Source organism: Bos indicus x Bos taurus, chromosome 3, assembly GCF_003369695.1.
Source record: "Bos indicus x Bos taurus breed Angus x Brahman F1 hybrid chromosome 3, Bos_hybrid_MaternalHap_v2.0, whole genome shotgun sequence".
NCBI classification, from domain to species: Eukaryota; Metazoa; Chordata; class Mammalia; order Artiodactyla; family Bovidae; genus Bos; species Bos indicus x Bos taurus.
This window is the reverse complement of record NC_040078.1, coordinates 46,840,432-46,984,610: the sequence shown is the minus strand read 5'-3', so window position 1 is coordinate 46,984,610 and position 144,179 is coordinate 46,840,432. Positions and strand designations below refer to the sequence as shown.

General features: G+C 36.3%; 1 protein-coding gene and 2 non-coding genes across 7 annotated transcripts; 2 read left to right on the top strand and 1 right to left on the bottom strand.

Moving 5' to 3' along the window:
• Window positions 1-38,609: 38,609 nt before the first annotated feature.
• PTBP2 (polypyrimidine tract binding protein 2) lies at window positions 38,610-124,337 on the top strand. 5 transcript variants are annotated; one of them, XM_027536433.1, is made up of 14 exons: window positions 38,610-38,719; window positions 40,384-40,414; window positions 65,543-65,618; window positions 81,865-82,037; window positions 82,983-83,126; window positions 88,914-89,078; window positions 89,170-89,280; window positions 97,859-98,054; window positions 115,145-115,299; window positions 116,757-116,790; window positions 117,209-117,301; window positions 122,017-122,233; window positions 122,340-122,417; window positions 122,583-124,337. In XM_027536433.1, exons 1-14 carry the CDS (start codon window positions 38,712-38,714, stop codon window positions 122,710-122,712), a joined length of 1,611 nt encoding a protein of 536 aa, XP_027392234.1. In that variant the 5' UTR covers window positions 38,610-38,711; the 3' UTR covers window positions 122,713-124,337. The 5 variants fall into 5 exon arrangements, with proteins under 5 accessions (XP_027392234.1, XP_027392233.1, XP_027392236.1 ...); XM_027536432.1 differs by having other exon boundaries at window positions 122,580-124,337; XM_027536435.1 differs by having other exon boundaries at window positions 38,611-38,719; window positions 115,160-115,299.
• Window positions 87,727-87,829, bottom strand: LOC113890587. The gene has a single exon (XR_003510548.1). It is a non-coding gene; the product is annotated as a U6 spliceosomal RNA (small nuclear RNA).
• LOC113890656 lies at window positions 93,316-93,530 on the top strand. Its single transcript, XR_003510603.1, has one exon. It is a non-coding gene; the product is annotated as a small nucleolar RNA U3 (small nucleolar RNA).
• Window positions 124,338-144,179: the final 19,842 nt, after the last annotated feature.

Below are 144,179 nucleotides of genomic sequence, written 5' to 3'. Positions count from 1 at the left end.
GAGAATCATGTAGGCTTTTATAGAATTTTTACTCTATCCAGTACAGATAGTGAATTAGTATTAATCATTAAAATATGAATAGATTCCAACAGTTTGAAACTTTGATTTACAGTAGAAATGGCAGAAGGGCAAGGCAAACCCAAAATAGCTTTCAGCTAAGTCTGCATGGGTATATTACACCCCTGGGTTGGAAATGGACATAGGAGATGAAACAGAGAATCATGGCCTACTTCTCACTAGTCCAGAGTGTCTCTGCTTAGAGTTTCACTGGCTAATTCATTCAAAATGCTTCCAAAGTGAAGTCAGGTAGCTAAAAACAATGGTTGTTGAACACAATCAAATCCAAGAGCTATTGCTGCTTTGTTTCTGACCCCAAGAATTAGTATTTTTTAGCACAGTTTGAAAGTGAAAAATTATGAGCTCAAAAATTAGTATTTTTAGCACAGTTAAAATGTTATTAAAAAATTTTTTTTGATGGGTAGCCAAGCTTCATTTGTGAAATTCAAAGCAAAGTTTATCTTAAAAGATCTGATCAAACTATTCTGTTTTAGTACAGGTAAAAAAAAATCAGGATTTTTTTTTTTTTTGGCCAAAAAAGTCTGTCTAAGGAGCCCTCAAATACATACTTACATGTAATCTAATTTTTAAAACAGCAGTTTATTCCAATTTAACTTCCCTAGGTTGGCAGCAATGCTTTGGATGTACTTTACCTATTCAATGTAGCAATTCTTTTTTTTTTTTTCCCATTAATTTTACTTCGTTTGTTTTATTGGATTTTAATATTATTTTCTTATTATAAATATGAAGATAATTTTGAAACAATGCCTGGAAGAAGTGATAAATTGCATAAGCTGTAGAAATATTAAAATATAACATTAAAACTATAATATATAAATACTTGCATTGGTTGACAAAACAGAGGAAACATTACCTGAAGTCATTACAACTGTATACCTACACAACTATCAAAGAAAAATTATCTTAGTATGAACTATTTAACAGACACTACTGGGACACCTTAAGGACATCTAGAAAAAGAATAAAATGGTGTTGAAAATATTGAATGTAAATGAGAATAAATGGAGAGGCTAGATAGTGTTGCTTAAAATGGGTGTGGGACTCACTGGCCTATAGAGGAAATCATTACAAAGACCCACTAAGGTAACAAGTTCCTTGGTCCCAAACATATTACAGTTTCAACTTCATAGGTACAAAGTTAGTTTTCCTTGCCCCAACAAATATGCCTTTGGGGGCTTCCCTGGTGGCTCAAAGGTAAAAAATCCACCTGCCAAAGCAGGAGACATGGGTTCAATCCCTGATCTTGGAAGATCCCACATGCTGCGGAGCACCTAAGTCTGAGTGCTACAACTATTGAGTCTGTACTCTGGAGCCTGGTGGCCACAACTGAGCCCATGCAGTCTGGAGACTGTGCTCTGCAACGAGAGAAGCCATCTCAATGAGAAGCCTGCAAGTAGAACAGCCCCCTCTTGCTGAAACTAGAGAAAAGCCCACACAGCAAGAAAGACCCAGCACAGCCAAAAATAAATAAATAATTTTTAAAGTGTCCTTTGGAGGATATGTAATCATAATTATATCATTATTTGCCCACTCAGTGTCTCTGCTTGACCATGTATGAGTGGAGATGAGTTATAATACAACCACTTCAAGTGAGGGGAAATTATGACACAGGCCAGCCATACCTGCCTCCAAAAACCGCTGACAAAGACAAATCTTGGGTTTAAATCAGAAGATTCATCATTTACTCAAATATTTCCCTGATTGTAAATCGGCTGTCTTCCCCAAAACCACTCCTAAGAGAATATAAACTCCTTCGGGGCAGGTGTCTTTGTAGATGTGTTCTACTGTTGCATCCCAAGCACCAAGAGTAGTGGCTAGCATAGAGTACATACTCAAACAATAACTGTGTACTGAATGAATAGGTCTCCCTCCCCTAGGAGACTGTAAGACACTTGGGAACAAGAACCATATTGAATTGGGTTTTGTACATGCAGCATCCAGTTCACTGTCTGAGACCTCTTTGCATCATTGAATATTTGTTGAATTAATTATTTGGAAGTAGAACCAGTAGAAAAAAAAAAATTTCTTTCCAATCCAGAGATAGTGCATTGGAATCTACCTTTGGGCCAAACATATATGTCTTTTGTTTATCAGGTGTCCTGCAAGCTTTTCTAGTCAGCTGTAGGGTTCAAAGACAAGTAAGACAATTCATTTTTCTATGAAATTCACATAGAAGCTGATTCAATTCTCAGGAGAGAGCATGAACTAAGGTGGCATTTACTGGACCTCAAGCATTTAAATATCACTTTTAAAGTTGCTTCTTCCCCTACATCACAACTGCAGATATATTTTTCAATTATTTATTATAAAACAATTTTTGATTTAAAGAAGAGTTGTAAAGATAGTACATAGAGTTCCCATATACCCTTCACCCAGTTTCCCCTAATGCTAACATCTTATACAACCATGAAACACTTGTCAACACATGGAAATTAACATTGATACGGCACTACTAATTGTATTGTACTTGTATTTTACCAGTTTTTCTACTAGCATCATTTTTTGTTCCAGAATGTAACCCAGAATACCATGTTGCATTTATAATGATTCCTTAGTTCCCTTCTAAACTGTTATAATTTCTTGGTCTTTCCTTGTTTCTTCATGATCTTGACTAACAGACACTTATGAAGATTTGTTGTCAATAATTCTATAGACTGTCTCTTGATTTGAGTATGTCTACTGTGTCATGATTAGACTAAGTTTATAGATTTGGAGGAAGAATCTCACAGAGGTGAAGTATACTAGTCCATTAATTTTTGTATTCCAAATGATGTTGCTATTTTACAAAACAAAGTGAACATTTTGTATCACATGCAACACCTGTCAAAACTGGTGCCAGTATTGGGTTGTGCTAAGCCTAGAAATCCTGGTACGTAGTTCTTTTGTTTACTAAAGCAGTGGAATACATGCACTAGAGATACAAAGATAAGCTGCATGCCTAGTCTGGAGTGGACGTCAAGGCCTAAATTAATTGTGAGGATGAAAACACCTGCCCCTGTTTTGGTCCTTCTAGTGACTAATCTCAGAAGCTTCTAGAGAAAAGAAAATGAGAGAGACTATTTGGTGGGCAAATATCCAAGTTTCTTATATTGCTATCATGAGTAATGACAGTATAATAAGTGGTATACTGTAAATGCAATAAGTATTTGTTGATGAATAACCAAATAAATGGCCAGACAACAAAACCATGTCATCTGTATGACTAACAAAATACTGAGCTCTCTGGGCAATGGATCTGACCCAAGATGTCTGGCAGGTTTCCTCTTCAGATGTCATAGTAACCTGCAAAATTAGCTTTACAATAGGTAGTTAAAGAGAAACTGATGGTAAGATCACATCAAAGGTTACATTAAGTATAAAAGTTAGAAATTAAGTCTAACCACACATAATAAGCTTCTTGCTCCCTTTTTGAGCCAAAAGGAAGATCCTAGGGAAAATCTTTTTGTTTCCCTTATTTTAATTAAATCAATATATCTAACAATCTCAAGGCACTTACATTTTTAATAACATTAAAATGAAGTATATTACATACATTGCTGACAAGAACTTACTTTCTCTTGCCAAACTTAATGCAGAATATATTATTGGTCATATTTTATTTTCATTATTTTTAAGGGCTTCACCTGGAGGAATCTAAAAATGCACATATCACTGAAAAGGCAGTTTTGCTATTTCAGAAATAATTCCTCCTTAAAGAATGTCCCTGGCTTAAAGAAAATTTGGAAAAGGTTTTCTCTTTGAAAAAACTCATATGATTGAAGAGATTTCACCTTCAAAGAGTTTTACTCCAGAGGGAGCCCCCTTTGAGAATTTTAAGCATTGCATGGGAAATGTATTAGAAGATTTTCATGTTAAAAAACAGTTGCATGACTTGGGTATCCTCTTTGAAGTTTTTTTAAAACAATATTTAAAGGAGTTACCCCTTTGAATGTTTTCATGTTATTGAGTACTGCTTTTCTGAAAAATGTTATTCTGTGTTCAAGTGGTTTGCTTTTCTTTTCATTTTTCCCTATTATTAACATACCTTTAATTATTTTGTTCTAATAAGAGAGATTGAAGATATTAATATACCAGCACTCCTCCTAACTGCTATAAAACTAGGATTGGATTTCTCAGCCTCACCCCGCATCAGATCAGATTCAGAAGTACTGTAAAAATTACTACCCCATTTAAGGAACCAACATAGAAATATGACCTAGCATAGGAAGCTCTGTAAGAATTGGCAGTGTCTGGATGAATTACTCAAGAGCAGCATTAAGTGATTACAGATAATAGAGAATACCTTAATGAATTTTATCATCATGTCCCTAAAGCAGATACAGCTCAAGAAAAAACAAATCTTTTAGAGTAGATTAGATGAGGCATATAAAGACTAATATCTGATTTCTTTCTTTTGACTAACTTCCTATGAGACTCTACAATATTGTATCAAATAGGACACAAATAAGATATCAGCCTTACTCTTGAGAAGTTTACAATCTTACAAGAAGTCATAAAATGGACACAAATAGCTATAATGTCAGATTTTGTGTTAATTAAGTGCATCAGTAGTAAAAGCCCTTATCAGCGTAGAGAGAGAAGAAAGGCTGTTTCTGATTAGAGGGATAAACATCTTCATATAGGAGGGGACATTTTAGATAAGCATTAAGGCAGTGTTTCCAACTGGAGAATATAACAGTATCCCATAATTGGGTCAAGAAATCAATCTAGTGGGATGAGATTAGCATTTTCTTTTAGTGATATGGAATGGTAGAGAACAAAACACAATACAATCAAAAAGAAGTTTTCTATGACTCAAAGTAAGGGAAAATATACTTTAAGGAGAATTTTGCTTCTATTTTTTAATGTACATATATATGTGCATTAGGTTGCAAGTAAAATACATTTCTTTCAGTAGGTCTCAGTAAAACAAAGCAAACAAAGCAAAAACCATTTGAAATTCACGATGTTAAAAACAGAAAGGATTCAAGGAAGAAAATGAGCTAGGAAAATAGACATAGCTTTGGCAAAGGTCAAATATAGAAACACACTGGAGAATAAAATAACTCCGTGTCTTAAAGATAGAGTTCACTAGAGGAGTGAGAAAAGAATGGAAAAGTAAAACGAGGTGAGGAAAGGAATGAATTTTGGAGAAATTTGAAATCCAAGCCAAAGACTTCACGTATTATCCTAATATAGAGAGGAACCACTGAAAATCGGGGGGAGGAAGTAACAATAACAGAGTTTGTAACAGGAAGATTAATCCATCAGGGATCGGTTGCAGGAAGTAGAAATTATACATGGGAGAGAGGTTAGTGGTATATTGCAATACTGGCTGAACACCAGTGGAGTCTGTCATTTTTTAGCTAAATATATATATAACATCATAAATACAGACTTTAAAATTCTAAAATAGGGTTAAGAAGCATAACTTATTGTGTGTTTCTTATAAAGAAATAAGCTTAAAAAAACCTTTTCCTTTTAATTGTATTCTTTAAATAAGAACGAAAAAAATTACACAAGATTGTGACAATGCTACAAGTAAACACTGCAAAAACTGGGAATGAATTCATAGGTCTTTTCTTGCTTTTTTATTATTATTAGCTTTCTTTTTCCTAATCACTTAAAAATTAAAACTTGAAGAATTTTTGAAGATATGTCACTGTTGTATTAATAACATTTATATAAAGGTATAATTCATATGCTAATATGGCTAAGCATCACCATAACTTAAGAAAACTACTCAAACGCCAGAATTCTATCTCATACCCCACATATTTCAGCTTCTAGCATAATATCTGATAAATAGTAAGTTCATGGATATCACCCGATGGTCAATATCAAAATCAGATTGATTATATTCAATATCAAAATCAGATTGATTATATTCTTTGTATCCAAAGCTGGAGAAGCTCTTTACAGTCAACAAAAACAAGACCAGGAGCTGACTGTGGCTCATATTATGAACTGCTTATTGCAAAATTCAGACTTAAATTGAAGAAAGTAGGAAAAATGACTAGACCATTCAGGTATGACCTAAATCAAATTCCTTATGATTATACAGTAGAAGTGACAAATAGTGTCAAGGGATTAGGTCTGATAGACAGAGTGCCTGAAGAACTATAGACAGAGGTTCATAGCATTGTACAGAAGGCAGTGATCAAAACCATACCCAAAAGGAAGACATGCAAGAAGGCAAAATGGTTGAATGAGGAGGACTTACAAATAGCTGAGAAAAGAAGAAAATCAAAAGGCAAGGAAGAAAAGGAAAAATATATCCATCTGAATGCAGAGTTCCAAAGAATAGCAAGGAGAGATAAGAAAGTCTTCCTAAGTGATCAATGCAAAGAAATAGAGGAAAACATCTGGAGTGTGAAGTCAAGTGGACCTTAGGAAGCATCACTAGAAACAAAGCTAGTGAAAGTGATGGAATTCCAGCTGAGCTATTTAAAATCCCAAAAGATAATGCTGTGAAAGTGCTTCACTCAATATGCCAGCAAATTTGGAAAACCCAGGAGTGGTCACAGGACTGGAAAATGTCAGTCTTCATTCCAATCCCAAAGAAAGACATAGCCCAAGAATGTTCAAACTACTGCACAATTGTATTCATCTCACACACTAGAAAAGTAATGCTCAGAATTCTCCAAGATAGGCTTCAGCAGTACAGCAACTGAGAACTTTCAGATATTCAAGCTAGATTTAGAAAAGGCAGAGGAACCAAAGATCAAATTGCCAACATCCGTTGGATCATAGAAAAAGCAAAAGAATTCCAGAAGAACATCTACTTCTGCTTCATTGACTATGCTAAAGCCTTTGACTGTGTGAAAGTCACTCAGTTGTGTCCAACTCTTTGCTACTCCATAGACTATACAGTCCATGGAACTTCCCAGGCCAGAATACTAGAGTGGGTAGCCTTTCCCTTCTCCTAGGGATCTTACCAACCCAGGGATCAAACCCAGGTCTCCCACATTGCAGGTGGATTCTTTACCAGCTGAGCTGCCAGGGACTGTATAGATCACAACAAACCATGGAAAAGTCTTAAAGAGATGGAAATATCAGACTACCTTACTTGACTCCTGGGAAATCCGTATGCAAGTCAAGAAGAAGCAGTTAGAATTGGACATGGAAGAACAGACTGGTTCCATATTGAGAAAGGAATATGTCAAGGCTGTATATTGTCACCTTGCTTATTTAACTTATATGCAGAATACATCATGAGAAATGCCAGGCTGGATGAAGCACAAGCTGGAATCAAAGTTTCAAGGAGAAATATCAATAACCTTAGATATGCAGATGACACCACCCTTATGGCAGAAAGTGAAGAGGACCTAAAGAGCCTCTTGATGAAAGTGAGAGAGGAGAGTGAAAAAGCTGGTTTAACACTAAACATTCAAAAAATGAAGATCATGGCATCTGGTCCCATTACTTCATGGCAAATAGAAGGGGAAACATTGGAAACAGTGATAGACTTGATTTTCTTGGGCTCCAAAATCACTGCAGACAGTGACTGAAGCCATGAAATTAAAAGATGCTTGCTCTTTGGAAGAAAAGCTATGACCAACTTAAACAGCATATTAAAAAGCAGAGACATTATTTTACCCACAAAGGTCCATATAGTCAAAGCCATGGTGTTTCCAGTAGTCATGTATAGATGTGACAGTTGGGCCATAAGGAAAGCTGAGCATTAAATAATTGATGCTTTTGAACTGTAGTGTTGGAGAAGACTCTTGCAAGTCTTGGACTGCAAGGAGATCCAACCAGTCCATCCTAAAGGAAATCAGTCCTGAATATTCATTGGAAGGACTGATGTTGAACCTGAAGTTCCAATACCTGATGTGAAGAACTGACTCATTTGAAAAGACCCTGATGCTGGGAAAGATTGAAGGCAGGAGGAGAAGGGGATGACAGAGTGTGAATTGATATCAGAGGATGAGTTCACAGTATGGATGACATCACCAACTTCATGGACATGAGTTTAAGGAAGCTCTGGGAGTTGGTGATGGACAGGGAAGCCTGGTGCTCTGCAGTCCATGGGGTCACAAAGAGTTGGACATGACTGTTTGACTGAACTGAACTGAATTTTCCTATGCTTAGCATGTAGAACTACAGGATTCCCAATGAAATTTGAATTTCATATAAAGAATGATATTTTTGGTATAAATATGCTCCATTTCAGAAAACAAATACTTTTTTTACTATAAGTAAGTCCCAAATATTCAAGTTACACATTTACACTAAAAAAAAATTTGTTTTTCTGACATTCAAATTTCAGTCTCATATTTTTATTGGCTGACTCTAATATTCATTAATATTAAATTAAAAAATGAATGCTTATATGTTTTTTTTTTTTTACCGTGGCAAAATAGACATAATATAAAACGTATCATTTTAACCACTTTAAGCGCACAATTCAGGGGCATTTAGTACATTCATGTTGTTGTGCTACCATCACCATGATCAGCCTCCAGATTTTTCACCATCCCAGACTGAAACTCTGTACCCATGCACACACTATTCTACCTTTTGTCTCTATGAATTTGTCTATTTAAAGTCTCTCATATAACAGGAGTGGGCTTCCCGGGTGGCTCAGTGTATAGAATCCGCCTACAATATAGGAGACACGGATTCAATCCCTGGGTCAGGAAGATCCCCTAGAGAACTAAATGGCAACCCACAGCATTATTCTTGCCTGGGAAATTCCCTGGACAGAGGAGCCTAGAGGGCTACAGTCCATGGGGTCGCAAAGGAGTTCAACATTACTTAGTGACTTAACAACAGCAACAGCATAACTGGAACCCTGAACCCCTGACACATTGTCTGACCATGGATCCCTAACAAAGCCTTCTTCCCAACTGCTACTCTGTACTGGCACAATAACCTGTAACAATATGTTCAGTTAGCAACCATAACAAATATTTGTTAGTGTAAGTTGTATTCTTTGTTATTATTTTGAAAAATTTGCAATCACTAATACATCACTGGCCATTTTGAAATGATGTGTGGTGACTATAAATTTAATTTTTAAACATCTTTGAGATATGTTTATATACTAATATTTTGATATAGCTGAGATTTGTTTAATTTTCAGCTCTATTAAAGCAGTTTTGTACCGTTCTCCATATATATGAGATGGTTGCTAAGGAGCTATTCAATGTAAATATCAAATAATTCATGTTTGAGCTTTAAAGGGCAAAGGGCTAAATTTTAGAGATCATTGGAAGATAATAGTGGTTTTCTTTTTTTTTTTTTTTTGCCCCCACCTTGAAAATGCAGAGAGATATTCTGAAGTCTCCTTTTGTTTCTGTGCTAGGTGGATCAACCACGACGCCGGTGCTTGTCTATCATGACCCTCATCCCATCTTAAGGTGATTAACACCCTCCTTTGAACTAAGAATTATGCTGTGTGAAAACTGTCTTGGGTACCCTCCTCAGTTCCCTGGGTCTAATAAATTGCATTTATTTTTGCTTTAAGAAATCAATTATGTAAAATGAAAAAAAAAAAACTTCAAATATACCACATATTCACCTTTTCCAGCATTTTCATTCCTTCATTAGGATTCAATTCCCTCTCTAGTATAATTTTCCTTTTATCTGAGGAAACTATAGTACCAATATGCTGATAATTTTCTCAACTTTGTCTGTGTAGAATAGGATTTCATTTTCCTTAACTTCAGAAAGATATTTCCTCTGAATATAGAATTCTAGTTTGAAAGGAAAATTTTTCAACACTTTAAAGATGTCATTGCACATCATCTGTATTGCAATTTTTTCTGGAAAGAGATCTGCAATCATATTTTATTTCTTCTGTCTGGTTTTAAGACTTTCTCTTCGTCACTGATTTTCAACAATTTGATTATGATGTGGCATATTTAGGAGTTTTTTGTGTGCTTATCATGCTTGGTTTTTCTTGAATTCTTGAATCTGTGAGTTAATAGTTTTATCAAATTTGGAAATTTTTCATTCATTAATTTTTCAAGTATTTCCAGTCTTCCCTTCCCTATTCAGAACTTCAATTATCCATGTTTTAGGCTATTTACTATTGTACCATGGGACACTGAAATTCTGTTCATTTTTTTCAGTCTTTTCTTCCTTCTTATATATCAGTTTGGATATATATAGATATTGATTTTTATGTCTTCAAGTTCATTGATCTTTTCTTCAGCAGTGTTTAAGAGCTCCATTAAACTTATCCACAAAATATTTTATTTCAACTGTTAACTTTTTCAGCTATAGAAGTTCCATGTGATTTTTAAATTTCTTAGTTATATATGTTATATAAAAATGATTTTATATAAAATAATCTTTTTATATCTTTTATTTCTGTCATATTTATATTTGTCATTATATTTATAAGCATATGTATAATCACTTTTAAAACTTCTGCTAAAACCCATCATCCCTATAATTTCAAGGTATATTTCTATTAATTGACATTTTTCTTGCATGAGTCTCTTTTTCTGCTGGCACCCCACTCCAGTACTCCTGCCTGGAAAATCCCATGGACAGAGGAGCCTGGAAGGCTGCAGTCCATGGAGTCGCTAAGAGTTGGACACGACTGAGCAACTTCACTTTCACTTATATGTCTTTTAAACTTGTATTGAGTTCTGGACATAGCAAAGTTTACTTTGTTCTGTGTCGTGTTTCGCTGTCTTTTAAAGAGAGTTGAATTATTTTGGTAGACATTTAAGTTAGTTTTGGGCTTCCCTGACAACTCGGATGGTGATAGAGAATCTGACCGCAATGCAGGAGACCCTGGTTCGAGCCCTGGATCAGGAAAATCCCCTGGACAAAGAAATGACAACCCACTTCAGTTCTTGCCTGGAGAATTCCATGGACAGAGGAGCCCAGTGGGGTACAATCCATGGGGTTGCAAAGAGTTGGACAAGACTGAGTGACTAATACTGACTTTCAGATCAATTTAGCTACTTTCAGATCAATTTAACTCAATTTTTTTTGAGGGGGAGGTGCTTGGTCAGGGAAGGTGGAGAGTAATCTTAACACTGCTAAGGGTTGTTTAGCTCCACTATTAAAGGATGACATTTCTGGGGTCTCCATTGAATACACGGACATTCAGTGAAGACTCTCTACCATGGTTTGTGTGTGTGTTTAGTCGCTCAGTTGTGTCTGATTCTGTGTGACTCCATGGATGGTAGCTCTCCAGGCTACTCTGTCCATGGGATTCTCCAGGCAGAAATACCGGAATGGGGTGCCATTTCCTTCGCTGGGGAATTTTCCCAACCCAGGGATCGAACCTGGTTCTCTTGCATTGCAGGCAGATTCTTTACCATCTGAGCCACCAAGGCTATACCCAGACAAAGATACTGGAGCTCAAGTATCTCCCGGCCCTGTGAGAACAATGATCATTACTCAGCTTACAGATCATCAGTCATTCTTTGACCAGCTTTACAGAGGGTTTATTCTATGCATGTGTAGCTCAGTATTCGCCAATAGACTCTAGGGTAACTCTTACAGATTTCTGGAGCAATTCCTCTGCTTTCCTTCTGTTTCAGTTTCTCATCAGTTCAGATTTCAAGTGATTTAGCCTCTTCTAAATCTGATATCTGTCACCTCAACTTAGTGAGACTGTCATATTGTGCTTTGTTTAATTCTCTCCTCACCGTATTTCAGAAAGTGCCTTCAGGGACAAGTTGGAGAGATCATAGGGCTCACTTCATTTTTTTCCTTTTCTCAGTTTTGCACTGTTTGTTGTCCAGTGTATGAAAACATTTGTTTACATTTTTCAAGTTTTATAGTGTTTCTTATCATTTTAATGGTAGGAGGGCATGTCAGGTCCCAATTACTTTTTATGGCCAAGGATACTAATGAGCCTAGCCCAGATTCTTATCTGTGATTGACTTGTCTTGGCTATTTACAAGCGAAGTTTCCATTTTTCCCTGCTGTAATAGCCAAGAACTCTGATCTCACTATATAGAAATATGTTCAGGTTGATTACTCCTGAGAGCTAGAGATAGAACATAGCAATCTTAAAAGAAAAAGTATATAGAGTGGCCTACTCCCTGTGGACATAATTTCTGCTTTAGGGCAAGGACCTTTTCCACATAGCAGCTGGGCCAGATGCCCAGATTGGTGAACTTTATTACTACCAGGGATTCACTCAAGTCTTGGCCACTATTTCTTAACCCAGGTGGTATTAATTCCATTAGTATTCTTTGTTTATGAGCACTTGTGTCTGGTATGGATGAAATATTTCACAGTAAAAATTCAGAGTTTCACATTGCAATACAATAAAGGATTTGGTAGATCAAGGTTGAAAAATAATCTAGTTTCTACCCTCAAGAACCAAAAGGTATGTGTGGCTCAGACTTAAAGAGGGAATTAGAAAATAACAGATAAAAATAGGTGATGGAGAGCCACGGGATATTATCAGAGCAAAAAAAGAAAAAGTTTTAGTGTGACATATTAAATGACTTCAGTAAAGTAAGCAGAAATTAATTAGGCAAAGGAAATGTGTTATTCAGTGTAGCGTACTGTGCGAAAGTTGGCAAGGTCATAAACAGGTGTAAACAAGGGCATTGAGACAAGAATGACATGCTAGGTGCAGGAACTATTGGTGTCCTATCTGTCTGGGGCATAAAGTGGGAGACTGGGAGTGTCCAAAAGTGAGATTCAACACCATGAAGAGTTTGCATACCATGTAAATAAGCTTGGACTTTATCTACAGTGAAAGGGAGTCATTAAACATTTTTGAGAAGGATGATTCCATATTCAGATCTGGTTTTACAGAGATCCTGTGGAGTGTAGAGTTAATATGAATAAGAATAGTGGTTAGAAGAGTCAGAAGTTATTATAGTAATTGAGTTAAGAGAAGATGCTTGTCCCGAACAAAATTAAGTGACGGTGGGAGTCATTGAAAGATTAAAGACCTGGATGGTATAATATCCAGGAACTACAAGAGGTACCCTTCATCCTCAAAATTAGAGAAAAAGAGCAAGTGTGAATGGTTTATCTAAATTACCTCATAGATGAGAGATGGACGTCCAGTTAAGAGAAATTATATATCATGGCCTCAGTTTTCTCAGTGGAAGTGGCCTGAAACTGAATGGAGAGTTTGATAAGATTTGTGCCGATTTGGATTCGTAGTTGAGGGAGAGGAGGCTGAGTACAACTCAAGGGATTAATAGGAGAAGCTGAGGATCCAATTGAGTTTTGAAAATGTGATTTTATGGAGGCAACATCTGTAAGATTGGGAGATGTTTCACAAGTGGCACTTAACTGTTCAGGTGAAGGAAAGAGAAGGTGATAAATTAGAGGCTTGATTGGAATGCTATTAGGAGGAGTTGGGAGTATAGCACTTGGGAGTTTTGTTTTTGTTTTTTGAGCAGTAGTTAAAAGCTTTCTCTAAATAATCAAATCTAAATTTTAAATCCTTTTAAAATTTCTAAATTTTAAATCCTTTTAAGATTTCTCTCTCATACTCCTATAATGGAGGGGAGAGAAATGTAGTCATCAGAATTCCTCTAGGGAAGAACAGTATTACAAGGAAGAATTATTTCCTGATGTTTTGAATGAGACTCTCAAAGACAAGTTGAAGCAATAGATGATGGTCACTAAAACTGTACCCATGAGAGAGGAAGGACATTTTGTTTTGCTTCAACGGAGAGGAGAGTACAAAATCAGGAAGAGAGAAGAAAAAGAAAGTTGTTGTAGAAGTCTAACCTCAGCACAATATAACTTTCATTTTCACCTCCAAATATTCAGGATGAATCTCATGGACACTTGGTGGAAGCTGATTTATTATGTAAACTAAACAAGGGATTGAATTTCACATATATGTTAGTGCAAGGTGTAAGGATGTAGGAAATATAGACACAGGAGCTGGAGGCAAAGTAGATCATGAGAATCAAAGCTCCCAGGAGTGGACAATGGTGATTCACACCAACTTTATCTTTAGTGGCAGGAAAGCCTCCACAATAGCTTCTCAGGGGGCTGAATTCAAACCAGTCCCTCCATATCTCCTGACTGCCTGGCATATGCCTTACATATGGGGAGCATTCAATTGATAAACTCCATTCTGAGTCATCTGTCTCAAGGATGCATGCTACCTTTAATAAGAGGAACAGGAAAGGAAAGAGTGACTGGATCTGTAACCTTTCACTGCCTTCAAATAAACAACTCAAAGCACAGTTCAGCACTGTCATTTTCATATAACAAGGGCACAACATGTTCAAACACTGAAGTACTAGGAAAGCACAGGTAAGTTTTCTAAGAGAGACTGGATTAACAGAAACATTCAGTATCTACTGTAAATTTATGTGGCTGGGCTGTAGGTAAAGCCACCCTTATAGCAATCTATACCCAAAGCCATAGGTATCTGTTTCTAAAGTTTAAATGCTGGCTCTCTCTTCTCCTCTGGCTGGTTCAGGACATTATCTGCCAAAAACTTATCATGTTGGCCGCTAAAGTGCCTAATACCAGTTTAACCGATAATCAAGCTAAATTCATGCTTAGGATTCTAGCAAGATAGGAGCACCACGTGTTTTGTTTTGTTTTGTTTTCAGTGAAAAGCTTCCAAATAGTCACTAGAGGAAAATGTATTGGGCAAGGTTTAGGGATTTTTCTCTGCCCTAAATTTTGGATTAAATTGTGAGCTGGAGAGATTTGGGGGAAGGGGGAGTGTTCTTAGGCCTCTTTAGAGTCCCTGGATGGGTCTGATAGTCATATTGACAAAGATTAACAAGAGAAAAGCATACAAATTTTATTGAATTTTTACATGTACGGGGAGCCTTCACAAGAGAACAAAAACCTGAAGAAGTGACTAGAACAGGAAGCTGTTATTTTACTCCTCTTAGAAAAAGAAGTAGTAAGTTTGTGAAGAATTGACCAAAGCAGTTTGAGGTATGGGTGGTGAAGAAATAACTAGGAAGGTAAGGGTGTGTTTAACAAGGTTTGTTTGTGCAGATTTCCCCAGCTCTGGTAATAAGAATGTTGTCTTTCGTTCTGGTACAGGGAGTGAATCTTTCACATATTTTTCTTCTTCTTCAGAGAACAAGGGTGTGGGGGGTGATGGGAGGTCAGAGTGACCTTCCTGCTTCTGCCCTTTTCGAAAAATAAGATATTAACTGTACTAAGGTTACCTATTTTAGTGAGTCCAGACCCTATATGATGGAAACTTTAATTTTGTACCTAATTATGTCTTCAAAAAACCACTCTGGCTGATAAAATATCTGGTGGGTATTTTCAGCAGACATATCCAACTTGGTGGCTCAGATGGTAAAGAATCCACCTGGAATACAGGAGACCCGGTTTTGATTCCTAAGTCAGGAAGATCCCCTGTAGAAGGGAGTGGATACCCACTCCAGTATTCTTGCCTGGAGAATTCTGTGAACAGAGGAGCCTGGAGGGCTACAGTCCTTGGGGTTGCAAGAGTCAGTCACGACTGAGTGACAAACACTTTCACATTTCAACAGACATAATGGCATTGGGTCCTAAGCAAAAAAGTACCAAACAAGATGAGATAGTCACTGAGAAAAGGGGAAATAAATGTCCAAGTTCACTTGACAAAGATGAAAGGCAGCAACTATTTCACCATTTCATCTTATTCATTTGCTGTCAAGTCTGAAGTAACAAAAACTCTTCCAGCTAACAATGTGCTGACTAATAAAAATCCTAGGGGACTGATTGAACAAATAGATAAGAATTATTCATAAATTAACCAAAGTTATCATATCAATTGTATGTAAATTAATTAGTTCTGAAGTACTTGAGGGTGTTGAAGGTGCTTAGAAATAGTTTATAGTTAATGTTATTTTAACATTCATTCTGCTTACACTCAGACAATTAAGTCGTGTTGTTTGTAAGTAAGGAATTCTTTTGGGGAAGATGAACTTTATATAAATCTGATTCAATCTTTGAAGTTATAAAAGCCACAAAAATCTGAATATTGTGGAGTTTTCTTTTAAAGTTTTTATTGTAGTGTCTAAATCTTCTCTTTTTTCTTTTTTTTAAAGAGATTTTGGGAAGGAGATCCAGAAGATATGCCTACACTTGACAAGTATTAAAAAAGGTCCAAAGATATATTTCATAAATTATTAAAACCTTGGCTTAAAATATACCCTAATTGGTCACTTTGCATTCCAAAGCACATATAACATCAGAGTAGCCAGGCTGCCATCTTCTATTCTACTATATTCATGTGTCCGATGGAATGTAGGGAGGGAATAATCTCTTCCTCTGCTTATTTTAGGTTCTCCAACTTGGGCCTGTAAATTAGACTGACAAAAGACAGATTGACAAGAGAAAAGCAAACAGAAGTTTATTAACATGTATATCCAATGTATGAAAGGAGAGACTCAGGGATTAGTAACTCAAAGGGATGGCTAGACCTTCTGTTCATACAGTATTTAAACAAAGGAATAAAAAATTTTTAAAGAAGTAGCAAGACAAAGGAAGAGGAGCCTCTAGGTCTCAAATTGTTAGAAGATAAATATCTGCATATCCAATGGTTAGTAAAGGCTAGTTAGTAAACTTTATTATGCTGATTCCTCTGGTGCTGTCTCCAAGCTGATAAGGATCTAAATTTCTAAATTTGTCTCCACTGGGGGACATCTTTGTAAATGTTTGTCCTCCTTTTAAACAAATTAGGAGGAGAACAGAGGACTTTTCTTTCATCTGCTTCTTCTCAATTGCCTTCAGCTCGAAATCATTCTTATGCCACAGCGGCATATTTGGGGTGGCAAATTCTACTCTCAGGGACAAGATTTGTTTGCTGCTGTTAAAACTCAGAAAATCCCTATATTGGTAGACAATATGAAAAAGGGATAGCTTTTGATGAGATATAAACAAGCTACACTGCATGTTAATAACAAAAGAAAATATTTGTCCACTGCATTCAGTTCAGTTTAGTTCAGTCGCTCAGTCATGTCCCACTCTTTGCGACCCCATGAATTGAGCACGCAAGGACTCCATGTCCATCACCAACTCCCAGAGGTCACTCAAACTCATGTCCATCGAGTCGGTGATGCCATCCAGCCATCTCATCTTCTGTCGTCCCCTTCTCCTTCTGCCCCCAATCCCTCCCAGCAACAGGATCTTTTCTAAGGAGTCAATTCTTCGCATGAGGTGGCCAAAGTATTTGAGTTTCAGCTTTAGCATCAGGCCTTCCAATGAACACCCAGGACTGATCTCCTTTAGGATGGACTGGTTAGATCTCCTTGCAGTCCAAAGGACTCTCAAGAGTCATCTCCAACACATCAAAAGCATCAATTCTTCAGCGCTCAGCTTTTTTAACAGTCCAACTCTCACATCCATTCACAACCACCGGAAAAACAACAGCCTTGACTAGACGGACCTTTATTGGCAAAGTAATGTCTCTGCTTTTGAATATGCTATCTAGGTTGGTCATAACTTTCCTTCCAAGGAGTAAGTGTTTTTTAATTTCATGGCTGCAGTCACCATCTGCAGTGATTTTGGAGTCCCCCAAAAATATGTCTGACACTCTTTCCACTGTTTCCCCATCTATTTCCCATAAAGTGATGGGACCAGATGCCATGATCTTCATTTTCTTAATGTTGAGCTTTAAGCCAACTTTTTTCACTCTCCTCTTTCACTTTCATCAAGAGGCTTTTTAGTTCCTCTTCATTTTCTGCCATAAGGGTGGTGTCCTCTGCATATCTGAGGTGATTGATATTTCTCCCGCCAATCTTGATTCCAGCTTGTGCTTCCTCCAGCCCAGCATTTTTCATGATGTACTCTGCATATAAATTAAATAAGCAGGGTGACAATATACAGCCTTGAAGTACTCCTTTTCCTATTTGGAACCAGTCTGTTGTTCCATGTCCAGTTCTAACTGTTGCTTCCTGACCTGCATACAGATTTCTCAAGAGGCAGGTCAGATGGTCTGGTATTCCCATCTCTTTCAGAATTTTCCACAGTTTATTGTGATCCACACAGTCATATGCTTTGGCATAGTCAATTAAGCAGAAATAGATGTTTTTCTGGAACTCTCTTGCTTTTTCGATGATCCAGCAGATGTTGGCAATTTGGCCTCTGGTTCCTCTGCCTTTTCTAAAACCAGCTTGAACATCTGGAAGTTCATGGTTCACGTATTGCTGAAGCCTGGCTTGGAGAATTTTGAGCATTACTTTACTAGCATGTGAGATGAGTGCAATTGTGCTGTAGTTTGAGCATTCTTTGGCATTGCCTTTCTTTGGGACTGAAATGAAAACTGATCTTTTCCAGTCCTGTGGCCACTGCTGAGCTTTCCAAATTTGCTGGCATATTCAGTGCAGCACTTTCACAGCATCATCTTCCAGGATTTGAAATAGCTCAACTGGAATTCCATCACCTCCACTAGCTTTGTTCGTAGTGATGCTTTCTAAGGCCCACTTGACTTCGCATTCCAGGATGTCTGGCTCTAGGTGAATGATCACACCATTGTGATTATCTGGATCATGAAGCTCTTTTTTGTACAGTTCGTCTGTGTATTCTTGCCACCTCTTCTTAATATCTTCTGCTTCTAATAGGTCAATCCCATTTTTGTCCTTTATTGTGCCCATCTTTGCATGAAATGATCCCTTGGTATACCTAATTTTCTTGAAGAGATCTCTAGTCTTTCCCATTCTGTTATTTTCCTCTATTTCTTTGCATTGATCACTGAAGAAGGCTTTCTTATCTCTCCTTGCTATTCTTTGGAACTCTGCATTCAAATGAGTGTATCTTTCCTTTTCTCCTTTGCTTTTCACTTCTCTTCTTTTCACAGCTATTTGTAAGGCCTCCTCAGACAGCCATTTTGCTTTTTGCATTTCTTTTCCATGGGGATGGTCTTGATCCCTGTCTCTTGTACAATGTCACGAACCTCCATCCATAGTTCATCAGACACTCTATCTATCAGATCTAGTCCCTTAAATCTATTTGTCACTTCCACTGGATAATCATAAGGGATTTGATTTAGGTCATACCTGAATGGTCTAGTGGTTTTCCCTACTTTCTTCAATTTATGTCTGAATTTGGCAATAAGGAGTTCATGATCTAAGCCACAGTCAGCTCCCGGTCTTGTTTTTGCTGACTGTGTAGAGCTTCTCCATCTTTGGCTGCAAAGAATATAATCAGTTTTCAGTGTTGACCATCTGGTGATGTCCATGAGTAGAGTCTTCTCTTGTATTGTTGGAAGAGGGTGTTTGGTATGACCAGTGCGTTCTCTTGGCAAAACTCTATTAGCCTTTGCCCTGCTTCATTCCATACTCCAAGGCCAAATTTGCCTGTTACTCCAGGTGTTTCTTGACTTCCTACTTTTGCATTCCAGTCCCCTATAATGAAAAGGACATCTTTTTTGGGTGTTAGTTCTAAAAGGTCTTGTAGGTCTTCATAGAACCGTTCGACTTCAGCTTCTTCAGCATTATTGGCTGGGGCATAGGCTTGGCTTACCATGATATTGAATGGTTTGCCTTGGAAATGAACAGAGATCTTTCTGTCGTTTTTGAGATTGCATCCAAGTACTGCATTTTGGACTCTTTTTTTTGACTATGATGGCTACTCCATTTCTTCTAAGGGATTCCTGCCCACAGTAGTAGATATAATGGTCATCTGAGTTAAATTCACCCATTCCAGTCCATTTTAGTTCGCTGATTCCTAGAATGTCGACATTCAGTCTTGTCATCTCCTGTTTGACCACTTCCAATTTTCCTTGATTCATGGACCTAACATTCCAGGTTCCTATGCAATATTGCTCTTTACAGCATTGGACCTTGCTTCTATCACCAGTCACATCCACAACTGGGTATTGTTTTTGCTTTGGTTCCATCCCTTCATTCTTTCTGGAGTTATTTCTCCACTGATCTCCAGGAGCATTTTGGGCACCTACTAACCTGGGGAGTTCCTCTTTCAGTATCCTATCATTTTGCCTTTTCATACTGTTCATGGGGTTCTTAAGGCAAGAATATTAAAGTGGTTTGCCATTCCCTTCTCCAGTGGACCACATTCTGTCAGACCTCTCCATCACGACCCATTCTTCTTAGGTGGCCCCAGAGGGCATGGCTTAGTTTCATTGAGTTAGACAAGGCTGTGGTCCATGTGATCAGATTGGCTAGTTTTCTGTGATTATGGTTTCAGTGTGCCTGCCCTCTGATGCCCTCTCGCAACACCTACCGTCTTACTTGGGTTTCTCTTACCTTGGACATGAGGTATCTCTTCATGGCTGCTCCAGCAAAGTGCAGCCGCTGTTCCTTACCTTGGACGAGGGGTATCTCCTCATGGCCGCCCCTCCTGACCTTAATCAAGGTAAAATCTAAATAATATCATCAGATTACTAGCATTAACATTGTTACTGATCTCAAGTTCAGCTTTCAGTACTCAAAAGCCAATAATTTGAGACACAAGTGTCAGTAGAAAGGAAAGGTGCTTTATTCAGAAAGGCAGGCAATCTGGGGAGATGGTGGATGTGTGCCCAGAGACCAACTCCAAAGATTCTGCTGAGTCATGACAGTTTTTAAAGTTTTAAAAGGGAGAAGAATATCAGTAAGTCATCAGGTCAGGAGGATGGGTTCTAGTCACTCTCCATTGAGTGCTGACTGGCTGACTCTCTCTTCAGATGTTATTTCCAGAGTGATCTGCCTGGGGGAATCCTCTGGGAACTGTTAGGAGTAGAGAGCAAATTATTCTTTACTTAATTCTTCATTCTTCTTTATAGATAGGAAAAAAATCAACAAGTTAGACAAGGCTGGTGTGCATTCAGGAGGGCATAAGTCAGGTGTTAGTTTTGACAGCTTAGTGATCTCTTTCCTATAATTAGATTCTGTTAAGGTTAGAGGAGAATAGAAATTGGCAAACAGGAAAGGGGCAAAAAAGCTGCTTTCAATATCAGTGGGAAAATATCCAATTCTCCTTTTATAGAAGCTTCAAATCAAAGACAATCTCCAGGCTATACTAAGTGTCATGAAAAAGTTAGTGACATAAATATCTTGGTGCTTTATGTATTTCAGTATTATAGAGAAACTATGAACTCTTTATCTGGCCTTTCCCCCTCTTCTGAGATATCAAGAGTCTCCAATGGGTAACAGTTTTACGAAACAGTCTTGTAACTTCCAAAAATTTTAAAGTGGAAATATCTACCCTGAGTTCCTACCAAAACATCTTATAGGAACCTCACATATTCTGCTGCTTAAAATCTTCCAACAGCTTCTTGTTGCATTGCCTTTAGGATAATGTTCAAACCCTTACTTTTTGTTGTTCAGTTGCTAAGTTATGTCTGACTCTTTGTGACTCCATGAACTGCAGCATGCCAGGATTCCCTGTTCTTCACTATTTCCCAGAGTTAGCTCAAACTTATGTCCATTGAGTCGGTGATGCCATCCAACCATATCATCCTCTGTCGCTCCACTTCTCCTCCAGCCCTCAATCGTTCCCAGCATCAGGGTCTTTTCCAAAGAGTCGGCTATTTGCATCAGGTGACCAAAGTATTGAAGGTTCAGCTTCAGCATCAGTCCTTCCAGTGAAAATTCAGGGTAGATTTCCCTTAGGATTGACTGGTTTGATCTCCTTGCTGCACAAGGGACTCAAGAGTCAAACTCCATAGGTAGGCATATACAGACATTTCATTACCAGGTTCTCTCTTCTCACTCCATTCCTTGCAACAAAATCTTCAACACCATTATTACCTCTCTGTACATCTTCCATGGAAAAGGAAATGGCAACCCACTCCAGTATTCTTGCCAGGAGAATCCCATGGACAGAGGAGCCTGGCAGGCTACAGTCCATGTGATCTCAAGAGTCAGACATGACTTAGTGACTAAACCACCACCAACACAGGTTCTAAGCACTTCATTCTTTCTCCTGATGCCCTTTTTTGCACGTGCTGTTTCCTCTTACCTGAAATGCTCTTGCCTGTCTCATTTATTGGCAACCTGAGACCTGAAGCTTCAACCATCCAGAAAACTCTCTCCAATTCACATATTCCCCAATACAGCGGGCCCTTCTTTATGCTTCTGGTTTTACTAGAGCTGTATTGAATTTTTTTTTTTTAACTGAATTTTAATAATTGATTTTCCTAGCTCCTTCTTAACAGTGCAGTTCAGGTCAGTCACTCAGTCATGTCCGACTCTTTGTGATCCCATGGACTACAGCATGCCAAGCCTCCCTTTCCATCACCAACTCCAGGAGTTTACTCAAACTCATGTCCATTGAGTTGGTGATGCCATCCACCATCTCATCCTCTGTTGTCCCCTTCTCCTCCCACCTTCAATTGTTCCCAGCATCAGGGTCTTTTCCAAAGAAGCAGCTCTTTGCATCAGGGGCCCAAAGTACTGGAGTTTCAGCTTCAGCATTAGTCCTTCCAATGAATACTCAGGACTGATTTCTTTTAGGATGGACTGGTTGGATCTCCTTACATCTCTCAAGAGTCTTCTCCAACACCACAGTTTAAAGCATTAATTCTTCGGCACTCACCTTTCTTTATAGTCCAACTCTCACATCCATACATGACTACTGGAAAACCATAGCTTTGACTAGAAGGACCTTTGTTGGCAAAGTAATGTCTCTCTGCTTTTCAATATGCTGTCTAGGTTGGTCATAACATTTCTTCAAAGGAGCAAGCATCTTTTGATTTCATGGTTGTAGTAACCATCTGCAGTGATTTTGGAGCCCCCCAAAAATAAAGTCTGACACTGTTTCCATTGTTTCCCCATCTGTTTACCATGAAGTGATGGGACCAGATGCCATGATCTTAGTTCTCTAAATGTTGAATTTTACACCAACTTTTTCACTCTCCTCTTTCATTTTCATCAAGAGGCTTTTTAGTTGTTCTTCACTTTCTGCCATAAGGGTGATTTCATCTGTGCATCTGAGATTATTGATATTTCTCCTGGCAAACTTAATTCCACCTTGTGCTTCATCCAGCCCAATGAAATACATTTCGCCTAATGTACTCTGCATATAAGTTAAATAAGCAGGGTGACAATACACAGCTTTGATGTACTCCTTTCCCATTTGGAACCAGTCTGTTGTTCCATGTCCTGTTCTAATTGTTGCTTCCTGACCTGCATACAGATTTCTCAGGAGGCAGATCAGGTAGTCTGGTATTACCATCTCTTCAAGAATTTTCCAGTTTGTTGTGATCCACTCACTCAAAGGCTTTGGCATAGTCAATAAAGCAGATGTAGATGTTTTTCTGGAACTCTCTTGCTTTTTTGATGATCCAATGGATATTGGCAGTTGAATCTCTGGTTCCTCTGCCTTTTCTAAATCTGGCTTGAACATTTGGAAATTCTTGGTTTACATACTGTTGAAGCCTGGCTTGGAGAATTTTGAGCATTACTTTGCTAGCATGTGAGATGAGTGCAATTGTGCGGTAGTTTGAGCATTCTTTGGCATTGCCTTTCTTTGGGATTGGAATGAAAACTGACCTTTTCCAGTCCTGTGGCCACTGCTGAGTTTTCCAAGTTTGCTGACATATTGAGTGCAACAGCACTTTCATAGCATCATCTTTTAGGATTTAAAATAGCTCTACTGGAATTCCATCACCTCCACTAGCTTTGTTCATAGTGATGCTTCCTAAGGCCCACTTGACTTCACATTCCAGGATGTCTGGCTCTAGGTGAGTGATCACACCATCATGATTATCTGGGTCATGAAGATCTTTTTTGTATAGTTCTGTGTATTCTTGCCACCTCTTCTTACTATCTTCTGCTTCTGTTAGGTCCATCCCATTTCTGTCCTTTACTGTGCCCATCTTTGTGTTAAATGATCCATTGGTATCTTTAATTTTCTTGAAGAGATTCCTAGTCTTTCCCATTCTATTGTTTCCTCCATTTCTTTGCACTGATCACTGAGGAAGTCTTTCTTATCTCTCCTTGTTATTCTTTGGAACTCTGCATTCAAATGAGTATATCTTTCCTTTTCTCCTTTATGTTTCATTTGTCTTCTTTTCACAGCTATTTGTAAGGCTTCCTCAGACAAACATTTTGCCTTTTTGCATTTCTTTTTCTTGGGGATGGTCTTGATCCCTGCCTCCTGTACAATGTCACAAACTCTGTCCATAGTTCTTCAGGCTCTCTGTCTATCAGATCTAATCACTCGAATCTATTTGTCACTTCCACTGTATAATCATAAGGGATTTCATTTTCCCTACTTTCTTAAATTTAAGTCTGAATTTGGTAATAAAGTGTTCATGATCTGAGCCACAGTCAGCTCCCGGTCTTGTTTTTGCTGACTGTATAGAGCTTCTCCGTCTTTGGCTACAAAGAATATAATCAATCTGATTTCAGTGTTGACTATCTCATGATGTCCATGTGTAGAGTCTTCTCTTGTGTTGTTGGAAGAGGGTGTTTGCTATGACCAGTGAGTTCTCTTAGCAAAACTCTATTAGCCTTTTTCCTACTTCATTCTGTACTCCAAGGCCAAATTTGCCTGATACTCCAGGTATCTGTTGACTTCCTACTTTTGCCTTATAGTCCCCTATAATGTAAAGGACATCTTTTTTTTTGGTGTTAGTTCTAGAAGCTCTTGTAGGTCTTCATAGAACCATTTAACTTCAGCTTCTTCAGCATTTTTGATTGGGGCATAGACTTGGATTACCATGATATTGAATGCTTTGCCTTGGAAACAAACAGAGATCATTCTGTCATTTTTGAGAATGCATCAGAGTACTGCATTTTGGACTCTTTTGTTGATTATGATGGCTACTCCATTTCTTCTAAGGGATTCCTGCCCACAGTAGTAGATATAATGGTCATCTGAGTTAATTCACCCATCACCATCCATTTTAGTCCACTGATTCCTAAAATTTTGATGTTCACTCTTGCCATCTCCTGTTTGACCACTTCCAATTTGCCTTAATTCATAAACATACCATTCCAAGTTCCTATGCAATATTGCTTTTTATAGCATTGCACTTTACTTCTATTACCCATCACATCCACAGCTGGTTGTTGTTTTTTCTTTTGGCTCCATCTCTTCATTCTTTCTGGAGTAATTTCTCTACTGATCTCCAGGAGCATATTGCGCATCTACTGAGCTGGGGAGTTCATCTTTCAGTGTCCTATCTTTTTTCCTTTTCATACTGTTCATAGTGTTCTCCAGGCAAGATTACTGAAGTGGTTTGCCATTCCCTTCTCCAGTGGACCATGTTTGTGCCTCTTGGAGGGCACAGACAGAACCTTTTGTGCACCAGGACCCAGGAGAAAGGGGCAGTGTCCCCACAAGAGACTGATCCAGAATTGCCCGTGAATGTCCAGGAGTCTCCAGCAGAGGCGTGTGTTGACGATGGCCTGCTGCAGGGTTGGAGGCACTGTGTGTAGCAGTGCATGGGACCTTTTGAAGGAGGTCACCATTATCTTTATAACCTCCACCATAGTTTGGCCCCAGGTAAATAACAGGGAGGGTACACAGCCCCACCCTTCAACAGAAAATTGGATTAAAGTTTTACTGAGCAAAGTCCTGCCCATCAGAACAAAACCCAGTTTCCCCCTCAGTCAGTCTCTCCTGTCAAGAAGCTTCCATAAGCCTTTTATCTGTTTCCATCAGAGGGCAGATGGACTGAAAACCACAATCACAAAAAAACTAATCCTGTCACATGGACCACAGCCTTGTCTAACTCAATGAACCTATGAGCCATGCTGTGTAGGGCCACCCAAGATGGATGGGTCATGGTGGAGAGTTTTGACAAAATGTGGTCCACTGGAGAAGGGAATGGCTCCTCCTTCTAGCAGAAGTCAAATTACATGAGGCTGAGGACTGTTGGACTGTTTTGTTTCTTTGCTTGTTTTCATCCTTATGGCTTCAGTACCTTACACAGAGATTTAAAATATGGTACATTTCCAATAAATTATGTCTTAAATAACTTAATTTTCAAAAATTTTGAACAGCCACAATCAATATATTTCCATACTTACACAGAGAGTGTTAAAGTGCAGTCTCATACTGTTTTACCTTCTTTTAGGTTTCTGCTTAAATATTACTTTATCAGAATTGGTTTCCCTAATCTCCCTATTAAAACACATCACTCAGTTCTCATTTATTGCCTTTTTCTACCCTGCCTTGCTATTTTTCTATCTAGCAGTTATCATTTCCTGACATATATATGGACATATATGTGTGTATGCATACATGAATATATATATATATATACACACACATATAGTGTGATCATATTCCTAGTCCCTAAAATAGAGTCTGAAACATAGAAAGTGTAAATTCTTTCATTTAACAAATATTTATTGTTAATAAGATTAGTATTTTATAGATCCAGGCACTGTTCTAAAGGCTTGGGGTACATTGATGAGCAAAGAGCTTTCCCTTGTGAGTGTCCATGGTGAAAGATTGTTGAAGGAAAGAAAGGAAACAAAAATTAAATTTAATACAAAAGGAAATTGTTTACTATATTGAAAGATGTTATGAAGAAGTGAAAGTAGGGTGAAGAGGATCAGATTTGCTACAGGGACAATTTATACTATTAAATAGGACAGTCAAATAAATATTTATGAATAAATAAACATTTATTGATTATACAAATATATGTATTGTGTGAATATATACTTGTCCAATGAATGAATGAATATCTCTTATTGCATGTGGTCAACTATTTTATACATATTTAAACTTGCATTAGTTAAATAACTTTGGCTCACCAACAACAACATGAATGGTAACTTCTAGAACGGAAACTTATTTTTGTTTGAACTGGATATTTCGGCTCACATAAAAAGGAATTGAAAAATGTATATTCTCAAGTAAAATAACCTGATCATAGACTCTTTGAGTTGGAAGGAAACCTCTAATCATGCCATTTCACAATATTTCTTTTACCAAAAAATCATTTAGTTCCACCCAGTTTAGGCAACTGACACAAGAGCCAGCTCTCCTGAACTACTTATCCTTTGCTCTTTCCATTTCTAATTCAGACAGTCTTTTCTGAATCAAATTACTAGCCTTATATAAATGCAATACACTTTACATCAACAGGTAAAGTCATTTGTTTTTCTGTGTTTCAATCTTCCAAACTATGAAACAGGATAAGGAGGAAAAGATATGCCATCTATTGTCCAGGCAGATCACTAGAAATAATTTCTAAGTAAACTTTCTTCTAACTTTCCACTTTAGCTCATTTGTCTTATATATCTAATCACTTATTCATATATTCAAACATTTTTATTGAGTGTCAATTCTGGTCCAGGCATTGTGCTAAGCACGTACAATAGAGAGATGATTACCACTTGATTTAGCGAAGTCTATTCATTAATTCATTTCATAATGATTTATTGACTATTTGCTTTGTGCCAGGCATTGTTCTAAGTGTTTGAAGAGCAACAAAGGACAAAAAATGCAAATTTATTACTCTCCTGTAGTTTGCATTTTGGGCGATGAGACAAATAATAATCAATTAAACATTTAGACATACAGTATACTCTTAGGCTGTTAATTCTTAAGGAGAAAAAAGAAGTAAGGCAGAGAATAATGGAAGAGTTGTTATTTTAAGCAGAACTGTTTGGGAAGGCCTCTCTGAGGTGGGGTCACTTCTGAACAAGACTAGAAGGAAGGCAGAAAAACATGCAAAGGGAGAAAGGCATTCAAGACAGAAGAGCCCAGCCTGAGGCTGACGTCCTTGGAAGTAGATTCTGGATTCAGTAAGGTGGCCTGTTTCAGTGGTATGCTGGAACTGGCTTGTACACAGGCTTGAGAACCAACTAGGCTCACATCTTCCCAAATTCATGTTTGTGGCTTGAAATCAACCATGGAGGAAGTATTTGAAAGTGAAAGTGAAAGAAAGTGAAGTTGCTCAGTTGTGTCCGACTCTTTGCGACCCCATGGACTGTAGCCCACCAGGCTCCTCCGTCCATGGAATTTTCCAGGCATGAAGACTGGAGTGGGTTGGCATTTCCCTCTCCAGGAGATCTTCTTGACCCAGGGATTGAACCCGGGTCTCCCGCATTGTAGGCAGATGCTTTACCATCTGAACCGCATGCAAATCAGCAAACATGATCAAACAGAGCTTTTCTCCCAGTTGTGAAACATTTTCCAGTGTTCTGCCTCTGTTCCCGTGCACTGAGGGAGAGGATAGTAGCGGTGGTGAGATTATCTCAGGGGGCAGATCTGACTTCCATGAGATAGGTTCACATGGTGGAGATCTGGCCAAGAGCTTATGCTTGTTTTCTTATGTATCCCTACAATTTCCCCACACTACATTTACTTTTTTCAATTGGCAGAGCAATGGCACCCCACTCTAGTACTCTTGCCTGGAAAATCCCATGGACGGAGGAGCCTGTTAGGCTGCGGTCCATGGGGTCACTGAGGGTTGGACACTACTTGAGCGACTTCACTTTCACTTTTCACTTTCATGCATTGGAGAAGGAAATGGCAACCCGCTCCAGTGTTCTTGCCTGGAGAATCCCAGGGATGGGGGAGCCTGGTGGGCTGCCGTCTATGGGGTCACACAGAGTCGGACACGACTGAAGTGACTTAGCAGCAGCATCCCAATTAATGTGTAGAGAGAATATTATCTTTACCCTTTATATATAAATGATAGATTTCATTTATTAATCCAGAACCTAAAAATGCAGATAACCAGGGGTTAAAAGTGAAATAAAATATTTATTAAATGCAAGTAATACAAAGAAATTGACTAGCTTACTAGCTTAAGGGGACAAATAGAGCAAGAACGAAAATGAGAAACAGAGACTCAAGAACAGGAAAACCATTGGGCCGTAGGAAGGACTGAAATAGGAACTGGAAAGCCTGACAGTCAAACAGCATAAACATTCATTCAGTTTTATTTCTTTGCATCAGCTACATTCTTTTAATCCTTCTACAGACCACTTATCTTCACTCATTAGCTCATATGGTAGAATTCATGTGCTAGAATACGATTGTTTATTACTTCTGGATTCAGATGTTACCTTTCTAATCATATAAGAAGACGAACTGAAAGATTTTTCTCCTATCTCTAAATTTCTAAGTGGAAGAATCTGACTGATTCAGTTTCCTAAGATGCCCATCCCTAGTCTAATTACCTATGTCCAAAGGAGCTGGGCTCTCACAATACAAATCTGACTGCTGGAAGCCCATCCAAGTAAAAAGAGTCAAGGAATGAAGAAGGGGGTAGATGTTTTTATGCGTAAAGCAAATATCTTATAAGTGCTCACATCAAAATACTTCAGATCTGATTCTAGAGTAGCAAATGACTCTAAAAATCAGAGTTCAATCTACTGCCAAATGCAGTGACCTCTGCTATCCTCTCTCTGACCCATGGATGTATTCAGTATCTGCTTGGATAGCAGAAAGCTGGCTAAAGCCTGAGGCAGCTCATTCCAGAGTGAGGCAGTTTCATTGTTAGAAGGTCCATTTGTACACAGAGCTGAGATCTCTATAACTTCAATCCATTCTGCTTTGTGGGACAATATATGCCTAAATTCTTCCTGGCAGCCCTTTATTTATTAGAAGATAACTAACACGTTCTTCACTGATGTTCCCCAGGGTAAAAACATCTCCAAGTCCTTCATGTTTTTCTCTGGTATGAATCTCCTATCCTTCAGTACTTTAATAATTAGTTTGCTTTCAGTTGCCTAAAAAAGATATTTTTGTTTCAAGTGTATAAAGCCCTGAAGGACTCACCTTGGCTCACATCATTGGCAAGTCCAGAGTCAGTTTTCTGCAAGTGGGTGATCCAGTAGCTAGGTTGCTCATTCATCCTTTAACAAAGGATTGAGGAGCACCTACTGTGTGCCAGTCATTTGTACTAGGCGCTCGAGGTATGTCAGGCCCCAAATAAACCACTATTCTAGAGCTTATATTCTAGTGGAGAAAGACTGATGGTAAACAATAAATGTAAGAATATAAACAAGTTGAATAGTAAGTTAGAATGTGGCAGGTGCTTTTAGTAAAATGAAAAGTAGAACAAGGAAAGGGGGCTGAGATTGTTGAGAGTGGGGTACAAAGGCTATATCAGGGTAATTTTCTTTGAGATTTGAATGAAGACTTAAAGATGAAGACTTTATTGGGGGTGTACATAGGAGGTGGGCAGGGGATATTTGAAGGAAGAGCAGAGAAACAGATTTAGAGAAGATATTAAGGTGAGACAGTGCCTGGAATATTCTAACAGCAAAGGCCAGTACATCTGTAAGGAATGAGTATAAAAAAGGAGAGTCACTACAGATGAGGACAGAGAGAGGACGGGGGACCAGATCATGTCAGATTTATAAACCTTTGTAAGGACCTTGCCTTTTACTCAAAGTGAAATCAAGCTCCATTTCCAGCTTCTGGGCAGAGTAGTGACAAGATTTTGCTTACAAAAGAAACTCCCTGGCTCCTATTGAAAATAGATTATTGGAAGGCAAGAGTTTCTTTCTGTCTTTCTGTAAGGTTTATGTTTAGGCAGTCTCCCGTTGTGATTCTAGTGTGGTTACCAGCACTGATCAGAACTACATGCTTCCATGTTGGTGTCTATGAGATTTCATGTTGACTGACCCATCCTTGACCCAACCTCTGTTTTCAATAGAATGCCATGCTCTGATTAGCCTTAGGTCTGGATGACCTGAAATTATCACTATGGAAGGAGGGGGATGATTACTTTGATTGGTTTCAGTTCAGTTCAGTTCAGTCCCTCTGTCGTGTTCGACTCTTTGAGACCCCATGAATTGCAGCACGCCAGGCCTCCCTGTCCATCACCAACTCCCAGAGTTCACTCAGACTCACGTCCATTAAGTTGGTGATGCCATCCAGCCATCTCATCCTCTGTCGTCCCCTTCTCCTCCTGCCACCAATCCCTCCCAGCATCAGAGTCTTTTCCAATGAGTCAACTCTTCACATGAGGTGGCCAAAGTACTGGAGTTTAAGTTTAGCATCATTCCTTCCAAAGAAATCCCAGGGCTGATCTCCTTTAGGATGGACTGGTTGGATCTCCTTGCAGTCCAAGGGACTCTCAAGAGTCTTCTCCAACACCACAGTTCAAAAGCATCAATTCTTCGACACTCAGCCTTCTTCACAGTCCAACTCTCACATCCATACATGACCACTGGAAAAACCATAGCCTTGACTAGACGGACCTTTGTTGGCAAAGTAATGTCTCTGCTTTTCAATTGGCTTACCCCTCACCAAATTGCACGGCTATCCATAAAGAGAATAGGGCTGCCAACAATATTGTTCTCTACAATTATCCTGGTACAACTATTATTTTTTTTTAAACACATTCCAACTAAACAAAGTTCATGGGAAAAATTTGAGTCGAATATAATGGAACTATTACCTTCTTAATTGAATACTTTTATTTTATTAAGAATCCTAATTGTTTTGGGTCAATGCTTCATATTTTCTGTATAGAATGTATCATCAAACCACATACCCCTTAATATGCAGAACCTTTTACAGTTGATTTTTTAAAACCTAAATAGGAGAATTTACATTTATATTCCTATTGAATTCCTTCCAATATCATTTTGAATACTGATTCTATCTTCCTAATATAAAGTACCTGTCACTTGCAAATTTGGAAAAAATACTTCACCATAAATATTAAATATATTAAATAAGGACAAAATCATATTCGTTTCTTCTTCCCTTAAAACATACCTTATTTTCTCTAATAGAAAATGGGTGTAGAGGGTAAGAGATCAGACTTGAAGTAACAATGCTCCAACAGAAATATCTGTTGCAAGATAATTAAGAGATTTAACCAAATCTGAACAATTTTAAGCTCTCATTTCTCAGCTTTTCATCGCCGGTGTTAAGGAGCAAATGTATTTAAATTACTTTGAACACTCTAGACTATTAAAATAGATTTTGAAAAGGCCGAAGGTTTCCATTTGTTATTTGGTTCCTTTCTGTGTGAAGTTAACAAAGAAAGTTAGTTTGGAAGAGTTACTCATTCCAGGAATGAGCTTCAAAGCTGTAGTTTTATTTGCAGACCACTTGTCACTCATCATTTGTGTGGTTATTGCATAAAAGAAAGTAAATTATAATGTGGATTTTATAATAAATTTATACTATTTCATAGTTATAATATTATAAAGCAAAAATGATGTTGTTTCTTTTGTATTTAGCATATTTTTCATCTTTTACTTTTCTGCGCATTTTTCTTTATTTTTCACATTCGCTCCCCTAGTTTAGTTCTTTATGCATGAACATTCTAAAAACTGCTGATCCGCTTAAACTATTGTGTTCTCTTCCAAGAATAATCTTTATTATATGCACAATATAGGAAGGACAGCCAGCTATGCTGAGCTTTTTTCAGTGAACATGTAGATAAGCAGTCACTTTTGCAGAATACAAAAGAGGTAATGGTTGTGCTAAGACAGTCCTTTGCTCGCTGCCATCTAATCCTTTCTTTTTTTAATGTAAAATTTATTTTTACCAAAGTAACACATGCACAAAACATAAAAAGTAAATAGTTTTGGAAGAGTTATCATGAAATAAACAAAATCCAAACTATACTCTTTTGTCTCACCCTTTTCTTATCCCCAAGTATTATACCCCAGAAACAACTGCATTCAACTCTTCTTCCTGATTTTCCTGGTATTTACCTCTATGCTTCTGAACAGTATGTTCATCTGCCATTTTCTCACCTATCAAGGCTAGACATTATCTATTGGCTTCCTACTTTGGAATATGAGAATTTGCATTCCCATCACATATACATATGCATACATCTATGCTTCTCTTCCATCCTTCCATGAAATTGCTTCACACTCTTAATTTTATTAATATTCAATGCTTACATTTTTATGGAGATGTAACTATTTTTATAACTGATTCACAGTGTATGTGATCATATCTCCTTACAACTTTTTGTTTATCCTGAAGCTAACTTTTAAAAAATTTCCAGGTATCTTTTATTAATTTTACCCCTAAGCTTGCCAACAGTGCTAGAAAACTCTGCTCAATATATTCAGACATTTTCAGTCTGTAAGTTCCATGTTTTTCCTTGGAGACATGTTTTCTGGAGCTCTCTGGTCTCATACTGTATTGGAATCTTACGACTGCTATATGACTGTATAGCTATTGGCCTAGGCCTTCTTTCACTGATACCTAATTTTCTTCTCTTACTTGTTGGCTCTCTGGTTTCCTGGGTACCAAGTCTTCTTTACTGATACATTGCTTTATTGGGAAATATATCTTCCAGAAAACTGCCAAATAAAAAATGTGTAGGGAATAGACATTTTGACATTTAGTATATCCAGAGGTGGGTTTCCCTGGTGGCTCAGCTGGTAAAGAATCCACCTGCAATTTTGGAGACCTGGGTTTGACCCCTGGGTTGGGAAGATCCCCTGGAGAAGGGAAAGGCTGCAGGTCAAGAAGAAAGAGTTAGAATCGGACATGGAACACCAGACTGGTTCCAAATTGGGAAAGGAGTACGTCAAGGCTGTATATTGTCACGCTGCCTTTTAACCTACATGCAGAGTACATCATGAGAAATGCCAGGCTGGATGAAGCATAAGCTGGAATAAAGATTGCCAGAAAAAATATCAATAACCTCAGATACAAAGATGACACCACCCTTATGGCAGAAAATGAAGAACTAAAAAGGCTCTTGATGAAAGTGAAAGAGGAGAGTGAAAAGCTGGCTTAAAACTCAACATTCAAAAAATGAAGATCATGGTATCCAGTCTCATCATTTCATGGCAAACAGAAGGGGAAACAATGGAAACAGTGTCAGACTTTATTTTCTTGAGCTCCAAAATCACTGCAGATGGTGACTGTAGCCATGAAATTAAAAGATGCTTGCTCCTTGAAAAAGAAGCTATGACCAACCTAGAAAGCATATTAAAAAGCAAAGACATTACTTTGCCAACAGAGGTGCATCTAGTCAAAGCTATGGTTTTTCCAGTAGTCATGTATGGATGTGAGAGTTGGACTATAAAGAAAGCTGAGCCCTTAAGAATTGATGCTTTTGAACTGTGGTGTTGGAGAAGACTCTTGAGAGTCCCTTGGACTGAAAGGAGATCCAACCAATCAATCCTAAAGGAAATCAGTCCTGAGCATTTATTGGAAGGACTGATGCTGAAGCTGAAACTCCAATACTTTGGCCACCTGATGCAAAGAAATGACTCATTGGAAAGACCCTGATGCTGGGAAAGATTGAAGGCAGGAAGAAAAGGGGACAACAGAGGATGAGATGGTTGGATGGCATCAGTGACTTGACGGACATGAGTTTGAGCAAGCTCTGGGAGTTGGTGATGAACAGGGAAGCCTGACATGCTGTAGTCCATGGGTTTCAGAGTTGGACTGAGCGACTGAACTGAACTGATATCTAGAGGTATCTTTATTCTACTTTCACAATTGATACTTTGGAAAGGAATCCTTTCAGTACTGAGCTTTGTGTGATATTTGCCTGAGGTGGAGGAGGGAGGTGGGCATTGACAGGTGAAATTAGTACATTAATACAGTTTTACTTTGGATGTTTCTTATTATAAGTGAGGGTAAGGATTTATAATTTTTGCTTTTACTTTCCTAAGATGTTTGTTAATATTTCATTCATATGCTTTCCCATTTTTAAAATTTGGTTGTTGGACTTTGATTTTTTTATTTTTAGGAACTCCTTATATATTAGAGATATCAGCCCTTTTTAATGATGAGAATTGGTAATATTTTCCTGCAAGGACTCAAGCACCTGAAAGGTAATTTGATAGCATCTTTTAAAATAAAAAGTGAATTCTATGCAGAAATTTGTAATATCTATCCAGAAGATATATTCATACATGTGAAAAATGACCTAGAAATAGGAATATTCATCACAAAATTGTTTGTAAATAGCAAGATTGGAGGCAATATAAATATTATCTATGAGTTCTAGTTAAATAAATCATGATTCTTATTTGATGGAATATTATGCAGCTATATATAAAGAATGGGGGCTTTCCTGGTGGCTCAGTGGTAAAGAAAAACTGCCTGCCAAGGCAGGAGACATGTGTTTGATCCCTGGGTTGGGAAGGTTCCCTGGAGAAGGAAATGGCAACCTACCCCAGTATTCTTGCCTGGGAAATCCCATGGCCAGAGGAACCTGGTGGGCTATAGTCCATAGGGTTGCAAAGAATCAGACACCACTGAGTGACTGAGCCTGCACATTGACATATATAAAGAAAAAGATAGTTCTTAATGTGGTTACTGACAGGGACAGATCTCTAAGATATATTTTTAAATTAAAAAATAAGTTACAGGACAATGTGTACTGTGGTTACTACTTTGTAATAAAACCTATGTAACTCTGTATGTAATCAATTTATACATTATATATGTGGAGAATATACCAGTAAACTGGTAGGATGGGTTTCCTCAGTAGCTAAAGATATGTGCTTTTTCTGGTTGACAGATTTATTGATATACAATTTACATATTATGAAAATCATCAGTATTAAGTGTATAATTCAATGAATTTTTTTATATTTAGTATATTGTATCGGAGAAGGCAATGGCACCCCACTCCAGTACTCTTGCCTGGAAAATCCCATGGATGGAGAAGCCTGGTAGGCTGTAGTTCATGGGGTCGCTAAGAGTCGGACACGACTGAGTGACTTCACTTTCACTTTTCACTTTCATGCATTGGAGAAGGAAATGGCAACCCACTCCAGTGTTCTTGCCTGGAGAATCCTAGGGGCTGGGGAGCCTCGTGGGCTGCCACCTATGGGGTCTCACAGAGTCGGACACGACTGAAGTGACTTAGCAGTAGCAGTAGCAGTATATTGTATAGCTATCACCACAATTTACTTTTAGAATATTTCCATTAGTATAAAAATACATACTCCCCTGGAATTATCTAATTGATCCTATGATTATTTCCTCTTTTCATAAGAAGAAAAGCAGCATAAAAAGTTAAAGGAAGTCTTTAGTAATATAGGCAGGAAAGATGTAAAGCTAGGAATAAAATCAGAATATTATGAAAAGATCCTATCTCCTATTTTTATTGCATCAATATTAGACGTCATTTTGACTTAACATACACTGAAATTTAGATTTAATCATTGTTCACATAAGTGTAAATCTCTGTAAAAGGTCAAAACATTTACCACTCAGAGGAGAAAGAACAAATCATTATACTGAAAAAAGATATTGAAATGAAAATAATACTGTACAGGCACTTTAATTTTTATTGCCTTATTTTGTTAGGAAGTCATAAATACTAATATAGTCTTGTCATATATTACAAAGGTTGATCATCTGCTAATGTTGAGATTAATAATCTCCACCATGGTTAACTCATAAAATCACACAAATCTTGATTTGGATGAGGTTTTAGAAATTTATCTATGACATTTCCCCAGATTTATTCCACTAGATATCAGCCAATCTAATTATGTTAGTGATGTGTTTAACCTTTGTGAAAGTCTCTATATAGGTTTATTTATATGAATATTATTGGTGCTAAAAAATCCAAGGGCCAAAAAATTGCAACCTGTTCCTTCTCAAGTGACTAATAATACTTAGGAACAACAACAACAAAAAAATAGGATGATGATAGCACCCTTTATTCCTTTATTGAGCATTTACTGTATCCCATCAGTGACTTAGAGTTCTGCTTTACATACGTTAGGACTTTTAAGGTCAGTCATCTGGGATGAAGGTCTTATTTTTAATCCCATTTTTACTTACAGTAGAGGAAATCCCATTAACATCAGTTAATGAAACTTTTTCCTGGAGAGGTTAATGAACATGTCTAGTGTCACACATCTACTAAATGAAAAGAGCTCTGATTTGAATCCAATCTTTAATCACCATGCTTTTGTGATATAGTTGTTGCATTAGTCTCACTTCTGGTTCTATGTTGTATCACCCTTTTATTTCTTTATTTCACTTTATATATTTTACCTACTACTTTTTGTGTCTTGACTTATAAAGAAACTTAAATGTTTTCTAGAAAGTGATGGGTCTAAATAAGCAAGCACACTGACTATTGTCTGTCCGTAGTCTTGTATTTTATTAGGAGAAAAAAAAAGAAAAACACGTTTTTGTGAATATTATAGTTTGGTCTTGGTTAACAGGATAAATTTTGTTTGTTTGTTTTGACACCTAAGGACAGGTTTCCTTTGGTGGAGCAGTTTGTCTTTGCCAAGATAAAACAAGAGCTAATGAATCAACATTGATTGAGTCACTGTGGGGGAATACAGAGAATTATGATAGAGTTCCTGGCCTTTGGAGCTTACATATTTAACTGTTGAGTGAAAATACCTGTTCAAAACCACAAACGTTTGAAGAGTGATTATTAATGGCACTGATAATGGGTCCTCTATGTATCACAAGTTAATGTTAACGGCAAAGGGAAGACAATGTAGGAAGTAATGTGTGTTTTTTTGTTTTTGTTTGTTTTTTAAGAAATTCTAATCCCTGAAGCAAATCAAGAATTCTTAACACTTGAGTGCTCTGAAGAGTTCTATTTGGACCAGATGTTCTGTAAGTTTTGTTCAAGTTAAAAACAATGTAATTTTATGAATCATAAAGTATATTTAGTACAGTGAAATTCCAAATAGTAAATGGATAAGAGATTTGTATGAAGGAGATATCAGAAAACCCAGAGTGGTCATTGAGAGTAATTGGAGAGACAAAGAGAATATTTTTCATTTCCAGGATTAGAGGTGTGCGTATGTGTGTGTTGTGGCTGCGGGGGAAGGACGGAGGATAGAGAAAAGTCGCCCACTGAGCAAATTTTTCAAAAACGGATGCCTTTTCAAACGTTGAGCCTTTGATAAAAACACTTTAAAGGAATTGTCCAATATGCTTTTAAAATTGAAAAGGAAACCAGTGAGAGATACAGAAAAGGGAGTCGATTTGAGTAGCCCATCGTAGTGTTTCCTCCATCTTTAACCAACGGTAAAGATGGAGCTAGTACTTCCATCCCCACTTGCTCTTTCAAGCCTCCAAATGGTAGATCTTACTGTTGGTAGCAGATTTCTTACCAACTTTTTAATACATCTCTCAACCTGTGTTCTTTTCCATCCAGGTATTGTGAGTATTTCCTACAGGTGCAGACTAATCAGCTGAGTGAGGTGAGAATCGTTATCTTCTTCCACTTGGAACTTCAAGCGTCGGGAAGCAAAAGCCGTATGTTTCAATCTGATGTCTACTTGCTTCAGAAGCACAGTTTTCACTAAGCAGTGGTCTTGGTTAATGGGATAAAGTTTCTTTTGGTTTTTGGTTTTGAGAGGACGGAGGGGTCTGTTAATAAAAGATGGCATAGTAAAAAAAGAAAAAAGCTATGAAATAGTTTTTTTCTTGGCCCATCTAAGTCGACGGTAGCCAAGTTGGGACCTGCTTTGGAGGGAAAAGTGGAGGAGGTCTTTGGGCAGTCCTGCGGTCCAGGGGACACCCTCCCGAGGTCCAGGGCAGTGGGTGTGGAGGGCTGGGTGCTAGTCCACCCACACCGCCCTGAGAGGGCAACAGGGACTTCGAGGAGGAACGTACAATAGAAACCAAGCAAGCCACTCTGCTCAGCAACAGGCCGAGGCCCAGAGCGCAAAGGGCGGAGGGCCCCAGGCGCGCGGCGCCGCGTAGGAGGCCACTGCGGCGGCGCCCCCTCCCCGCCGTCCCCGCGCCCCGCCGCTCGCCGCCCGCAGCCGGGCGCCGGCGCGCTCGGCTCTTTCCGCCGCCGCCGCTGCCACGCGCTGCCCCGTGCGCTCCGGCACCTTCGGCAATTTCCGTCGGGCTCTAGCCGCCATTTTCTCTCCGCTTGTGTGTCTCGCCGGCTGCGTGGCTCGGTTCTTGTGAGCGAAGCTTTGTTCGGTTCGGCAATGGACGGGTAGGTAACGGGTTTGGCGAGGTGGTGTGTGAGAGGGGAGTGGGGCCCGCCTGTGGCCCCGTCCGGGGTCGGGCAGAAACCCTCTGGCGGCCCCTCCCAGGGCTGGGCTGCCGTTACCCAACCCCCGCCCCATCGCACACACCCCTCCCTGGGCTTCCCCCGGCGGGCTCTGGTCGAGAAAACGGGAAGAAAGCGGACTCGTAGGCTTGGCCGGCATTGGGGCGACGACCCCGGAGAAGCAGCGGGTCTTGGAGGGGCGGCGAGGGATGCGGTGGGGGCCCCAGAATGTCTCGCCCGGCCCTTCCCCCCTCTAGGAGCCATTTCGATCCGTAACCGGGGACCCGGACCCCGGACGAGCGGTTCCGGTGGGAGCGAGTGTAGCGGCCGGAGAGCGAGGCCTACGTTGGGGGGAGGGGGGCGGCTCCCCGCTGAGAGAACAGAGGCCCCCCTCCCCGGACCCCCTCCCTAGAAGTCCCAGGCCTTCTTGGCCCCGCCTGGCCCGCCCTGGCTGGGGGAGATGCCGGTGGCGGGAGCTCCGGGGAAAGCTAAGTGGGAGCCGCGGGGGAAGGGGGGCGGGGAGGCGTGCGGCGGCGGGAGGAAGGGGGAGGGCAGATGTCACACTCCTTTGTTTTCACTGGAGTCTGCTAGTGGGGGCGGGAGGCTGAAAAATGCCTTTCTGTGCGGCCTAAGAACGTTGAAGGCTTGGCAGAAGGGCCCAGAAATTAAATCATCTCAAAAAACGAAGTGTTTGTGGTGGACATCAGTCACATGGGCAAAGGCTAAGAGCTGTGGCAGAAAGAAGAGCAGATAGTCAACACAGGGCCATCTTTTCAGCTACTTTGACCAGTTTCGGGAAAAACAAAAACAACTCTTAAAAAGCCAGAACCATCTGCACCTTTGAGGCTGGCGATAGAATGCTAAGTGAGGTGAGGCAAAGGCTTCGGGAAATGATACGGGACCAGGGTTTCCCTGCACTTAACGCTCCACACCTGAAAAGACTCTAATAATTTAACTCATTGTTAAAGGAGGCACCCTTTAGGGCGAAATGTAGCCGTATTCAGCCCGTTTGGGAGCATAGGAAAACAGTATCTTTTATTGGAATCAGTGACTGTATTTGAAGGGTCAGAAGTAAAATACGAGGTTTTTTTAAGCATCTGGATTTCGATGTTTTTTAAGGATATCAAGTGCAGATCTAGTAAAAGTTAACAGACTAACGAAATTTGACTCATCCTAGGTGTTCTCTAAAGATTATTTTCTAGATGAAACAAATCCAGATTTCACTGTTTTCCCCAGATCAGCATGGAAATAGATGGCAAAATTTGTATTGAATTTCATGTTTCCTCATCCTATTAAGATTACTAAAGAGTTGAATTAAGTCTTAAATTATTAACCTAAGTGTAGCGGGACATTATGTAGGCTTTGGGGTTTTGTTCTTTTTGCTATTTGAAATTAAAAAAAAAACACCGAAACTGTGAGTTTCCTCACATGTTTGAAAGTCATTTCTAGAAAGCCAAGTTGATAATGTTCCACCGACCATCTTTGTGTGTGTTTTCCATCTGCATTTTGAGTTGAAGATTTATGATTGATGAACTACCCTAAAAAGTTTCTAACAGTGACCATTTGAATAACTAGAGGTTGAAGCTTTTTGTTTGTTTGTTTTACAGAATTGTCACTGATGTTGCAGTTGGCGTAAAGGTAGGAAAACAGTGTTTAAAACTAAGGAAAGCTGGGTTCCTCGATCTACTGAGTGTATTATCATTAAAGGAAACTTTCTGTTGACTTCTGAAAACTATAATATAGCTTACAAAAATTCCAGTGGAAAGTACTTGTTGAATTTTTAACATTGGTTTATATAAATAGTTTTAACCTAAATAGACAACCATAAATTTTTCTAGAAAAGCAGTCTCTGAGAATAATATTTTAAAGTATGAATGGTGTTCAAGGAATTGAAAAAGCTTATATTCTTGTAAATATAAAACGATAACCCAATTTTCTGAGGGGAACTTATGGTTCTAAATGGACAGATAAAGTGATTTGACCTAAATGATATAATTATAGTAATATAAGATTTTTTTCACTCTGCTTTTCTGTTATGAAGTCTGAGATATTTTCACTAGTAATAAGCTTCAGTAGAAATCAGTTTACCCTGGTTTTTAAAGAGAATAAAGAAACTTGTTCAGGCAGTTAGCTTCAAATTTGAGTCAGAAGTTATAGAGTTGGTTTGTGCGTCTACTAAAGAAAGTTAGTCCTTACATAGAGATTGTTTAGAATCTTTCGTCACTCACTCTGGCCAGAAAAACTATTCATACTTTAAACCTTAGATCTAGTGTAGAGATTGTTTAGAATCTTTCCTCACTCTCTTTGGCCAGAAAAACTATTCATACTTTAAACCTTAGATCTAGTGCTTAGGCCTTTCATTTCCTTGAATCCTTGTACATTTTAACATTGGGATGTATTACAAATTTCTGTTTGTAAACCTTTCTGCCCTGTTAGGGCACGATTCTTAAATCTTTAGTTTTCCAAGCCTGGCAAAATGTCTTTCAAGCCTAGATCTCAAATACTTGTTGGAGGCAAGACATTTACCTCCTTCAAGTATGAGTGGTCACGAGAGGCAGTTTGCTCTTGAGAGTCCAGTTATTCCTGACCATTCTAAATAATTTTTGGAATTCTTAAAATTTCATCAATAACAATGTGATATTCTTTAGAACACTTGGAGATATTTTGTGTTTTCTTGCTTATTTTCTGTCCTCTCTTTCTAGTAAATTAAGCACTTGTCCACACTGTACTATTTTGCCTTACCTGTTAAGTTCATATTATGTAGATTGAGGGAGAAGTAATGAGCTTTTTGTGGGAAGGTGTATTTATTTTTATTCAGCAATGGTATTTTCTAAGAGGGTCAGATGTAGTTAACCATCCAAGCATATCTTCTGGAAGTGAATTTTTAAAAATATAAATGATGCAAGTCTGAGTTGTCAATTACTGGATAAGGAGAAAAGGAATTCACAAAACCTAGAACAAGCAGAAAGAAATGAAGATGCTTGGAAGAGGGTGTTCAGATGTGGTTTATTGGCAGTTTTCTACATTAGTAGTTTGAAGAGGGAATGTTGTTAGAAAATTATGTTAAAGTGGTTGCTAGCCTTTTTTTTTGTCTGTTGTTTAATATAAAAGTTTTGATAACTGAAGTTGTATTTTTATAATCTGCTGCTGCTGCTAAGTCGCTTCAGTCGTGTCCGACTCTGTGCAACCCTGTAAACGTCAGTCCACCAGGCTCCCCCGTCCCTGGGATTCTCCAGGCAAGAACACTGGAGTGGGCTGCCATTTCCTTCTCCAGTGCATAAAAGTAAAAAGTGAAAGTGAAGTCACTCAGTCGTGTCCAACTCTTCTTGACCCCCATGGACTACAGCCTACCAGGCTCCTCTGTCCATGGGATTTTCCAGGCAAGAGTACTGGAGTGGGGTGCCTATAATTTGCTAGGATAATGGTTAAGAATTTTTCCTTTGGCGTTGGATTTATGTGCCAAGTAATTAAGCTTTCATGAAATTTAAAAAAGTAATACATGTGTGTAGTTAAAAAAAATTCAAGTGAAAAATATTTCTCCCTGATTTCCAGTCCTTTTTCTTAGGTGTAGGTGATTATGTTAAAATTTTTTTGTGCATTTTTTTTCCTGAAATTACTAGTTTACATATTACCACACATATAAACATCCTTGTTTAGTTACACAAATGTATTCATGCCATGTGTACTGGCCCATATTGTGCCTTAAAAAGAAGCTTTATTGAGATATAATTTGAGATCAACCACCTATATTTAAGGTATACAGTGTTTTTACATATATACACCTATGAACCACTACTATCAGGGTAATGAACCCCAGGAGTATCATTTTGCTCCTTTGTAATTACTCCCTTCTGCCTTTCTTTCCCCAGCCAACCACTGATCTGTTTTGTGTCACTGTAGATTAGTTTGCAGTTTTTAGAATTTTAAGCAAAGAGTCATACAGTATGTATCCTCTTTTTCCCTGGATCATTCCACTCAGCATTATTGGAATTTCAGCCATGTTGTATATCAGTAGTTCATTCCTTTTTATTGCTTAGTAGTACTACATTGTACAGACATACAGCAGTTTGTTTATCCACACAACTCTTGATGGACATTTGGATTGTTTCCAATTTGGGTCTATTATAAATAAAGTTTCTGTGCAGGTCTTTTTGTAAACAAATGCTTTCATTTCCAGTTTACTGCCCGTGGCATCCCCCATCTACATCCTCTCTAGTGCTTGTTACTGTTTTTTCTTAATTATAGACAGTCTGATGGATGTGAACTGGTAATCTCTTTGTGGTTTTATTTTTCATTTTTCTAGTGTCTTTGGTGTTGAACATCTTTTCATGGACTTTTTTGCAAGCTATATGTCATTGGTTAAGTCTATTTGAATGTCTGCTTTTCAAATTGATTTATTTCTTTAAGTTTTGAGAAGTCTACATTCTGGTTACAGGTTCTTTATCAGATATATGGTTTGCAGTATTTTCTGCCTTTTTTGTTTTGATTCTCTCAATGGTGTTTTGAAAAATAGCATTTTTTAATTCTGATGAATTTAAGTTTACCAGGTGTTTGCTAGTGTGGCTCATGCTTTTGGTCATATCTAAGTCATCTTTAGGATCTTCCCTGGTGGCTCAGACGGTAAAGCATCTGCCTACAGTACCTACCATGTGGGAGACCCGGGTTCAATCCCTCGGTCGGGAAGATCTCCTGGAGAAGGAAATGGCAACCCACTCCAGTATTCTTGCCTGGAAAATCCCATGGATGGTGGCACCTGGTAGGCTACAGTCCATGAGGTCGCAAAGAGTCGGACACGACTGAGCGACTTCACTCACTCACTCATTGTCTTTACGGCTTCCCTGGTGGCTCAGTGAGGGCTTCTCAGTGGATCAGGGGTAAAGAAACCACCTGCAATGCAGAAGATACAGGTTTGATCCCTGGGTTAGGAAGATTCCCTGGAGAAGGAAATGGCAACCCACTCTAGTATTTTTCCTTGGTAAATACCATGGACAGAGGAGCCTGGTGGGTTGCAGTCCATGGAGTCACAAAAGAGTCTGAAGTGACTTAGTGACTAAGTAATAAAAACAGGTCATTGTGAAACCCAGGGTCACAAAGATTTCTCCTTTGTTTTCTGATAGATTTTATAGTTTTTAGTTTTACATTTAAGTTCTTTTTAACTTTTTTTAATATGATGCAATGTATGAATCAAGATTTTTTGGATTTGAATATGGAAATTCACTTTTTTTAGCATGATTTGTTGAAAAGACTTTTTTTTTCTAATTGAATTGGCTGTGCATCTTGGTCAGAAACAATTATTATCTACATATGATTCTTTGTACTGTATTCTTTTTCATTGACCCGTTTTTGTCTATTTAGTAGCCAAAAATGTACTATCCTACTTAGTTTTATATCAAATCTTGAAATAAAGTGGAACTGTGTTTGTTTTCAAAGTTGTTTTGGCTCTTCTGGGTCCTTTACATTTTCCTATGAGTCAGTTTCTACAGAAAGGCCTGCTGGAATTTAATTGAAATTAACTTGAATCAATAGAGCAATTTGGGGAAAATTAACATCTTAATGTTGAGTTTTTCCACCCATGAACACAAATTATCTTAACATTTAATTCAGTCTTTTACTTTTTGGAGCAGTTATATTTTCACTATACAGATTTTTTGTCTTTTTACTCAGATTTATCCTTATTTTGGGTTTTTTTTTTGGTGCTATTCTAAGTAATATTTAAAACAAATGTCCATTTGTTATTAATATATAGAAATAAAGATTATTTTTGCCCATTGCTTTTGTATTTAGCACATTTGCCAGACATTTTTATTACAGTATACAGCTTTTTGGTAGATGCCATCAGATTTTCTGTGTACACTGTTTATTATATTTTCTATCTGAATGTCTTTTCTTTTTCTTACCTATGGCATTTAGTTGTTCAGTCACTAAGTATGAAAAAGCATCTAGTGCAGTGTTTAAATAGGGAGAGCAAGCATTCTTTGTTCCTGAATTAAATACCTTAAATGACGTTATTTTTTTCCTAAATGTTTGGTACAGTTCACCAGTGAAGCTGTATGGGTTTGCTGTTTTTGTGGGAAGGTTTTAAACTACACATTCAATTTATTGAATAGATACAGGATTATTCAGATTATCCTTTTGAGTGAGCTTTGGCAATTTTGTTTTCATAGAATTAGTCTGTTTCATCAAAGTTGCTAAACTCTTCATCAAAGTTGCTAAGCTTTTTCATCACAGTTGCTAAACTTATTTGTAGGGTTGTTTGTTGTATTGGATTTTTATATTTTTAATAACTAGAATCTATAGTGATGTCATCTCTCTCATTTCTGATATTGATAATTAGTGTCTTTTCCTTTATCAGTCTGTCTAGAAATACATTGATTTTATTAATTTAAATAATCAGCTTTTGGCTTCATTGAATTTTCTATGTTTTCCATTTCCCATCTTATTGATTTCTGCTGTTTGAATGTTCTGCTTTGTATTTAGTTTGCTTTTTTCCTATTTAATATTAAAGTTGATGTAGTTGACACGGTATCTTTTCTAATACAGAGGATTAATGTTATGTATTTTCATACAAATATTGCTTTCATGGCATCCCTCAAGTTTTGACATGTAAGCTTCTTTTCATTCAGTTCAGAGTACATCTACCATGTTTATTTCTTTGACCCATGGATTATTGAGAGGTATGTTATTTAATTTCCAGGTATTTGGAATTTTCCATATACTTTTTGTTTGTTTCTAATTTAATTCATTGTGCCTGGAGAACATATTTTGGAAGACTTGAATCTTTGTAATTTTTTCTTATTTTATGGTTTAGATATTATATATCCTGTTAGTTTTAAGTGCTTTATAGAGAGGTGTATTCTGTTGTTGGGCGATGTGTTCTGTATATGTTAATTAGGTCGTGCTTATTGGTAATGTTGTTCAAGTGATGTCTTTCTATTGCTGTCACTTACTGAAAAAATGACATTGAAATCTATATTGTGCGTTCGTTTGTTTTGCCTTGTGTTTCTATCATTTTCACTTTATATTTTTGAAATTACAATTAGTACATAAATGTTTAAGATTACTATGTCCTCTTGATATATTCACCTCTTTATTATTATACAGTGACCATTTTTATTCATGGTAATCTTCTTTGCTTTAAGGTATACTTTTTCTAATTATACTCATCTTGGCTTTGTTTTGAGTAGAGTTCACATGGTATATCTTCTTCCATTGTGTTACTTTCAGACTATTTGTATCCTTCAGTTTAAAGTGTAGTTCTTGTAGACTACAGGTGGTCAGAGTATTGGAGCTTCAGCTTCAGCATCAGTCCTTCCAATGAATATTCAGGGTTCATTTTCTTTAGGATTGACTGGTTTGATCTCCTTGCTGTTCAGGGAACTCTGAACAGTTTTCTCCAGCACCACAGTTCAAAAATACCATTTTTTGAGTGCTCAGCCTTCTTCACAGTCCAACTCTCACATCTGTCCATGATTACTGGAAAAACCATAGCTTTGACTATATGAACCTTTGTTGACCAAGTGATGTCTCTGCTTTTTAATGTGCTGTCTAGTTTTGTCATAGCTTTTCTTCCAAGGAGCTAGTGTCTTTTAATTTCATGGCTGCAGTCTTTGTCTGCAGTTATTTTGGAGCCCAGGAAAATAAAATCTGTCACTTGTTTGCACTTTTTCGCCTCTATTTGCCATTAAGTGATGGGACTGGATGATATGATCTTAGTTTTTTTGATTTTGAGTTTCAAGCCAACTTTTTCACTCTCCATTTTTTACCCTCATCAGGAGAAGGCAATGGCACTCCACTCCACTACTCTTGCCTGGAAAATCCCATGGACGGAGGAGCCTGGTAGGCTGCAGCCCATGGGGTCTCTAGAGTCGGACACAACTGAGCGACTTCACTTTCACTTTTCACTTTCATGCATTGGAGAAGGAAATGGCAACCCACTCCAGTGTTTTTGCCTGGAGAATCCCAGGGTCGGCGGAGTCTGGTGGGCTGCCGTCTGTGGGGTCGCACAGAGTCCGACAGGACTGAAGTGACTTAGCAGTAGCAGTAGCAGTGGCTCTTTGCCATTAAAGTATTAGAATACTTCTCCCCTTTTGGCCTGTGTACTATTGTTATTATAACGTTGTACTTCTACATGTTATAAATTCTATAGCGCATTCTTTAAGTAGCCATTTATCTTTTTAAAAGACTTAAACAACAAGAGAAATAACCTTCTACTTTACATAGTTATGCACGTGCATTGAATACTCAGGGAGGATTCTCTGCTGACCTTCCAGAGTTCTCTTTGTGCAGCTCTCTGTTGAACTCTGCCAAACAAACTTGAGCTGCTTTGATCTTGGATTTTTGACTTTTAACTGTCAGGGAATTTCTGAAGTTCAACCCAGTTTCCTTATTGGAGCTGGGCCTTGACCTGGACTTTCTCAAGCTAGTAAGCTGGGACAGTCATGGCTTATCCCATGGTGCATCGTTGTCAAGTGTCCAGTGGTCTTGAAAAACAGTGTTGTATAAATTATGTATGACTTTTTTGTTTTCCTAAGTAGGGCAGATTGGTCCATTGTTACACCTTCTTGGCCAGAAGTAGAAGTTCACTTAAAAATTTTACTTAATATGGTCTCTGCAATTATAGTTTTGTCTTGTTACATTGGTGCCTCACACTGTAGTTGCTTTACACATCACAGTTGAGTTCCACATCGACTAATATTTTGATTTAATTATTTTTGCAGTTAACAAGTGAGAATATTAAAAATAAAAGTAAAAATACTGTGTCAAATTAAATTACAGCTAAAGAGTTTATTAAAGCCACAATGCCAAGAGGATTCTTACTCATTTGTTTTCTACAATTGTGTATGGGAGTGCTTGTTTTTCTGTACCCTTACCAATTCTGAGTTTTAATGAAAATTTAGAATATTAGCTAATTTTAGGGTAAAAAAAGCTTTGTAATTTATATTTTGAAATAGGTGAGATTTTAAAACTTTGGCTTTCTGTTTCTGTGAACTGCCTCTTTGAATATGGGATCTATTTTAATGATTATCATGTTTGTCCAACTCTATATATAAAGATAATTGATTCATATGCATTATAGGTACTTTTTCCTACAGTTTTATTACTTTTTTGATACAGTTTTGGGCATTTAGATGTTGTTGCCCACCAGGCTCGCTGGTCCATGGGGTTCTCCAGGCAAGAATACTGGAGTGGGTAGTCATTCTCTTCTCTGGGGGATTCTCCCAACCCAGGAATCGAACCTGTGTCTCCTGCATTGCAGGAAGATTCTTTACCATCTGAGCCACCAGGGAATTCCCATTTGAATTATTAAGTAGTATAATTCAGCTTTTTTTCCTGTTTGATACTTAAACATTTTAAAACATTTTAAACTTAAGTTTCTTTAGAATTGAGATGACAAACTTTGAATATTAAGTGTGATTGTACATAAAAAGTATTTTCCATGAACTAAGTCCTTTATTAATGTTAACCAATTTATACTACATATAGAATATCCAGTTTTTGTAGCTCTGGGCTATGTTGAAATCTCATTTTTCATTATCCATATGAATGTTTTCATTAATTTCAGTTCAGTTAGTTCAGTACCTCAGTTGTGTTCAACTCTTTGTGACCCCCACGGACTGCAGCACATCAGGCCTCCCTGTCCATCACCAACTCCTGGAGTTTACTCAAACTCATGTCCATTGAGTCGGTGATGCCATCCAACCATCTCATCTTCTGCCGAGCCCTTCTCCCACCTTCAATCTTTCCCAGCATCAGGGTCTTTTCAAATGAGTCAGCTCTTCTCATCAGGTGGCCAAAGTATTGGGAGTTTCACCTTCAGCATCAGTCCTTCCAATGAGTATTCAGGCCTGATTTCCTTTAGGATGGACTGGTTGAATCTCCTTGCAGTCCAAGGGACTCTCAAGAGTCTTCTCCAACACCACAGTTCAAAAGTATAAATTCTTTGGCACTTAGCCTTCTTTATAGACCCCTTTTTATTTGGTTAGGTCAGTGAGACTGTGAAACAGAAAGGAAATTGGTAGATTTTAATACAAAGTTGGTTGCATTTCTTAAAAAAAATTTTTTTAATTCTTTGTAATTTGTTTCAGAGGTTTATTTCTATACTTTTAACCATTTTGCCTCTGAAATTCTTGCAGAATAATGGGCCCAAATAGTTAGCTTTTTTGGGGTTAAATTTCACTAGAATTTTGAAAGCACCAGTTGTAAACTGTTGAATGCAAAGACAGTTTAAGTTGTAATATGGGTACTTTATTCAGCATCATTAGCTTTCCTAGGTAATTGCAATAAAATAGTACTAAACATAACCTTTTTAATAGTAGTTGAATATAACTGATTGATGACCAGTATTTTAACCAAAAACTGTGTTATTCGGGTTTTTAGGTTTTGAGTTTTCTTAAAATGTTACATAATTCTTGCTAGGGTATTTATGTTAGAATTTCAAATTAAAGACATTTGTACTCTTGCCTGGAGAATCCCATGGACAGGGGAGCCTGGTAGGCTGCAGTCCATGGGGTCACTAAGAATTGGACACGACTGAGGGACTTCACTTTTCACTTTTTACTTTTATGCATTGGCGAAGGAAATGGCAACCCACTCCAGTGTTCTTGCTTGGAGAATCTGAGGGACGGGGGAGCCTGGTGGGCTGCCTTCTATTGGGGTCACACGGAGTCGGACACGACTGAAGTGACTTAGCAGCAGCAGCACAGTGTGTCTACTAAATGACAGCACTATGTTAAAAACTGGTGATTCAAAGACACTAAGAATATATGTGTCTTGAGAGCAGAGACCTTACTTATTTTGTTGATTTTCCATCATTGGTAGTACATATTACATAGTACATAGTATACTTAATGACTCTTGGAAGGTCTCTGGCTTCAATATGCTCATAATCTCATGAGCTACTTATCAGTAAAAAGGTCAATGCCAATTTTATTGCTTAACCTTCTTCCTTTTCCCTGGAGATCCAAAAGAGCTATATCTTCTAGGACCTCATCTAGTTAAAGACATAAATATACTAATTCAAGGTTTACAAAAATGCCCTAAAGCTACAGTAGGGAACATTAATTGGTAGAATCAGAGTAGATTTCATGAAATTAGTGGATTGTGACCAGTACATGTAAATGTTTGGGTGCAGAACTGAGCAATATATGTTGAGGGAAAGACATGTCTAAAGTTGGGTCAGTAGGCTGGCACAGATTCATAACCATTGAACAATCAGCTGAATCGTTTGAATTTTACTGCAGAGTTTGTATGTGGGAGGGAGAGAAAATATAGGATGTCAGATAGGTAGGCAGAAAGATTGTACTTCATGTGGTAGGCAGTATTCCATATACCTGTTGAGTTCAGTTCGGTTGCTCAGTTGTGTCTGGCTCTTTGCAACCCCATGGACTGCAGCACACCAGGCTTCCCTGTCCATCGCCAACTCCTAGAGTTTACTCAAACTCATGTCCGTTGAGTCGGTGATGCTGTCCAACCATCTCATCCTCTGTTGTCCCCTTCTCCTCCTACCTTCAATCTTTCCCAGCATCAGGGTCTTTTCAAATGAGTCAGCTCTTCTCATCAGGTGGCCAAAGTATTGGAGTTACAGCTTCAGCATCAGTCCTTCCAATGAACATTCTGGACTGATTTCCTTTAGGATGGACTGGTTGAATCTCCTTGCAGTCCAAGGGACTCTCAAGAGTCTTCTCCAACACCACAGTTCAAAAGCATCAATTCTTCTGTGCTCATCTTTGTTTGTAGTCCAACTCTTCACATCCATACATGACTACTGGAAAACCATATACCTGTAAGCTTCCATATATGAAAGTAGCTCATTATTCTATTTTTAGAATGTCTCAACTGAGCTGCAAAGTCCTTAGCTTTGGTATAAAATGGAGCACTATGATTTAGAATCATGAGCCTCTGTAGTTAACTGTTTAGATATCTTATTTGGTTCATTTGTGTTGCTAAATTGAAAGTTAAATAAGTTTCCTAATTTAGTTTTAGCTATTCATGAAGGACTAAGGTGGTTAGGTAAATTTTTTTACTTGAAAAGTAATAAAATATAATCAAAAAGTTATGGAAGAAATGTGTTTTTGAGAAATGATTCTTGTTATAGCTATTGTGAATTTTGAACTTAGAAAAAAGACATAGTAGTATTATAAACTGTTATTTGTCACTCAGCCCAAACAATCATCAACAAACAACCCATTGCTAAAATTTAGGCTATCCACACTCTACTTTTCTCCTCCTCTGTTATTTTGAGAAAAATTCCGGGTATTTGTATTCATTCGAAAGTACTTTATTGTGTCTCTTTTAAAGATAGAGTCAGTTCTGTCTGTCTACCCTCCTCCCTCTCTGATTTAAAGAAATACAACCACAGTGCACTCCCTCCAAAAGAAAAAAGCAGCAATTGCTTAATGTTCTCAAGTGCCAAATTTGTGTTAAGATTTCTATTTGTCTTGTAAAAGTTGTAGTACGTTTACTGTCTTTATTTTTAGTGGTATGGAAGGTTCAGGATCAAAGATCAACACATTCAGTAAATAAATTTCTTTTGATCTGCAAATTATCCTTTTATCCTTGTGAGGCTTTTATAATTACATTTTATTTTTGAAGAAAACTGATAGTTGGTGGTACAGAGTTATCCGTAGTCTGCATCTACTGATTGTATTCTGATGTTACAATTATTATGTTCTCCATATGTGTCAGTTGGTGGATGGATCTAAGGCCATCACGTTCTCTTGATTTTTAGTAATATTCTGTAAGTGGTGGAATGTTTTTCTGTTAAAAGATACATGATAGCTGATTTTTTTTTTTTTGCATACGTCTGTGTTTTTTTCAAGAACATTCGTTTAAATAACTTTGTTAAACCTGTTTATGCTCAGCATAGTCTTCTCGATAAGTATCTGTTCATCAGTATTCTTAAAGGATATATGCAAAGATGGAAAGTCCAAATAAAATTTTTATAATAAAGCAGAGTCGGACACGACTGAAGCGACTTAGCAGAAGCAGCAGCAGCAGTATTAAAATGTAATATAGATTGGAGTTATTGATGATGAAAAAGAAATGTTTTGTCAGTGTAGGTCTTGTCAAATTAAAAACACATGATTTAGAATTAACAGACGAGTTAACATTGAATAAGGTAGCCTCTGAGTTTCAGTTTTACAGCTTTTAAAATGGGTTTAACGGGACCTATTTCAAAAGTTGTCTTGATTGAACAATATGTAAAAGAATTAGCACAACATGGTACATAACTACTCAAATGATGGTGATGCTTTTTATTATAGTTCTTTAATCTGTAAGTGAGCGAGTAAGTGAAGTCGCTCAGTCGTGTCCGACTCTTTGTGATCCCATGGACTGTAGCCTACCAGGCTCCTCCTTCCATGGAATTTTCCAGGCAAGAATACTGGAGTGGTTGCCATTTCTTTCTCCAAAAGATCTTCCCGACCCAGGGATCGAACCGAGGTCTCCTGCATTGTAGGCAGACGCTTTACCGTCTGAGCCACCAGGGAAGTCCTGTAAATCTGTAAATCCTAAGAAGGAGCACTTTATTAGAAGTCAGCTTCAAAGTTTTCATTTATTTTCTTGGAGTTTTTATATATTGATTTATGGAACTTTTCCTTTTATTGATTCTTAGGAGTTTTTATGAATTGTGGGTACTAAAGCTTTGTTGTACAAGGTACAGATAAACTTCCTGTCTGTGGCTATTTTTTTTTTAATTGATGGTTAGATTTGGAAATACTAACATTAAATTTGTTTTAGCTTTAGGAAATTTGTATTAAATTGATCTTTTATATAGTCTTCCAGATTTTATTTTGAACATTTAAAAATTTTGATTTTCACATTTAGGGCCTCAGTCTACTTGAAATTTAATTTTAGTGTGTTATAAAGGTTACATGGTTTTTTTCCCCTTATGGCTAACAAATTTGCTACAAACTTGATTGATTTCATGTTTTTCCTACTGATCTGCAGTATTAGTTGTCGTGTTGCCATATATGTGAGAAACTTCCCTGGGCTATCTCTTCTGTTTCATTGTTTGTGACTATCGCTATCAATACATGTCTTAATTTAATGTAGCATCATGATAAATCCTGGCTGGAATTTTGGTGAGTAAATTTCACAACTTTTCTTAAAAACTGTCCTTGGCATTTTTTTTCATTTATTTATATATACAAATATATATATATGTTTGTGTGTATATACAAGATAAGGTGGCTGGGTTCCATGAAGACTTTTGATTTTTGATTGTAGTTGTACTACATTTATAAATTAATTGGAGAGCATATATCTTCTCCATGATATTTTCTTTATTTGTAAAAGACATGCTCAATGCAGAAACTTGATGCTTTAGGCAAAAAGGAAAATAAGTCACTGGCAGTTTTACCAAAGCTAATGCATTGTACTTCCCATCATTTGTCCTACATGTTGCAAGGATTTTAAACAGCTTGTGTGTAAGGCATGAGGAAAGAGAGAGCCTTTTTTTTGACAAATAGTTTGATTTCTTCCAAAGTTATTTTTCAGATTTATTTCTTTTTAATTGGAGGATAATTGTCTCTCAATATAGTATTGGCTTCTGCAATACAACAACATGAATCAGCCATAGGTATACATGTCCCCTCCCTCTTGATCCATGCTCCCACCTCTCATCAAAGTTTACTGATTTATTCGGTTATTCAGTACTTTGCTATTTTCAGAATTTTATAGCATTTTTTAATTCTCCCCTTTTTTATTTTTGCTAAAAGCACATATTCATATTTTATCCTTTAATTTTTCTTGTCAGAGGCCTTATTTTACTGGTTTTTTCAAAGTACCACCTTCTGTAATTTTTTTCATATTTCACTAATTTCTGTTTTTATCTCTTTCTACCCAGCTAGATTTGTTTTATTATTTTTTGTCACTTTACATGCTGAACATGTTTATTTTCTTATTTAAAAATGCATTTAAGATTAAGAAAAATCAGTTGATACGTTTGGCAGTAAGCTTTGATTTGTAGAGTTCTCTTTTTCCTTTTTTTTTTGAGATTGTGATATAATTGACATATAACATTATATTATTTTCAGGTATACAGCATGATTTGATGTACGTATAAAAATTGTGAAACAATTACCAGAATAAGTATAGTAAACATCCATTGCCACACATAGTTAAATTTTTTTCCTTGTGCTGAGAACTTTTAAGATTTACTTTAGGAAACTTTTGGAGAAGGCAATGGCACCCCTCTCCAGTACTCTTCTTGCCTGGAAAATCCCATGGACGGAGGAGCCTGGTAGGCTACAGTCCATGGGGTCGCTGAGAGTCGGACACGACTGAGCGACTTCACTTTCACTTTTCACTTTCATGCATTGGAGAAGGAAATGGCAACCCACTCCAGTGTTCTTGCCTGGAGAATCCCAGGGACGGGGGAGCCTGGTAGGCTACCGTCTATGGGGTCACACACAGTCGGACACGACTGAAGTGACTTAGCGTAGCGTAGTGTAGCATAGCGTAGCGTTAGGCAACTTTCAAATATTGTTAACTATATCAGCATGTGTTACATGGTCAGGGCTAATTTATGGGCTTCCTTGGTAGCTCAGCTGGTAAACAATCCGCCTGCAGTGTGGGAGATCTGAGTTTGTTCCCTCGGTTGGCAAGATCCCCCAGATGAGGGAACGGCTACCCACTGCAGTATTCTGGCCTGGGAAATGGACAGAGGGGTCTGGCAGGCTACAGTCCATGGGGTCGCAAAGAGTTGGACACGACTGAGCGACTTCCACTTTCACTTTTTCACTTTATGTCAGAATTCCAAGTTTGTACCTTTTGGCCACCATCTTTATTTACTGCCCCAGACTGTGCTTCGGAATTCAGTGTTTTGCGTTTTTTAAGAGTTTACAGGTAAATGAGATCATACAGTGTTTGTCTCTCTCTCTCTCTGACTTATTTCACTTAGCCCTATGACCTCATTTGCATGTTGTTGCAAATGGTAAATTCTTCTGTTTATAGCTGTTATGAATGTGTAGATTAACCACATTTTCTTCATCCATTGATGGAGACCTAAGTTGTTTCCCTGGTGCTACAGTGAACATGGGGGTGCAAATGTCTAGATAGTGATTTTATTTCCTTTAGATAAATATCCAGAAATGGCATTACTGGATCATGCAGTTTTACTTTGTAAAATTTTTTGAGAAACTTGCATAGTGTTTTCCTTAGTGGGTACATCAGTTTACATTTCCATCGTCATTGCGCAAGTGTTCCCATTTCTTCAAATCCCTGCCAATGCTTGTTATTTCTTTTTGATAGCATCCATCCACCTAACAGGTGTGAGGTGATACTTCATTGTGATTTTGATTGGCATTTCACTGATTCATGATTGAGTACCTTTTCGTGTACCTATTGGTCATTTGTATGTCAATTTATGTCCTCTGCCCATTCTTTAATCTTTAATGTTTATTTTTAATCTTTAATGTTTATTTTTTCTGAGTTCTATGAGTTTCTTGTATATTTTTGATATTGACATTTCACGTATGATGTGCAGATGTTTCCTTCCATCCATCTTGTTGATGGTTTCCTTCACCCTACAGAAGCTAAAGTTTGACATAGTCCTAATTACTTTTGCTTTTGTTGCCTTTGCTTTTGGTGTCAAATCCAAAAAGTCACTGCTAAGATTGATTTCAAGGAGCTTACTTACTACTTACGTTTTTTCTGGGAGTTTTATAGTTTCAGCCCTTATGTTCAAATTTTTAATATATTTTGAGTTAATTTTTATGTGTGATGAAAGATGGTGGTCCAGTTTCTTTCTTCTGCATGAGACTGTCCAGGTTTCTCAGCATCATTTTGAAGAGACTGTTTTTTCTCCACGGTGTATGTTGGCTCCTTCTGTGTAAACTGATTGACCATGGATTATTTCTGAACTCAGTACAATTAATCTATAATAGTCTGCTTTTATGCCCATATTGTACTGTTTTGAGTTACTCTTTATATTACAGTTTAAGACCAAGAGGTGTGCTGCCTCCACTTTTGTTCTTTCTCAAGATTGCTTTGGTTCTTAAGGATTTTTTGTTGTTTCGTATAGACTTTAGGATTTTTTTTTCTATTTTATGAAAAATGTGATTGGAATTTTGATGATTGCATTGAATCTGTAGATTGCTCTGAGTTGTATGGGCATTTTAACAGTATACTTCCAATCCATGAGCATAAATGGAAAGAATATCTTTCCATTTGCATCTTCTTCAATTTCTTCCATCAGTGTCTTTTACCTTTTTCACTTTTTTAAGCTTTGTGAAAGCTTCAAAATGTACAAAAGTGGGGTGAATGGTATAATAGTACACTTCTTTGCCTTCCTTTGGAAGAATATTAAAGCAAATCTTAGCGATGATTTTATATCATTCCTAAATATTTCAATGTGTATCTCTAACAGATACAGTCTCTTGAAGATATTTTTATACATAATAAAATTTTAAAGAATTTTTTGTTGTTGTTTAAGTGTAGTTGACATACTGTATTATGATTTAGGAGTACAACATAATGATTCAACATTTATACATATTACAAATTGGTCACTGTAAATCTAGTAGTCATTTGTGACCATATAAAATTATTACAATATTATTATTACATTCCCCATGCTGTGCATTACATCCCAGTAACTTACTTATAACTGGAAGTTTGTATCACTTAATTACTTTCACTTACTTTGCCCATCCCACCCCACCACTAAAATAATTTTTTCAAGTTACTTCTTTCTGGTTACTCCGGGTTTTCGTTGCTGTCTTAGGCTTTCTCTAGTTGCGGTGTGTGGGCTTCTCATTGTGGTGGCCTCTCTTGTTGTGGAGCAGGGACTCTATAATGGGCTCAGTTGTTCTGGCGCATACACTCAGTTCCTCTTCTGCATGTGGAATCTTCCCGGACCAGGGATCAAACCCGTGTGCCCTACATTAGCAGGTGGGGTCTTATCCACTGTTAGAACTATGGAAGTCCCTAAAATAATTTCCCAATGCCATGTAATCTCCAACAGTAGTAATCAATTTCCTGATCACTTTAAAGAAATCTTGTGTATTTTCTTTTTAAATCAGGGATCAAGGAAAGTCAGCTTACTGATTTGGTACTTTAAGGTCTGTATCCCTGCTGGAGGGGCATGACAACCCACTCCAGTATTCTTGCTTGGAGAATCCTCATGGACAGAGGAGCCTGGCGGGCTACAGTTCATAGGGTGGAAAAGAGTCAGACACAACTGAAGCGACATAGCATGCATACAAGCAAGTCTATTAATAGGACAGTTTTGTTTTGTTTTTTTTCTCTCCCCCTTTATTGATTTTCTGTTAGAGAAACTGGGTCATCTATTCTGTACAATTTTTTGAAAATTATGCTTTTGCTGATTTTACCTCTATGTTGTCATTTTTTTCTATTCCTCATATCCTTTATCTCTTGTGTACTTGTAGTTAGGTAATAAGACTTGATCAGATTCAAGTTTAATTTTCAGCAAGAATACTTTGTAAATGTACGGTGTAATTTCTAATGTATCACCCTAGAAGGAACATGCCTAGTTATCTTTTTGTGATGTTGACATTTATTAGTAGGTTCAGGTGTTCTCTGCTTGATGCATCCAGTATAGAGTGCTCCATCATCTGTCTGTACTAGTGGGTTTTAGTAGCTAATAATTACATAATTCCACTGGGTATTGCAAAAATGGTGATACTCTTCTCCTGCATATGTTACTTAGTATTTTTCTATTCAGAAGAACTTTTCCTCTCAAATATTTGGTTTTACCAAAACACCCTTATTAAAAGAAAAACAGGAGAGATTTTTGCTAAAAATTTTCCTTATGAGCTGCTAACTCTAGCCTAAACTCCAGTACAACGTGAATTCTTTATTGTTGATGAAAGTGTTATTTTGAAGGCAAAGATTTTTACATTTAGTCTTATTGCAGTGATCATTTCTTTAAAAATGTTTGAATTTTCTCATCTTGCGCCATCAGCAGCTCATAATATCACTAGTTTTGCTCTTTACCTAAAGTATTATTTTTTTCTCCAAAATTTTAGTTAGCTGGAAATCATGGGTCCTTTAGTGGGACCTGGTCTTTAGAGACAATGATAATGTGGGTGCAAAGGTGCCAATGTCTTTTAGGTTTGTTATTGTTTCCAAATTTTTTCACTTGAGAAAGCTAATAAAATAAGACATATATATCTGTGTTCATTTCCAATTCGTACATAATTTTACTGTGTTTCCTTTTCCAATTTTTTTGTTGGTATCTCTTGTAGGTTGAAAATTCTTGCTAATGTTAACATAATTGCATATATATTTCTTTAAAAAGCAACATCAGTGGTAACATTGTAGTATATTTTTTGTAATATAATTTTAAGATTTGTTTTGCAATTATTTTTGTCCTCAAAGTGTATTTCATGAAAAATGTATAGTATTGGGTTTGCCAACAGGTTCATTTGTTTTTTTCCATAAGATGACTCTAGTATTGCTTAGTTATCTTTGTATTAACTTCAGTTGAAACAATTTTGGTAGTTGTTTTTTTTTAACTTTGTTCACTTGAAACAATTTTGTTAGATTGTATTGTGACAGCTGTCATATCAGCATGCATTTTAAAGAAAACTTATTAAAATTGGTGAATTTTTGTGCAGCCATTTTACAGTTGAGGATGGAAGGGAAAGCAACATTTTCGGCATATTATGCTTTATTATTTCAAGGAAGGTAAAATGCAACTGAAACACAAAAAAGGACTTGTGTAGTATATGGAGAAGGTGCTGTGCCTGGTCAAATGTGTCAAAAGTGGTTAATCGAAGTTTTCATGCTGGGGATTTTTTGCTGGATGAGTAGGTTGGGTAGACCAGTTGAAGTCCATAGTGATCAAATTGAGACATTCATTGAGAACAGTTGATATTACACACCATGTGGGAGATAGCTGACATACTCAAAATAGTCAGATCAAGCCTTGAAAATGGGTGGCACCAGCTTGGTTATGTTAATTGTTTTGATGTCTGGGTTCTACATAAATGAAAAAAACCTTCTTGATGCTGTTCTCTACTTGGACATAGTGAAAACGTTCTGTTTTTAAAACAAACTGTGACAAGCAGTGAAAAGTGGATACTGTACAATCAGGTGGAATGGAAGAGATTGTGGGACAAGAGAGTTGAAGTACCACCAGCCAAACACCAGTCTTCATCCAAAGAAAGTGATGTTGTATATATGGTGGGATTGGAAAGCAGTTATCTAATAAGAGCTCCCTCTGGGGAACCAAATGATTAATTTCAATAAATATTGCTACCAATTAGACCAACTGAAAGGAGCACCCAATAAAAAGTGTGTGGATTTATTCAACAGAAAATGCATAATCTTCTATCAGGATAATGCAATACCGCATGTTTATTTGATGACCAGGCCCCCCCCCCCCCAAAAAAAAAAAAAAAAACTATTACAACTTATCTGGAAAGTTCTGATTGATCAGCTGTATTCACCAGATATTGCACCTTTGGATTTCCATTTATTTTGGTCTTTACAAAATTCACCTAATGGAAAAGATTTCAATTCCCTAGAAGACTGTAAAAAGCACCTGGAACAGTTCTTTACTCAAAACAAGTTTTTAGTTATAGAATTATGAAGTTATGCCTGAAAAATGGCAGAAAATAGTGGAACAAAACCGTGAATGTGTTCAGTAAAGTTCTTGGTAAAAATGAAAAATGTGTCTTTTATTTTTACTTAAAAACGAATTTTTTGGTTAGACCAATACAATTACAGGGTTTTTTTTAAAGTTTATTGAAATAATTTTGTGTGTGGTTCTGCCATCACCCTAATAGTTAGATTTGTTTGTTACATTTTGATTTTCATTTTTAGGGAATAGTTTTTCACTTTGAATAAATTTTCCAGAGTTGCAAAACAAGCCACATTCATAGATGTCTTCTACTCCTGTTCATTCTACTTTGCTTATTGTATTCCCCTTACAAAGGGTTTCTACTTTCATTAATTTTTTGTTTATTCTTTTATTTAATAGAAGCAAATGTGAGTTTTTTCTGCATGCTCCCTCCTAGCATCTTAGAGAAAATATAGCACAGAATACACAGGGTTTAATATCTTGACTTTTTAACATAATGTTAAACATATCCTAGAAGGTAAATATACCCTGGAAATCACTTCATTGCTATATATGGAAAATCTTCTCATTTCTTTATACTGCTGGTTAAAATGCAGATTCCTCAGTTCCCCATAGCCTGCCCAGCATATTGAAATGCTTGGAATTTTGCTAGTCTGAGAAGTGAGATGGCATATATGTCTAGTATTAATTTTTTTTCTTTTCTTTTTTTTTTTAAACTGTGATCAAGATTAAGGGTAATTTTCATTTCATGTGCTGAAAACTAATCTCTTGCTGCTTATTTTATAAGTAACTTGTCTTTTAAAGTTTGTTATTACTCTGTGAGGTGTAGAGTCATTTTTTGGCTCAAATTTTTAAAAACTGTTCCAAAATCTTATCTGAATAAATAACAATTAGATTTTGTTCTGTTTTTCTCTTCTCTTACTTTCATTAAAATATCATGTTTGATCAAATATTACGATCTGTACAATTTCTTATTTTTGAAACTTATTGAGGTATTCATTACATAGTATGTGATCCACTTTTGTGACTTACACTCATAGATAAAAAGATATTTTCTGCTGAAAAATTTTAAAGTCTTATCTATTCTGTTTCTAATTCATCAAAAAATATTTTAGTTACTACACTGTTTAGGTGGGGATCCAATTTTATTTCTTTTTGCTTATATAGAGCTAGTCAGTTGAAATATGCAGTGTCTTTTTTTCTATTACCCGTATTACAGGGGTATGTATCAGTTCAGTTCAGTTTAGTCGCTCAGTCGTGTCCGAATCTTTGCGACCCCATGAATTGCAGCACGCCAGGCCTCCCTGTCCATCACCAACTCCCGGAGTTCACTCAGACTCAAGTCTTTCGAGTCCGTGATGCCATCCAGCCATCTCATCCTCTGTCGTCCCCTTCTCCTCCTGCCACCAATCCCTCCCAGCATCAGAGTCTTTTCAGTGAGTCAGCTCTTCGCATGAGGTGGCCAAAGTACTGGAGTTCCAGCTTTAGCATCATTCCTTCCAAAGAACACCCAGGGCTGATCTCCTTCAGAATGGACTGGTTGGATCTCCTTGCAGTCCATGGGACTCTCAAGAGTCTTCTCCAACACCACAGTTCAAAAGCATCAGTTCTTCGGCACTCAGCTTTCTTCACAGTCCAACTCTCACATCCATACACGACCACAGGAAAAACCATAGCCTTGACTAGACGGACCTTTGTTGGCAAAGTAATGTCTCTGCTTTTCAATATGCTATCTAGGTTGGTCATAACTTTTCTTCCAAGGAGTAAGCGTTTTTTAATTTCAGGGCTGCAGTCACCATCTGCAGTGATTTTGGAGCCCCCAAAAATAAAGTCTGACACTGTTTCCACTGTTTCCCCATCTATTTCCCATGAAGTGATGGGACCAGATCTTCATTTTTTGAAAGTTGAGTTTTCAGCCAACTTTTTCACTCTCCTCTTTAACCTTCATCAAGAGGCTTTTTAGTTCTTCTTCACTTTATGCCATAAGGGTGGTGTCATCTGCATATCTGAGGTTATTGATATTTCTCCCTGCAATCTTGATTCCAGCTTGTGCTTCTTCTAGCCCAGTGTTTCTCATGATGTACTCTGCATAGAAGTTAAAGAAGCAGGGTGACAGTATACAGCCTTGATGTACTCCTTTTCCTATTTGGAACCAGTCTGTTGTTCCATGTCCAGTTCTAACTGTTGCTTCCTGACCTGCATATAGGTTTCTCAAGAGGCAGGTCAGGTGGTCTGGTATTCCCATCCCTTTCAGAACTTTCCACAGTTTCTTGTGATCCACACAGTCAAAGGTTTTGGCATAGTCAATAAAGCAGAAATAGATGTTTTTCTGGAACTCTCTTGCTTTTTCCATGATCCAGCGGATGTTGGCAATTTGGTCTCTTGTTCCTCTGCCTTTTCTAAAACCAGCTTGAACATCTGGAAGTTCATGGTTCACGTATTGCTGAAGCCTGGCTTAGAGAATTTTGAGCATTACTTTACTAGCGTGTGAGATGAGTGCAATTGTGCGGTAGGGATATGTATATGTTAGTGTAAAGTCTAAGCCACTGTAACAAAATGCAAATGAAGAACATAGTGGCATAAATAGCCTAGAAGTTTATTTTTCATAAAAGTCCTGCAACTGTAAGAAAATGGTATCATTATGCTCCATGAGATTATTCACTGAGCTAAGTTTTTTTCATCTGGTTGCTTTCAGTTTTTTCCCTGAGCTTTTATTCTTATGTGCATGGATTAATGAGGTATAAGTAGCTATCTTTTTTTGTTTTGTCTCTTTTGTTGTCTTTTTGAAAAATCAAAAGCTTGATTTTATTGATCCTCTTTTGTGTGTCATTGTTAAATTTATTTTGTATTTTTATTGGTTGTGTGAGTTTGTGCTCTCATGGTGTTCAGCAGGTAGATTCCTCTCTTCGTGGAATCTTCAAAGTGAGAAATACTGGAGTGGGTTGCCATTTCCTTCTCCAGGGGATCTTCCCAATCCAGGGATTGAACCTGCATCTCTTACATCTCCTGTATTGGCAGGTGGATTCTTTACCACTTGCATCACCTGGGAAGTCCATATTCATGTATAGAAATACTCAATATTGTCAGGTGTCACTTCTTCCCAAAATGATCTATAGAGTCAGTGCAATCCCAGTCAAAATTCCAGCAAGTTATTATATGGGTATCAACATATTGATTGTGAAGTTTATATGGAGAAGCAAAAACTCCAGAATAGCCAACACAGTATTGAAGGAGAATAACAAAGTTGGAGGACTGATACTACTCAACTTCAAGATTTAATATGAAGCTACAGTAATCAAGGCAGCCTGGTTTTCGTGAAACAGAATAGAGAGCCCAGCATAGAGCCCCCTATAAATATAGTCAAACCTATTTTTGACAAAGAGGCAAAGGCAAAACAGTGGAGCAAAGATAGTCTTTCTGACAGGTGCTAGTGGAACAACTGAAATCCATGTGCAAAAGAATGAATTGAGACAGACGTTAAACTTTTCACAAAAATTAACTCAAGGTGGATCATAGACCTAAATATAAAATGCTAAACTATAAAATTTTTAGAAAATAATGTGGGAGAAAAATCTCGATAATTAGGTACAAAGGTATCTTTTCAGGTACAACACCAAAGACATAATCCAAGAAAGAAATAATTGATTAGCTGGACTTGATTAAAATCAGTAATTTTTTTGTCTGTGAAATATATCTAGAAGACAAGCCACAGACTTGGAGAAAATACTTGCAAATAATACACGGAGCAAAGGGCTATTATCTAAAATACCCAGAACTTTCAAACTCAGCAGTAAGAAAGCAACCTGATTAGAAAGTGGACCAAAAAATTTGACACCTCACCAAAGAAGATATACAGATGGCAGATACACATATGAAAAGATGCTCCACATCATATGTCATAAAGTAAATGCAAACGGAAACAACAGTGAAATACTGCTACACTATCAGAATAGCCAAAATACTGTTTCAGAATAGTTAAAACACTGGCACCCGTAAAGGCCGGGGAGGATATTGAGTGTCAGGAAATCTCATAGATTCCTGGTGGGAATGCAGAATTATATAGCCACTTTGGAAAACAAATTAGCTGTTTTTACAAAGCTGAACATACTTGTACTATATGATCCCATAACCTCTTGATATTTATTCAAAGGTGTTGAAAACTTACGTATACACAGAAACCTGCACATGTATCTTAACAGCAGCTTTATTCATAATTGCCAAAACATGAAATCAATCAAGATGTCCTACTTCAGTAGGTGAATGGATTAGTAAACTGTGGTACATAACAATGTGGTATTTATCAGCAGTAAAACAAAATGAATTTTCAAGCGATGAAAAGGCATGGGGGTACCTGGTAGCATAAATGCAGATTACTAAATGGAAGAAGCCAATTGAGAATGCTGCATACTGTAAGATTCCACCTGTATTCTGAAAAAGGCAAAACTATGGAGACAACAAAATTCAGGAGGTTGGAAGGAGTTTGGATGAAAATAGCCAGAGCACAGAGGATTTTGGGGGTAGTAAAAATAATGTTAAAAAAAAAATGTTAAAAGATGGATATATGTTACTACACATTTGTCCAGACCCACTGAATGTACAGTATTAAACCTTAATTAAAGTATTAAACTGGACTTTGGGTGATTATGATACATTAATAATCTTTGGTAATAAATGTACCAGTCTGGTGGAGGATGCTGATAATGGAGGAGGCTGTGCATGTGTGGTGGCAGGGAGTATATGAGAAATCTGTTCCTTCTCAATTTTATTTTAAATTTAACAAGTGTTCTAAAAAAATTAAAAAGAAAACAAACTAGGAAACATTTTTGTTGTTGATAGTTAACCAGTAATGTTTATCAGCAGTTCTTAAACTTTAGCATTCATTAGAAGCACCTGGAGGGCTTGTTAAGGAACTTAGGTTGTTGGATCCTGTCTCCATTGTTTTCTTCAGTAGGTCTAGGATGGATCTGAGAACATATTTCGCTAAGGAAATTTCCAGGTTTTTTATATTGCTCTAGGGACCACAATTTAAGGATCTCTTAAGTATCTAATTCTGTATGTCATGTCCTTATAAAACAGTGCCATGCTGTATCTTCCATATCTTGATTAAAAAATTAAAGATGATGTAAATGTGACTTGATACTGTGTTTTTATTTTTCTTCTTGTATGTCTCTGAGCTTGATGTTAATAAATAGTTCGATTTTAAAACAATGAGGACAATGACATACGAATATTTATCATTTTTATATTGTAATACAGCTTATTAAAGAATGAGTTTAACACTGATTAGCATGAAGTTTATGGTTAATTAGAATTGTTTTGGACTTTCTGAAATGCTCTGATAAATTATCTCCTTTGTATATTTTTTTTTCCATTTTGGTAGTTGTATTCAACTTCGTACTGTTTGTCTAAATCAGCTAGTATTGATTTAGTTATTTTAAATATTGCTTACCAATGTATGTAAGTATACACATACTTCAAATAGGCAAAACAGTTGATTTAGCTGTTTTAAATATTAGTGTGCTCATATGTACTTTTGTAAGTACGCACATTACGTACGTACACTTAAAAACAGCTGAAACAACATTGCTTGGTTTGAACAAATTGTGTAGTTCTAAGAACATATGAACATACGATTCATGTGATTTTTCTTTAAAGGATTTGAAAACATGATTGTCTCTTCTTATATTGGCAGAAAGAAATTTCTCATTCCATAGATTTTGCCTTTGCTTACAGTGTTCTAGCCATTGAAACATACACCTGTTTAATTTCAATGATTATGAAGATGAGTTGTCCAGATCATTAGTGTGAAGTTCTCATTTTCTGAAGACCTGAGTTATCTGGATGAGTAAAGGATATGAGGTTGAAGGATTCGGAGTGTCTGTGAGAAAGTTCAACTGCTTTGGTATTTGCTTATTAAAAAATTGATGTAGTTTTCCAAAGCTTTTAATTATGAAACCTGGTCATTTTTCCTATTTATTGCCTTTTGGACTTGGGTTAATGGAAGGAAGGACCTACTGTTGGCTTTGTGAGAAAGGAAGTTACGGATAGGAGAGTGGAGTTAACTTATTGTTTCAGGAATTAAATTTTTTTTTATTCCCAGTAGTGTAACACCTGACATTTTTCAGTGACACTATTTGAAAAGTTACAGAGAAGTGACTTTCAGATTAACATTTTTAAATTTAAAGGGGTCTTACACTAATTTGTTCTTGTTTTTATAGAGAGGATCTGACGAACTACTCTCAGGCAGTGTTCTCAGTAGTCCAAACTCTAACATGACCAGCATGGTGGTTACAGGTAAGTGTTACTCTCCTAACAGTCTCATTATTTGCCATTTTGCAGGGCAGAATGTTACAAGTTTGGTGTGCTTTACCAGAGTAGCCTTTGTTTTTAAATGCTTTGTGTTGAAACATTTTAGAGGAAATTTTGCTGTAGTAGATATGTATCAAGTGGAAAAAAAAACTGAAGTGGGTGTCTTGTGGTCAAGTAATTAAATCTTACAGCTTTTTTTTTTTAATGACAAATGTAACCTTTTTTTTCTTTCATTTACAAGTTTCCTCACTCTCACTTTTTGTACTTGCGTGTTTAGCTTTCATGTTTCTTTGTCATAAAATATTTTTACTGTAAGTGTTTCTTCTCAGTCCCACAAATCCTACAGCCCCAAGTACAAGATTCAGTTGCATAGTTGTCTTTTTTATGTGGTTTCAATATGTTTCTTTGCTGTAACAGTATTTTAATTCTTTGAATTGACTTCCTTTATTTACTTGAAAATGTAAGATTTGTTTAATCTTCACGGGGTATTTAAACTTTATATGTTTGAAATAATTGGTTGGTTGTATTGTCTGTCTGTAAATATGTGGACCAATATTTAGATCTTAGATTTTTGGCCACTGGACAAAATTTGAATCCGATGATGAATGAATTAGTTTGCTTTATAACTGTACATTTTATGTTATTTACCTTAACCAAGGTTTCTTTTTACTAAACCCTTTCCTAAATTACTTGTTTGAGGAATCAAATTGGGCAATGTAAAGATTGTAAAGGAATGAAAGCATTTTGATTTTCTTTAGATAACCACACCCATGTATATGTACACCTCAGTGCACACACACAGACCCTGCAAGTTAAATACAAATTACAATGAAGTATTCTCCAAATATAGTTATAATAATGATACGATGAATTTTTCTTCACATTGTCATTACTGAGTTTTCCATGTCACAATTACAAAACAAAATTACTAGGCCATGATTTTGAAAGTCAGGGTACCATGTGCAAATAATTGAACAAACAAGCCCAGATGTCTGTATCTCTGCCAGTTTCATTTTTTTGAAACTACGTTTAATGATGGATAATGGAAATGTTTTAAAAACTGATTCGTAGGGCTGTGACAGACTACTGGTAGCAGCCTTTCCTTCTTTCCATCTTCCCTCAAAATGGAAAACTATAAAATAGAGTAAAATATGTAGGACAGCTGTTGTCTGGAATTGATGAGTAAATAGTATAGGATGGTGATCCTTGAGATAAAGGAAACATGTGAAATGAACCTCATAGTTTGGCTTTTCTCCTTTGAGGTACCCTACTGTTGTAGCACATGGAGGTAGAACCCAAGCAGAGCATGAAGGTTTCACTGTGCTGAAGAGAATAAGATTGGTATTCAGAGCTTCTGAGCTATTTGGAATTTATGGAGGAGGATCCTGAAAAAGGAATTCGTCCAAGGGTTTGGGCATAGGTCAGAGGGCAGAATTCAGTGTAGGGATTCAAAATCAGAATTTTGAATAATGACTGGACTGCATATGTGCAGGTTAACACACTCATGGTCTGTCAGGAATGACCTACTGTGGGGCTGAGAGTTAGAATGGTGATTCCATAGATTGTACAGTGCTCTGAGACATTGGAGTTCTGGGAAGTTAGAATGTATACATCTTGTGGATTACCTCAAACATTCTGTTTAGGCTGCAGAATGCTCAGGCTTTCAGAGAAAGGATCATACACTAATACTAATAGTAAGTGACAATCATAAGACTAAGGGACTGTGATAGTCCAGTCTGACAAGACGTGAAGAATTCACCAGTAATTTAATTGCCTGCCTAAATAAAACAGTATCCCCTAAGGGAGACAACATGATTCAGTCTTCCCACAATTATCCACAATATCCTACCTACGTCAAATGTTAAAATCATGTAAAGAACCATTCAATAAGAATAGACCTCAAAATGACCTAAATACTGGAATTTGCAGACAGAGACTATAAGTATTTTTAAAGCTGTAAAAGAAAATATTGAAAGAATAAACATGGAAGAATGTGTTGAGAAAGCTATAAAGAAAGTATATAGAAATGCTGTAACTGAAAAATACAATATTCACACCATATTTGGAATGGAAAATTCACTGATTGAGACTAACAGAAGTTTGGAGACAACTGAAGAAAGGTTAGTGAACTTGAGTACAGATTGACAGAAAGTATTCAGTTTCCAGAGAGAATAAAAGTATGTCTTTGGATGATCAGGCAGTCTAACGTATGTGTCCTTGGAGTTTTCAGAGAGGGAATGAAGAGAATGTTGCCAAATAATGTCTATAATTGAAGCATTAATAACTGAAAATGTCTAAAATCTGAAGAAAAATGCCAGGTAGGATAAGAAAAAAGAAACATTTTGTTGTTCAGTCACTAAGTCATGTCAGCCTCTTTGTGACCCCGTGGACTGCATTACTCCAGGCATCCCTGTCCTTCACCAGCTCCCAGAGTTTGCTCAAACTCATGTCCATTGAGTCAGTGATGCCATCCAACTGTCTCATCCTCTTGTCGCCCCCTTCTTCTGCCCTCAGTCCTTGCCAGCATCAGAATCTTTTCTAATCAGTAGGTTCTAGACATCAGGTGACCAGCGTATTGAAGCTTCAACAAAGATGCATAGTTAAAAGCTAGTACAAATTTGGAGGACTGACTCCTGTTTTGAAGTTATTGTAAACCCTAAAGTAATCAAAACAATATTATATTAACGTAAAGATACATAGATGAGTAGAACAGAATAGAGAGTCCAAGAAAAAAGCCACACAATTATGGACAACCGGTTTTTGACAAAGGTACAAAGGCAGTTCAGTAGAGGGGAAAAAATAGATTTTTCAGCAGAGTTGTATAACAGTAGGATATCCATATGCTGCCAACAGCAACAGCAGCAGCAAACTTGTTGGATCTATGTTTTGTTTAGTTGTTAATTTGACCCCAAAAGCATGGTCTGTGAGAGAACAAATGGGATTTGATCAGTTTTAAAAACTTAACATTATTCAAAATACAGTTAAGAGAATAAAAAGACAAGCCATAGAGTGGCAGACATCTTTACAAAGCATGCAGTTGATAAAGGATTTTTATCCAGAATAAAAATTAAAGTGAGACAACATTGCCTGTCTCTACAACAGCTAATATTTTAAAGAATGACCATACTAAGTGTTGAAAAAGATGTGAGGGTACTGTAACACTCATATACTGTTGATGGGAATGTAAAATTTAGAACTATTTTGGAAAACAGGTTGGCAGTTTCTTAAAAACGTTAAACATTTACAGTATGATCCAACTTTGTTTCCTAGGTACTTAACCCAAGAAAAATGGTAGCATATACTCATCACACATGTAAATGTTTATAGTAGTTTTATTTGTAATATCTAAAGCCTAGAACAACCCAAGGGTCCATCAGTGATGAATGGATAAATGAATGACTCTTTTGGCATTGAATTTCATGAATACAGTGAAATGCTGCTCAGCCATATAGAGTGACCTATTGTTCTATGAGCTTCGCTAGTGGCTCAGTGGTAAAGAACCCGCCTGCCAATACAGGAGGTGTGGGTTCCATTCCTGGGTTGAGAAGATCCCCTGGAGAATGAAGTGGCAACCTACTCCAGTATTCTTGCTTGGGAAATCCCATGGACAGAGGAGTCTGATGGGCTACGGTCTGTGGTGTTGCAACAGAGTCAGACCCAACTTAGCAACTAAACAACAACAAAGCAAAGGGCATGGGGCGGGGGGAGCGGGGAAGGGGAGGAGGGGATTGTAAAGGACATAAGGAATTTGGAGATGATGGATATGTATATTCTTTTATGCTGAAGGTTTCATAGATGTAAGCATATGTCAAAACTTGTCAGACGATTGTAGCTTTATATGAAGCTTATTTTACGTGAATCATACCTCAGAGACACTGTTTAAAATGAAAAACCCGTAGAGGAATTAAAATGGAATACTGTCAAATATTGCAAGAGCAGAACAACAAAACACTGGACAGTTAGAAAATTAATGGGTAGATGTTAAACCCAGTCATAAATCTCTAAATGTAAATTGGCTAAACTAACATAGTCTCATAGTAACCATTGGTTATATAAGGCTGTAGAGCATGCAAAATGTGACTACTCTTAATTGATAAGTGAATGGGTGTGTGCTTCAAAGACGTAGTACTGAAAAAATAAGGATGTAAAACATCTCAAAAAATTTTAAAACTACTGATTATATGTTGATGTGGTGGCTCAGATTGTAAAGAATCTGCCTGCAATGCAAGAGACCCAGGTTCGATCCCTGGGTCGGCAAGATCCCCTGGAGAAGGAAATGGCAAATCAATCCAGTGTTCTTGCCTGGAGAATTCCATGGACAGAGGAGAGAAGCCTGGTGGGCTATAGTCCATGGGGTTGCAAAGAGTCAAACATGACTGAGTGACTAACACTTCACTTTCACAGGAATATTTCAGATATATTGAGTTAAAATATATATCAAAGTTAATTTCACTTTCTTTAACTTCTCCGTACGGTTACTAGAAACTTAAAAGTATGTGACTTATATATATTTTTTGGATATTAGTGGTCTAAGAAGTTCAATTAAAAGACAAAGTCATAGTGGATTAAAAAGTACTACCTAACTACACTCTCTACTGCTGAAGTCAGGTTAAAGTACAGAGATACAGATTGGAAAATATTTCATGCAGATAGTAAGCACAGGAAAGTTTGTGTAATTGTATTGACATCAGATGAATTGGAATTCAAGACAAGGAGTATCAGTTGTATTGGTATAAAAAGACATATTTCTTAGTGTCAAAAGGGTCAATATATTGGAAAACAACGTTCCTTAATCTGTATATTAGTAATAACAGTTCAAGAACATTTTAAAAATGACAAAAAGAGAAATCTACAATTTTAAATTTAAAACTGGACATTTTAATATTGTTCATAGTAATCAAGAAGACAAATCAATCTTAAAATATACATAGAAGATTTGAACAGTGCTGTTGGCTCGGCTTAACTTATATTTATAAAACATGCAGTAACTGAAGAATAACTTTTTAAGCCAATATAGGATATTCAACATGATTTTAAAATAACTTACAGTAAATTTCAAATGATAGAAAGCTGCGTCTCATTATCCTAGGAGTTAACTAGAAATAAAAAACAGTAAGAAATCTAGGAAATTACCAAATATTTAGAAATTTCCATAATTCTGTACAGCACATGATTCATAGGATATTTCTGACTGAGTGAAAATGAAAACATAACAAAATTGTATTTCCTTGGAATATAGAAGAAATATAGAAATATTCCCCACATCACCTCCAAGAAGTGCGTGGGGGGAAATAGTTTTGTACCTATATTAGATACTTATCTCTTATCTACCTTTGTTGGCTCTATGAGCTTAAAAATATTAAAAAAAATAATGGTTTGAAATTCCTTTCGAGAAAGAAAAGTGAGAGTGAAGTCACTCAGTCATGTCCGACCCTTAGCGACCCCATGGACTGCAGCCTACCAGGCTCCTGTGTCCATGGGATTCTCCAGGCAAGAGTAATGGAGTGGGGTGCCATTTCCTTCTCCAGTGCATGAAAGTGAAAAGTGAAAGTGAAGTCGCTCAGTCGTGTCTGACCCTTAGTGACACCATGGACTGCAGCCTACCAGCCTCCTACGTCCATGGGATTCTCCAGGCAAGAGTACTGGAGTGGGGTGCCATTTAAGAAAAAACATAAATTACTGGTAGCAGTAGTGGAAGTGGCGGTATTACTATAGATCCTATACCGTGATCTATAGATCCTTGTTATAGGAAAATAAGACAGTATTACAGGCATCAGTAATGCCAATAAATTCAACAAATGAAATAGAGAGTTTCCTTTATAAATCTAGTTTAAAAAACCAATATTTTAGATTACCTCTCTATATGTCAATAGATAGTATTGTAGGCATCAGTAATGCCAATAAATTCAACAAGTGAACTAGACAAATTCCCTTACAAATCTAGTTTAAAAAACTGATAATAGTAGATTCCCTCTTATATGTTATTATAGATATAGGTTATCTTTATATCTATTATCAAAATTGAATTTTTAATTAAAGTGTTAGTCTCTCAGTTGTCTCTGAGTCTTTGCTTTGTGACCCTGTGGACTATAGCCTGCCAGGCCCCACTGTCCATGGAATTCTACAGGCAGGAATACTGGAGTGGGTAGCTGTTCCCTTCTCCGTGGGATCTTCCCAGCCCAGGGATCAAACCTGGGTTTCCTGCATTGAAGGCAGATTCTTTACTGTCTGAGCCACCAGGAAAGCCCTAAGTTATTTTTCCACAAAGATTACTCAAGCATAGGTGATTTCACTGGTCAGTGGTTTTCTCTTGAAGGTGGTTTTACTCGGGTATAGGTGGTTTCACTGTTGAATTGTATGAAATGTCAAAGAAATAATAGCCATCTTTTAACCTTTTAGACAAAGAGAAGAATGCTCTTTAATTCACTTTATGAAGCTACTGAAATAATCTAACAAAGATAATATAAGAAATACAGATTTCACACTAATACTTTTCATTTACATAAATGTGGACATTCTTCACAAGATATTAGCAAATCACATTCAGCAGTATGTAAAAGATAATTCATGATGACTAATTGAGATTTACCCCTTGATTGTAGGGTTTATCAGTGGCAAATGAACTCTACATAATCACAGTAATAGAATAACAGAGGGGAAAAAATCATCCAGTTAATAGAAGCAGAAAAAGCATTTGACAAAAAATACAGCATCTACTCATGGTAAAAAGTTCTCAGAAAGCTAACAAGAAAAGGGACCTTCTGCAGGATACACAGAGGGATCTACTAAGAGCCTACAACAAATTTCATTCGTGATAATGGAACACTGAATATTTTCTTCTTAAAATTAGGAATGAAGTAAGGATGTGTCTTCCCTGAATATTTCTAGCTTTTACTTTCTTTAAGGCAAGCAAAATAAATAAAAAGCATAAAGTTTAGAAAGGAAGAAGTAAAACTGTCTTATTCATAGTCAACATGATTTTTAAAATAGAAAACTCAAAGGAATCCAGGTGATTTTTTAGAACAGATACAGGATACAGTTCAACATACAAAGATAGTTTTTTCTGATAGTCTTAGCAAATTTTTGGACAATGAACTTTTTAAAAATCCATTTATGGAAACTTTAGAAAGAAAAAATATCAAGAAATTTAACAAAAAGTTGCATGTGTTATACTAAGGAGACTGAACTTTTTTAGAAAAGATTTACACTTTAGAAAGGATTTTTGTTCTGTTTGGTTTTTTTTTTTTTTTTTTTTTAGAAGGCAGAGGCAAATTGGAGATATCAGGGTCCTTAATTTTAGAGTCTGAGAAGTAGAATATGGAGAAAATGATGTATCAAGAAATTAGAAGAATTTCTGAGTTGGGAAGTAGACTTTGATAGAAGTATTAAGAGTTTTAGCCTGGAATCACTGGGTAATGGATAGTACAGTAGTTCCATTAACAAAAGGAACAAAGTAGAGAAAGTGATTTGATTTTGTTGAAAAGAAAGAACAATCTGTTAATTGTCTTCCTTTTTTTAAAGTATGTTTAGAATAACAATACTTTATGACTAAAGAATGAATCAAGTCTTTTTGTCATGATGGAATAAAGTTTCTTAAAGCCTGTTTTTAACATAAGAAATTTATATGCATGCAGTTTATTTTACCTTTTCTGAACAGAGGAAACGTTGAGTTTTAAAATTTCTGTGTTTTTTCTAACATAGATGAGGGTAGGGTCTGTGTATATGCAGACAGATGCCAATTTGAATCATTAAGACCTTTGAAAACCAGTAGCTGTACTTAGCTAGAAAAATATACAGTTGTCATCCAAATGTCTCAAAAACAGACTTTACAGACAAATATTACTAGGACATTTTTATGATTGTCAGATGCAAAATAGTATTTCATTTTTATGTTCCAGCTTTTTCCATGTCTGTTGTAATTGACTTTACTATATAGAATTCTTGTTTCCAATAGCATGTCTCAGCAGCCTTTCCCTGTCTAGACTGTCTTCCTCTACAGCTGTATTTCTGTCAAAGAAAAAAAGAATTTTGTAAGTGGGGGAAGTTAATGTTATTAGAAACTTAGTCTTGGGGAAATAATCTTACTCAAAACTATTTTGTATTAAACTAGTTTCTTTAGAAGTTAAACATTTCAAAGACACAGCTCTAATGGATTGGAATTGGATTTTATTGGAAGGAATGTGTAATTATTTGAAAGTGGGGAGGAGGCTTGACAGTGGTAAGATAGGGTCTTTCTTGAGTCCATTTTATATAGGTACAGAAATGAGATACCTCTTTAAGTTAGGTATATTTCTGCCAGTGCTGCTGTTAATCTGTAGCATCAGGATTTTGCTGAAAGTATGACTTTTTATTTCATTATGTGAATCATTTTACAGATTCTGTTACATGTTACTCAGAACTGTTTGAGATATGTCTGTTTTAACTTTTATATACAGACGTTTTTGATATGATGTCATTTTATTTTATTGTAACGTTTTGAAAATATTCCAGCACGTTGTTTCAGTTTGAATCTCTATAAGGGTCCTAACAACATGTCCTCCTGCATAGAGGTGATGAGAGCCTTCCTCTAATATAGTCTGCATGCTTAGTCGGTCAGTCGTCAGTCATGTCTGACTATTTGTGACCCTATGGAATGTAGCCTGCCAGGCTCTTCTGTCCTTGGAATTCTACAGGCAAGAATACTGGAGTGGGTTGCTATTTGCTCCTCCAGGGTATCTTCCCGACCCAGGGTTGAACCCACATTTTCTCCTGTATTGGCAGGTGGATTCTTTACAACTGAGCCACCTGGGAATCCCCTTTGTTGGCCAGTCACTCAGTCACGTCCAACTGTTTGCAGCACGCCAGGTTTCCCTGTCCTTCACCGACTTGCAGAGTTTGCTCAAACTCATGCCCGTTGAGTTGGTGATATCATCCAAGCATCTCATCCTCTGTCATCCCTTTCTCCTCCTTTCCCAGCATTAGGGTCTTTTCTAATAAGTTGGCTCCTTGCATCAGGAATATTCATTGGAAGGACTGATTCTGAAGCCACAGTACTGGAGCTTCCAAATCAGTCCTTCCAGTGAATATTCAGAATTGATTTCCTTTAGCATTGACTGGTTTTATCTCCTTGCAGTCCAAAGGACTCTCAGGAGCCTTTCCAACATCACAATTCAAAAGCATGAATTCTTTGGTGCTCAGCCTTCTTTATGGTCCAACTCTCTTATCCGTACATGACTCCTGGAAAAACATGCACAGCCTTAACGATACCGACCTTTGTCAGCAAAGTAACGTCTCTACTTTTTAATACACTAAGCTTGTCATTGCTTTTCTTCGAAGGAGCAAGCATCTTTTAATTTCATTGCTCCAGGCACCATCTGCATTGATGTTGGAGCCCAAAAAGATAAAGTCTGTTACTGTTTTCATTGTTTCCCCATTTATTTGCCATGAAGTGATAGGACCGGATGCCATGATCTTTGATTTTGAATGTTGAGTTTTAAGCCAGCTTTTTCACTCTCCATCAAGAGGCTCTTTTGTTCCTCCTCATTTTCTACCATATGGTTGGTGTCACCTGCATATCTGAGGTTATTGGTATTTCTTCCTGCAGTCTTGATTCCAGCTTGTGCTCCATCCAGTCCAGCATTTCTCATGATGTATTCTGCATATAAGTTAAATAAACAGGGTGACAGTATACAGCATTGACATACTCCTTGGCTCAATTTTGAACCAGTCCGTTGTTCCATGTCTGGTTCTAACTGTTGCTTCTTGACCTGCATACAGGGTTTGCAGAGGCAGGTAAGGTAGTCTGGTATTCCATTCTCTTTAAGAATTTTCCACAGTTTGTTGTGATCCACATAGCCAAAGCCTTTAGTGTAGTCAGTGAAGCAGATGTTCTTCTAGAATTCTCTTGCCTTTTCCGTGATCCAAAGAATGTTGGCGGTTTGATCCCTGGTTCCTCTTGTGTTTTCTAAATCCAACTTGAACATTCAACGTACTATTGAAGCCTAGCTCGGAGAATTTTGAGCATTACTTAGCTTGCATGTGAAATGAGTGCAATTGTGCAGTAGTTTGAACATTGTTTGGCATTACCTTTCTTTGGGATTGGAATGAAAACTGACCTTTTCTAGTCTTGTGGCCACTGCTGAGTTTTCTAAATTTGTTGGCACATTGAGTGCAGCACTTGAACAGCATCATCTTTTAGGATGTGAAATAGCTCAGCTGGAATTCCATCACCTCCACTAGCTTTGTTCGTAGTAATGCTTCCTAAGGCCCACTTGACTTCGCACTCCAGGATGCCTGGCCCTAGGTGAGTGATCCCACCATCGTGGTTATCTGGGTCATGAAAATCTTTTTTGTATAGTTCTTCTGTGTATTCTTGCCATCTCCTCTTAATGTCTTCTGCCTTTGTTAGGTCCTTTATTGTGCCCGTCTTTCCATGAAATGTTCCCTTGGTATCTCTAATTTTCTTGCAGAGATCTCTAGTCTTTCTCCTTCTGTTTTCCTCTATTTCTTTGCATTGTTCACTTAAAAAGGCTTTCTTATTTCTCCTTGCTATTCTTTGGTACTTTGCATTTACATAGGTAAATCTTCCCTTTTCTCTTTTGCCTTTCACTTCTCTTCTTTTCTCAGCTATTTGTAAGGCCTCCTCAGATAAACATTTTGCCTTTTTGCATTTCTTTTTCTTGGGGAAGCCCCTAGCCTTCTATTATTTTCCAAGTCATGCATAAGTTACATTTGGCAGCTAGGCTGTGCAGCTACTCAGAAATAGAGTTACAGGCAGGTTTTACAGTAAACCTAGTAAGATTTTTTTTTGTTTGACATCTGTTGGAATTAACTAACAGCTACAAAGTATTCTCTATCAGTATATACCTACATTTCTGGTTAACTGTTCTTTGAAATTTATTTTCCCATGTAGGGATGGAAAGATAAGAAAGATAAGTATGATCATTCATTTTCCTTAGCTCAGATTCTTTGTTTTTTTTTTTTAAAGCTAGCAGCTTGTGTAACACTATGCTTTGCCTTGAAGTCTAACTAAAACTTTTAGTCATACAACTCAATACCAGAGAAACAAACAACTCAATGAAAGTGGGAAAAAGACCTAAACAGACATTTCTCCAAAGAAGACATACAGATAGCTAATAAACACTTGAAAAGATGCTCAACATCGCTTATTATTAGAGAAATGCAGATCAAAACTACAGTGAGATATCACCTCACACCAGTAAGAATGGCCATAATCAAAAAATCTACAAAAAAATAAATGCTGGAGAGGGTGTGGAGAAAAGGGAATGCTCCTGCACTGTTTGTGGGAATGTAAATTGATACAGCCACTATGGAATATGGTATGGAGATTCCTTAGAACACTAGGAATAAAAGCACCATATGACCCAGCAATCCCACTCCTAGGCATATATCATGAGGAAACCAAAATTGAAAGAGACACATGTATCCCATTGTTGATTGCAGCACTATTTACAATAGCTAGAACATGGAAGCAACCTAGATGTTCATCAACAGAGGGATGGATAAAGAAGTTATGGTACGTGTATACGATGGAATATTACTCGGCCATGAAAAGGAACACATTTGAGTCAGTTCTAATGAGGTGGGATGAACCTAGAAACTATTATACAGCACAAAGTAAGTCAGAGAGAGATAAATATCTTATTCTAACGCATATATACGGAATCTAGAAAAGTGATATTGAAGAATTTATGTACAGGGCAAAAGTGGAGAAGTAGACATAGAGAATAAACCTACACACATGGGGAGAGGGGAGTGGAGGGTGAGATGTATGGAAAGAGTTAACATGGAAACTTACACTACCAATTGTAAAATAGATAGCCAATGGGAATTTGCTGTATGGCTTAGGAAACTCAAATGGGCTCTGCACCAACCTTGAAGGGTGGGATGCAGAGGGAGATGGAAGGAGGTTACAAAGGGAGGGGATATATATGTATACACCTATAGCTGATTCATGTTGAGATTTGACAGGAAACAGCAAAATTCTGTAAAGCAATTATCCTTCAATAAAAATTAAATTAATTTAAAAAATAAAACTATTTGGGAAAATAAATTTCAAACATTTTTAGGATTAAAACTGCATTGCCTTTCAGTTACCATATTTGATAAATGAAGTTACTAGTGCTTTTTTATAAGTGCTTGTATCTGAAAGACTTGGAAAACGAAAATAAGGAGAGTATACTTAAGTTTTGTTAAATAATTTTCACTGAATAGATGGAAGTAGTTTTTGAGATTTTGCACTTCAAGTTGGTATATACAGTTGGAAGTATACAATTAGAATATTGGTAAATGAGTGAGATTAAAATAATGGGCATATAAAAAACCTTTTTCTGGAGTGTTTATATGAGCAAATAAGGATAGGAAGGACATGGAGACCAGAACAACTTGGGGCACTCTAACCATTTTGAGAGGTAAATGAGTTAGCAGGTGGAGGTATGTGGGGGGGTGTGTGTGGGCGGGTGTCACTGTAACCATTTTGAGACGTAAATGAGTTAGCAGAGGGGTCAGTGTGTGTGTGTATGCCTGCTTGTTGTGTGCACTCAGTCATGTCCAACTTTTGTGACCCCATGGGCTGTAGCCCGCCAAGCTCCTCTATCCACAGAATTTTCCAGGCAAGAATACTGGAATGCGTTGCCATTTCCTACTCAAGGGGATCATCCTGACCCTGGGATCAAACCCGGTCTCTTGCACCTCCTGTATTGGCAGGCAAATTCTTTACCACTGCACCACCTGGGAAGTAGCAGAGGGTCCAAACAGGTATCAAATGAATTAGGAATTAAAGAAACTGGAAATGAGTATTGGGGTGCTGTAAGAAAAGAGGTTTGGTAAGATGAGAGGGCCCATGGCTCTTTGACCCATATGGATTTAACAAATAACCCAGAATCTTGGTGAGACTTTTTTGTGTTAAAACTACAATATAAGCCACTAGAAAATAAACTGTGGAAAATTCTGAGAGAGTTGGGAATACCAGACCACCTGACCTGCCTCTTGAGAAATCTGTATGCAGGTCAAGAAGCAACAGTTAGAACTGGACATGGAACAACAGACTGGTTCCAAATAGGAAAAGGAGTACGTCAAGGCTGTATATTGTCATCCTGCTTATTTAATTTATATGCAGAGTACATCATGAGAAATGCTGGGCTGGATGAAGCACAAGCTGGAATAAAGATTGCTGGGAGAAATATCAATAACCTCAGATATGCAGATGACACCACGCTTATGGCAGAAAGCGAAAAAGAACTAAAGAGCCTCTTGATGAAAGTGAAAGAGGAGAGTGAAAAAGTTAAATCTCAACATTCAGAAAACTAAGATCATGTCATCCAGTCCCATCACTTCATGGGAAATAGATGGGCAAACAGTGGCTGACTTTATTTTTCTGGGCTCCAAAATCACTGCAGATGGTGACTGCAGCCATGAAATTAAAAGATGATGGCCCCTTGGAAGACAAGTTATGACCAACCTAGACAACATATTAAAAAGCGGAGACATTACTTTGCCAGCAAAGGTCTGTCTAGTCAAAGATTTGGTTTTTCCATTAGTCACGTATGGATGTGAGAGTTGGACCATAAAGAAAGCTGAGCACAGAAGAATTGAATCTTTTGAACTGTGGTGTTGGAGAAGACTCTTTAAAGAGTCCCTTGGACTGCAAGGAGATCCAACCAGTCCATCCTGAAGGAAATCAGTCCTGAATATTCATTGGAAGGACTGATGTTAAGGCTGAAACTCTAATACTTTGGCCACATGACGGGAAGAACTGACTCATTGGAAAAGACCCTGATGCTGGCAAAGAGTGAAGGCAGGACGAGAAGGGGATGACAGAGGATGAGATGGTTGGATGGCATCACCAAGTCAATGGACATGAGTTTGAGTGAATTTTATTGACTATGCCAAGTCCTTTGACTGTGTGGATCACAATAAACTGGAAAATTCTGAAAGAGATGGGAATACCAGACCATCTGACCTGCCTCTTGAGAAACCTATATGAAGGTCAGGAAGCAACAGTTAGAACTGGACATGGAACAACAGACTGATTCCAAATAGGAAAAGGAATACATCAAGGCTGTATATTGTCACCCTGCTTATATAACTTATATGCAGAGTACATCATGAGAAACACTGGGCTGTAGGAAGCACAAGCTGGAATCAAGATTGCCGGGAGAAATATCAATAACCTCAGATATGCAGATGACACCACCGCTATGGCAGAAAGTGAAGAGGAACTATAAAAAGCTTCTTGATGAAAGTGAGAGAGGAGAGTGAAAAAGTTCTCAACATTAAGAAAACGAAGATCATGGCATCTGGTCCCATCACTTCGTGGGAAATAGATGGGGAAACAGTGGAAATAGTGTCAGACTTTATTTTCTTGGGCTCCAAAAACACTGCAGATGGTGATTGCAGCCATGAAATTAAAAGACGCTTACTCCTTGGAAGAAGGGTTATGACCAACCTAGATAGCATATTCAAAAGCAGAGACATTACTTTGCCAAGAAAGGTCTGTCTAGTCAAGGCTATGGTTTTTCCAGTAGTCACGTATGTATGTTAGAGTTGGACTGTGAAGAAAGCTGAATGCTGAAGAATTGATGCTTTTGAACTGTGGTGTTGGAGAAGACTCTTGAGAGTCCCTTGGACTGCAAGGAGATCAGTCCTGGGTGTTCTTTGGAAGGAATGATGCTAAAGCTGAAACTCCAGTACTTTGGCCACCTCGTGTGAAGAGTTGACTCATTGGAAAAGACCCTGATGCTGGGAGGGATTGGGGGCAGGAGGAGGAGGGAACGACAGAGGATGAGATGGCTGGATGGCATCACTGACTCAATGGACATGAATTTGAGTGAACTCCAGGAGTTGTTGATGGACAGGGAGGCCTGGCGTGCTGCGATTCATGGGGTCGCAAAGAGTCGGACACGACTGAGCGACTGAACTGAACTGACTGAAGTAGAACTTACTAGTTTTATGTTGAAAGTCAACCTACGCAATTTTTAAATGCGTTGTCTGTATAAACTTGAATGCAACTCTTAAACTGTGACTTAATTGACACTTCCAAGTTGTATGATTTATCAGATGAGATCACATATCTCTGATCATCCAGTAAAATCACTACAATATCACCCTCTTCCAGTCCTCTGTTATGTTACTTTTAATCTCATTACTGTGCTTTACTTTCTCCATAGCACTACTACTTCTAGAAGTTATCTGGTTCATGTACTAGGTAGGCCATCTGTCTCAGTAGACAACGAGAGAACATCAGGGCTCTTATTGCTTGCTGTCATTGATGTACTCCAGAATCTAAAAGGCCAGACATTTTCTTGATACTCAAGAAAGTAACTGCTTAAAGAGTTGATGTTTGAATAAATTTTAAGGACACTTTTAGAAGATCAAGATGGTCTTAGTTTTATTGTATTGAGTGTTTGGGGGTATGTACTGTGAAGTACCAAAATTTGTATACAAAAATGGAGTATACATGTATATTTCTCTGTGTGTAAGAGTTTTTCATTTTAATAGATTCTTAGAACTATCCTTGAGTCTTAGATGATATTCTGTTTATTGCATCTTTCATAAGTTTTGTTTTTGTTTTTTGTGTTTTGGTATAGTTTTGGATAAAGGTAGGCAATTAATTTGTTGTTCAGAATATATCACTCTAAAGCGCAGAGTAACAGAAAAGATAATCAAGTCCATGAGTGATAATATAATAGGTAGATGTTGATAGTGATAAAATATTTAGGTAGGGGAATATAAGCCATACTGTGGATTGACTGCATAATAATTTTTAAAGCATTATCTGATTCCATTTTTTTAGTACATTTTCCAATTTGAGCAATTTAGAATTTTTCAGGTAAAATATAGTGTCCCTAATTTTTGCTAAGTCAAAATTTTCACTGATTTTGTATATTCCTTAGTCTGTTCAGATGATTGAATTGTAAGATAATTGTTTTGTATAGCCACTGACCATTTCTTTATGAAATTTCATTTTAATGTTTTTGATTGTCAGTTGTTACTCTACATATGCTATCCAGAGATGTCTCTACCCAATAATAATCTTAATTGATGAGATCATTTAGTAGTAATTGGTGGATAAGAGTTTTTTCCATTACTCTGAAAACCGTGTTTGTAAATTTTTAGTATCACAGGTATGCTTAGCTATGTTTTTAAGTTCTCTGTTGAAGTTTGTTTTGTGATTTTTTTTTTTTTTTTACGCACATAAGATAAACACAACTGTTTCTTTACTTTCTTTCAGCCAATGGTAATGATAGTAAAAAATTCAAAGGAGAAGATAAAATGGATGGTGCTCCTTCTCGTGTACTTCATATTCGAAAATTGCCTGGTGAAGTGACAGAAACTGAAGTTATTGCTTTAGGCTTACCTTTTGGTAAGGTGACCAACATCCTTATGCTGAAAGGAAAAAATCAGGTATACTTATTTCTGGACTTATACCATGTTAAGCTCCAAACTATCCAGCAAGTGGATTTAGCTGTGGCCTGATGAAATGATAGTTTATATAATTATACATAAGGTTACTTTTCTTAAGGAACATGACAGAAGTTTTACTCTGACTTTTCCTGGTAGCTGTGTATAAGAAATTAATGCTAGGGAATTAAAATGAGTAAGTCACCATAGTTTTCAAATTTTGCTTCGTAAATTCACTTTAGGACTGTAGTTGAACTATTGTTCAAGGAGATTGTGGGAAATACAGATGAAATATTTTTTTTTGTTGTGGCGTTGCTCTTTGTAATATCAGAAATCAGTAGGGACGTTAGTATCATCTTACCTTTTAAGCTTATCCCAGGGAAATATTTATCTGATAGCATTAGAAAAAATTAGTGTTAGTCCCAGATATTCTATACTGAATAGATATATCTGTAGCAGTAGGGTCCAGGTGTATTAAAAGTCAAATTTTGTTTTAAAGTTCCTAATAGCATTTAGAAGAATTTAGAGAAATTTAATGCTCTCTTAAATATAGTTAATATCACTAATAAGATGGCATTTAATTTTTTTTTCTAGTAGATTATAAATGCTTTAAAAATGACTTGGAGATCTCATGTTTTCTAGGTTAGGCATGGTAAAATTCTGTTTCTAGAAAATGTTTGGATTTTATTTTCTCTAGCCTTTTTTTGAGGAGTTACATTTGTAATGTATGGAAATCAGAGATGGAAGGCAGAAATACTGTGTACGCTAAGAGCTTTCTACTAAGGTTAGCTTTAATTGTATTTCTAAGCTTCAATAAGGATTTCTGATTCTACCTATTAGGGCAATTCTCGATAGTGATTTTTTAATGAGCCAAATAGATTACACAGATATGGAAGTTTATTTGAATTTAATTCATAGTATTATAATTTTTGCTATTTAAATTTTCAGGCATTTTTGGAACTAGCAACAGAGGAAGCAGCTATTACCATGGTTAATTACTATTCTGCTGTGACACCTCACCTTCGTAACCAACCGATTTATATCCAGTACTCCAATCACAAGGAACTAAAAACAGATAATACATTAAACCAAGTGAGTATGTGTAGGTTCATAAACAAAATGTCCTAGAGCGTATTAAGACTCATATTAGGAGAAAATTTTTAACCATTGAGAAGATTTTTGTATGATCTTTTAAATTTTTTGTTGTTGTTGCTATATTTTCTTACAGTATGTCCCTAAGTATTAAATATTATATTACTTTACAGAACATATGTGCAGTCTTTTATTTTCATATTTTAAATTAGTACTGGATAAATTAAATAGTATCTTTTCAGTTTTTTTAAGGTTCTGGTCAAAGTTCTTTTTCTTTGTACAAATTAAAACTTGTACAGAAACTGTCTGAGGTAGGACTTAACTATAAACTGTTTATACAACTTTGATTAGATTTACTGTGTGAAATTCAGTACCTTTGGTTATTTGACTTTTTATAGGTTTTAATTTCTTATGGATAAATTCCTATTAAAGATGAATTAATGATTTTCTTGGAGGGAAATAAAAGAATTGAGAATATATGAATGTGTTATCTTTTAAAAATGCAAGGTAGAAGTTTCTAGTTATTTAAAATTAATGTTTCTTTAGAAAAGTATCATAGAAGAGTGGTTTTAGATATAAACACTTAGGATTGCAGTAAACAGTGATATAGAAACTTTAGCTCTTTTAATGTAGCTTTTAGCTAATTTTATCTGTTTTAGTAAAATATAAAGCTGTGTCTGGCTTCTGCCTTAGCAAATGGAAAATAATCCTCACAAAATTTAACCTTTGTAAAAAATAACTTAAGATCATTTTGATAGTATATGAACAATAAGCTTGTAAAACTTTTTGCCTAAAAGATAAGGCTAACATTTCAGTTTTTTGTTTTTTTTTTTAAGTATGGTAATTTTCGTTACTTTTGAACCAGAAGTTGTACTTCTTAAAATTTTATCAAAGGAAAATGCCTATTCTCTATTCTTTTTACTTAAAGTGGCATTTAATATCCCAGTTGGGTTTAACATATTAATATTTTCAGTAAAGTAATTAGTGAATTCATTCTCATTTTAAAAGATTGAAATTAAAAGGATGTTGAAAGGACAAAGATAAAACATCTGTAGATAGATGTCTGTGGTGGGGTGTGGAGGGGGCCTTGTAATTTCAAATAGGATAACCAGTGGAAGCCTGATTGACAAGTGACATTTGAGTAACAAACCTCAGAAATTAAAGAGTAAAACACTTATTACAGTTTTGGTTATTTTTGACATAGGGAATAATCAGTGCAACGTTCCTTCTGTTGAAAAAAAGGTTACAGCCATATTTTTGACTTAAAAAAATTCTTCTTTAATAGCCTTTTTATATTACACCTGGTCATTGTTTATGGATACTAATTAATGGTATTTTTAAACACTCCGCTATCTTTTACTTTCCTTAGTATTAGCTGTTTATCTTGCTCTCCTCCTTCATCCCACCCGCTCTCATTGCTTGTTTTATATTTCAGAATGGGCAGTTAGGTTTTATTGGACTTTACATGCTTTCCTCTAGAGTAAAGTAATGAGTTGGATACTAAGCTGGGATCCCCCCCAAATGCCAAAGAGGTCTTTACTTAGGCCTTTAAAACCCTCTTTAGAGTTTCTGTTCTTTTAAGGGGGTGTTTAGTTGTTGATTTTGTTTTTATTAAGTTGGTTGATGGTGAGGAGGAAGAAGAGTTTAGCTGTTTGTTAGCCAGGCTTTCTGTTAATCCTTTTATTTTCACATTCCATTTCACCTCCTCCTGTGTACCTGCCAGTTTCTAATTTGATTCCTATGGCTGCTACCAATGCAAATGCTGTTTGCTATGTGTTCACTGTGTCTTCAGTCCATGCAATTTCTGTGTTCCAGGAATCTGATAAAATTATTCTTGGCCAGTGATGACCTCTCTTCAGTGTCTGCATTTATTCCATTTTTTATTTATTTATAGGCATTTTAATAGTGTTTTATAACAAAAGAGAGACGAATATGTACATCAACCATGAATTCTTCCACAACCTTTTATCAAGTCACAAGTCGTATGAATTCACTCTTCTCAATATCTGCCCAGTTTTCATTTCTTTTTTTCTACTTCAGTTGCTCAGACATAGCCATGTCTTAGCTATATAATAATCTTACCTAATAACTCTCTTGAAGTGAAGCCACTCAGTCGTGTCTGACTCTTTGGCAACCCATGGATTTTAACCTACCAGGCTCCTCCGTCCATGGGATTTTCCAAGCAAGATTACTGGAGTGGTTGCCATTTCCTTCTCCAGGGGATCTTCCCAACCCAGGGATCAAACCCAGGTCTCCTGCATTGTAGGCAGACGCTTTACCGTCTGAGCCACTAGGAAAGTTAGTAACTCTCTTACTGATGTTTAATTTTTGTCTTGAATACTTTCTCCCTAGTACAAACGTGTGTGTATCTCTTTCTAAAATGCACAGATCTAACTTGCTCCCCTGCAGCAGTTTGTTTTCATGCTCAGGATAAAGGTCCTTTCTGAGATGACTACTGTTTCTGTCTGTGGCTGCTCCCCCCTCCATTTTCCTGTGCTTCTATCTCAGTAGTAATGATAGATCCTATAACTTGGCATACCTTCTCTTATTTTGTCTTTGGAGGCCACTGTTTCTGTGATGTAACTTTTGCCTGAAATATTGTGACCTGCCTATGTTTGTGCCAAGTTTCCATCCCACACTTCATATGACCAGTTGTTAGACATCTTCAAGTTTCCATAAGCCAGTTTCCTTGAAAGCCATCCTCTGATCTACAAAGTGGATTAGGTTTGGATTAAGAACCTTTAATGCAATTTAAAATCACGTGAGATACTGCCATGTGCTACCATATTGGATACATTGAGGTAATTCCAAGTGTTGGAACAATGTAGAAAAGCTTGAACTCTTATAAATAAGTGATGGGAATGTAAGTTGGTAGAATAGTTTTTTAAATCTTCATTTATCAGCTAAAGCTGAGCATATTCCTGTTCTTTGACACAGTAATTTTACTAGTCATATATCTGAGAAAATTTATATATATGTGCATCAAAAGATATGTATGGGCAAGTTCATCGCACACTATATGTAATTACCCAAGGCTGGAAATGATCTAAATGTTGAGCAGCAGTAGAATGTGTTGTGGTATATTTATTTGTTGGAATACTCCCTGGCAAAAAGAATGAACAAGCTAGCTACTGGTGCATCCAAATCTTGAATGGACATCATAAAAATTATGTTTATTGGAAGAAGCCAGACCAGAGTAGTACATTCCATTTACATAACTGGGAGAAAACGTGTGTGGCTTTTGGAGTGTTGGTAATGTTCTTTTTTTTATCTCGATAGTGCTTTCATGATATGGTTTATTTGATATTTTATTGAGCTGTGTATACTCATGATTTGTGTCCTTTTATGTGTATGATTGTTTCAATACAAAGTTTAATTAAAATCTAGATTGGCAGGTCACCTCTGCTCCATGAATATTTTTAAAACATGTATGAAACATGAATGAAGTTCTTTGTTAATAGAGAACATAATTGTTAAGGTAAAAAAAGGAAGATGTAGAGAGTGAGTATAGTATTGGAAAGAAAGATATGCAGTAGATAAGTGCTTATATGCTTGTATGGAGTATATATGTACATACATGCTTGAATATGTAGGTGATGTCTCTGGAAGAATACCCAAGATTATTGTGAGGGTTCGTAGGGGAAAGCATACAGGTGAGTGAGTTGCAGAGGAAAGTTAACTTTTTATACTGTTTGGATAGTATGCCATGATCATGTGATTCCTGTTTAGAAAGGTATTTGATTCAGTTATTTGAAATAGTAGCAGAAGGGTTGTTCTAAGTTGTGATATTTCCATGCTTATTATAATAAATGTATGTAGACATGTTCAGTAATGAAGAAAGTGATATTGCAATGAGCTACTTAAAATACTTTATTTAAATTTGTATTGGACTAAATATGTTCAAATATTTAAAAAACATTGTTCTAGAAATACTTTCATCCCTCTTTTATAATATCTATAAGTCGTGTAAATGTGTCCATTGTATTAAATATTTATCATATATTTCAAAATGTTGGATTTTAGTCACTTTAGCTAACATAAATTTATAGGTCGTGTTTTATTTAATTATCATGTAGATGACGAAGTTTGACTAGATGAGTGTGTGGTCTCTTTGAGATTATGCTCTGTGATTTCCTAGTTATCAGATCTGATCAGATCAGTCGCTCAGTCGTGTCCGACTCTTTGCGACCCCATGAATCGCAACACGCCAGGCCTCCCTGTCCATAACCAACTCCCGGAGTTCACCCAGACTCACGTCCATCGAGTTAGTGATGCCATCCAGCCATCTCATCCTCTGTCGTCCCCTTCTCCTCCTGCCCCCAATCCCTCCCAGCATCAGGGTCTTTTCCAATGAATCAACTCTTTGCATGAGGTGGCCAAAGTACTGGAGTTTCAGCTTTAGCATCATTCCTTCCAAAGAAATCCCAAGGCTGATCTCAGTGAAATGAGCATCCCCTCACCTTTGTTGAGATAATAGACATATACATTGTGTAAATTTTAAGATATACAACTTATTTATTTGATTTATTTATGTTTTGCAAAATGATTTATTTATGTTTTGCAAAATGATTACCAACACCACTTTAGCTAACAGGTCCAGAAAAAAATGTGACACTTCATGAATTTGGGGGTCATATTTGCATAGGACCATGTTAAACTCTGTATTGTTTCAATATTGGTATGTGTGCTGCTAAAGGGAGCACGGATCCTTCCTTATACATAGTGTTCTTATTCTTTTGTGTTTGTCTTCCTTTTCATTTATCGCTGTGCTTTGTTTATATATACGCCTGTTCGTCTGCCAGTACAACTTCTTCAAACTGTAAAGCAGCATAGAGGTGTTAGTTACTATTATATTTAACAGTTATTTGCCTTTATATAGGTTTTTTGACCCCCAAATAAGGTAGAAAACAATTATTTCCTTATCAGTGAATCTGTCAGAGAAATAATAGAAAAGACATAATGGTAATAAAGGCAGTGTTTCTGGAGCATTTAACATAGATTTAGTTGACATTTCCTAAAAATACTGTATTTTCTCAATTCTGTATATATTTTTTTCACTTTTTAAAATCTCAGAAATCAAGATATGTCTTATAAGTTGATCTGTCATGGTTCAATTAGCAATATCTTATTAGTCCTACATAAAAGGATAGTGCATTTTACCATTAATGATATATTAGAAACAATAACATGGATGGGAAAGATTCTTTATATTTTATCTTGAAGTTTTCCTGAAAATTTTATGGCTGTGTACTGTGGTATACATCGGTTTCTGTTGTAAAAATTTTGGTTTCAAAAGTTACACTAGTATCAAAAAAAAATTTGTATCTGAATGTTTCTCTTTTAGGATTTATTAGAAATAATAAGCTTTATAGGTGTTCTTTTGGATAATCTAGTAATTTCCTCTTAAGGTTTGCCATTTGCCTTTTTTATGGAATGAATAATGTTAAAGTTTCATTGTTCTCTAAAAGTTTCTGTTTAAAACATTTTCTGAATCTGTCAGACTACATCATGCTGTTTTGAGAATAAATTACATGACTTATCTATCTTGTTCAGCATTGGTCCCAAACCCTCAATAACTGTTTTGAGGTAAATACTAGTATGATACTTGAATTGTAAACAGGCAATATGTGGCTTATGGCAGGTGCTTAAAAGTGTATTTACTGAGTGAGTGTTAAATTTTATTTAATCCGTATGTGTTCTAGAAAAGAATTTAATACTGTAGCATGTAGCAAAGTATAAGTGAATATACCAGGAATGTTTCTAAAGTGCTTATGTTTTGATTTTTAGCGTGCTCAAGCAGTTCTTCAAGCTGTGACTGCTGTCCAGACAGCAAATACTCCTCTTAGTGGCACCACAGTTAGTGAGAGTGCAGTGACTCCAGCCCAGAGTCCAGTGCTTAGAATAATTATTGACAATATGTATTATCCTGTAACACTTGATGTTCTTCACCAAGTAAGTTTAATTTCATTTGCATTTTATCTATAAAATGAAGAAATAATAATACAGTAGATATAATTTGTTTTGATTTTTAATATTTTAACAGATATTTTCTAAGTTTGGTGCTGTATTGAAGATAATCACATTTACAAAAAATAACCAGTTTCAAGCTCTTCTCCAGTATGGCGATCCAGTAAACGCTCAGCAAGCAAAACTAGTAAGTCTAGGTTTTTTTGAGAGCAATAATTTTTAGTGGCAGATATATATACACACACATATATATGTAACTAATATCGTTAATATTATTATTTTACATATTAATATTAATATTATGTCAGTAACTAATATTGACATAACTTAGCAGTACCATATAGCATTTTAGATGACACAGATTAATGTCATAGAGATAGTATTAGAAAGCTTAGTATTTGTGATAAAAAGAAATGTTTATTTTTAACAATTGTCATATTTGTAGTTATCTATAATATAGGCTTATATTCTGCATTTTTGTTTTATCTAGGTCCAAATATTTTGTGCTCTTGAGGATATAGCAGGATTATATTATGCATGCATACCTGTTTAAGATTTTACATTTTCCAGTGGGAGTTTCAAAGTACTTAATTAGCTGTAAGGTACTTTGGCTGAAATATATCAGTACTCATGTGGCTCAAATGCTGTAATAAGCTCTCAGTTGATTTCCGATATTCTTTTTAAGTATTTTTTAAAAATAGGTTTTTTCGATACGCTCTTGGTCTCCTTTTTATTCCAATCACTTACCTTTTTGTTGTTGTTGTTGTATATGGAGGGTAAGAAACTATTCAAAGCAGCAAAATTTGCTCATGTTATAGCTAGCATTGAAAACTGCATACCAGTCTTTGTCTTATTTAAATCTTCCTTTGTCTCTTTAACTTCTTGTGCTGTAGTATAATATTGTTATTTTTATTCCACTATTAAAAAATTAAATATTTATTAAGTGTGTGTAAAGTGTTAGTCACTTAGTCGTGTCTGACTGTTTGCAACCCCGTGGACTATAATAGCCTGCCCCAGGCTTCTCTGTCCATGGAATTCTCCCGGCAAGAATATTGGAGTGGTTAAACCATTAAATCAGCCATCTTCCACTTAAAATGGTCTTACCTCTTTTTTCTCTCTTTCACTCTTTTACTTTCAGACTGATTATGGTATATTACTTCAGTGCTACCTCCAGATTAAAATAACTTGTTTGAAACCAGGCCATTTTTAACTACTGTTTCATTTCCATTCTTAGAATCTCATTTGGGGAGCAGAAGTAGCTTCAGGTAGCAGAAAGACTTTACTAGTAATAATAGCATAATTGAAATGATTTACCAAGTGCTATTATCTCATTCTTTTTCTGACTACTCTGTATTGTAAACTGAACAGGAATTTTTCCTGTTAGCAGATACTAAGATTCAAAGAGGTAAATGATTTATAATGTACACATCTGTAAAGTAGACATTTTTTCAGTCTACTCTTCTCCAGTATGTTTCTACTCAGTGGTTCCCAATTGCATGATCTAATCATACTTCCCTTTTCAGGAATAAATTAGCAATTATAAAGTTGTTTTTTCAAAAATAATCAACTTTCCTAACATGCTTCAGCCCTTCAACTTTGGAGATAAAAATAGATACCAAAATAATTGTGGTATGAGGTTTGATCAATAGCAGACAATCTAGAAGCCATGTTCTTGATGGCATTTTTCACAACTTCAAACAAATTTAAATATAGTGCACATTTTTCTTAATGTGGAATATTTTCTTTTTGTCATTCCCTTCTGATCCAGAGGAACACACTTTAGTAAAGGACCAGTGAAATGGAATTTGTTTCAGAATTGTACCTCATTTGGGCTATGTGATTCAATGGGGAAAGTAGTTTATATATATTTTTCAGTATTTAATAGGTTTTCATTTAACCGATCTTCTGCACAGAAAATAAGCATTAAACTACTGGTGTTGGTGAATGTTTACATACACTCAGGTCTTCTCTACAAAAATCTACAGAGATAATTACTTTATTAAGCTTTTATTCTGGTATCTGAGCTTACTGTATTGCACTTATTGGTGAAGGAAAAAAGGAATCTATTTTCTAATCTTGCTTGTCCCATTATCTTGTAATCCAGACTCCTTTTAAAACCTATACTTTGGATGACTCCAGTATTTTTTCTTCATACCTTATCTGGACTATTGAGTGTAGCCAGAGAATATCACATAATCTAACCAGTTGATAGCAGTTTAAACTCATCAGCATTAACTACAAATAGGCCCTCTACTCTGCCTGCAAAATCTTACCACGTTTCTTCAGTCAGCATGTTCTCCCATTTTCCACAATTGTCTGTATCAGATGGAAATTTGTCTTTCTACCAAGTCGCTTTTCACTCTTATGACCTTGCCTACTGCTTCTCAGAAAAAAAAAGAAACTATCAGATGGAAACTCTTATCAGCCTTTCTCACAAAATATACTTATACCCACACATTTCTTTCTTCTAGATATAAGGCATAGATATTTCTAAGACCAGTAAACACCAGACACCACCCTCTTCTGCCTCTTAGGAGTCTTTGTACTTTTATCTCCCCTTTCTCTTGTATTTTTCTCCATGTTAGTTACTTCTCACCAGTTTTTCAAGTGTGCCTAAATGTCTCTCTCTTTTTTTTTTTAATGAATTTATTACCCTTAACTCCATAATTCGTATATTTATCCATCTAACACCTCATCTCCCTTTCTTTTCATTTATAACTACACTTCTTAAATAAGTTGTCTTTGCTTATTATACTTATTCCCTTCTTATTTCTCTACTTATTGTAATTTGGTTTCAGCACCCATTTACTCAACAAGAGATCACTGGAGTAGCTAAATCTCATCAGAATTGTTCAGTCCTTATCTTACCTAACCTCTAGGTAACCTTTGACACTGAATCTGTCTTTCCCTTTCTTAAAATCCTTTTTTCTCCTGGTCTTTAACACTTCTCACCTAGATACATCCCACCTCTCTGTTCATTATTTGTTGTATCCCTCCCCTTCTTTTAGGGTGACCTCACCTGTTATACACAGCTTAGTTACACTTTGTGATTCTGACAGTACTCATATAACTTTATTTCTAGGTCACACATCTTCTGAGAGACCCAGGCTAGGACGGTGGAGCACCTTCAGACTTAGTGTGTTCAATTAAACTCCTGTCACCCCCCGCCCCACCACCACCAAAAATACTAAAATCTGTATTTCATATACCATTCTCTAGGTATTGATCAGGACAAAGTACCATCAATCTAAGAAACAAGACAGAAAACATTGAATCTTTCTTTCTTCTTCCTCCTTTCAGCCTATCACCAAATCTTACTGATTTTAGATCCTAAGTTTTTGTTCAGTCTATCCTTTTGCCTCCAACTCTTAATTGTCGTCACTGCAGCCTAAGCTAGTGTTTTTCAAAGTGCTAGTCTCCAATGCTATAAGAAGCTTGTGCCAACATTCAAATTAGCTTACTTTAAGCTATAGTTTGTTTAGTGTCAATATTGATCATAAATTCTGATACAAACTTCTTTTCATGCAAGGTGAACTGGGCTGCTAGTCCATGAACCACAGTTTGAGTAGCACTAATCTAAACCATCAAGCCGTCTCTTAAATCTGTGCCTCATTGGCCTTCTAGTCTAAATCCACCACTGTGAGTTTTAAGAATGATCTCAACTTAAAGTCATATTTCTTCCTTTCTCTGTACCCTTCAATGACTGATTTGTGTCCTTGGTATAAAAATGCTCTTTCTTTAACATACTTATATAAAACTCTTAAATCTTGCCTCTCCAGTCTCATCTTACACCTCTGTAACCATATTGGGCTTTTTTTTTTTTTTTTTTATGATTTTTATTGTGGTAAAAGTCACGTAAAAAATACTATTTTAACCATATTTAACTGCACAGTTCAGTGGCACTAAGCACATTCATATTGTTGTGCAACTTTCACCATCATCCATGTCTGAATTTTCCACCTTCCTAAACTGAAACTCTGTCTCTATTAAACACTAACTCCCCAGTTCCCCTCCCCAACTTCCACTCCCAGTCCCCTGGCATCTACCAGTGTACTTTCTGACTATGAATTGGAGTATTCTAGGTATCTCATAAATGGAATCAAACAGTATTTGTCTGCATCTAATGTGTATTGAACTTCTTTAAATTCTTGTGTATGCTGTGTATTCTCTGATCTCATGGGCTTACAACTTGCTATATTCTATGTGCTAAAATACTTTTCTCAAGACTATACTTTCAGGGATCATTTCTATAGTTCATTACTGGAGAAGTTTCTCTGAACGTGTAGAGCACCCGAAACCACGAGGAGGAGATAAAGCGTTCTCTTCTGAGTGTGAAGTCGGCTTTTGGTGTTGCTTCTGCAGCTGCCATTAGCCATTGATGATCGTTCTTCTTTTCCTTTTAGGAGATGAAGAGGGAAAGAACGTAATCTGAGTGGAAAAAAAAAAAATAAATAAAATACTTTTCTCTTCATCTCTTTATGACCAACTCATTTCTGTCTTTCAGGTTTCAGTTTAGAAATCTCTTCTCCAGAGAGGTCTTCTATAACCTTTCAACTAGATTTGATCCCTTCTTTTCTTAGTTCTCACCACCATGGATCAAATTTATGATTACTTATTAAGTGTCTGAATTCTGGAGGAAGAAATGGCAGCCCACTCCAGTATTCTTGCCTGGGAAATCCCACGGACAGAAGACCTGCTGGGCTGTAGTCCATAGGGTTGCAAAAGAGTTGGGCATGACTGAGCAACTAAACAAAAAAGTGTCTGTGTTATCTGTTGGACTATAAGCTGTATAAGAGTGGTTGTCATGTCTGCTTTGTTCTCTGCTGTGTTCTTAGAACCTAACACATTATAGATATGAGGGCATTTTTTTCAACATGACACAACTTAGCCGACAGCTGGTGTGCTGTAGATCTCTTCCTACCTTTCAACCATCCATGTACATCTCAGTGTGTAATAAAATGAGTTAGATCTAAACTTTGTAATTCAGGTGCTACATTTTTATGCTTGTTAAAACAGTAGAAATCATGTAAAATTTACAGGTAAGGAATAATAGTTTGGGAAGAGAATTTCAAGCCTGCTTCTCTACTTCTATAGTGATAGTTGATCAGATGATTGAGAGAATGAAAAAATATCACCTATGCCTTGGGAATTCATTTAGCAGGCATAGTGTATCTTTAGGTTTGGAGGGGAAGAGAACTTAGAGTGTTCTTTTAAAGTATGGTTCAGAACCTTCTTTTCATATAGATTGCTTATAAAAAATGGGACTCTTAGGCTCCTCTGAGCTAACAGTTATAATCTTTGGGATTGGGAGCCCACTGCTCTGTTTAGTTTTTCAAGCCCTGGGAATCACTGCCATGTAAAGGCAGCTTGAGTGACATTGCCAACCAGACTCTTGCCATGTATTAGTTACGATCTTTGGCAATTACTTTCAGTTAATTGGAATTATTTCCCCCTACCATTTTATTTTATAAGAGAATAGTAACTCAGGAAAAAAAATCTTAAAAATGGAGTTGTATTAGTGAGGGTTGGAGGGGAAAAATTTAACCATCACCTGAATTTGTTCTGAGGTTCGTGTATATTGCAGTCCAGTCTCTCTTAAAACCTCTGAAGTCAGGGGACACATGTACACCCATGGCTAATTCATGTCTATGTATGGCAAAAAACATTACAATATTGTCAAGTCATGATCTTTTAATTAGTTAATTAAAAATAAAAACCCTCTTAAGTCAACCAACAAGGTAATGTTACGTATATTGAGGTTGGCATTTAGGGTGGTAGTCACCACCAGTAATCACCAATCATTGTAAAAATAATGATTATCAAATAAAATAAATTATTTTAAATGATCCTCACATTTATTAATGAAAAGGCCCTAATGCCTTTTTCAGAAATCTTTTTCAGTGTATTGGCAAACAAAAATATCATTCACTTACTGTGGCTTTCTAGTTCAGTTTCTGTATTTTCAAGGTATAGAAAGTGAAGTCGCTTAGTCATGTCCGACTCTTTGTGACCCCGTGGACTGTAGCCTACCAGGCTCCTCCGTCCATGGGATTCTCCAGGCAAGAATACTGGAGTGAGTTGCCATTTCCTCCTCCAGGGGATCTTCCGGACCCAGGGATCGAACCCAGGTCTACCGCATTTCAGGCAGATGCTTTAACCTCTGAATCACCAGGGAAGCCCTCAAGGTATAGAAGTAGACTCCTTTTCACCCAGGATCTTTTAAAATTATTTAATTTATACAACCCTGAAATTGTAACACACTTGGTAGAAAATTGTAACACAGCTTTTAGGGGTATTATCCACTTTTATTAGGAATATGTGCAGTTGACACTGCACAGTGACACTGTGTCTTTTGGAAATCCTATCATTAATGATTTCCTTCCAGGAGAATATATTTCATTAAGTTTCATTAGTGGCTTTTCCTATTTTTTATCCATATGCAGTGTTTCATTGTGGTGTTAATTATTCATTCTATATTTAACATCTTTACTGAGTTTATCATGTTTTTGACATAAATCTTATATTTACTATGAAGATATTTTTTCCTGATTGTTTTCATGTACTCTCCAAACTTTCCCTTTGCATAGATACATTTGAGAGGCTTTTTTGCAAATTAACTTGGGCTTTTACTGTCAGAAATCTTTGCTCCAGCAAGATCACTACAATCTTGATTGCTGAACACTGACTGACTTGTGTGCTACTGTTATTTCCTGGAAGTTGGCAAATAACAATGAACTTAAAGTGAGCTTGCATATATAGTTTACTTTAATTTTTCTTCTTACTTCACTTGTCATTTTACCTCAGCCAGCTGTTGAAAATGCCTGGATTTCTGTTATCATGTATCCTTAGCTCTTTTTCCTCTCCCCTGTTGCTTATATACATATTGTTTCCTGATTTCTCTAGCTCTTGTATCTAAGGTACAGTTTTGTGTGTGCCTTGTGTGTATACCTTGTGTGTATCTTAGGTATACCTGTGTATAATACCTACATAAAGGTGGTTTTTTTTTTTTTTTGGTTAAAGGTTTCTAGACAGCTTTCAAGCAGTTAGCATAATCATTAAGATATTTGGCAGTCAACCTCTTTGATAGAACCTGGCCCCAAAGAAACTGCTTGTTTTGAAGTTAGTCATTTTGTATCAGTACATTACTTCTTGCATTAATCGAGGTACTATGATCCAAAGTCAGGTCTTTTCTTATATCAGATTTTTTATATATTATTGAAATAGTCACCTAAGAGTGAATTTTGACATTCATGTATAAGGTAGAGACATAGATTCTATTACATGACTCGCCATTTCCCCTATAGGAATGAGTAAATGAAGACCTATTTTCGGTGCTTTGTTTGCTTTTACAGCAGAGTATTGAATTAATTACTTATTAGGTATTGAATAAGAATTAATTACTTATGAAGTATTGAATTAATATTTATATTACTCTGCCTGAGAGAGTTGATACTTCCCATTCTCATGTGATGATAGGTGCTTTCCCTAATTCAAATAGAATTCAAATCCTGATGTGCATGTAGTCTCTTTATGTGAATATAGAAATGGGGAAACTTGTGTTGAATTGTGTTTTTAAGTTAGCTTTTAGCTTGGTAAATATATTCACTTAAATCTTAATTTTGTATGTTAAAGGAAAGGGTTTTCCTCTTTTCACAGAGTGGGAGTATTTTAAATATAATATTTTAACTATAAACTTTATATACAAAGCAGCTATTGAGGTTTCCTTTTTCCATAACAGAACACTCTTGACTATTTTTAAGTGTTTCAGTTACGTTCCTTCTCCAATAATACAGCCATTAAAATAGTCATACTGAAGTAATATAAAAATTCTCTTTCAAACATCAAGTGTGAAAAATACGTTTGTCTACTATTAATATAGTTCTATATTTACACACCTAGTAGATCTTGGTCTACATAGATATCAGGCTTGATCTATTTATGTATTGTTACCAGAAGAATTGTTGTTTTATTTTTGAAGTGAATTAGAGCTAAACATGTTCTTCATTTCTGAACTGTTACTTTATAAAGAAAATGTTTGTTCTTCTAATAAAAAATCAACAATATATTCTCCTGTTGTCTAGTTTGTTCCAAGCTTCTGTCTAGCTTGAGTATAAATGGCGATTATATAGGAAGAGAAAAAAACATAACAGCAGCATATTTTTTATATGCTTTATATGCCTTTTTCTGTGCTTTATAATTCATGATACTTGCACACATGTGGTCTTTTATCTAATCCTTACAATAATCCTGCAAGGAAGCATGGCAGCCATTGTCATCTGTCTTCCAGATTCTGAGATTAGAAAATATTAAATAACTTGTTCAAGGTGACCTAATTGAGTGGTCTTTCAACTCTAGAGCATAAGTATTACCATCCAGCAAAAAATATATGTGTAATAAAATTAACTTTTAACTATTGTGCAAACTATTGATATTACAGTACTATTTTGGCAGGATGAACTATATTTGTGGCCTTTGTTTTTTTTAATTAAAATATTTGCAGGTTTTTGAAATTGAAAGTATATTAGCACATATATTTAACTGGTTATATTTTATATTTAAGTAGCACTTTCTATTTAAAGACAGTAGTATTTGTGGAAAACAATATACATACAGCTAGTGTAGCAAAGAAAAGAGTATGGAATTTGATCCCTTTCCGGGCAACTTTTATTATGTACAGCTTTTCATTGTTGAGTTTTTTGTCAGAGTCGTACTTTTTCTAATTTTTATCTCTTAAAATTGCTGATATACTTTATTCACTTTTACAGGCCCTAGATGGTCAGAATATTTATAATGCTTGCTGTACCCTAAGGATTGATTTTTCCAAGCTTGTGAATTTGAATGTAAAATACAACAATGATAAAAGTAGGGATTATACTCGACCTGATCTTCCATCTGGGGATGGACAACCTGCATTGGACCCAGCTATAGCTGCAGCATTTGCCAAGGAAACATCTCTCTTAGGTATGATTTTTATTGTCTGTACCACTTCTGCCAAATGGGCAAGTGCCTGTTAAACTCCAGTAAGTATAATGAATCTCCCATTTTGAATTTTAAGAAATTATGTTAGATCCCCCCACCCCCTCAGGTAAGAATGTATATGAATACTGTTGGAAGAAAAACCTAAATTCATAAGTATAATTAAAGTTGTGTCACATTGCTTTTACCTATCTCATCTTCTCTCCCAAAATAGAAGAGGAAAAGCTCTAATGAAAAAATACTGTTGAGTTCTTAATAAAACATTTACACTTTAAAGTCATGCTATCTAGAAGCCATTGTGCATATTCAGTCTTAATTGTTTCAGTTAGATTGGAAAACCAATCTGATTGTTTCAGTTTAGCCCTGCACAAAAAAAACCCAGAAAGTTAACAGAGGCAGCATATAATGGGAGTAGGTATATGGATTTTTCAAAACATATCGTAGTCTTAAAACACAGGTTTAACTAGGAAGAATTTTATATAAAATTTTTTTTGGTATTTATTTGCATTTTGTCTTAGTTATTATATTTCACCTCATTCAGCAATGGGTTTGACCCACCTAATAAAAAAAACACAAATATTTGCAACTAATAGTTGACAGAGTCAAGATGAAGAAAAAATAACAGAAAATGTTATTTTGTAAGTAAAATAAGTGATTTATAACTTCAGATGACATTTTAGTTTCCTTTTGATGAATTCAGGAAATTCTTGGTTTCTGAAGTTTGTAAGATTATCATTAAATGAATGTTTCTGGACGTATGGAACCCAAGATTGATGAATCGCAAACTTGTTCTTAGAGTTTAGCTTATTGCTATTATTCAGTTGCTAAGTATTATCCAACTCTTTGTGTCCCCATGGACTGTAGCATGCCAGGCTCCTCTATCCACTGTCTCCCGGAGTTTGATGAACATAAGTTGAGCTTACATTCATCAATGTAAAAAGAAAAAGCATCACTTATTTAGTGTGGATATGTAACATGTGTTATCCATTTATAAATATGTTATATAAGTGATACATCATCTATGAACAGAGAGACACTAATGCACAAGAGAAGCATTTGATATTTGAAATTAATTCTGATAATTTTAGACAAAACTTAACCTTATTCTGATTGTCTAATAACAACTTGCAGAAATTATAGCAGTTTGTCATAATAAATTTATCATGATAAATTTATCATAATGAATTCTTTAGGTTGATAACATTCTTTCCTGAGAGAATCTCCATCACTCTGTGGGCTTAGTTTAAAGCTTTATTTCCTCAACTTGGCTTGTAAGTAAATAATATTAACAATTTTATGGTGTACCATTTTTTTAAAGTCAAGAATGAGACAGTAATGAACGAATCATGGCCTTTGCTTATAATTGTTACTATGAATTCTTAATTTTTTACTGATAGAACTTATAGAAAAGACAAAAATCAACATTTATTGAATAGCTTCTAGATCCTAGGGGTTCTGCAAGGTACTTGGCAGATACATTATTTAATTCTTAAAGTAACCAAAGTAGAAGATGATACGAAGATTTTATAGTCATTTCTAAGGAGTTTAAAATTTTACTTTGAACTCATTAAAGAAACAATGGTAAAAGACCGAGAAATTTCAGCTAGTTTCAAACATAGTACTTCCTTAGACCCGTAATCACTTCCTGGGACCCTAAGAGCTATGTGTATTTGCCTATTGGGGGGGTAGTTGATGAATTTATGTATGTTTTTTGGATTCTGGTTGGAGTCATGGATTTGTCTATGGAGTTTATCATTTTTCTTGTAATGGCCTTGTTGGAATTCTTTTTTAGAGTAATAATAAATAAGAAATCTTTCTCATAAAAGATTATACAATCCTGGCATAACTTAACTTTTGTCTTATTCAGTGCTTTTATCATTTCTCAAGTGTTCTACATTTTTGCATTAAAAGAATGTGAGTAAAGTTGCTCAGTTTTTAGTAAATTAATTTGGTGTCACTGTTCTCTCTTGAAGATTTCAGTATAATATTCTGGCGTACCTTGTTTCAATGTGCTTCACAGATAACTGTGTTCTTTTACAGATTGAAGGTTTGTGGCAGCCCAGCATTGTCATGATAGTTAGCATTTTTTAGCAATAAAGTATTTTGTAATAACAGTATATACTTTTTTAAAACATAATACTATTTGCACACTTAAACTACCATATAGTGTCAACGTAGAAAAATATTTTGGGGTGAAAATATGTGAATTCATCTTCCTTTACTAAATGACTTCATTGTTTACATGTTTTAACGGGGATTTTTAAATTTTTAAATATCCTCAAATAGTTTTTTAAAGGTGAGTTATAAATTTTAAAAATCAAATAAAGGAATATATTTATAATTCATAAGATAACTACCTATATTTTGATATATTTTTTCTTATTTTCTATGTAAATACATATTTGTAAAAAATTAAAATCACACTGTTTGCAGTTTTGTGTTTGTCATTTTATTGAGGGTTTTTTTTTTTTTCCCGAAAAATGGTAATTGTAATAGCAAGATAGACTGCTAATGGATATATAATACTTTTGTATTTATGTTGAACGTTTAGTTTCCCTTCATACTTTTCATTAATATAAATGGCATTGTGACCACCAGTACCTGTATGTAACGTTTTTGTCCTTTATTTACTTAGACTATAGAACTAGAATCATTGTGTCAGAGAAATGTTAAAGCCTTGTGATTCTTGTTTGAAATTTCTTTCCAGAATGGTGATAATTAATTTAACATACATGGTATGTGAGGCTGGCTATTCTACTTTTTCCTGTTCAGCATTGAGTATTAGTATTTTTATTTGCTAGGGTATTAATAAGGATGTCAGATTATTTTAATTTTTATCATTTTATGAACTAGTTTATAATTTCTAAATGCTCATCAGATATTTACAAATCTGAATTGGTTGTGTGGATTCTTTCTTTTGGAGTATACAAGACATGTTAAATGTATATTAAGGATATTTTGCTCCTATTTTATGAGCTGAGCATTCAGCTTTATACTGTTACTGTAGATTGGCCAGTTATGGAAAAAAATGTTTTAAAATAATTCATCATAATCCAAACATTTCCATTTATAGGACATTAAGGTAACTTTGCACCCTCGCCCGCTTCACTCGCCTTTGGTGGATAGTATAATCTTTATGAAGAATCACTTAGTATTTTACTTTTTTAAAGTAGTGATCAGACGCTGTTTGTAGTGACTAGTGACATGCAGTATTGTTTTAGTAAGGTCATACCTTCTGGAATGGTGACTAAATTTTTTTCTCTGTTTATTTGCTTCCATTGATATCTAATCAGGTGACTTCAGATTACAACAAACTAATATTGATAAGATCCATTTTCAGCTTGAGTCTTTCTTAAGCTGTACTTGTTCAAAGTGAAATAATTTGTAGGTATCCCTGTGTTTCAAAAATTCTGTAAGAACACAGATAGAAAAGAAAGTAAGTGAAGTCGCTCAGTAGTAGCCAACTCTTTGCGACCCCATGGACTGTAGCCCACCAGGCTCCTCTATCCGTTGGATTTTCCAGGCTAGAGTACTGTAGTGGGTTGCCATTTCCTTTTCCAGGGGAATCTTCCCGATCCAGGGATCGAACCCGGGTCTCCCACATTGTAGGCAGCCACTTCACCATCTGAGCCACCAGGGAAACAGATAACTAGGTGATAATTCTTTTCTGCCAAATATTTAGGGGGATTCACTTTATTTTGTATCATTTTTGTATCTAAGCAGTTGACTGAGTTTAGTCATTTTGGAATCAATATTATAAATTTTAATTGGTTTATTTTACACAGTAAGTTTTTATGTGGCTTCTCTGCTTCTTTCTTTCAGAGTTAGGAATCACTGTGTCTTCAAAAATGCAGTTTATTTAAGAATGGAGATGAGTGCTTTGTAATTAGTTAGAAATCTGATGTTTAAATACATAATCACAAACCTGGCAGACTATTAGTTATTCATATTCTACATCAAAGAACAAGGTGATCAAAAATCCTTGAGATTATAAATTGAGATGTCGTTATAATGATCATTTTATCATGTTTAAGAAGTATAGTTAATTTATTAAGGGGTGGATCACTTTTAGAAAATTGCTAAAAGTAATTTTTCATGATCACGCTATCTACATTTTTTAAATTAATGCAGTTAATACATTCCAAGAATAGAGCCTTCTGTGTGGCAGCCTTTCTCATCATATAGTTTAAAAAGAAAAGCAAACTTTGTATAAGATATTTTGATGTTAAAATAATTGATGATTGAGAATAGATGTAACAACCATCTAGATAAATCTGTAATCCTTATATATCTGTGCTTCTCAGTTTTCCTGCACATCAAAGTCACCAGGCCCTACCCTAGACTGAAAATCACTGCAAGTGGGGTTCCGTGCATTTGTAATTGTTTAAGTTTCCAAGATGGTTTTACTATGTAGTGGGAGTTGAGCATTACTGCTATAGAGAAAGTATGTAATATTTTAGATGCTTTATTTTAGCTTCTTAGCACAGTTATTAGTGTTCTCATAAAAATATTCTTCATACCTGTTGACCCAGTATTTTAATACTTTTCTTTTATTCATGCCTTGTAACTCTGCCTTGATACAGTTCCACTGATAGATGTTCAGTTTAACTGTTATATTGACTTTACTTTGGTTTTCTTTTTATGTGTTTATGATGTATAAAATTAACAAGCAAACTTGTTTTTTAAATATTTTTAAAAACAATATTTTAAAACTTTAAATGACTTGTGAACTCTTTTTTTTTTGAATGGGTTATTTACATGGTGATTTTTTAAAAGCTTTTATTAAAGTTTTTTTTTTTTATCATATACTGATGTAATAAACCCTATATATTCATCATCTCCATTCACTAGTTTCCACACTTGTTATATCTGTTCATTTTTTCTGTTATATTTTAAAGCAAATCCTCAACATTATGTCATCTCAAACATTTTCATAATTTCTCTAAAATAATGACATTTTCTTAGCAACCATACCTGATGGAAGTTGATTAAAACCTGATCATAAAACTTACCAAAATTGAGAATGGTCTCTTAATGTTGAATACCCAGTTCATCTTGAATTTCCCCAATTGTCTCAAAAAATGTTTTTTAAGGGTTGATTTGTTCAGAATAGGATCTTTTCAAGAGCCACATACTGCGTTTGGTAACTGTGTCTCCTGAGTGTCTATTATTCTGAAGATTAGTGATATAGAGGTTATTTTTATATAGAGATTATTAAAGTCATCTTCTTCCACCCAACCCTCAGTTTCATTGACTTATTTATTATAGAAACCTAGTTATATCCTTTTAGAAAATGCCACAGTCTGGATTGGTCTGGCTATAGTAGCATTAACTTGTTCTTCAATCCACTGCATCTTTTATATAAATAAGAAATTAGCTCCAAAAGCTAGATTAGATTCAGATTCTGTTATTTACATTTTTAAAGCAAGAATATGGAATATGATGTTCCTTGTGATCTCAGTTGGAAGCGTAAAATATATGGTTGGGTCACTTTTAGTGATTTTAGTGATACTTTAAGATTGTGGTTTCAGGTGGTGACATTCTGATCCTTCCATTTTATTTTTCTATTAATGGTTTTAGTATCAACTAATGGCTGCTGCCTTTATTTCATTTGGAGGTTGCAAATTTTGGATTTTTCTTCTGATTTAAACATTTCTTCTACAATAATTGGTTGAAAGTGTTTAGTGTTCCTTTGTCAACTAGGGCTATTTACAGTTTGTGCAGGACAGTTAGTTAAGTTCTTGAATTTATTTGCTAATTTTTAGTGGAAGAAGTTATGTCCAGATTTTGCTTTTAGTTTATTATGTGTGAGTGGGTACAGACTAGATTCTTCCCTACTTCTGCTTTAAACTTGAAACTCTTAGTTACTTCCAGGTTTTGATAGCCCTAGAGTGGTTTGAGATGGTGACCTTACCCTAGAAGTGAGTGTTTTTTAATTTATTTATGTTGTTATTATTATTTGATCTTCAGTTCAGTTCAGTCGCTCAGTCGTGTCCAACTCTTGGCCACCCCATGAGTCACAGCACGCCAGGCCTCCCTGTCCATCACCATCTCCCAGAGTTCACTCAAACTCACGTCCATCGAGTCAGTGATGCCATCCAGCCATCTCATCCTCTGTCGTCCCCTTCTCCTCCTGCCCCCAATCCCTCCCAGCATCAGAGTCGTTTCCAATGAGTCAACTCTTTGCATGAGGTGGCCAAAGTACTGGAGTTTCAGTTTTAGCATCATTCCTTCCAAAGAACACCCAGTCTTAATGATCCCAAAAAGGAAGAGGGGAGTGGTTAAAGGACTAAAGAGAACTAATCAAATTTAGGTATATTTATCTCAAACAAGAATTCATCCCATGAAATAACCAGGAAGCATAAAAACTTTTTTCGTAAAACCTAGTGGACTAAAATCACTTCTCTATTAAAACTAACTGTGGCGGGGGTGGGGGGCCCCCTCCACCAGTGTGTTATTAATTCAGTCAAAAAGTTAGCATCTTTTTCCTTGTATCCATATGTATGTTTGTTCTGTGTCTTTTTATTTTTTTAATATGATTCCGTAGGTGTGCAGTAAAAAACATCTTCTGTGAAACATGTCTCATGTATCCCATTACAATAGAGCAATGGGGGCAGGGAACTTACAAAGTTGAAAATTAGTATTGAGCTAATAGAGCAGTAATCGAATATTGTCTTAACAAATATATTTAAGTGCTGCCTGTGATTTTCCTTTTGTATATGTTTTAGAAAATAAAATATATTTAGTGTTGTTTGTAGATACTTTGTAATAAATTTAAGCTATTCATGGTTTCTGTATCCTCCAAAGATGAATGTTATTTGGAAATTCTTGTTTCAGTGTTTTTGCTGAACCATTCAGTAGCACCAGAGCTTAGAAAGAATAAAATTGCCACTTGGTATATTGTAAGGCCACTTAAAGTTCATCTTTATGATATAGGTAAATAAATACTTCTGAGAAGGAAATGGCATTCCACTCCAGTATTCTTGCCTGGAGAATTCCATGGACAGAGAAGCCTGGCGGGCTACAGTCTACAGGGTTGCAAAGAGTCTGACACAACTGAAGGACACACACTTTCTAGAAAGAAATGGTGGTGAAAAAGGAGTCTTAAAAATACACATAGACCAGTTTCTAAGGAGTGAGATTTTTTGGATAATTGGTATTGATAGAAGGGGGTTAGCTTTTTTTCTACCACTGTTTTCTCTCCCTATAAAAGTTTGGCTCCACTATCAAAGTGCCTTAGGGAGATCCTTTTTGGGATAGTTCCTACCACAGGAATATCTTTTCAGAAAAGTAGTTTAAAAGTAATTATTTAGATTCCACCTTTGTTGCTTACAGTTCTTCATTTCATACATTTTGAGGCAAAAACATTTAAAATATTGTGCTTTAGAATGGAATTGTCCCAATCCCAGAAACCAAAAGGTAGATGCATATGGGTATTGATAATAGTCTATCATTTATTGAGTATATGCCAATGCATCATTCTTAACCCTCTTGTGAGTTAATCCTCACCATTCTTAAATGAATTTATCCTTATTGCCCCCATTTTATAGATTTAAAGCCTGGAACACAAATTGATTAGCAGTTTGCTCAAATTCCCATCATTAGTGAGGGCCTGAGCCAGCCAGGCAGTATGGCTCCAACAATCTGTCCTTCTAATAAACATTAAAATGAAATGTGCTACAGATTAGCTAAGGCTTTTAGCCTACCTTTTTCCCCCCTATGGAGTTCATGTAGAATAATGTCATGCATATAGTAAATTGGTAAGCCTGTAGTTTTAATTTCCTTCTTTTTTATATAGTGGGATGTTTTCTGTTGCTATGACAGATTTTTTTGTTGCCAAGTCCATCCAGTGTTTAACCTGGTTATTTCATGATTACAAAACCAAATATGAGTATACCTACTCTATAATTGGATCCAGAATAGGAGCTGTGTGCCTGTGTATTTATATATATATGATCATTCATATATATATGATATATGTAAACCAATTATATATGGTCATTCATATACATGTGTATATTATATGATAGTAAACTGAATTTATATTTTTATTTTTTCACAAAATATACATTAAAACTTACATACCAAAGTCTTAAACTTAGCAAAATCCTAATCTATAATATTCTAAGACTAATTATAGCAAAGACAGTTATGGCCAGAAAATCACACCAAATAACTCATGTATTGCAGTCACATTTGAAAGCTCCAAGAGACCAAAATAATTACTCACAAATATGAAAACATCCTAGAAATATTTCCTGGAAGTACTGAACCACACCCATTTTAAAGTATATCACTGAGTCTCAAAACTAACAAAAGTTTTTAAAAACTACATAATTTAAAAGCCAGTATTTTATCATTTTCAACATAAATCAGAATTTTTTTCATCCAAAGTTCATGAAAATACCTGTCCAATAAATTTGATTTTCTCATTTTGTTTCTGTTTTAACATCTGAGAGTTTAGAAACTGTAGTTGAGCTTGCCTACTTTTCCATGTGTGCATTTTTAGAAAACGTTGAGTTCTTTGGATTATTAAAGTATCCTCTATTTTTCTATGGCTGAATTTTAAAAATACTGGGTTTTTCCAGTTTTTAAAATATCTCTTCTAAAAAGGAAGTTGCAAGAGCTGAAGTTGAATTGTTCATTTTTAAATTTGGATAAAATTTTCACTTGTGAATCACAAATTAACTTGAAGCAGTGACCTTTTAAAGAGTTTATTTAATTCTGTTAGTATATTTTAAATAATATTTGAATTAACATTTTAAACCTGGAAAATTTTTTTTGTCTTCTGAGCAAATGAAATGGTAATAGCATACTTTGAAGATACAATGGGCGAAAACATTGGGAGAAAAACATTAATGCATCAGTTTGCATTTACTCATGCACCAGCATTCTCAAATGGAATAAACTTGTAACTGTAGTACTAAAATGTAAATTCATAGGCCGCTTTTTAACTATCTTGGATGCAAATTTTCATTCCCAAGTTCCTAATGGGTGATAATATAGTCTTTGCTTAACTGATTTTGTTATGGTCATTGATTATATTGTTCTCAGCTGTAGCTTTAAGGAATTTCTTTTACTAATCCCGTATTTACCTTCTCCTTTTCCATGATAGCCTGTCACATATTTGAAAATATTTTTCCTATTTATTCTGGCTTCGTATTTTTAAAGCTAAACAGCCTGAGTTCAGTGGTAATCAACTTCCGCCTTTGGATATAGAAGATAATTCTAAATCAAATCAGATGGTAAATTTAATCTTAAAAAAATTTTGCTTTTAAGAGTTGACACTTATGTATATGTGGTGCAACTAAAACAAAGAAAAGCCTTCTAAAGTATATTACTACTGTCTCTGCAATTAGTAGAATAAAAAGTATGTATTTGTGACCAAATATGAAATGCTCCTCTTATCTGAAGGAGGTAAATATTATACAGAAGGTTTTGAGTCTCTAAAGATGCACCAAGAAAGCAATAGATACATATAGGAAATTTCATATAGATTTTTTTTGTGTGAGTTCTTCCTAGCTTCATATTTCTCTCTCCATTTGTCAATATTTCTTTTTCCTGTTAATCTTAATTTTAAAATGGTATTTTATCTCTGAGTCTTCCTTTCCTTTTTTGCACCCTTGTGAATTTTTCTTACCCTTAAGTAATTGCACTGAGCTTTTCACATTCCTTGAAGGATTCTGCCTCAACTCAGTGGCATCCTGCTTTATTCATTCATTGCATTTTTTGATGGTTTTAGCACTGTGCTGGGTACTGTAGGGTCTCAGAGAAATTACACAATTTCTGTGCTTATAATCTGGCAGCAAACATCTGAATATATATCTATTATGAGGCAAACTGAAATATGTAATAGTTATTATAGTATTAGAGCATAATTAAACGGGCACTTTATCATCCAAAAGAGAAAGTTGAAGGGCATTGTAGGCCAAAAGCCATTTGATTGGGATAAAAAGACAGGACTTATTTATTTTTACTTACTTTTTGTTTTGTTTTTAGCTATGTCGAGTCTTCATTGCTGTGTGAGGGCTTTCTCCAGTTTGCAGTGAGCGAGGGCTACTCTTCATCGGAGTGTGCGACTTCTCCTTGTGGTGGCTTCTCTTGTTGTGGAGCATGGGCTCTAGAGTTCAGGCTCAATAGTTGGGGTTCACGGACTTAGTTGCTCTGCACCGTGTGGGATCTTCCTGGACCAGAGATTGAACCCATGTCCCCTGTATTGACAGGCAGATTTGTAACCACTGGACCACCAGGGAAGTCCAGAAGAAAGGATTTTGAAAACATTGCATGAGCAGATGTGAAGGAAAATATATCTTGCATATTTAGGAAGTTGACAAGTATTCAGTTGTGAATGAGGCATAGGGGCATAGGAAAACATGAAAGGCAGTGAGGAGAAAAAGAATTAAGTTTGGGTCAGGATCTTAGAATGGATGCTATCCTAAGGAGTATACTGGAGACTATTAGTCTAAGTAAGATAAAATTGTGAATCTACACTAGGGATAGAAATGAGAGTGGAAAGAAAGAAACATGAGGAAAATTAAACATAAAAGTAGTAAGACTTGGAATTGATGATATGATGACTCATGAGGAATTAAACTTGAGAAGTCGACCTAGACAGTAGGATATTCATTCCTAGGACTTAGGAAAGAGTTCTTTGGGGTTGAGAATTTGAAAGACCAGAGGATTGATACCTAAAACTTTGGTTTAAAGAGATCAGATCAGACAGAGGGCTTGTGGATGGGGAGAAATGGGATAAAGGTGGACAAAAAAATACAAACGTCCGGTTATAGAATAAATAGTACTAGGGTTATAAAGTATTACGTGATAAATATGATTTATACTGCTGTATGTTATATATGAAAGAGTAAATCCTAAGAGTTCTCATTACAGGAGAAAAATTTTTTTCCTGTTTCTTCTTGTTATCTGTGAGGTGATGGATGTTCACTATACTTAACTGTGGTGATCATCTCATGGTGTATGAGTCAAATCATTATGCTGTCTGTACACCTTAAATTTATACAGTGCTGTATGTACATTATCTCTCAATAAAACTGAAAGAAAAAAAACTTTTTAAGATTCCCAACTGTAAAAGGGCAGGAGGGCTAAAGTCTTGAAACTTTAAGCAGTGTACATTTATGTTGTGGGAAAAGAAGCAAGAGATCAAGGGATAAAATAAGATTAAAATTAGAAGTGCTTTTTCAGTTTAGTAGTGACCATAAAGTTTATTCTTATTCATAAGAATGGGTATAAATCAAATTATAAAGAATTAGGAATATAAATATGATAAAATATTTACTCCTCTTTGAAGTAATGCACTCTTGGAAGGAAGGAAAAATGGGATGGTAGTTGAAAAGCAAGGAAGTATGCATAATCATTTTGAGTGTAGGCTCAAAATCCAGACATCCTCAATTCAAAATCTGGCTCAGCTTTGCTGTCTTAGATTTCACATTTGTCATGGATATGATAGTAATCCCCATGTTCTAAAGTTAGTGTTGTGAGGATTGAATTATGTTAATGCATACAGAGAACTTTTCACAATGCCTGACATATAATGAGTGGAAATTTCATATTAGCTAGTATTTGTTTTGAAGGCTAGCTTAAATCCTAGAATTGATTGTAGTGAATTGGATTGAGAATAATGGAAGTGTTGAGGCAAAATATATAGAAAATTTTTAGGACCATTGTGAGAACTAAAAGGAACTTCTGTCAAGCTCACATAGAAATTTAGGAGCAGAGTTGGAGCCAGAACTGAAGTTGTCAGTTTTTTACAGTCTGTATTCTTTCTTCTCACCATTTGTATCTTCATAAAGAAAGGGGAACAGATGAAAGAAGGGAGAACTTTTGAAGTTGGTTGAACATTTTAAGGGAATTCTCATCTCAGTCTTCCAAGATATTTGCTGAACATAAGAATGAGGGTCGGTATAGGAGTCTAGTGGATTTTTAGGGAATTCTTGAAAACAGACTAGGAAATCAGCTAATGTTGAATAACAAAATGTGGACTCATATGCTTTTTGAGTGTGTGTGTGTGTTTTCACTTTAATATTTTACAAACCCAGATGAAGACATGTCCACAATATAAGATTTAATTTGTCCAAGCCTGGCACAGTAGAGCATTAACAGATGAGTAGCGAGCAAGCCAAAATGCTCCAGCTACATAGTAAAGTCTAATCAAGGGAGAATAGAAAGGGAAGTGGATTTGTCATATAGTCTAAAAATGGCTTAAGTGGTTGGTATAGAAGTAGAATCAAGAAGATGGAAGAATGGAGTCAGGAAAGAGGATTTAAATGTTAGCAATGAATGGTGAAAGAAGAAAGTCAAAGATGTAGCAGAAGAAGTTGATAAAATAGATTGATATAGTAAAATCAAGGTAGAAGTTAAGGAATCATGAGACCAGCATGTCGGACAGATTGCAGGATGACAAGAGCTGAGCAAGGAAAAGGAAATAAGGTGTGAAAGTCTTTATGTTGTGAGAGACAATGTCCCAGTGACTGACTGTTTTGATGAGAGATGTTTACATGATATTAACCTCAAAGGCATTCTAATTGGTGATAGAAGAATAGCAGTTGGAAAGTAACATTGGATGGTGGGATAGTAGGATGAATAATACATCCCTTATTTCCCTTTGGGGAAGAGTTTAGGGAGATAAAAATGAGGGTTATAAGAGAAGTTTCATTAGGATCAAGCAAGCTTTTAGTTAAACGTTTTCTCTAAGGAACACATTGACTAAAAGTGAAATTGTTAATGACAAAAGAAAAATGGGTTCTAGAGGCTAAAATAGAAATTGAAGGGAAAGTTGGTGGGAGAGGAGGAATGGGTTGTTTCAGGAAAGAATAGCAGTTGTCATTCTTGTCAAAAGTAAAATTTTTATTTTCAAATCAGGAAATATATTGTAAAAACTGCCCTCCCCACCCAGGACCCTATACTACATGAATTAGGATAAACCTCAAAAGTCCCACCACCAAATCCTCTGTTGAGTCATATGTGAGAATAACAATCAATAGATGTCTTGAACAGGGAAAAGAAGTATAAGATGAAAAGATAATGGTATAATTGACATTGGATGGAAGTTTTAGAATAGGAAATGAAAGGATAAAACAAGTTATGCATCTTTAAAAAGCATAGACAAAACTGCCATAGTCAAGAGGAGCCTTAAGGAGACATGACTAAATTTAATAATAGCATCCTGAAATAAAAAACATGAATGCATTCTGTACTCAGTCATGTCCGACTCTTTGCAACCCCATGGACTGTAGCCCACCAGGCTCCTCTCTCCATGGAATTTTCCAGGCAAGAATACTGGAGAGGGTTTGCCATTTCCTTCTCCAGGGGATCTTCCCAACCCAGAGATCGAACCCATGTCTCCTGCTTTGGCAGGCAGATTCTTTACCACTGCGCTACCTGGGAAGCCAAGAAAAGAGGACATTAGATGCAAATTAAGGAAGTCTGAATACTTTATGGACTTTAATAATAACATATTAATACTGGCTGATGAATTATAGCAAGTATATCATACTACTGCAAGATGTTAATAATGGGGGGACAGGGGTGCCCAGGTTATGGGAACTTTGGAGAATGTTTAATTTTTCTACAAATCTAAAACTGTTCTAAAATAAGCTTATTAAAAATTACAGATAAAATTGGCAAGTGGTTTAAGAGAAGTTATCAAAAACAGTTTAATTCTTTGTTCTGTTGTGATGGACAAGGAATGTCTGTGTGCCTCAGCAGAATGTGACCTGAGGGGATAGAGGGATAGATGTATAACTTAAAATCACTTTATCCCCATGGACTTTGAGTCTCTATCAGATAGATATGTGGCAGTGTTGCCATCATTTTCAGTGGGGGAGTGGCTAGTAATGTGTCAGAACTATTACAGGAAATTTATAAAATGGCTGAATCACTCAAAATGCTGGGTGGCCCAGCTAATGAAGATCATTTCACATAGAAAGGATCCCTGTCACATCTTCCTTTTCTTTAGCATCTGGTAGTATATGAAGCTCTTTGATGTTACTTGATTCTTACAACAATAGCGGTTCTAGAAGTAAAACAGGTGTTTTTATCCCCCATCATCAGTATGCATAGACAGTGTTTTTTACAGCATATTTGCTACCTTAAAGATGTTAATCATTCAAATTGTTTTCACAGCTAAAAGTAATTCATTAGAGGCAATGTGTATACCATGTTCTATATGTTTTTTTACAAAGAGAAGATAGTGAATGTATTGTTTTCTCTCATGGCTAAAAGTTAACATTACTATGAAAAATACAATACAGAATTTCTTTCCAGAGTTTATTATTACAGTATAAATAGTGCATCATGAAATACTTTGTAGGTTTTTGTTTTTATGTAGCAGACGTTGAGATTTACCTGGTTGACAGAATTTTTAGAGAAGAATATACTGAAAGAAATTGTGGGATCTATCTTCAGAGGCTTTTAAAGGTCCAGTAAAAACTGCAAGACTATTCTAGTGACTTAGAACTGCAAAAGATGACTGAAATAGTTTTTCTAAGTTACCAGCTTGGGAGAAGGAATAGTGAAGGAGAAGTACACGCTAGTGGCACTAAGGACAGTGACTCCATCTCTGACAGTATTTTTCACCATGCTCTGGACTGCCTAAAATGAAGGAAGATCATTTGGCAAGATGATAGATCATCTGTCTTAGTACCAAGTGATCCAGCATGGTAAGAATAAATGGAGAAATATGGAGACTGTGAAGTAGCATTTGGGCAGTAGCAACAACATTGGGGACGTCACAGCTTACATTCCACTTTTTGCTAAGCTTTCCATTGCTGCTTTACTAGGAGGAGGTAAATTGTATTTGCTTTGAGTCACAAAATTTCATGAGAAAATTATTAGTCTCATTTTTACTAAAGTGTAATGTTTATTAAAACCTGGCCTTAAGTCAGGTTTTTTCACACTTAAAAGGGGGCTTTAGCCTAGACTTTAATTCTTAATTACTATTTTAAATTAATTTTACTTATTCTTTTAATTCTCTGATTATTTTTCCATGATAAGGCTTGATGATTTAAGTAATATTGTACTACCAAGGTATCTCCATTATAAATCCTAGACTTAAAGTTTCTTTGAACAAAATTTCCATCATCTTTGAATATTTTGGTGAAGTTTTATGATTGTTTAATTGTGTATTGGCATGGTAGAGATGTATTTTAGAAGAAACCATTTTCTATAGAAATGAAGCATTTGTTTACCTAGGCTGTTGTGTGTAGACTGATATAGCAAATGTATTGATGTTTTATACATGTTTCATGAATTACTAGTTTTTCTTGAATTAGCAACAAAGAAAAATGATAAACTACTTAGAACTATAATTTGGGAACCTACGTATCTCAGAATATGCAGGAACAAAATGACTGTGAGTACATACCTAGGAATTAGGAATGTATCTTTACATTGGCAGCATTTTAAGATAGCCATTGAATGTTAAATGGAAACAACCTATGAAGTATAACGGGATCTATGGTATTTAACATGGGGAAGTTAGTAATACCATAGAATAAAGTGGTAGATCCTAAAAGGTGCTAAAGATTACTTAGTATGTATAATAATGATTAGACATGAGGAGTTTCTGTGTTAAAATTAGATCCTTATTTCTGCATTTACTTTAAAAATGAAATTGATGAATAGATGAAACAAGATTGGCCTTGAGTTAGTAATTGTTAAACAGTTATGATGGATACATGGGGCTCATTATTCTAGTCTCTGTACTTGTGTATATGTTGGAAATTTTCCAAAACAAAGAGTGAAAAATCTAAAAAATAAAATTGAAGAAATAATAAAAAGGGGGGACTCCCAAAATATTGTATTGGGGGAGAAAAACCTGTAAACTCACCCAGAGCTTGAACATATATGAGAAACACCATTCCACTGATGAAAGGTACTCAGTAAAGATCAAAGGAAATCTGAGGGAAAATTTTTACAAGTCGAAAACTAAAGAGGTTAAGAATTGTCAATCCTGAAGAAGCTTCAGCCTGCCAATAAAAGGTCATAGTAGTTTCTGTAAAGTAAAAACATAAACGTGGCTAAAAGAGTAAGATCTGACACCAGAGTTAACAGTACATCCTTATAACATGTACAAGAAAGCTGAAAAGAAGAAATAAAACATGAATTTATGGGACAACAGTACTAAGGGCCAGTTCTACCCAGGTATGTCATGAATTAATTTTATGTAGGTTGAATGTTTATCTCCTTTATCATGGAAAGAAAAAAAAACATGTAATTTGTTTTTTTTTAGTGAACTAATATTTATTAAGAAATAAGTTAGTATGTAAGAATATAAGGAATGAAAGGAATCAAAGTTTATTAATTGTTGAAAAGTAGATTAAAGATGCTGAGACAAAGGGAATTCTGTGGAATAAATGAAGAATCCTGAAGATGACAGAGCAATAGTAAGACTGGAAAGTAGAACAGTAGAAATAAGAAGGAAATGTTCAAACTGGTAGGTAAAGGATAGGAAAATACTGGTGTGCTATATTGACTTTCTCTTATTCTTTCTGTGGGGCAAATGTTGTGTTTGAAAGACTTATATTACACCTACCTGAGTATGGAATTAAGGAAAACAAATTTTGGTAAGATTTTCTTTAGGTCAGTTGAATACATTATATAATGTATGTTCAAGGTGATTTGTTTCTAAGAATGAAGAATTTGCTATATATGTTTTGTGAGCTATAATTGTCTGATTTCAAGTAAGTTTATGAAGAAGATAGCACTTGTTATTTTTTTTAGATTTGACTCCTCACTATGTGAACCATGGAAGTGAATTTTATAAGTCTCTGACTTGGAAGTACATTCTTTTTGCTTTGTTTGCTTTTCCATAGGAAATGGAATGTTATATATTTAATTTGTGACATAATACAGGTATGTACCTTGGTTCTAATACTTAATGATTTCATTGAAACCAGTGAATTTTCTCTGCTACTTAAACAATTTTTCTAAATGTTACAAAAATTAACTTTCAGGAACCATTTGGAACGGTCAGCCCCAAGCCATCAGCCATCGTGCTTAAATTGGTTTTGTAAACGACTTGTGTGTGTTTCGTAAAATATGCTTTATTTTAAAATTAGGGCTTCCTGTTGCAGCTGTTCCAGGAGCTCTGAGTCCTTTGGCTATTCCAAACGCTGCTGCAGCAGCTGCTGCAGCTGCTGCTGGCCGAGTGGGTATGCCTGGAGTCTCAGCTGGTGGCAATACAGTCCTGTTGGTTAGCAATTTAAATGAAGAGGTTAGTAAAATAATTTTCTAATGTCTATTTTTTAACTCCATTTCATTTGTGAAAGTTTTTCATGTTTATTTCATTTTGCACTTGCCTTTCTTTTTATGTACATTCATTAGTCAAAGTATTTTCTGTGTGTTTCTACTTCCAAATAAAATCTATGTACTTGTTTAGGTAATACTTTATTTCTGTAGCTAGTCATATCTCTTTTAATATATATATATATATTTTTAACCTAACTACCTATTTTTCCTAAGAAAAATATGGTGAAGTACTATAGTTTGGCTTTTTATCTTTTTGTTGTTCTCAAAGGCAAATATCTAATTTGCAGATGTAACTGTAAAACAATTTTGCTCTTTGCCTTTTCTAATTATTTGCTTGTTCATTTCATGCTTATGTGTCATTGCATTTTTTTAAATCTTATTTTATGTGAACTACTCTAATACATTTTTCTTTGAAGGTTCTTCCAAAGATCTTGACGAGGCACTCTTCCAGTCTTTCTTAGTAATTTTTTCTTTGCAGTTATTAGTCATTGTCTTCTAAAAATATTTTTCAACTTTACCTCTCCCCAAACCCCTCCCACCCTGTTAAATAAAATTTATTGCTGAGTTATTTTCTTTAGTTGTACATTTTATGTCTGGTATATTTTATTTTGATTGCTATGGAAGCTGGTATGAAATGTGGGAAGCTCAATGTATCAGTTTATGATGTCTAATTTGAATATTTCATTTTTAATTGGCCTCTGTTAATACGAACATTAAGCTATTTTATCATTTAATACTATAGTCATTCACAGTTGTGCATGCTAAAATGTTTGAATCAGAGTGCCTTTGTTTTTCTTTTAAGAATTTTGCCTGCATTTCATAACCAGCCATGCTTATGCAGTTAAAAGTTCAAAGTTTAAAATTCCTATGCATGCTTTCCTTCCCTATGTTGAGATGAAATGCTGTAATTTACTCTTTGATATAGATGTACTTTACCCATATTTGTCTTGGATGACTACATTTTACTCAGTTTTTCTTGTACAGTACATAAACCAACCATTTTCTGACCAAATCCTGCATTTCCTATGTACTGACCTATATTTTATTTTTTTTTTGTTCCCCGATTCCTTATTTTTTTCTTCTGCATTGCTGTTTCCCTTCCCCATTTCATCCTTTTCCCTGTGTGTTCACCTTCCCTTTCCTTGTCTTTTCCCAAATGCCCATTCCCTTCCCTGTCTTATCCTTTATTTTCCTTGTCCTTGTCTTCATTCCCTGTCTCCATTCCCTATGTTCATGCTTCTGTGCTTGAACAAATGTTCCTCGGACCAACTTGCCCCAATTAACCGCCTTGAACCATGATCCATGACCACCTCACCATTCTGCGGGAACCACCCTTCGTTATGGATGATCTGTTCATCTCCGCTCTTCCTCGACTCTTCTCTCTTCTTGTCTTACGCTGCTTGCTCTTCTCTCCTTCTAAAGATGGTTACGCCCCAAAGTCTGTTTACCCTCTTCGGTATGTTATTGTTAGCACTATACTTTTATTATTGATTTGATTTTTGTTTCACCTTAATTCTTATTTGTAGCTAGCACTTTGGCTTAAAGTTGAATAGTAAATCTTTTGCTATTTTTCTTTGCTATTTAAAACTTTCCATAGACACAAAATTTGTTTTAATGCATGCTGATTTATTTTGCATGGTCTTTAATTTAATATCATTCACATAGCTTTGAGGGTTTATCAGAAATTATTCTTTTCAAAATTCACTGTTCAAAATCTTGATCTTCTTTATTCATTTGTGAGAATGATGAGTTTGAATGAGTGATCATGTTGATGTCTGAATGTTTCATTAATATGTCAGAAAGATAATCTTTAGCTGACTTGCACATAAAAATTAATTCCATTTTTGGATTACCTCTCTGTGGCTCCAAAAAAGGTGTTTATGGAGATGTGCAGCGTGTGAAGATTTTGTACAATAAGAAAGACAGTGCTCTAATACAGATGGCTGATGGAAACCAGTCACAACTGGGTAAGAATAAACTATGTGTCATCTATACGGCTTCAATCTGATTTCAAATGTATAATGTAAACCTGTGAATAAAAACAAACTCCTTTATATCAGTAAGAAGCTGTTTATTAATAGCCAGGATTCACAGTGTCTTGTTAATTTTCATATTTTAATATGTATAGTTGTACATGATGAACATATTTGTATTTTTGTGCTATTCTCTTACCATTTCTTGCTCGGAGTTTAATGGAAAAAGGTTTTGGCTTCAAGATTGAAATAACAGTTTCACCTAAGAATTATGATACATATATTAAAAGATTCTTAGCATTTTTCATTTCTGGTTACTCCCTATAATTGAAGTTAACTGTTCATATACTCCATGGGATCCTGATTAACGCCATGTTAATTTAATTCTTCTAAAGTCATTTGAAAGTATTTGAACTTAGTAAAGAGTTACATGAGTGTATTTTAGAGATAGCAGGTTACTATAAAATGAAAAACTTAAACTAAATGCCCCACTTGAATCCTTTTTGGAACCTTAAAATGTACTTCAACAAGTTTCACTTACATTATTAGATAAATAAGTGATCACTTAATTAGCATCTCATTCAACTTCATGCATAAAGTCAAATCACATAAATCCAGAAGGTAGTTAGTGTGATTGACTGTAAATGTCAGTATGATGTTAGCTTATAATTCTGTTCATTAAGATTTGGGGATGATGGTACCTCAGACTGTGTGTACTCACATCATTAATTTTGAAATTTGCCATTTTGTGCTGTTATATCCAGTGAGATTCACAGACTAACAATATGATAAACCAGACCTTTTAGCCTTTGGCATCAGATAGAAGTTTGAAATTCAGTTTCTTACCAGCTATTAGGGTAGCCCAGGCAATGAATTGTCGGCAACCCACACCAGTACTCTTGCCTGGGAAATCCCATGGAAGGAGGAACCTGGTAGGCTCTGGTCCATGGTGTTGCTAAGAGTCAGACACGACTGAGCGACTTCCCTTTCACTTTTCACTTTCATGCATTGTAGAAGGAAATGGCAACCTACTCCAGTGTTCTTGCCTGGAGAAACCCAGGGACGGAGGAGCCTGGTGGGCTGCCGTCTGTGGGGTCGCACAGAGTCAGACACAACTGAAGGGACTTAGCAGCATCAGGCAATGTATAAAATTTTATATATCTGGCTTTCCATTTTAAAAAATGGAGATGTCTATCTTTAGTGGAAGTTCTATAAAAGTGCTGATTGTGTCATTGTGTGTGTGTGTGTGTGTTAGTCATTCAGTCCTATATGACTCTTTGCAACTCCATGGACTATAGCCTACCAGGCTCCTCTGTCCCTGAAATGTTCCAGGCAAGAATACTAGAGTGGGTTGCCGTTCCCTTCTCCAGGGATATTTCTGACCCGGGGATCAAAGGCAGGTCTCCTCCTGCATTGCAGGCAGATTTTTTACCATCTGAGCCACCAGGGAAGCTCCTTGATTATGTCATAGATGCTCATTATTCTTTTCTTCTTTTTCTGCTTATGTACACTTCTGTACTCTGGTTAGGGATAGTCATTGTCATTATTTTTATGTACTTTATAAGAAGCCTTTTACAGTGTTTCATAGTTGACAAAGCATTCTCAAATGTTTGATTTCTTTTTTCTCATTGTGTGAACTGTGGGTGGTGTCTGTTGTTCAGTCGCTAAGTCGTGTTCAATTCTCTGCATGCCAGGCTCCTCTGTCTTCCACTATCTACCAGAGTTTGCTCAAATTCACGTCCTTTAAATCAGTGATGCTAATGATCTCGTCCTCTGTCACCCCCTTCTCCTTTTGCTTTCAGTCTTTCCACATTACCCTTATAAATAAGGGATACACAGTCATTATGGTTGAAAAGTACCTGTTCAATCAAATTCTTCTGGATGCTCTTTGGTTTCTTATATATGGACTGTTTAAATAAATGATGCTTTAATTTTTACTATACTTGTTTTAGTCTGCTTGGGCTGCCATAGCAAAATACAACAAACTGAGTGACTAAAACAACAGAAATTTATTTTCTTAAGTTCTGGAGACTAGTAATTAGGTGACAACAGATTTGGTTTCTAGAGAGGACTTTCTTCCTAGCTTGCAGACCAGCTCCCTTCTCCATATGTCCTCACACTGCCTTTCCTGGGAGCCTTCCTCAGCCTCTAAGGTGCTGATATCTTTTCGTGTACTTACAAGGACATCAGTCTTACTGGATTAGGGCCTCACCCTTATGACCTCTTTTAACCTATATTCCGTCCGTAAAGGCCCTGCCTCCAAATAGTCACATTGAGGGGTTAAAGCTTCAGTATATGAAGTTTGGGATAATGCAATTCACTGCCTAACAGTATTTATTTACATTTTAAAATGTTTTATCCCTAATTTTTATAAATTAAAAAGATAAAATTTTTATCTTTTCACTAAAGCTTTGCTTACGTACCATGATGTAGTTTTTGGACTATATGTAGTGGCAAATTTCTCATTGCTGATAGGTTAGATTTTGCTTTCTTGAAGTATATTTCCATTAAATATGGACTCACACCATTAATGCCTTTAAAACACACACAAATCCTATGCAAAACTAGGATGTGCTATTGAAAAAAATAAGTGAAACTTTTTTTAATATACTTTGTTTATGGACTCTGTTCTTTTTGGTTTTCATGGGACTCTATTTGGGAAATACTCAGTTGTTTTATAAGCAAATATTTTTATGTTCAGAAAGTAGTATGGGAGAAATAAATGGCAAGGTATAGTCAGTAATAGTCAAGTGTGAATGGAATTATTGCAAATCTTAGAGGCCATGTTAAATCATTTTAGACCAGAATTTTTAAATTTGCAGACATTAAAGATGTTTCCATTTCTACTATAGCCTATTTAATTAATATACTAGAATTTTCTTAAATTAGGTAGTTTAGGAATAACAGAATTTGTAAATTATGTTTGAAATAGTGTACTGATCTTCAGCGATTAAATGAATTCTCAAGAAGTACCAAAAAGTAGTTCTTTGTTAAAGTAATTATCTTATTTCTCCAATTCGTATTTTCAAGAACTACTTACAAAAGAGCCTCAACTGTTTTTAGTTCATATGTAGCTGCCATCTTAAAAGTATAGTTTTTCATAATAGATCTTTACCTACTCTCTAGCAAAATGTGCTGTAGAGGGAGTATTTATAAAATGCAGCAGTGTTAAATATATTTGTCATGTTGTACATTACATCCTTAGTACCTCTTTATCTTATAACTGGAAGAGTAAATTTGATTTTACAAATTAGGGAAGCTATAAATGAAAAAGATTTTTCAGAATGGTACCTTATACTTTTATAGCATTTTCCTTTTCAGACCTGTTTTATATTTAACTGGTTTGTTCTATACAAGTAAGTATGACAAGATGCATGGATTTAACAAGTTCTGGGTATCTCCTGTGTCAGACTGTGTACTGTAGTGTACTAATCAAATTAAAAACATTTGAGAGTAGGGATTTTGTTCTCAGTTCCCTGCTCTTCCATATTGTCTTTACCTCTCTGTTGTTAATACTCTAATACTTTGATTTGAGTAGTCAAATAGACGTTCAGTTTAGCTAAACTATATGACTTATGACATGGTTTTCTTCAGTTGTGACTACTTGAATAAAACATAAAACGTATAACTGTTCTCTAATCTCAGACCAGTTCATTTAGTTCAAAAGTAACCCAACTGCTGCCTCAAGAAGTAGGCATGTGATGTTCTGTGTTTAGGCACTGTGCTGTGTGCTGGGGTAGAGACACTGGTTCCTGCTTTCATGTATTTTACAGTCTGAAGGAGGATGATAATTAAAGTGTGATGAATTTATAAAAAGAAATAGAACTGTATGGGGACTATCTACTAAGGTTCTGAACCTTTTCTGAAGAGTGCAGAAAGGGTCCTCTTTAGGAAATAACACTGACAAATAGCTTAGGAAAGATTGTGAAGGAGATAGGAAATTATTATAAGTAGAAAAGCATGCACCAGGCTAAAGGTTAAATACTAGCATTTGTTTAAAAAAAAAATGTTTTGTACACCTGAAAACTTAAGTACAAGGAGGATAGTACTAAGATACTGTAAGTTCCATGAGGGTCAGGATAGTTTTTATATTACCATTTGATTCTCAACACTAACAAAGTTACTAGTATTACAAATCATCAATAAAATATTTATTCAGGGAGGCTTGAGAAAGATGTTAGGGTCAGACTGAGAAATATAGAAGACGTTGAATAAGTTGAGGCTTCATCCTTAAGGATTTTAAGCAGGTAGTGACATAGATTTGTATAGAACGGAGGAACATAGAGAAAAATCTAGCAAGATGAATTGGGAAACTGATTTGAGTTATACAGATAAAAAGTAATGGCAGTGAAAAGTGTAGAAATAGATGAATTTGAGGGATAATTAGAAAGGGTTACATAGGACTTGGTAATTAGGATATGGAGCAGAAGGGAGAAAAAGTTAAAGTTTCTAAAGTTTCTTGGGCATTATCAGCAGGACTGTCAAGAAACTCATTCTGGGTTTTCATTCTATGAAAGAAGCTGGCTTCTTTGCCTCAGTGCCTTGTTGAGTGCAAATGAATTTGTTTTGTCACCAGTGGCTATTGTAAATTCGTGATTTATTTTAAAACCATAGCAAAATTAGGTATTTCAACTATTCTAAGAATTATTGTAATATTTTTGCTTTGGATGTTGATATTGTTTATTAATAGGCATTCTTCCTCTTTATAGCCATGAATCATCTTAATGGACAGAAGATGTATGGAAAAATTATTCGTGTTACTCTGTCTAAACATCAGACTGTACAACTACCTCGAGAGGGACTTGATGATCAAGGGCTAACAAAAGATTTTGGTAATTCCCCATTGCATCGTTTTAAGAAACCTGGATCCAAAAATTTTCAGAATATTTTCCCTCCTTCTGCAACCCTTCACCTATCCAATATCCCGTAAGTATTAAAGATGGAGTAGTTTATTAAGGATATACATTTTAGGAATAAAATAAAAAAATTTTTAATAATGTTATTACTCTTTTTTTTCCATCTAATTTCCCAGTCCTTCAGTAGCAGAAGAAGATCTCCGAACACTGTTTGCTAACACTGGGGGCACTGTGAAAGCATTTAAGTTTTTTCAGTAAGCAAGCTTTCTTGTCTTTAAATTAGTGACTTGATAGAAGTAAAAGTTTTCTCCAAGTAGTTGTTTTCATTTCTAGATATCTTTTGATCCTGAAATGAGCAAAAGTATTTAAGCCATTCTGATTTTTATGAAGTATCTAATTTCATAATTTTGTTTCAGAAGAGATCACAAAATGGCCCTTCTTCAGATGGCGACAGTGGAAGAAGCTATTCAGGCCTTGATTGATCTTCATAATTATAACCTTGGTGAAAACCATCATCTGAGAGTGTCTTTCTCCAAGTCAACAATTTAAAAAAGGGGGGAGATGAAGATTGAGGGTGAATCACATTGTTTGGTGTCATCACCTATTGACTGTTCAGAAAAGTGGGGACCAGAGTTTGATTTTTTGTTTTTGTTTTTGTTTTTTCCATGCTGTTATCATTCCTTGGTTATAAAATGAAATGGCGTATGTAAAGGCAGAGTTATTAACTGCTCTCTTTCATCTGTTCTGTAGGGAAGCCATTTTTGTCTGTTTGAAATTTTAGTTGAATTTTACTTTCCTTTTTCAACTTAGTTGACATACGTGCCTTAAAAAGGAAACTAGTGTTGCTATTGTGCATTTACTAGAAAAAAGGAATTGGTTGTCTAGGGCACATTGTTAAATGGGAATTAACAATATGTTTAGGCAGGGGTGTGTAAAAAGGTTAAGTTTTTTTTTCCTCCTGCTTGGAACTTATTTTGAATTATCGGCTTGTCATATTTTTTTATTTAATCAAATAAGATACATGATACGGAAAGAATAAAGCAGCTTTTTTTTTTTTTTTTTCAGTTTCTACTACCTTAGGCTTTATTGCTTTAAAAAAAACATTGGCCTTTTGTATCTCACAATTCTGGTCTAGATTCAGTTATGAATGTAGGCATTAGTTAAAATTAACAAGATGCAGAGTATTACTTTCTTAAGACAACAAAGTGATTTCTGTAAGTTTGAGCCCTATGTGGAAAAGCATTGTGGAATCTTAACCTTTTTGTACACACTCTTGTGGGACGTATCATATAAATGTCAGCACTAAGTAATGTCTTGTTTGTGGCTGAATATTTTTCGTAGATGTTTTGAAGTTGACATGACTTATGTGCATTTAAATATATATTGCCATCCTTAGTTTGTAATTAAGATTTGGAATATGGTTGTGGATTTCTGAGCATGTGCAGACCGGTCTAGCTAGTTCAGGAACTGGTGCATGTATTTTTCAAAGATAAAAGAAAGTGTACTGCGAAAATTTGCAGGAAGATTAATTTTGTGGCAGTTTTCTAAAACTGACAACCAGGTGGGACCAAAGTTTATGTGCCTTTAGTCTTAATTTACCTTGCATTGTAATATTCAGTTTTAATAAATCTTCAAAATATTTTGTATTTAGGAATAGATCTGACTTTAATAAAAACATGGCTCAGAATCTACAGGTCAAATTAATTTGAACAGTTCTTGTCAATCTGAATTGTTGATTCTGTTTAAATGACCAATACTTTTTTGAAATTGATGTACTTAGTTTCAAGATTCATAGATTCTGTTATCTATGTAGACAGAATGGTCATGTATATTTTCTATTAGTTGAGTTTTTACATCTTTAGAAATGTAAAATTCAGTATAGTTTGAAAGCGGCACAATTAAAAATTAATTTTCTAACAAAGTTGGGAGGTTTGATGGTTGTTTAATTTCCTTTTGTGTGTACTCTGCTTACCTCTGTAGCATGCTCAATAAACACTTCTGTAGCTCTGTATTCACCTTTTCTGTCTTTCTCTGCTGCCTTTTCTCTCTCTCCTTTGTTTTCACTCCACTGTGCTTCTGAATTCATGTTTATTCTCTGCCAGGGTGGGAAAGGAATAATAATAATACAATTCTATGACTTTATACCATAAATAAATCTAGATGCTGTGAAAATACACCAGCTGTTTTTTTTTTGTTTTTTTTTTTTTTAATTTGAAAGATGGTAACTGCTTTTCAGGAGGACACATATTAAACATTTCCCACCCTGTTACAATCTACTGCTTTAAAGACATAACTTTTATTGTATCTTGTTAATTCTTTCTATCTCTTTTGTTGTTGTTGTTTTTTTTCCAGTAGACTTCTGCACTAATAGATCTTTTGGATTTGCCATGCTCTCTTGCTGCAGTTTCATCTTTCATCTTTTGTGTCTGCTAAAGGTTTCCTACTTTGTGAGTTTTAACAAAGAGTACTTGATGTTACTGGGAAGAAACAGAATCACACCATCTGCTTTTGCTTTGGGTGGGAGGGCAGATGCACATTAGGGTATTTAAAAACTTACGGGTGATTACAGTTTTCACTTTTTAAATGGTTTCAGTTCGAGTACTGTTTGTATTAAAACATTTTTTTGGAGGGGGTTCACTTTTGTCAGCAGTTAGGCGTATTGGTGTCAGATAACTTTGCAGTTACTTATGTTCCTGAAGTTCTGTTATAACTGACAAGTCTGCAGAACTCACACATTAGGGAAATTAAAAACAAATGAAGGAGTATGCAGTACCTTTCAGTGTGCTGTATTAATGCAATAATTAGTAATCTCCAGAAAAGAAAGAGTCTAGTAAATAAAAATAATTTTGTACGTTTGAGTTAACATGAGGGTGATTTTAAAGGTAAGTAATCTCAATTTTTTTTTTTCAAGTATCACTGTAGTACAGAAGAACTCCAGCAACAGCAGATGTGCCTAATATCTGTAAAAAAAAAAAAACCTGTACCATGAATGACTAGTAATTGAGCAGTTTCTTCAAGTGAAGTTTTTCTCAGGATGATTGGGGGGTAGTTGAAATATCTGAAGTGAAGCGAAAGTCGATCTGTTGTGTCCGACTCTTTGCAACCCCCTGGACTGTACCCCTCCAGACTCCTCTGTCCATGGAATTTTCTAGGCAAAAATACTGGAGTGGGCTGCCATTCCCTTCTCTAGGGAATCCTCCCAACCTAGGGATCGAACCCTGGTCTCTTGCATTGCAGACAGATTCTTTAGCATCTGAACCACCAGGAATCAAGTAGGTGCTATCCCTTTTCAGATAGTCCCTTACAGCGGGGATTGGCTTGTAAGAAGAAAACAGAGGTCCTGAAATATGTGTGGGAACTGAGGTTGCTTCGTTACTGAGCTGGGAAGAGTTCCCAGTGTCTCTGTTGGGGGAGTGACCAGAAACCCAAGTTTTTCCTGCCTAGGAGTAACAGATTCTTCACTTTTCTACAGTGCACTCCAGTGCAACCTTCCTTCCAAAGTTCAAGCCCATGAAGTGGGAGTTTTGACATTCTAGAATATTTTCATACATTTACTCAGTCCTTCAGCATATAGTAAATTGTTTTAAGTGTTAATGTGAAAACAGCTTTGTCCTTGTCATTATTACCACTTAGATGCCTCTGTCTTATCTCTTAGATATCTTTAAGATAAGAGGAGTGAACTAGCTAACAGTGACGTGTTAAGACACAGTTGCTTGTTTGTAGAGGCCTTAACCTTGAATATTAAGAGATAACTTGATTTTTTTTTCAACAGAGAAAAACTGATTTTTTTGACATCAAGATTTTTTAAAATACCTACTTAAGAAATGGATTCATGTATACTTAATGTTAGAAATCTAATTCAGTATTTGAAAGCAGCTAAGAACACCCTAGCTTAACAAGGGATAATAAGGAATCACTATATTTAGTTAACATTAGAGATATGTTAATACTTTAGAGGTATTTTAACTTCAAAATATAATTTTAATATTAACCTTACTTTATTAATTATGTGGTGGTTAATTGGTTCATTAGTTCTATTTTGGTTCACCATACAGTTTGAAGGGAAAGGACATGTTAACTTTTCTAAGCCTCAGTATCCCTTATGTATGTATACAAAATGTAAGCAATAAATTCTGCTCTTCCACCTCACAAGGTACTGTGGAGCTCAAATAGTACAAATGAAGAAATGCTATGCAATTGATAAATTGCTGTGTAGGAGGAAAAGTTGCAATGCCAGTTTCATGTCTGCCAGATCTTAGTTATCAGCAATAAATAACACCCTCATGTCTTTTTGCTACAGAGGAATATTTTCTTTTCATGTTTTTAAAAAGTGTTGCATCTGGTAAAGCAAAAAGATGTAGAAAGCAAGTCTATAATGCATCCCAAAGCCAAATGAAAGACTGGATTTAGCCTTAGATTTTCTGTTTGAATTATTTGATAGCCCAGTAATAAAACATAGATACATAATTATGAACTTCATTAAAAATTAATTTTATATGTACATACCTTTAAAGGTTGCTGTGCAACTTGGAGATAATTCTAACACTTAAAGTCCTGGAATGCTATGAAAAGAAAAGATTGTCTCATGAACAGCCTGGGACGTCAAGATTTCCTCACTGCCTTAATATTTTTAAATAGCATTAATCTGAAAACATGTTTTTCATTCAGGAGAAAAGGATATGGAACTGTTAGGGAAATTGAACATACATGGGTTTCTGTTTTGGCTAAATATCTGTTTCAAGACATATTCAGGAGAAAAATTTCAATTTTAAGCCACAGGATTAGAGTATGTGTACCAGTTATCAAAACCTTTAATTTTGGAGTTATTATTTTCCTAAATACACTTATTCCCTTCATCTTTTTTTTTTATTTTACAAATGAAGTATAAATGTTAAAGACAAAAAGAGATTGCCCCACATTAAAGACAAAATGAAGTATTCAAATATGCAGAAAAATTTGAAGAGCATATAAACACCTGTACACATTTACTCTCACTGCCTAATACTTTCCATACTTTGTGTAATTTTAATGTATGACTTAAAACAGATTGAACTGACATTTTTGTACTTGCCCTGATCTGAACCCCTGTATACCCCTTCTACAGGTAATCATTGCCTTGAATTTAGTATGTTTTAAACTCAGTGGTTTTTCAAAGGGAATTTGTGCTATAGTCTATGGCTTTAAAAAAATACTGCAAAATTTATGTTTAAATGGTAGAATATTTTGTTCAACACACTTTATAATTGTTTGAAGATTAGGGTGTCTGAACATTAATGGCTTCTTACTAAATCTCATGACATTTAACCAGTTTTAAGGTTTTTAAATCAATTCCTTTTCAGTGAACATTGTTTTTTGAGTCTCAAGTTTCTTCTAAGGCAAAGTTGTGAAAAATTTGTAAATGAGAAATTTTTATGTGTGAGATCCTCAAATACAGACATAACCCTTTCTAGCTTTAGATTATAGCCACCCTTGGTGCAACTTAATGCCTCCCTCTCATTTCAATGAACAGAAAGAATATTCCCCTTAATTGGTGTTAGTGCTTAGTTAGTGCTCCATCATTCAGCTTCGGTTACCAACTTAATCTTTCTTGTTCTTCTGTCTACTTACTGCCCATATTAGCACAAATCCCAGACATATTATATCATCAGACTTTCTGGGATATTTTCCATGTCATGTTTTACTCCTGCTCATAGTTGCAATTGTATAAGAATATCAGGGCTAGCCAAGCTTGTCCGCATTACAATTTCTTCAGATCTTAGAACTTTGCTACTCAAAATGTTGTCCCTGTACTGAGGGCAATTAGTATCACCTGGGAGCTTATTAGAACCTCAAATGCTCCAGCCTTGTCTGTGACTTACTGAATCTTCATTTTTACAAGATTGGCAGGTGTGACCCATCTGGACATTAAAGTTCTATGCTAGTAGAACATTCTTTTCAGTTCAGTGAAAACCAGCTTTTTTCCTTCTTGTGAAAAAATTACCAAGAAAATGTAACAAGTTATTTGAAAGATCTGTACTGTTAATAGCACTAAGGAATAACTAGAGCTGAAAAGGACCCTAGGTATATGGTTTTAACCTGTAGTTGAGGTAGGTCAAAGGAATAGTTTAGCAACACGTTTGTATTGACTTATCTGTAATTAGAATACAGGTCCCTGGGTTTCCAGTTCAGACCTATAATGTGTAAAGCAAATAGAGACCTGCTGTTATTCATAAATTAAAACTACTGGAATTCAGTGTGCAAGTTAATAGGTAAATAGCTAATAATAGTAATCAATTTTATTTAGTAATAAATACCAAGTTCATGAAAGATCTTCCACATGAATTGATTTTGTTGAATGATTTGAAATTAACACTCTTCAGCCCTGTCTGTATTACATCATGCTTGCATATGTGTGTGCTCCCTCAGTCGTGTCCGACTCTGTGTGACCCCGTGGACTGCAGCCTGCCAGGCTTCTCTATCCATGGGATTTCCCAGGCAAAAATACTGGAGTTGGTTGCCATTTCCTTCTCCAGGGGATCTTCCTGACCCAGGGATCGAAGCTGAGTCTTCTCTCTCTCCTGCATGGGCCAGTGGATTCTTTACCACTGAGCCACATTGAAAGCCCCTATTACATCATTCAGTTCAGTTCAGTCACTCAGTCATGTCCAACTTTTTGCGACCCCATGAATTGCAGCACGCCAGGCCTCCCTGTCCATCACCAACTGCTGGAGTCTGTCTAAACCCATGTCCATTGAGTCAGTGATGCCATCCAACCATCTCATTCTCTGTTGTCCCCTTCTCCTGCCATCAATCTTTCCCAGCATCAGGGTCTTTTCAAATGAGTCAGTTCTTCGCAGCAGGTAACCAAAGTATTGGAGTTTCAACTTCAACATCAGTCCTTCCAATGAACACCCAGGACTGATCTCCTTTGGGATGGACTGGTTGGATCTCATTGGAGTCCAAGGGACTCAAGAGTCTTCTCCAATACCACAAGTTCAAAAGCATCAATTCTTCAAAAGCATGTATCTCACATCCATACATGACCACTGGAAAAACCATAGCCTTGACTAGATGGACCTTTGTTGGCAAAGTAATGTCTCTGCTTTTGAATATGCTGTCTAGGTCCTAAGTTTCCTTTGAACGAGTAAGCGTCTTTTAATTTCATGGCTGCAGTCTCCATCTGCAGTGATTTTGGAGCCCAGAAAAATAAAGTCAGCCATGGTTTCCCCATCTTTGACATGAAGTGATGGGACTGGATGCCATGATCTTAATTTTCTGAATGTTGAGCTTTAAGCCAACTTTTTTACTCACTCATCAAGAGACTCTTTAGTTCTTTACTTTCTGCCATAAGGGTGGTGTCATCTGCAGATCTGAGGTCATTGATAATTCTCCCAGCTATCTTGATTCCATCTGTTACATCATATGGTATAATAAAATGACTCGAGTCATTTTGGTAAATTGACAGCTTGCCTATTCATTGGGCTTCCCTGGATTCATTGAGTACTGCTTCAGTTCCTTTCTCCACTCCAATGAATAGCACAGTTCTATAGTTGAAATACCTAAGCTTTATTGAGTGATGCTGCTGATAACTCTGAGTTAGAGCTGTGATATATAGATTCAGCTGTGCCATACTATGCCTTCAGGGGCTATTACCTGCACCCTTAACATAATTTTTCATGTTCTTGTGACGAACAGTTTTCTCTATTGTCTTGCTGAGTATTTCCTGCTTAACCACTCCCATTGCTCTCTAAACCTTGCTACCACTTTAGCTGTCACTTATATTTATCTTTCTCTTCAACTTTCATCTGTTTCTTCCTTCCTTGCAGCTAATTTCTTGCTCCTGTGACTTATATTTTTATAACCATAACCAATTAAAGTCTTTTCAACTGGTTAATGAACTGATAAATGATAATGCATTGTATGTAATATTCAAATGTTCTGTTTTTGTCTAGTTCAGCTTAAAATCCTTTAAAAAAATTTTGTTTTTTAACTTGTGGTATTATAACAATTCCAGGTGGTAGAAACCACCAAAATATCTGGAAATCTCAAGTACTAATGTATTTATCACTAGTGTGTTCAGTTCTAGTGGAGGACAATTTGTCAAAGAATTGGGGTTAAAGAGCTCCCTATAAGTACACTTGTAAAGTTCTAAATGGTGGTTCCAATTCATTCAATCACAATTCATAGAAGTTAAAACTGCATATGTTCAAAGGAATAATTACTGTTGTTTCTCAAAGATATGAGTAAAACGGCCCCATGAAGAGCATAGTTACATTGCAGTAGTTGTCTCTTGCCTAAGTTTGGCGTTTTATAATTATAAACGCATTAAATTACAACTTTTTTTTTTCTGGAAAAAGCATAGGCGTTGACATTAGACTATTCAAAGACCTTTCTTTGCTACCCAGTAGTCATGAGACCTTTCGAAGCCTTGATTTTCTCATCTGTAAAATAGAGATAATATCTACCTCATTATAGAAAGATCCCCTGGAAAAGGAAATGGCAACCCACTCCAGTATTCTTATCTGGGAAATCCCAGGGGCAGTAGAGCCTTGGCAGACTACCGTCCATGGAGTTTCAAAGGAATCATGCTTAAAAAGATAATGCCCAATAGTTTATTTTATAGTTTTTGTTAATCTTACTCTTTTGAGCATTAGTTTCGAATTTTGGCATGTTATTTATCTTTCTTGAAATAATAGCAGCATTAATTTCAACCAGTCATGAATACTAAAAATATTACACTCTATGTAACAGTGGTGTATTTATTGCTAAATCAATATATAGATTAACAGCACCAGCAATAAAACATGGCCAATGTTAAAATATTTTCAAAATAAAAAGGATTATTTTTAGTTTTAAACAATAATTCATACAAGCACATTTTAAAATATCAACTTCTGTAGAAACACAGCTTTGGAAATACCTAGTAATATTTTTAAAAATCACCTTTTGAATCAATTTTAGGGTGAGATGGTTGTAATATTTTTCTGAACAAATGGAGGTTTTTTTTACCTCAAAGTCCATGGCTGTTTCCTCTGTCCACCACAGTGATATAGATTATTTATTGCTAGTTTTTTCCTTTTCTTTTTTTGTTAGATAGTAATTGAGTTTAATTATTTGTCCACATTTATAAAATTACAGGAGAGCACCTGAAGAAGTAGATTTCAGTTTTAAAAGATTGTCAGTATAAAACATCCAGTATTATGGATGAACCACTAACTTCTAAACCTGAATTTCTAACCAGAAACATAAAGCATACTGACCCGTTAACATCTGCTTGAACAAATACTATTAATATTACATGCTAACTAGATGCTGTGAATAAGCATGAAACACAGTTCCTTCTTATCAAGGGGCTTTCAGTCTGGTGTGAAATAATAGCAGTTGTACAGTTGAATAAGTTTTATGGAGAAATGACTGGGTGCTATTGGCTTCCCAGGTGGCTCTGTGATCAAGAATCTGACAGCCACTGCAGGAGACCTGGGTTCGATCCCTGGGTAGGGAAGATCCCCTGAGAGATGGCAACCTACTCCAGTATTCTTGGCCTGGGACATTGTGGCCAGAGGAGCCTGGTGGGCTACAGTTTATGGGATTGCAAAGGAGTTGGATACAATAGTTAAACAACAGTAGGGTGCTATTAGAATATATGCAACTTTTATCTGTTAGGATTCCCGCAGGTACATTTGAAACTTGAACAACGTGGGAGTCAGGTGCTTATAAAGTTTTATAGTCCTTCCTCTGTACCCTTGGTTCTGCATGTGGGGATTCAACTGAGGATCCTGTAGTACTATAATATGAATTTATTAAAAAACCCATGTTTAAGTGGACCCGTGTAGACCAAACCTGTGTTGTCCAAAGGTAAACTAGTTATAGTTGAAAGCTGGGTTAGAGGGAGGGGTGAGGAAGGGAAGTGTTGAAGACTGAATAGTTTGTTTTTTAAAAAAAAAAAATAGTACTGAGTCAAGATTATGGCACCCTGGAGAAACTAAAAGTTCAGCATTGCTAGGTCATACAGAGATGACAAGGAAGCGGCAGAGAAATGTATTTTGGTATGAAAAGTTCAAATTATGGGCCCTGCTAAAGCATCTGGACTCAAGATCAGTGTTTTCAAACAATTATGAGTAAAATGACCCTTTAAGAGAAGGGTATGAGTTGGAGTGACAAAACGATCAACTTATCCTGCTTATTAAAATCTCTCTCTTAAATGTAAAGCTCTTTGTTCCTAGTTGTAAAATATCAAGTATTAAATTTATTTAAACCTGTCGTTACAAGAAACTCAAAACTTGATTTTAAATTATTTTAACAAATATAAAATTAAGACTTCTAAAAATACCCTGTTGGGTGCCATTAAAAGGAAGACCCTTACTCTAAGGCTGCATTATCCTTGGATGATTTAAATGCCATGGCCATCCTATTCTAATTATATGAAAAGGATTAGAGAAATTCATGAAACAAACATGATACATGATTTTGGATTGTCTTTTTATATAGTAATTTAAGAATATTTCCCACTAAAACATAGACATGGGAAGAATGGGAAACAAAGCGATTACAACAAACAATTTAAAATGAAATTTCAGACCCATTTTAGTCACTGTACTTTTAGGACCATTTTGGACTGCCTCAGATTTCCCTAGGAATATTGGTTCACCCTCCTAAGCTGTTCATGGTACTCTTTTGGCTTGAGAATTCTACAATAGAATCACTGTTTTTACATAACACGGAAATTTTAAATCTGAAATAATTATTTTGTTGAGTCAAAAGGATTAATGTAAAAGAGGAAAGACCCCCTCCATAAAAATGTTTTAACCTTTAAAAATAGTTTCAAGTCCCACCATAAGTTTAAATATTACTTGCCAAATAAATATATCAACCATATTTTTAGTTTGATTCAAGCAGAATCACACATGCAATGTATTCTTGAGTTTACAATCACGCTCATAACCAGCTTGACTGAAAATTCAACATAGTTTTCTTCACCATCTGAGATTCTAAATTTGCTCTTTACCTCAGCTTATCATTCTGTACACAAAAGCCAGATATATTTGAGTTTAATGAGAATTACTGACACTTGAAGTCAAATAAGATGGCTTTGGGAATATTGAGTTTTTATAATAAATAGAATTGCCAACAATATTTATGGGCATTTGCTTTCTGTCTGATCACTAAATCACTAGAACTCTTGAAATTCCTTACCAATATATTGTCTCCCTCTATATTTTCTGTGTCTCGTAATTGTTTTTAGGTCAAAACCCACTTTAAAAATTCTAAAGGCTGTCAATTTTTTGACAAGTTTTAATTAGTTCAATAGTGTTTGGCCTAAGGAGATCAAAGGATTCATTGGTCTATATTTAATATATTTATTTCATAAATTCCATACCATCTTGGTCTAACTCATAGTGTAATAAATGCAAATTACTTGGCAAAGTTAATCCAAATTTTGTTTTCATTTGCTGTCTATTTTTAATGAATTCTTAATCTGAACATGTATACACAGGTACTGGTATACCAGTAAAAAAGAGTTTTTTTCTGTTAGGGAAGGAGAGCTTAAGTATGTGGTTCTTTGTAGATTTGTTGAAGCAAGAGATAAGAGACAATTCAGATGATTTGAACAAGACACAGAAAGCAGCAGTCATACAATATTGTAACAGGATTTTTGAAAGAACACGAGGTTAGATGCGTCCTTTTCTTCTTTGTATTTATACTCTACACCATTTTTGAATATAGAAGTCTGGAGTCACAGTGTACCCTTTCTTTCCCTGTCTGAGCAGGGGGAAAGTATTATGTGTTCTTTAGAACCTAAATTTATAGTTTTATTTGCTATAATAAATGTTGAGGTCCTTTAATGGACCAGAACCTGGTGGTCCGGAGTGGACAATAAGAAAGTAAAGAAGAGAGAAAGAGGCTGATATTCCTTGGTTTACGCAGAAAACCAATAAACTCCTTGACACGGAGCTTGCTCTGTTCATGAAGGCCTCAGGTGCCCTCTCGATGGGGTGAAGGCATAGAGCACCTTCTCAAGAGGGTCTTAGAAGCCCAGGCAGGAAAGTGAACCCAGAGGGCCTCTGCACTCCAAAGAAATAGCCTGAGAGAGAGAGAGAAAAAGAGTGGGAGAGACAAGACACGGGGACCAAAGCTCTGATGGAGCAAAGGTGTTTTAATCAACATGCTATGGGCATATATACTGTCTTCAGGTCAGTTCAGTCGCTCAGTCGTGTCCAACTCTGTGACCCCATGAATTGCAACACGCCAGGCCTCCCTGTCCATCACCATCTCCCGGAGTTCACTCAAATTCACATCCATCGAGTTGGGGATGCCATCCAGCCATCTCATCCTCTGTTGTCCCCTTCTCCTCCTGTCCCCAATCCCTCCCAGCATCAGAGTCTTTTCCAATGAGTCAACTCTTTGCATGAGGTGGCCAAAGTATTGGAATTTCAGCTTTAGCATCAGTCCTTCTAAAGAACACCCAGGGCTGATTTCCTTTAGGATGGACTGGTTGGATGTCCTTGCAGTCCAAGGGACTCTCAAGAGTCTTTTCCAACACCACAGTTCAAAAGCATCAATTCTTCAAAAGCGTGTATCTCACATCCATACATGACCACTGGAAAAACCACAGCCTTGACTAGATGGACCTTTGTTGGCAAAGTAATGTCTCTGCTTTTGAATATGCTATCTAGGTTGGTCATAACTTTGTTTCCAAGGAGTAAGTGTCTTTTAATTTCATGGCTGCAGTCACCATCTGCAGTGATTTTGGAGCCCCCAAAAATAAAGTCTGACACTGTTTCCACTGTTTCCCCATCTATTTCCCATGTTGACCATTACAAGGTAGTTATTCTCAGCAAAAATAAAGATTAAAATTCCAGACTTAAAAAACATAGGTGAGCCATATTAAAGAGAGAGAGAGTTGTAAACAATCACTTTTACTGTATGGTTCACAAGAAGGAAGAGGGTACTTATGGTATTGAAAAACTAAGGAAGGAAATGCCTGGATTCCTCAGCCCTGGGAGAGGCTTGCCTCTCCTCTTAATTCCTGAATATTCAGGAATTAGTAAGGAACAGAGGATTCCTGACAGATCCAAAACAGCACACAGGAAGCCTCCTGTTAAATGCTTTTTGACAGATAAAGACATGATCAAAATCAATCATGGACCTAATCTAGCTTTGTTAGATTTGTAGTGCTTGAAGGAGACACTTTAATTTGTCTATGCAACCAGTACTAAAAGCAAACTATCCATGCCCTTCAGTCAAAGGAAGATGAATAAAATTCTTTTTTTTATTCTTGGTCCTGGTTGCTTCTCTATATACCTTTTATCCCTGAAAATTTTACATATGTAACATTTCTTCTGTCCTTTCGATGTAAATCTTGTACATTTTGATCATATCTTTTTAGTGCATTTCTGCACAGGAAAGCCAGAGCTTTCTGCTGTATTCCATCTTTCTCCTAAAGGAAGGATGATCATGAAAACATCTTGTCTCCTTTTTCATATAGTGGGGGTGGGGTGGGGGTGTGTGGGTTTAATAAAGCTTTAGGAAATGACACATGTTGGAGCAGTGACAACAGGAAACACAAATCTCATGTCCTATGGGTCTGGATTTACAGTTGTGGTCCTGTATTATGTATTATAATAGCTAGAACTTGAAGAGCATTTGATAGTAACACAATGCTGAATCTTGTATACAGTTACATACTTAATTCCTGTGGCAACAGAGTATGTGCAGACTCGGTCACTTCAGTTGTGTCCAACTCTTTGTGACCTTATGGACCACAGCCTGCCAGGCTCCTCTGTCCATGGAATTCTCCAGGCAAGAATACTGGAGTAGATTGCCATGCTCTCCTCCAGGGGACCTTCCTGAACCAGGGATCAAACCGTGTCTTTTATGTCTCCTGAATTGGTAGGCGGGTTGTTCATCACTAGCACTGCCCGGGAAGCCTAGCAACAAAATGTGCTAGGCATTTTATTTGTGAGGCACACATTATTTCCATACTAGAGAACGAGGCTCAGGAGGTGTTACTACCAAAGTTGCATGGTACACAGCAAAGCCTGAGTCCATGCTTTAAAAACTAATCCCACTATCATTTCAGCCCACAGACCTTTAGAGATAACATTTTATCAGATACCTCCATAAAAATGCATAGTTTTCTTTTTTTTTTTTTTTTTTTTATTCTTCCAATTTTATTTTATTTTTAAACTTTACATAATTGTATTAGTTTTGCCAAATATCAAAATGAATCCGCCACATAGTTTTCTTTTGACTGGAATGTTCTTTATCCGTTCTTCCTGCCTACCCCAACCTCTAGGCTTTAGAGCCAAGTGATGAGACAAACAAAACCAGCCTCACTTTCTGGTGGGGGTGTGTTATCAGACAGCAGGTGAGGGTATTCTTGCTATTGAGTCTTTTAAGTTGGGCATTTCTGTTTTTATTGACATTAATGCACTGAGACCTCAATCTACTCTGACTTTCTCAGTACACTGGCCTCCATTTCCACCAGGGACCTACTCTTGCCCTGGCTTCAATATCCACAGATTAGACCTCCCAGGATATCAGCCTATAATTGGTAACTGGCTCCATTCAACTTGGCAGCACTCCCCTGGACTTTCAGTTCAGTTCAGTCACTCAGTCATGTCCAACCCTTTGCGACCCCATGAACCGCAGCACGCCAGGCCTCTCTGTCCATCACCAACTCCCGGAGTCCACCCAAACCCATGTCCATTGAGTTGGTGATGCCATCCAACCATCTCATCCTCTGTCATCCCTTCTCCTCCTGCCCTCAATCTTCCCCAGCATCAGGGTCTTTTCAAATGAGTCAGCTCCACATCAGGTGGCCAAAGTATTGGAGTTTCAGCTTCAGCATCAGTCTTTCCAAGAATATTCAGGACTGAGTTCCTTTAGGATGGACTAGTTTGATCTCCTTGCAGTCCAAGGGACTCTCAGCTTATAACTAAGAACTGGTACGTGCAAGCTCTACATGAAGTAATTTATATAAATTCCAAAGTCGTAGAGCCTCTAACTTAGGAGTCCTCTCTAGAATCTGGACTCAACATGATGCACCTATACTTTTTTGTAACATTCGAGTCAGCCAACTCCATTTCTTGATTGCTGCCCAAAATGTAATTTCCTCAAATCATTTATCATCTACCATATATTCATCCTCATAATTTTCTGTGCTTTTTCTTTTCTGAACCAACTTCCAACTGATAATCTTTCTGTTTGCCCTTTTTACCAGGATTGTGGAACACTCACTCCATGATAAACACAGTCCTTAATGCGTTCATATAACACCTTTCCCACTACCTTAACTAAAACCTAATGCTTCTCATTTTATGTATATACCACTGGGGTAGAAGGCAGGGCATGCTTTTTTTTCCCCTCTCAGCTACAGCTTCTCTCCACCTCCTTTTAAGTTAAACATTCCTACTCTAGTGAAACGTTTGCATCTGACCCCACCTTCCTTTGCCCATTTTCATCTCTACAACATAGCAACCTCCTGTTTACTCCTTCACATTGATTGAAGACTTGCACCTGGCTTTTTGTCTTACCACCCAAGCACTAACAAATGCCTTGACTAATTGCCTACCCATGTTTATGACTTGAGGAATACATTCTCCTTACAGTTTCACGTTATCCTAAACTCCCATACCTTCACAATACTTTAGTCACCCATACCCATGGCAACATATGCGCTTTCTTTTACCTCTGAAAATTTGAACTTCAACAAACATCATGGGGATTTTTTGTCTTTTTTTTTTTCTTTTTCTGCTGTATCCTGAGTGCTTAAGACAGTATCTGGCACATAGCAAGTGCTTAATGAAGAGAAGTTCCCAAAGAAGAGAAGTTAAAGGCAAAGGAGAAAAGGAAAGATATACCCATCTGAATGCAGAGCTCCAAAGAATAACAAGGAGAGATAAAAAAGGCTTCATTAGTGATCAATACAAAGAAATAGAGGAAAACAATAGAATAGAAAAGACTAGAGATCGCGTCAAGAAAATTAGAGATACCAAGGGAACATTTCATGCAAAGATGGGCACAATAAAGGACACAAATGGTATGGATCTAACAGAAGCAGAAGATATTAAGAGGTGCCAAGAATACACAGAAGAACCATACAAAAAAGATCTTCAAGACCCAGATAACCACGATGGTGTGATCACTCACCTAGAGCCAGACATCCTGGAATGTGAAGTCAAGTGGGCCTTACGAAGCCTCACCACGAACAAAGCTAGTGGAGGTGATGGAATTTCAGTTGAGCTATTTCAAATCCTAAAAGATGATGCTGTTGAAGTGCTGCACTCAATAGCCAGCAAATATGGAAAACTTGGCAGTGGCCACAGGACTGGAAAAGGTCAGTTTTCATTCCAATCCCAAAGAGAGGCAATGCCAAAGAATGTTCAAACTACTGTACAACTGTACTCATTTCACATGCAAGCAAAGTAATGTTCAAAATTCTCCAGGCTAGGCTTCAACAGTACCTGAACCGTGAACTTCCAGATGTTCAAGCTGGATTTAGAAAAGGCAGAGGAACCACAGATCAAATTGCCAACATCTGTTGGATCATACAAAAAGCAAGAGAATTCCAGAAGAACATCTACTTCTGCTTTATTGACTACCTTAAAGCCTTTGATGGTGTGGATCACAGCAAACTGTGGAAAATTCTTAGACATGGGAATACCAGACCATCTTACCTCCTCCTGAGAAATCTGTATGCAGGTCAAGAAGCAACAGTTAGAACTGGACATGGAAAAACAGACTGGTTCCAAATTGGGAAAGGAGTATGTCAAGGCTGTATCTTGTCACCCTGCTTATCTAATTTATATGTAGAGTACATCATGCAAAATGCTGGGCTGGATGAAGCACAAGCTGGAATCAAGAATGCAGGGAGAATATCAATAACCTCAGATATGCAGATGACATCACCCTTATGGCAGAAAGCAAAGAGCAAAGAGCCTTTTGTGAAAGTGAAAGAAGAGAGTGAAAAAGCTGGCTTAAAACTCAACATTCAAAAATCTAAGATCATGGCTTCTGGTCCCATCACTTCATGGCAAGTAGAGTGAAAACAGTGACAAACTTTATTTTTCTGGGCTCCAAAATCACTGCAGATGGTGATTGCAGCCATGAAATTAAAAGATGCTTGCTCCTTGGAAGAAAAGCTATGACCAACCTAGACAGCATATGAAAAAGCAGAGACATTACTTTGCTGTCAAAGGTCCAACTAGTCAAAGCTATGGTTTTTCCAGTTGTCGTGTATGGATGTGAGACTTGGACCATAAAGAAAGCTGAACACGGAAGAATTGATGCTTTGAAAACTGTGGTGTTGGAGAAGACTCTTGAGAGTCCCTTGGACTGCAAGGAGATCAAATCAGTCCATTCTGAAGGAAATCATTCCTGAATATTCATTGGAAAGGCTGATGCTGAAGCTGAAGCTCCATTACTTTGGCCACCTGATGTGAAGAACTGATTCATTGGGGGAAAAACCCTGATGCTCGGAGGGATTGGGGGAAGGAGGAGAAGGGGACAACAGAGGATGAGATGGTTGGATAACATCACCAATTCAATGGACATGAGTTTAAGTAAGCTCTGAGAGTTGGTGATGGACAGGTGGGGAAGCCTGGAGTGCTGCAGTCCATGGGGCTGCAAAGAGTCGGATACAACTGAGTGAGTGAACAAAATTGAAGTGCTTAATGAAGATTAGTCATTCCACAAATTACTACTTTCAATTTTTCTATCTCAGTTTATGTGGTTTTCTGAAAACAGAGCCTATGATCCTTGATTCTTGCTAGTTCTTCTACATAGTCTGGAACTAAGAACTGTCATCTGAACCACTCTCACTCAGATTCATCTCCCTTTTACCTGTCTACTTATGCCATATCTGACCAGCAAATTCCAACTCAGATCAGTATTTTTTTTGCTATAATTACTAAGCACAGTTGAACAAAATCTTAATACATCCTCACAGATAGCTCAGCTCATCCAAGTACTTTGCAACATTTTAAAATAATTTTTTTTAATCCCTTTTTGTATTTTTTAAAAAATCCTTTTTTGTATTTCCCTTAGCCTATATGTACATATTTCCAACTTTACCACTAGCAAATAGTACTTAGGGATCAATGTACATAACATTGCTTTTTGTGCATGTTTGTCCTTCTGCCTATAATGTTCTTACTTCTCTTTCCTGGCCTGCTGGTTTTTACTTATTCTTGAGACTGAACTGTGTTACTGGAATCCTTCCCTGATTTCTCAGCCTAGACTTGGTAAATTGTCTCCTAACAAACTGTTTATCTGAGTCACTGCATTTGCCAAATCTGTTCAACTCAAACAAAAATTGCAAATAGGACCCACAGTCTAGCAAAGAAAACATAGACCAACCATATTGCCATGGTTCTAATTGAGATGTATCTATAACTGTGCTGTGAGAGCATGTGGGAAAGATAAACTTAATGCTACAAAGGAAGTGACATTTGACTAGAGTACTAAAAGTAAGTAAGCATTTGCCAGAAGGAATAATGGGATAAGGAAGGCATCTTAATGCAATAAAAGATATGTGTGCAGAGGCACAGAGTAATGGAAAAGACTTTCCTTTATTTTCCACTCATATGAATAGTTCAATATTGATGGAATATAGTATGGGAGTAGGGAGAGGTAAGACTAGACAAGGTAAGTCTTGTCTGTTATGCTGAGGAGTTTAGTCTTTATAGATAGAAATTGTGAGTATTTAAATAAGGGCTCTATATAATCAGATTTATATTAGATAACTAGTAGGAAAGATGAGGATGGATTGTGTGAAGAGACCCTGAAATAACTCTTGGAAACGGTGCAAGACAAAAATAATGATATGAACTCAGGCAATAGAAAGAAAGAGAATTTAATGACTTTTTCAGAGACAGACTGGGGAATTAATTCAATGAGAGGATGTGAAGGAAAAGGAAGAATTAATGACCAGAAGGTTACACTATTATTTCAATTTTTTAATTGGTGGAAAATTGCTTTACAATGTTGTATTGGTTTCTGCCATACAACAATGTGAATCAGTCATAGTTATGTGTATGTACACTGCTGCTGCTGCTGCTAAGTTGCTTCAGTCATGTCCGACTCTGTGTGACCCCATAGACGGCAGCCCACCAGGCTCCCCCGTCCCTGGGATTCTCCAGGCAAGAACACTGGAGTGGGTTGCCATTTCCTTCTCCAATGCATGAAACTGAAAAGTGAAAGTGAAGTCGCTCAGTAGTGTCCAACTCTTAGTGGCCCCATGGACTACAGCCTTCCAGACTCCTCCATCCATGGGATTTTCCAGGCAAGAGTACTGGAGTGGGGTGCCATTGCCTTCTCCGATGTGTAAGTATACATACATATATATATATATATATATATATATATATATATATATATCTCCTCCCTTGTGAGCTTCCCTCCCCTCCCTGCTGTTTTTTACTTATTCCCATCCCACCCCTCTAGGTCATCACAGCACCAGGCTGGGCTTCCTGTGTTATATAGCAACTTTCCACTAACTATTTTGTACAGGATTGAGTATTTATATTAATGTTACTTCCTCAGTTCATCCCATCCTCACCTTCCCTCGCTGTGTCCACAAGTCCATTCATTCTCTACTAGGTTCATCAGTACTATTTTTCTAGATTCCATATATATGCATTAATATATAATACTTGTCTTTCTCTTTCTGATTTATTTTACTCTGTATCTAGGTGCATCCACCTCACTACAACTGACTCATTCGTTCCTTTTATGGCTGTGTAATATTCTACTGTATGTATGCACCACATCTTCTTTATCTAAAGTTCATCCATTGAAGGACATCTAGGTTGCTTCCATGTCCTGGCTATTGTAAATATTGCTGCAATAAACACTGGGGTATGTGTCTTTTAGAATTGTGTTTTTCTCAGTATATATGCCCAATAATGGGCTTACTGGGTCATATGGTAGCTTTATTCCTAGTTGTTATTTTTATTTTTTTTTATTCCTAGTTTTTAAAGGAATCTCCATACTGTTTTCCATAATGGCTCTATCAGTTTACATTCTCACCAACAGTTCAGGAGGGTTCCCTTTTCTCCACATCCTCTCCAGCGTTTATTGTTTGTAGATTTTTTTGATGATGGCCATTCTGACTGATGTGAAGTAGTACCTCATTGTAGTTTTGATTTGCATTTCTCTGATAATTAGTGATGTTGAGCATCTTTTCATGTGTTTATTGGCCATCTGTATGTCTTTGGAGAAATGACTGTTTAGCTCTTCTGCCCATTTTTTGATTGGGCTGTTTGTTTTTCTGATATTGAGTTGTATGAACTTCTTAAGGTAGGAAAAAAAAAAGTAGTTCTTGCAATTTAGTTTTTAGAGCATCAGTTTAAAGGACTGTCAGAGCACTTGATCAGGTTGTAAGAGAGATGGGAGTGGAGATAATATCTAGGGAGTATTTTGGCCATAACATATAGATCATAGTTTAAGCAGTAGGAGTGGGTCAGATCATCTATAGAGAGTGGGTAGAGATATCTGTGATGCAGGAGACCAAGTTCTACCCATCGGTTGGGAAGATCCCCTGGAAAAGGAAATGGCAACCCATTCCAGTATTCTTGCCTGGGAAATCCCATGGACAGAGCAGCTTGGCAGGCTACAGACTTGGGGTCACAAGAGTCAGACTCGACTTAGTGACTAAACCACTACCGAAGATTATTTTTATCTATTTCATATTCTATCAATCCACTTTGCCCACATAAATTGTGTGCTCTTTGAGGGCTAGGATTGATTCAAATTTCAGATACTTCTAAGAACCCAGCACAAGAAAATGATACTTTCCAAGAGGAATGAGTATTTGCTAAAAGAACATTTTTCCCCCTCCTTGCTTTTTTATCTCTAAAACACTTAGCTTTGCTTATGCTCTCTGTATAATTCAGCACAGAGAGTAATTTGGAAAGTAATTTATGGCAAGGAAGATAAAATTATGAAATACCACTATAGGGAAAAATTTCAATGTTCTTATTCAATGGTAGAACTTACCATATATCTCTAGACACACTTTCACTTTAGAGACTTTTCAAAAATATATAAAAGTTATTATTTTTTTGGAAAGTAATGCTAATGATGTATTGTTACTTCTATTGTTCTCCTCTGAAGTTTAAATATATGCTAATCAGAAAGGATATAACATACAAATAGGCCTATGCACTGTACCAGTCAGTCAGTCAGCTCAGTCACTCAGTCATGTCCCACTCTTTGTGACTCCACGGACTGCAGCACTCAAGGCTTCCCTGTCCATCACTAACTCCTGGAGCTTGCTCAAGCTCATGTCCATCAAGTTGGTGATACCATCCAACCATCTCATCCTCTGTCTTCCCCTTCTCCTCCTGCCTTCAATCTTTCCAAGCATAGGGTCTTTTCCAATGAGTCAGCTCTTCGCAGCAGGTAGCCAAAGTACTGGACTTTCAACTTCAGCATCAGTCCTTCCAATGAATGTTCAGGACTGATTTCCTTTAGGATTGACTGGTTTCATCTCCTTGCAGACCAAGGGACTCTCAAGAGTCTTCTCCAACATCACTTTTTTCAAAGCATCAATTCTTCAGTGTTCAGCTTTCTTTCCCTGGTGGTTCAGACGGTAAAGCATCTGTCTACAATGCGGGAGACCCGGGTTCGATCCCTGGGTCAAGAAGATCCCCTGGAGAAGGGAAGTGGCAATCCACTCCATTACTATTGCCTGGAAAATCCCATGGACAGAGGAGCCTGGTAGGCTACATTCCATGGGGTTGCCAAGAGTCGGACACAACTGAGCCACTTCACTTCACTTCACTTCAGCTTTCTTTATGGTCCAACTCTCACATCCATACACGACAACTGGAAAAACCATAGCTTTGACTAGTTGGACCTTTGTCAGCAAAGTAATGTCTCTGCTTTTTCATATGCTGTCTAGGTTGGTCATAGCTTTTCTACCAAGGAGCAAGCATCTTTTAATTTCATGGCTGCAATCACCATCTGCAGTGATTTTGGAGCCCAGAAAAATAAAGTCTGTCACTGTTTTCATATCTACTTGCCATAAAGTG

Coding starts and splice junctions, on each gene's coding strand:
- PTBP2 (XM_027536432.1), top strand. Junction 117,302..122,016: donor TGGAAACCAGTCACAACTGG/GTAAGAATAAAC, acceptor TCCTCTTTATAG/CCATGAATCATCTTAATGGA. Junction 122,418..122,579: donor AAAGCATTTAAGTTTTTTCA/GTAAGCAAGCTT, acceptor ATTTTGTTTCAG/AAGAGATCACAAAATGGCCC.